At 62.4% G+C, this 128,214-nt stretch overlaps 6 protein-coding genes and 2 long non-coding RNA genes across 16 annotated transcripts; 3 read left to right on the forward strand and 5 right to left on the reverse strand.

Moving 5' to 3' along the window:
* Positions 1 to 27,477: 27,477 nt before the first annotated feature.
* LOC140696201 (uncharacterized) lies at positions 27,478 to 60,527 on the reverse strand. The gene is made up of 4 exons (XR_012072369.1): positions 60,438 to 60,527; positions 32,087 to 33,276; positions 31,349 to 31,483; positions 27,478 to 28,286 (listed from the first exon to the last, which is right to left on the reverse strand). It is a non-coding gene; the product is annotated as an uncharacterized lncRNA (long non-coding RNA).
* An 85-nt stretch (positions 60,528 to 60,612) lies between these two features.
* On the forward strand, positions 60,613 to 68,449 carry PPP1R26 (protein phosphatase 1 regulatory subunit 26). Of its 7 annotated transcripts, none has more exons than XM_072960526.1 (3): positions 60,946 to 61,153; positions 62,778 to 62,946; positions 63,786 to 68,449. In XM_072960526.1, the coding sequence occupies exon 3, from the start codon at positions 64,235 to 64,237 to the stop codon at positions 67,826 to 67,828; it is 3,594 nt and encodes a 1,197-aa protein (XP_072816627.1). In that variant the 5' UTR covers positions 60,946 to 61,153; positions 62,778 to 62,946; positions 63,786 to 64,234; the 3' UTR covers positions 67,829 to 68,449. The 7 variants fall into 7 exon arrangements, with proteins under 7 accessions (XP_072816623.1, XP_072816627.1, XP_072816624.1 ...); XM_072960527.1 differs by lacking the exon at positions 60,946 to 61,153 and adding an exon at positions 61,495 to 62,171; XM_072960522.1 differs by lacking the exons at positions 60,946 to 61,153; positions 62,778 to 62,946 and adding an exon at positions 60,613 to 60,751.
* A 4,690-nt stretch (positions 68,450 to 73,139) lies between these two features.
* Positions 73,140 to 77,500, reverse strand: PIERCE1 (piercer of microtubule wall 1). 3 transcript variants are annotated; one of them, XM_072960532.1, is made up of 3 exons: positions 76,798 to 77,500; positions 75,746 to 75,824; positions 73,140 to 73,533 (listed from the first exon to the last, which is right to left on the reverse strand). In XM_072960532.1, the coding sequence occupies exons 1-3, from the start codon at positions 76,938 to 76,940 to the stop codon at positions 73,477 to 73,479; spliced, it is 279 nt and encodes a 92-aa protein (XP_072816633.1). In that variant the 5' UTR covers positions 76,941 to 77,500; the 3' UTR covers positions 73,140 to 73,476. The 3 variants fall into 3 exon arrangements, with proteins under 3 accessions (XP_072816633.1, XP_072816632.1, XP_006217567.1); XM_072960531.1 differs by having other exon boundaries at positions 73,140 to 73,576; XM_006217505.4 differs by having other exon boundaries at positions 73,140 to 73,579.
* On the forward strand, positions 77,500 to 81,368 carry MRPS2 (mitochondrial ribosomal protein S2). Its single transcript, XM_072960530.1, has 4 exons — positions 77,500 to 77,998; positions 78,113 to 78,238; positions 78,692 to 78,821; positions 80,238 to 81,368. Exons 1-4 carry the CDS (start codon positions 77,959 to 77,961, stop codon positions 80,845 to 80,847), a joined length of 906 nt encoding a protein of 301 aa, XP_072816631.1. The 5' UTR covers positions 77,500 to 77,958; the 3' UTR covers positions 80,848 to 81,368.
* A 2,240-nt stretch (positions 81,369 to 83,608) lies between these two features.
* Positions 83,609 to 85,862, forward strand: LOC107035320 (uncharacterized). The gene is made up of 4 exons (XR_012072370.1): positions 83,609 to 84,049; positions 84,908 to 85,101; positions 85,219 to 85,498; positions 85,747 to 85,862. It is a non-coding gene; the product is annotated as an uncharacterized lncRNA (long non-coding RNA).
* Positions 85,863 to 101,925: 16,063 nt separating this feature from the next.
* On the reverse strand, positions 101,926 to 104,464 carry LOC116279726 (lipocalin-1-like). Its single transcript, XM_072959026.1, has 6 exons — positions 104,375 to 104,464; positions 103,947 to 104,077; positions 103,449 to 103,519; positions 102,924 to 103,034; positions 102,138 to 102,236; positions 101,926 to 101,948 (listed from the first exon to the last, which is right to left on the reverse strand). Exons 1-6 carry the CDS (start codon positions 104,462 to 104,464, stop codon positions 101,926 to 101,928), a joined length of 525 nt encoding a protein of 174 aa, XP_072815127.1.
* A 12,169-nt stretch (positions 104,465 to 116,633) lies between these two features.
* LCN10 (lipocalin 10) lies at positions 116,634 to 119,745 on the reverse strand. The gene is made up of 6 exons (XM_006218259.2): positions 119,644 to 119,745; positions 118,771 to 118,910; positions 118,376 to 118,446; positions 118,044 to 118,151; positions 116,979 to 117,077; positions 116,634 to 116,662 (listed from the first exon to the last, which is right to left on the reverse strand). The coding sequence occupies exons 1-6, from the start codon at positions 119,743 to 119,745 to the stop codon at positions 116,634 to 116,636; spliced, it is 549 nt and encodes a 182-aa protein (XP_006218321.2).
* A 1,189-nt stretch (positions 119,746 to 120,934) lies between these two features.
* On the reverse strand, positions 120,935 to 125,387 carry LCN6 (lipocalin 6). The gene is made up of 7 exons (XM_072959005.1): positions 125,298 to 125,387; positions 124,962 to 125,101; positions 122,395 to 122,465; positions 121,761 to 121,871; positions 121,332 to 121,433; positions 121,051 to 121,076; positions 120,935 to 120,955 (listed from the first exon to the last, which is right to left on the reverse strand). Exons 1-7 carry the CDS (start codon positions 125,385 to 125,387, stop codon positions 120,935 to 120,937), a joined length of 561 nt encoding a protein of 186 aa, XP_072815106.1.
* Positions 125,388 to 128,214: the final 2,827 nt, after the last annotated feature.

Here is a 128,214-nt window from a genome sequence, read left to right on the forward strand (position 1 = left end):
CGGGGAGCGGGCACGGCCCTGGCGTGGGGAGCCCTCCCAGCGCAGCCCAGGCCCACCACCCCTCCGCGGCCGGCCAAGGTGCAGGAGGCTGCAAGGCAGGACCACCCCGGACAGCAGCCCGCGGGGGAGGCCGGATGCTCCATCGGGCGGGCGGCTGGGCTGTCTGGGGGACAGCACAGGCGGGCCCACAGTGGAGTGAGCCCTTGCCAATTGCTCTGGCGGGCTGTTTCCCTAACCCCTCACCCCGGCCGGGCTCCCCCTTGGACACACGGAGCCCAGGACTCAGGAAGGTCGCTGCCGACTAGTGATCGGTGGACCTGGTGCTCAGACTCAGGTCCTCCCGAGTCAGGAACCTGCGCCCCAGGCTCGCTGCAGGGGGTCAGCGCCCAGCGAGCGCCCACGGGCCTGCAGGCGGGGAAGGGGTGGCTCAGCTCCGTCCCGCAGGGAAGACGGGGAGAGGCTCCATCGGAAGACGGACAGAGCAGCCAGGCGGGGCCCAGGTGGTCGTGGCCTGGGGCGGCCTGGGGCTCTCTGGAAGCAGCTGGCCAGGGGCAGGGGCTGGGAGGAGGACACAGAAAGTGCAGCCTGCCCACCGGCAGAGGGCCTGTCCCAGCCCTGGTTCCCCGGAAACAGGCCCCTGGGAGAGCCGGCCCTGGAGGCCCACCTGAAGGGAGCTGAGGACGGCAGGGTGGGCACAGGGCACGGCAGACCTGCAGTGAGGGTGCAGCAGCGGGGGGTCCGCAGCTCACAGGGGTTGGGCCCGGGGTGTGGTGGAGCCAGGCTGGCCCCTCAGAGTTCCCTCAGATGGAGGCAAGGGGGACAGGCCTCTGCACCCCTCACCCCCTCATCATTGGCACAGACCCCCAAGGGGGGCAGCAGCGTGGACCTGGAGGGTCCGGGTGGTGAAGCGGGGAAGGCGGCCGCTGTGAGCAGGTGTTGCCAGCACCTGGGAGCAGAAGAGGGAATCCGGGTGGGGCCCCGTGGCATCCACTGCAGGTCCTGTAACGCTGCAGAGCCCAGTCAGGGAGGGGGCGGCCCCCATCCTGCCCAGAGAGGGCTGGGGTCAAGGTGAGGAACCCCCCACCGGGGCTCTCACCTGCCATGGGGCCAGAGACGGCCCCTCCTGGCTCCCTGAGCCTGGGGCCCCCACGCTGGGCATCCTGCTGGCTTGTGGCTGCCTCGCCCGCGGGCCCTGGTGGGCTGGTCCTTTGCAGAGGGAGCTGATGCAGCAGCAGTGGGAGGGGCCTGGGTGCCCTTCCTGCCATGCCGCCAGTGCCCTTAGACCTCTCCCCGCTCAGAGCCAGCGGGCAGCCTGGCCAAAGGGGGCACAGCCCCTCACGGGGCAAGAACACTGCTTTCAGAGGAGCCATGCGCCTTCTCTCTGCGAAGCATTAGAGCTCATCGAGGGGCGCCCAAAACCACCCAGCTGAGCAGAAGGCAGGCCTCCCAACCCCCACCCAGCACGAGCCTCCTGAGGCTCCGGGCTGCCCCGTCCCAGACCCGCCCGCGGGCTGGCAGGTGCAGAGAGCCGCCCAGGCGCGGTCGGCAGCTGGGCTCCCGCTGCTGGTTTCATTGATGAGACGGTATCCAGGACGTCCGGGCACAGACACGCCTTCATCGCAGGGGTCCAGCCTCAGGGGCCGCCTGCATCCGGGGCCTTGGTGCCAGGCTGCCCTCCTCTCCCCTCGACGGTGCAGGAGGGCCCAGAGAGGTGGGCACCGGGACAGCTGACAGGAGCCCGAGTGAGCGCAGGGCGCACCAGGCTGGGAAGCAGGGTGGGCGCCGTGTCTGTGGGCCGACCGTCCGGCTGCGACCACGCCTGGTAAGTGGGGAAGCTCTCGGGAACGTGGGGCGGCAGGAGGGGAGCTGGAGCCAGGGAACCAGAGGCGGCCCGGCTGCAGGAACTTCTTGCTCAATCAATAGCTATTTCCCTGCTCCAAATTACTTTCTTCTCCCCCTGAAACCATCAGAGGCACCTGCTGCCAATCGGCTATGACACTTTAAAGAAATGCTATTGGAATTTCTGGGCCCGAGAGGGTTCTCCGGGCGTGGTGTTTGCTCAGCCGTCCCTGGCAGTGCAACAGAGAGGGCGAAGGCGGAGAAGAGATCTAATGGACCGTGCTGAGCAGCTCGGCCCAGCCTGGGGGCGGCCCGGGCACACGTGAGCCTCAGGGGCCCCAGAGCAGCCCCCTGGGCCCCCGTGTGATGATGAGATGGAGACCAGATGTTGGCACCGACTTTGTCCCTCCATTCATGGATCCAACTCAACTGCCCGACTGAGTGCCAGGCCAAGCACGGGGTGTGAGACTGCAGAGGTGACAGGCACAAGGGTCCTGCCCTCCGAGGGCTGGAGGGGAGGACGGGAGGCCACGCGGAAGCAACTCTTGGAGGAGCTAAAATAAGCAAGTCATTGCAGTGTGCTCACAGCGAGAGGGGCGCCATCCTCCCAGCGGGGGCTCGAGGGCCCTGGGCCCCGAGCAGGGACGAGAGGGCTGCGGACAGGGCCTTCCTGTGGTGGGAACGTGTCTCTGCTGGGCCCAGCTGTGGTGGGTTGACTGGAGGTCCTCGAAGGATCTGTGTATGTCCTCACCCTTGGAACCTGTGAACGTGACTTTGGGGAGAAGGTCTTTGCGGGTGTGATTAAGTTAAAGATCCTGAGACTGAGATTCACCAGGTGGGTCCTAAATCCAATGGCAAGTGACTTTATAAGAGACACAGAGACACGGGAGATGCCACACGACATGGGAGCAGAGGCTGCAGCGACGCGGCCACCACGAGATGGGAGAGGAAGGCAGGCCCCTCCCCCGAGGCGCCTGGAGAGGGGCGGCCCTGGTGACACTCCTGGCCTCCAGACTGGGAGGGAATAAAGCCCTGTGGTTCACAGAGTCCCTCCCGCCCGACTCGGGGTCCTGCCTCCGCCGCCCCAGGACCCAGACCAAGCGTGGAAGGCAGCAGACCCAGCAGCAAGGGCGCGGGTCCGCGGTGTCCTTGGGCAAGTTACGCAACCTCCTTGAGCCTCGGGCTCTACATCCTGAAATGGGACTAGCACTAGAACCTTCCAGAAGGTTAGGAGTGACAGCACGGGAGGACAGCTGGCACCTTGCGAAGGGGTCGCCCTCCCTGACCCCCCGAGGTTCATCCACGACGACCCCGTCACCTCTGCCCAGCCCCACCACAGCCCCAGGGCCCCCGTGTGGACGAGTTCGGCGTCTCAGGAGCACGCGGGCTTCCTCCTTCCCACGGCAGAGGGCCGCCTGAGCCCCTCCATTCAGGCCAGCCCCACCCTCGCGCTCAGCTCCGGGCATCCCCCACAGCCTCGCAACAGCAAAGGCAGCGATGACGGCAGTCATGTGACGGCAGACCACGCACAGAGGGTCTTCTGAGAGCATCGCGCTCACGGAGGGACCAGCACCTCAGAGCGGGCGTGAGGTCGGCACCGCGGTTATCTCTGTGGTTATTCACAGGCGAGGACACGGAGGCAGGGAGAAGCCTGTGCCTGACGCAGAGTCCCAGGAACCAGGACACCCACCAGGTCGTCTGAGCCTTTACCCTCCTGAGTAATAGTATTTACATGATGGCCCAAGAGACGCCTCTCATCCTCTGGATTCTAAGCAGGGCTCTGTCTGGTTGTGCTGGCCGCCCTGTCTCCTAGCGTATAATCACTGCTTGATTAGTGCTTGAGGAACGAAGAAGTAGATGGATGGATGGATGATGACAGATGATGATGAGTGAATAATGGATGGGTGGATGAGGGTTAGAAGGATGGATGATGGATGGATGGATGATGGATGGATGGATGGATGATGGATGGATGATGGAGGGATGATGGAGGGATGGACGGTAGATGGATGGATGGATGATGATGGATGATTGATGGATGGATGGATGATGATGGATGATTGATGGATGGATGGATGATGGATGGATGGATGAGGGAGGGATGGATGGTAGATGGATGGTTGGATGGATGAATGGATAACAGATGGATGGATGGCGAATAGGTGGATGGATGATGGAGGGCGGGATGAAGGCCTTCCAGTTCAGGTGCTGACTTCTCAGGGCACACTAGCACCAGAAGAGTGGAGAGAGTCAAACTTGGAATTTGAGAGCCCGGAGGCAGTCCAGCATGGCCATCCTGTTGGAGTGAATTGCTGGGACCCTGTGCCATCTCCTGAGGTCCCCCTGGGCTCTGAGATCGAGCCTGTGAGCCAGAGCTGTGAGTCCTGGATCCTTTCCTTATGCACACCAGCGTCTGCAGAGCACAGTTTAGGTGCGCTCTCTCACTAACGCCCCAGGGTCGGAGGCTGGCCGTATCCTGTTGGCAGGCATCAGCCCCGGCTCTCAGGGGAGGGCCCTTCCTGGCCCGAGGTCTCAAAGCCACTAAACGGTGGGCCGGGAATTAAACAGGACTCTTCCTCTGATTGCACGGTGCATCAGAGGAAGGACGCAGGCTTAGGGGCCACACCAGTGTGGACTTGACTCTGGTCCTCGTCAGCTGGGCGGTCTTGGTCGAGCCGCTCTGCGCAGCATCAACAAAAATGCCAGCTTCCCAGGCCACTGAGAAGACAAGTGTCAGCGCCCAGGAAGCGCCCGGCGGCCCTGGGCTCTGAACAGGGATCCTGCCAGCCGGGCGCATGCATCACGGGGTCCACAGAAACCCATGGCCTGTCCCAGAAAGCATCTCCCCGTGGTGGCTTCCTGCAACTCGGGGCTCAGATCCCAGGTTGCAGAACCTGGAAGGACAGGTGAGTGACCAAGAGGTGCTCCGCCAGGGCAGCCGCAGGCGCAGCCACGGGGCTCGTGCCCCGAGCAGCCCGACGTGCCTGCGCGCCCCTCGTGCGCACGGCTCTCCGCGAGGGTCAGCTGTGCCATAAGGCAGCGAAGACGGCTGGGCCTCCCTCTCTCTCTGCCGTGCGGACGCTCTTCTCTGGGAGCTGAGAGTCACTCCCTGGCTCTTCCATGACTGCGGGCATCATCCAAGTATGATTGAGAGAAGGGACACCACGGGGACCTTCTAATCGCCGAGGGGCTCTTGTGGGCAGCACCTGCTCATTCCTAATAAGCAGAGAGAGCAGTGGTCAGACACACGGACTCAGACCGCTTCCCTCCAGCTCCCCGGGCAGCCCCATCCCTTGCCACCTGCCGCCTCCAGCAGGACTTCAAAGGGAATGAGACAGGTTCCCCCAAGTCCTCCCTAAGTGGGCAAAACGGGGTGTTTGGGGGGTTCTGGGGTGAACGGGGTGCCCGGTTGTCCCAGCTCAGACTCAGACAAAGCACCAGGTGTTTTCAGAGGCAGCGCGGCGTGGAAAGAGTCCTGAGCACCGAGCCCTTGGCCCCAGCCTCGACGTTCTCCTCTGTGAGACGGGGCGAGTGTTGCCTGCCCTCGTGGGGATGGCGAGAGTGAGGCTGCGTCACCAAGGGTGCCTGGTGTGACGCCAGAGAAACGCGGTCCCATCCTGCTCCAGCCACTTAGGACAGTGGCGGAGGCGGGCTGGGCAGGGACGTGGGTGCGGCTCCCAGGCCGCCCCTGCCCGTGAATTTCTAGGACAGGTGAGCCCGGCCGAGCGAGGAGCCACACTGGCTGAACCAGTTGACCGTGGCTTATGCTAGACTGTTTTCAACCTTGAAGAACACATGTCAAGTGAAATAAAGAAAATGGGACAAACAAAAAGATGTCCAGTGAAATAAATGCGAAGTCGTAGGAAGTAAGTCTGGAGGCGCCTCCTAGAGCCTTGGCCAGGACGGCCGCCCCCGGGCAGGTGCCTGCAGCTGAGGGCGGGGCCTGGGCGGCCGAGGGAAACGGCCCTGAGGGCGCGCCCTCTTGCTTCCAGCTCCCAGAACCCAAACACCGGGTAGTCTCGGCTCCTGGGTTCCGGGTCCTCGGGCCTGGGCCTCCACCCCGGAGTGAAGCAGGTTTCGGATGCCCTCCGAGCGTGCCCGGCTCTGACGGGCTGGAAGCCCTCAGCGTCCCCCCACGGCCCCCAGCTCCTCGGCTCGGCCCTCCCAGCCTCCTTTCCTCCCACCCTCTGCCTTGTCCTCACCCCCACCAGCCGCCTCCCGATGGCACCCGATTCAGAACAAGCCCGCTTCCTTGAATCTCCCCGAAAACCACCTCTCTCGGGCCGAGTCCTTTCTAACACCTGCGTGGGGACGCCGCGGGCCCCAGGGCTGCAGGTGGGGAGAGTCCCATTCGTTCAAGCAGCAGGGGTCCCTGGCGGCCCTGCTGGAGGCGCCACAGCACCGCGCACATCACAGCAGCCCGCCGGCCGGCCCTGCTTGGGGAATGCCCTGAAGCCGCCCTTTGGCGCGTGATTCATAGGAATCTCCGCTTGGACGGCCCCTCCTCCAGGAAGCCTTCCCACCCTCCCGACTGGCTCTGCCGTCCACGTCTGTGCCCCAGCCCCCGCGAGGTTCTCTCGTGGGCCTGGCAGGCCAGGCCACGGCTCCTCCTTCCTCATCAGACCCTGAAGGTGGGGCTGGGCCCTGACCGCCTCAGTCTCCACAGGACCCAGGGCCCGGCCCCGCCCCCAGGAGATGCACAGGAAGGTTCGGGAGCAGCCTGGGCCCTGACCCACCTCGACCCCTCCAGCCAGCGTTATCAGCATCCGGGTCTGTGCAGGACCCTGGGCCACCTGCCCCGACGGTGACAGGACCAGGGGAGAGTCACCTGAAAGCATGTGCCTCCGGCGTGTCCTCCGCCCAGCGCCTCCATGGGGGTGAGATGCGGGGGGGGGGGGCGCTGGCCGTGGGGGCCGACTTCCCTCACCAGCCCTCTGGGAGGCGGGGCCCCTGGAGGGGCAGAGGCCAGGCCCCCCCACCAGCGGTGCCCAGCGCAGGACGGCCTGGCCTGTTCTGCAGACCCGCTGGCACCAGGCCGGGCCGGGAGCAAACAGCCCCTGTACCGGCGGCACAAGTGAGCACAAACGCCACTCCCACAGGGCCCGCCGGGTTAGAAAGAGGAGACCCGGACATCACACGCCAGAACTGATGTCAACACAGGCCTCACACCTTTCATAAAAGTCAGCTCCAGGTGGATCGCGGACGTGGGCGCGGAACTCCTGGAAGACAACACAGGAGACAGTCCAGAGGGCCCTGCGCACCACGGCAGCCCCTGGACGCACACCAAAGGCGCCGCCTGTGGGCAGCCACCAGGGGCCGCTAGGGGGGCGGGGATGCGAGGCCGGGGCGCTGGGGGTGGCGCTCCGCGGGACAACGGGACGCGTCACTGTACGCCAGCTCCGGTGGAGCTTACCGCGCAGACTAGTTCCTCCTCCATGGGACGCCACTTAATTCTTCTCTAAACCCCAAACTGCTTAACAGAACGTCTACACGCGTAAATTTAAAGAGGAGCCCAAAAGAAAGAAGCCAGAGGGGGACACTTCAGCCAGCAGGAGGGCCCGCCTCGGGGTCCTCACGGCGGGCACGTGTGCCCGGCCCTCTGCTCCAGGCCATGGCCACTCAGCTGGGGCCTGGAATGACCTTGGTCAAGCGGCCTCCAGCCAGGGCTGCAGGAGGGCTGGGGGCCCTAGAGGTGAGAGGGTCCTGAGGGCCACCACGCAGGCCTCTGCGCCCCTCCTCAAGTCACACCCCTGCGTTCACTCCTTCCCTCACCCATTCCTTCAAGATGTGGACAGCTGCCTGCCGAGTGCCCGGCACATCCGGCCTCTGGCTCATCTTTCACAGACCCTGCGTCTAGCCATTCTTGTGTGAAAGGAAAGCGGACACCAGCCCCCGCCCGCCCCAGCAGAACAGCGAGGAGCTCTAACCAGGGCTATCGCGATTAGCGAGCTTTCTCAGATTCTCACCACCGGGGACAGCACGGCCAAAACGCTGTCCAGGGGACAGTGGGCCGGAGCACCTCGCACCGGAAAGGCGCTCCTTTCCGAGACGTGCAGCCAGCGGGTCAGTTAAGCAAGGGGCCTCGGAAGGGGGGCTCCCAGACTCCCCACCACCACCAGCTGTGGGCACTGCCACCAGCAGAGGGGACTCACCACCGAATGGGGTCTGCCAGCCGGAGGCCTCAAGGGGCGCGGCCTGGGCCCGCCCAGCCCGCATCCAGGCCTTCAGTGCAGTTTGCTGGTGGCCACTGCTACGAAGGCCGCATCCACATCACGGAGCTCATCTGTGCGTGTCGATTACCTGATTCCCACTCGTGCAGGTGTTCGTTCAGGCACGCGTGCATTTTCGACGTGTGATGACCATCCAGTGTGTGCCAAGCACCTTCCTCCTGAGCCCACAGTTTACCTGTGAATCAGCACAACACAGACTCGGGCAGGCACGTGTGAGCTCAACCCCGTGGGCTGCGTGGGGTTTGCAGGGACAGACTGCCAGGCGGGTGCAGGGCCAGCGAGGGAGCAGCAGATGCCCCCGAGGACGGGTGCCCGAGCTCCGCGTGGGGCAGGCCTGGAGTCGCTCTGAGCCTCGTGGTTGTCAGCTACTGCGGCAAGTGCAGCCCAGGCACCACGACGGGGGCCCTCCAGAGGTCGGCCGGCTCACAGCGGCCTCTTGGTTTTTGGAGTCTGAGCGGTGCAGGCTGTGGGCCCACGGCCCCACAGGCATCAGGACCAGCCTGGCCTGACTTCACAGTGTCCAGCCAGGGGCACGCCAGGGCCAGCGCAGAAAGAGTTTGACTCACAATGAACCATTCGTCACACTCAGAGCCTGGCCCTGAAATAGGAGGAGGAGAAGGGGAAAATGTCATCAGGCGTTCAACAGCTGTGTTGGCAAAGCTCTGCTTGGAAGTGAATTCCATCTGACAGCCTCCCAGCCACGCGCGTCAGGGCCCGGCCAGCCGTCCTGCGGGGACAGGTGGCAGCTCGTTTGTGTGACATCCAGGAGGCAGCTCGCCAGTGGGAGACGCACCTGGGCCAGGCACAGACCCGGCTTGAGGTTCCAGCCAACGGTCCTCCACTTATGGGGAATCCATGAAATCTTAACAACTTCCTGAGGTTTGCCAAAAAGCATCCTTCCAAGTAGAGCACGACAAATGCCCCAGCGTGGAGCCAGGGCCACAGGGGCTGAGGCGACCTCGATCCTCCCCCGACCAGCTCCCCACCTCCCCGGTCACCGCGCTCCGAGGCGGGCACACCCACCAGGGTCGCCCAGACTCCAGCTTCCCGGCAGCCCCCACTCAGCCTGCCTCCAGGGCAGAGGTGCCCCTTGTCCCGAGGACCGGTGTCCCCTGGAAGGGCCGCCTCGTGCCCACGTGCCCCCTGAGTTGCTTTTCGGAAGTGATTTCCATGTGATGAGAACACAGGGAAACCTCATTATTCAGACGCCGCTAATTAGGGGTTTTTGATCTGCCCGTCTGGGGCCAGCGGAAAGTGACATTTGCTTTCTCCACAGACAGTGCAAATTAGCAACCAGACAAGATCGCAGGGACCTTGAGAAAGGCAGAAGCAGCTCCCGGCCCGCGGCTGTCAGCCACCAGGAGCAGGTCTACGCAGGAGGTGCTCATTATGAGCCTGTCTCTCCCTGTCAGGAAGGAAGGCCCCACAGGGCGGCCAGGACACTGCTGCCCCCACCCCGAGGGCCCGTGGGCCCGTGTGCGGGAGGCCCCGGAGCGGCCCTGGGAGGCGGCACCAGTGTCACCCCCACTTCACAGGGGAGGAGCCTGAGGCTCTCAGAGGGGACGCTCCCCTGGGTCTCACAGGGAGGGCGCCACAGGGGCCACCGGGGCCCCCTGCCTCAGGGCCCAGCTCGCCACCCGCCCCGGGCCATCGGGAGAGAGGGCGGGTGCAGGCTCTCCGCTCCTTTCTCGGACTTCGCCGAGCTCCGCCCCGTCGGAGAGGCTGAGAGGACCAAGGCAAAGGGACCCTTCTCCTCTGTAAATGTTGGGAACCTGGTGGTCAACAGACCGGGACAGCAGGACGGGAAGCATCGTGTGGCCCTGGAAATCCGTGTTGCTGGAAGGAAGCATCCCCGAGGGGCACAGAGTGAGGCCCGGGCAGTGGGAGCCGTGGAAGGTGACAGCAGGAGCTGGGGTGCGCACCCAGGAGCCTGGCCACTCCACGCCTTGACTGCGCAGCCTCCATGCCAGACGGGGTGGGGTGGAGAACCCCTGCCCTGGGAGAGAAGGGAAGGGGGACCGGCAGAGGAAGGAGTGGGAATCGGGGCACATTTCCTGAAAACTCCAGCTCCCCCAGGTCTCCTCCCCTTGCAGTGGAAAACGGGGACCCCCGCCCCGCACTCACCCTACTGGCGTCTCACCAATCCTTCTGCTCCTGGCGGTTGGGAGATGTGGCCCCACTTAATCCCACACCTGCTCCTGGGGCAGGGGCACCCATGGATGTGCGATCCGTCCTGTTCCCCCGGGGTCCACAGCTAAGGGACCATGCTTGGGGCGGGGCGGGGGGACAGGGAACCCGGGGAAAGTCACACCTGCCCCAGAGGGACTGCGTTGAGCCAGCTGCAGTGGTCCTCTTGCTGAGTCCTCCATCCCACCCCACTGCCCCCTGCAGGAGCGGAGGCGGCCCCAGGGAGACCCAGCGGGGTCAGCAAGCCGGCAGCCACGGCAAGGCACAGCATCCACTGCACGGACAATCCCATGCCCCAGAAGCAAGATCTCCCTCCACCGTCTGCCCACACCCGCTCGAATCCCCAGCGGCACGGGGGACTCCATCCTGTGTCCTGGGGGCCCTGAGCCCCCTCCTGCTGAGGGGCCCAAGGAGGCATCTGCCCCCTAGACTGGTCAGTAGCTGGTCATCGGCCTGGCGGGAGGCCCTTGGCCTCCTTGCCCGGAGGCCTTCAGCTCATTCCGGGCTGGGGGGCGGGAGGGGCAGGAGGGCGCGTGGGGCTGCGGGGCGAGCCGGTCCCCACAGGACAGAGGGCTTCCGAGCTCATTGGCTTACTTGTCACCAGATACTCGCTGGACACCTGCTACGGCCCAGGCCCTGTCCAGCCCTGGGGCCACCTGAGTCTCAGGCCGTGAACTGAAGGCAGCCAGCACCGCAGCGAGGTTTTCTGTGGACACGCCCTGCTGGGGGGGAGCGGAGGGACCCGGTGGAGCCGGGGGCTTAGCCAGGGTTGGGAAAGGGCCCTGGCGGGAGGGAGGGGCGGGAGGGACGGGTGGAGGCCACATGGTGAGGGTGGCCTGGACTCCCAGCCAGGACAGAGGGCAGCGGCTGGGCTGGGGAGGTCGGGGGTCTGGGGGTGGGCACTGGGGACATTGAGCAGGAAGCTGGGGTGGGGAAGCGGGTCCGGGAGGGCCCAGGTGCGGGCCCAGAGCAGAGTGAAACCGCAGGAGCCTGTTCCAAAGAGCAGGCGAGGCGGGCCGTTAAAGGCGCTCAGGCCCGGAGCCGCGCCCCTTCTGCCACATGATGGCTTTTTTGCTGCTATTAAGTGTCATTCTAAGTAAAGAAAACTTTTAAATGTAAATTCTTGGCATGAACTTTGCCACTCATCCCTGTTTCTCCTCTGATTACTACGTCACAGCATCTAGCTCGTATGCAGAATCGCTAAAATCACTCAATTCGTATTCCACGCTCGTCCCCAAGGAAAGCCTGGATGTGGCCCAAGAGACCAGCCACGCCAGACGCAGGGAGCTTGGAAGGAGGAGGAGGCCCCCAGGCCAGAGCTGCCCCAAGGAGCGCCCCTCAGACCCTGGGGCTGAGCGCAGACCAGCCACCTTCAGGGGCGTCTGAAGACATCCTGTCTCTCTCTCTCCAGCCCCCGCCCATGTCCTTCTCTAAACCGGGAAATCGAATTTCCATTTGGGGCCCCAGCCCGCTGCAGTTTCCGGGATGGGGGAGCTGGGGGGCCGCCCTTCTGTGAAAGGTGACCGTGATCATTTATTTGACTCTCTGGCAGGAGCGTAATCAAGTTTGGACGGGCACCTCTTCCTGGACTCGTCCTTGTTGCCAGGAAGCCCTCAGCCTGTCGAGCAGCGGGGACAGTGGGCAGACCCTCCTGTGCCTCTCGTGGCTGAGGCCAGGGCTGGGATGGCTGGGACAGCTGGGGACCACGGTGGCCTGTTCACCTGCCGACTCCCTGGGGAAAGGGCCTGGTTGATGGAGATCCCACGGGTGCGAGGGCCCTGCTCGCTCCTGGGCCCTCCCCGAGCCCGGCAGACCCAGGGCCCTGTGCGTCCACCCCTCTGCCCTCTCCCTGAGATTCACCCGGCTTTGTCTACCCCTCCAAACCTTGCGGCGCATCTTCTGTGTCTCTCTGCCTGTAAATGCCGGAGAGCAGGGCAGGGCTTGCTCAGCCTGGTTTCCCCAACACACCGCTGAAACCGGGCGCTTCTGACACCCACATGCTAGTGCGGGGAGGACAGGGAGGGACGGAAGGAGCAGGGGAGAGGGATGCTAGTGGGAGACAGCCAGGCAGTGGCAGCATCAGGACCAGACGGGCCGGCGGCCGACCTCACCAGGTCATTCAGGTGTGGCTGCCGGGCCTGGCGGGGCTGGGCGGAGCCCTGGCCCTCCGGGCCCTCAGCCAAGGACCGAAAAACCCCTTTCCTGGGAAACAATCGGCCCTCTGCCGTTCCCATTTTTCTCATTTCAATAATTCTTGCAGCCCATGTTGTGTAAATAAAATTATTCTTCCCCAAAAAATCATTAGCAGGGCCCGACATTAATTCGCCTGCAATCTGTGTAATTAACTGCATGTAACACAGGGCATTAAAGGATCTGCTTGCTAATCACCCCTCCTCCGCTCCAGGCACCTAATTAGCTCCCTTCCTGTTTATCCTTTTACAGGATCCTGCGCAACCGTGCCGGCCGCCGGGAGGGCAGCTGTAATAAATCATCTCTTTGTGACTTTCAGAGGGTGCTGTTCTGCCGTCTGCGTTTGCATCTCATTCTGAACGCTGAGCCCCCACCCCGGTGATCCCCTCCCTCCCAGACTCATGACTCTCCACCCAGGCCCCTGGGGAGGGGTCACGTGAAGGGGGTGTGCAGCCCCGGGCAGGTGGGTGCCGGAAAGGGCACCCTCGGGGTCCAGGTGAGCGTCTCGCCCACGGCACACCTGCCCTCAGGTCACACTTTCGCCACTGAGGCCCCTTCACAGAGACCTTTGTGACCCCCAACCTGCCTCTGTTAGATGGGGCCCGGGGACCACCTTTCCATCCTCACACCTCCCGCTTGTCCAGTCTCCTTAACAGCGGTGCTGGGACAACAGCGGGGTCTTTGTCCCTTCACTGACGGCCCCAGCCAGCCGGCCGCTCAGAGGGGGAGCCCCAGGAACACAGTGGGGGGTCCGAGAGGGGAGCTTTCCTTCCTGACAGCTCCCAGTCCTTGTGGCCTCAGGGAGGCGCACGACATCCTGAGCTCCCGGGTCCTGGGTTATAAAAGCAGGTGAGTCTGTGCCCAGGACGGCGGTGGGCTGAGGAAGCGGAGGCGGCAGGGCTCCCAGGCCCGCCCCCGGGCGTTGGGCAGGAGCCTTCGCTGCCTGCCAGCACTGCACGGAGCCCCCAGGGATGACCTGCCGCCCAGTCCTGCGGACGGGCACGCTCAGGGTCCAGGAGGTCAGGCTGCTGGCTCGGCGCCCGCCGGCTCCCATGGAGGCTTGCACAAGGCCGGGCCTGAGGGAGACGGGCGGGGCTGGGTGCGGGCGTGGAGTGGCGGCCGGTGGAGACCAGGTGTCTCGGGAGAGACCTGCACAATCTCTGAATCTACCGGAAGCACTGAACTGCACCCTGAAAACAGGCGACCTTCACAGGATGTGGATTACACCACAGTGAACCATCATCAAAACGGCTCAGGCCCGTGACAAAGCCCCACCCACGGTCACTGTCACCCCTGCCCTCATAACCCTGTGGGGGGGTCCAGCCTGAGCCAGGCAGGTGTTCCACGCAGAGCGTCCGAGAGCCACACAGAGTGAGGACCCAGATCACATTCGGAGGAGATGGAGACAGGAGCTGTGCGGGCCCCAGAACGCTCGGGTCCAGCCGGGGCCTGCTGCCCCCACCCCCGGGCAGCGCGGACCCCTTGCTGGCCTGCGGGTCCCCGACACGCCCTCCGGAAAGCTCCAGGGACCTGCACATCCCCAGGCGAGAGCCCTCTGCGCCTCCTCCACACGTGGGCTGCACACCAGCCGTGTCCACGTGGAGAATGGCAGGTCCCACCGTCGACAGACCACCTGACCGCTAGTGACTAACAGCCCCAAGGACACCAGGTCCTAACCCCGGGGGCCCTGAACGTGACCTTATGTAAACAAAAAAATACCTGAAACTTTGCGGGTGCAGTTGAGTTGAGGATTACCCAGGTGGCCCTACCCGCCACCCCAAGTGCCCTAGTTAAGAGGGAGGTAGAGGGAGACCCGACCCCAAAGAGGAGAAGCCACGTGAGGGCAGAGGCAGAGGCTGGCGATGCGGCCACAAGCCAAGGGGCCTCTGGGGACGCCAGCTGCCGGCAGGGCCCCCCCGAACCTCCAGGAGGAGCACGCCTGCCGCACCTGGGTTTTGGACGCCGCCTTCAGAACTGTGGTCTGCAGCCCCTGGGCTCGTGGGGACTCACTACAGCAGCCGCAGGGAACTCACACAGACGCCGAGTCACAGTCTGAACTTTACACGATCCCTGGGCAGCTCAGCCCACGTCACGGTTTTCAGAAGTTGTGTCCGGGAGGCCTGGAGCCCGAGCCATCTCCGGGCCAAGCCAGACTTCCGTCTCATCTCAGCGCGAACAGTACCGCCGCTAGGAGCAGGAAGCCCAGGCAGGCAGGACGCGGAGAAGCCGCGCCCAGAGCCCAGGATGCGGGCCAAGCCCTCCCCTCCTGCAGGTGCCTGTGCACACAGCTGTCCCCCGCTCCCTGCAGCCGCCCCGAGGCACTGCCTGGATGCTGGCCCCTTTCTCCGTTCTCTTCAGAGGTACTTAGGTTTATTTCTTTATTCATTTATCTATTTTAGTGGAGGCACCAGGGATTGAACCCAGGATCTTATGCGTGCTAGGCGTGCGCTCTACCACTGAGCTGTACCCTCCCTGCTAAGAAGCCAAGACTCCCCACGCCCCACATCAGCCACCCTGGGGTGCTAGTCACCCTCAGAAGAAGGCTCGGGGTGGAAGTTGTAGCTCAGCGGTTGGCGCACATGCTTGGCGTGCACGAAGTCCTGAGCTCAGTGCCCAGTGCCTCCCTTAAGGGAAAGAAAAAAAGAAAGAAAGAAAAACGGGTTTTCATAGATTAATAAATGGAAAAGGCTTCGCAAGCAAGAAAATAAATATTTTTAAAAAGAAGAAGGCGTGGACCGGGGCCAGGCAAGGGCGAGTCTGCAGAGGGCTCTCTGAGACCCGTGCCTGACCCCCAGCACCGGCAGCAGCAGGGGGCGCGTGGTCCAGCCCCGGACAGAGGACCTGGGCGGCTCCCCCCACGCACAGCCCGGGTAGGGGTGCACCATCGTCCACACCACCCACCCCTGCCTCCCGCCTGCGGCTGAGACCCCTCCCCCCGGCCTGCCCAGCTCCGCCCCCCGCAGCTGCCTGCTACCCACCAGCCCGGAGGCCCCCTTTCCTGGCGGGGTCCAGGGCAGAGCTCGGTGTCAGAGCCGTTACCTGCCTCGGGTGGGGGCCGGGGGCATTAATCACCCTCCGCACGCTTATTTAAACCGGGCGGCCCGCCAAGTCTGTCTCCAGCAATTTCCTCCTGTTAATGATGCTTCCATCAGCCCCATGCAGCAAATCTGTCACAGCCAGCCCCCTTCAGGCCCATATTTCTAACTTTTAATTATGATCAGATGTGGAATATTGAGTAGTTTGATGCATTTTAGACGTCTGCGGAGATTTCTTTTTAACAATGCGATTGTAAGGCCCTAATGGCTCGTAACTCGGGTCATTCCTAGGATATGTGTTCAGTGGTGTCTCCAAAGTTGGACCTTAAGAGGGGAGACTGGGGGCAGAGGGGGCGGATCAGAGGGTTGAAGATGACCCTGGGAGTGATCACAGGGCAGAGACCCTCTCGGGTCCCCGCAGTGAGCCTCCGCTCCCGGCCGCGCCTCAGGTGAGCCAACCCCGCGTCCCAGAAGCGCCCTCGCCGGGACGGATAGGAGGCCACCCCTCCCCGAAGGGTGAGGGCACTCTGGGTCAGGCGGGCCAAGCGGGAACCCCAGCTCCTCCCAAAAACGTGGCAGCAGGCGGGTCAGCGAGGGGGTGACGCTGGGCCTGGCTGATGGCGGGTCACCCCACCAGGTGCAGGTGGCCGCGCTGTTGTTCCTGGGCGGGAGGGGCTGGTCCACAAACAGGAGCCGGTCCTTCCAGCTCCGGAGGGAGCGATTACCTGAGGCACAGAAGGCAGAAGCCCCCAGGGGCTTGGAGGGCAGCGGGGGAGGGGAAGGCCGGGCTCAGGGCCAAGGACACCTGCGTGGCGCCCTCCACGCTCCCTCCTCTGGGCCTCAGCCCCTACACGGTGGGCGCTGGGAGTCAGCAGCCCTGAAGCGGGGACCCCCAGAGCGGGGCGGCGGCTGCCCGCCAGGACAGGAGGTGTCATTTATTCCAGCGATGACGGGGAGCTCACCACCTCCCCACCCCCATCCGTCCACTGCACAGGCCCCCCCACGTGCAGCTGGCTCAGCATCCCCGGGGCTCTCGGTCCTTCCAAGGGTCCCCATGCCCACCCTGCCCAGGTTCATCCACTTAACAGACATTCGTCCAGTATCTGCTCGGTGCCAGGTGCTGGCCGGCCAGGGGGGACGTGGGGTGGGGGAAGGGCAGGCAGCGAGCCAGTGAACCCCCAGAACACCTGTGATCGTGCAGCCTCGCCCTGCATGGGGTACGCATGAACCCCCACGTGTAGCACCCATCACCCTCCGTCAGCGCCCCCCCACCCAAGGCAGCTCCACCCAATGCCGTAACTGGTCCCTCATCCTCAACCCTGAAAACCCCTGACCAAAATCCAGCTGAACTGTTCCCACTGTGGCATCCCAGGAGGGTCCCCGGACAGGACAAGGGCCTTGGCTGAACGCCCCCTCCCCCAGCTCAGGCTGGGAGGGGCCTGGGGCCTGGGGCCTGGGCCCCGCTGGTCAGCTCTGTCCATCAGACTAGCCGTCCAGGGCTGGGCAGGGGCCCGGGGGGGGTAGCTGGCCTCCTGTTTCCTGGTGGCAGAGCAGTGAGCGCTCTGCTCAGGAGCGTGGCTCTGGGGGAAGACGGACCCGGAGGGGGCCTCGCACCCACCCCCACCCCCAGGCCCCTCTCTCGGTGGCCCTAAACCACCCCCAAGCCCACAATTTAAAATGTTTTTAACAAGCCCCATTACACACGTATTTTCCTTTTTCTTTCTTTATTGTTGAAGTTTAGTCCATTTACAGTGTTGTGTCAGTCTCTGGTGTGCGGCGCGCTGCCTCAGTCACATGCACACATACGTGTATTTGTTTCCAGATTCTTTTTCATTACAGGTTACTGTAAGATATTGAATATAGTTCCCTATGCTTTACAGTAATAATTTGTTGTTTATCTATCTTATAGACGGTAATTAGTATCCGCAAATTCCGAACTCCCAATTAATCCCTTCCCGCCCCCTTTCCCCCGGTAACCATAAGTTTGTTTTCTATGCCTGTGAGTCTGTTTCTGTTTTGTTAATAAGTTCATTTGTGTCATTTTTTTAGGTTCCACATATGAATGATGTCATGTGGTATTTTTCTTTCTCTTTCTGGCTGGCTTAGCATGATCATCTCTGGGTCCACCCGTGTTGCAGCAAATGGCACTATTCCATTCTTTTTCATGGCTGAGTGGTATTCCGCTGTATCAACATACCACAACGTCTTTATCCAGTCATCTGACGTGGACATTTAGGCGGTTTCCGTGTCTTGGCTGTTGTAAATAGTGCTGCTGGATCTCAGAACACTGGGGTGCAGGTGTCTTTTCGAATCAGAGTCCCCTCTGGATATGTGCCCAGGAGTGGGATTGCTGGATCCTATGGTGAGTCTGTTTTAGTTTTTTTAAGGAACTTCATCCTGTCCTCCACAGTGGCTACCACATGTGTTTACTTTTATCAAAACTGGAAGCGCAGACACCCAGTGAGAGCACGCCCATCTCTGGCCAAGGCGCTGACCGCCGCTCCAGCTCCAAATCAACCGACTGTTCCTAAGTTTTCTGCATAAACATACATTATTTTTGTCGGAAACCAACAAAGTCATGGGGGCCCATTCGCTCAGCGGAACAGACGGTGGGACTCACAGATGGAAGTTGGGAGCTGACCTCACCTAGGCGCACAGGTCGGGGACGAGTCTGCCCCAAGTGACCCAGAGTGTGACCCAACCCTTGGACAAGGAGAAAAGGTCACCTCTGGTGTCCGGGAGCATGCCGACAGGCAAAGAGCAGGGTCTGCAGTCTTCCCCCAGCCCACCACTCGCCCCATTCCCCACCCTGAGCCAAAGCCAGAATGTGCTGGGGCAGAGCCCCCGCTCAGTGGAGCCCACCGGAGGGGACGACACCAGCGAATCACCGCTGGCTGTGGAGTAGGTGGGTTCTCAGGCCATCAAGGAACCATGAGCGGTTGCCACGGCAACAGCCCCGCCGTATTTCATCTCCCGGAGATTCAGGGAAACTCCAGCAATGCTGCGAAGAGCCAGGCTGAAAGGGAAGGGGCTTTAGCCTCCCGCCTTTGCGTTGGCCGGACCCCGGGGCTCTGAGCACAGGGTGCAGGCTGCCTGGACGAGACGGGGTTTGGAGGGAACAGAAGGGGTGGGTTTGAGGTGAGAAGCGAGGTGAGGGGCACAGCCCTCGGAGTGAAAGGGACCCAGATTCAACTCCGGGCCGACTCTTGCTCTTTGAGGTGTCGTCCAGGTCACGCGACCTCGCCAAGCCTCAGTTTCCTCACCTGTAAAATGGAGATAGGGATGGCACAGCGTGAAACCGGAATGCGAGACAGCACGTGCAGGGCTGGGTGCGCGTCAGCGTTCGGTACACGTCGCCGAGCATCGTGACTGCGTCCTCACCCGCGTAGCTGGGCTGTCTCCCGCGCGCTGTGAGTCCGCAGCTCTGCCTGGCGCCACTCTTCCCCTTCCTGAAAGGCAGCCCTCGACAGGCCTCGGCGTGCGGGTTGTCGGCGATTGAGTCTTTCAACTCAGCATTTCTGAAGTCTTTGTTGCACCTTCATTTTTGAAAATCTGTTTTCCTGGGTGTGGAATTCCAGACTGACGATCCCTCTTTTCCAGTGCTTTCAGGGCCCGTCCCCTGCCCTGTTCCCTCGTCACTGCTCCTCTGCCTTCGGCTGCTTCGTCCCGGGCGTGGAGCCACCTGATCACAGCGCGTCTCGCCATCATTCTCTTCATGCAGTTTGTGCTCGGGGCTAGCTGAGCAGCCCAAATCAGTGGCTTTGTGGGGTTTTTTCAATCAAATCTGGACATTCAGGAGCCCTCCTGCCTCCAGGGCCGGTCTGCTCCCCTCCGCCCCTCCTCCCCGCGGGGCTCCTCCCCTGCTTCATCTCGGACCTCCTCCGACGCCCTGTCGCCCGGTTCACAGCCCCGCTTCCTGCCGTGTGTGATCCCGTCCCGTGTGTCCTTCATCTCAGGCTCTGCCGTTTGTCGTTCCCACCTCGGAAGCTTGGTTTGGGCCTCCTCTCCGCCGCCGGGCCTCTGCCTCACACGCCAACTTTCCCCCGGCTCCGGAACCGCGCGGAAGGCCGCCCAGCGGCTGCCGCCTTCCCATCCGCCGGCTCCGCCAGCTGCGGGAGCCCTGGGCCCGTCTCCTCCCGGGGGTCCTGCCCGCCTGCGTTTTGTGGGCCGGGTAACTTTTTCGCTGAACGCCCAACGTTGTGAAACTCAGTTAGACGCTGAATGTGTTTCACTCACAGAAGTGGTCTTGATATCTGTTTGGGGAAACAGTGAACCTTCCAGGCCCTGCTTTTGAGCCTTGTCACGCAGGACGAGACGGTGGTCAGTCTGGGTTTAGTTATCCCTCAGGACCCGCCGAGGCAAGACCCTGCTGAGTGCCCCCCGGCCCCCCACCAGGACGTGAGTCGCGGGGTTTCCCATCTGGTTGGTGGGCAGGAAACCCACACCCAGCTCTGTCAGCCCCAGGGCTGTTCCCTCGGACTCCGTCGGGTGGTTGGTCCTCCGCTTGGCCTCAGGGGGTGAGGGGTGCCACCCTCACGCACGTGCGGCTGCCGGCACTCACGTGGGCACGGGGTGAGGGAGGCCCCGGATCCCCGTCTGCAGCTCTCTGCCCCAGGCTCCGCCCTGAAACGCCTGATGCCCTGGCCTCCCCAGGCCCGTGGGCCCCTCTCCCCAACTCAGGGCTCCTGCCAGGCCCCTCCCGGGGGTCCCCGCCCTGGAAAGCCCTGCTGGCCGGGAGCTGGGGCCACTCTCCACAATCACTGCCCTTCGATGCCCGGGGTCCAGGGTCCTGGACTCTGAGGTTCCACAGATCACGCCTGGATTTGGGGCACGGCAGGGGGAAGCACGGAGGCTTTGGGCAGACTCCTGCTGGGACCCCACACTGGCCCCGCATCCAGAGCAGGGGCATCGAGCCAGGCAGAGCCCCCAAGACCCACATCTCGGCTGCAACACCAGCAGCATCGCTGTCCTTGCCATTTATATTTTAAGGGGAGACAAGGAAAGGGGAGGGTCTCACGCCACCCTGGTGAGCCTGGTGTCTCGGCCTCAGTCTCTGCTGGTCGGGAGGAAAGGGCTGTCTTTACCACTCGGTGCAAAAGCTGAGGCCTCCTCTGAGAGCGCCGAGGAGAAAACCCAGCAGGCGCAGGGCACGGGGTGCACGGGCCCACCAGGGGACAGGGCCCCACGGGGGAGCGGGGCACCCAGCGCGGGGCCAGGCCGCAGGCCGGGAGGAGGGTCTAGAAGCCCGGCGAGAAGCGGGCTCCGCCAGGCTCTCACGAGTGTCGCTTTCACCATCCGCGTCATCCTCGCCCGCGTTCCCAGCTGCTGTCGCTGAAGTCCCCAGCCTGTCCTCCGCTGCAGCTCCTCGACGGCCTCCACCTCTGCCAGGCCCGCTCCGTCGGGGGCCCACGGCGGCTCTGTCTGGACACGTCCTCCTGGCTCTCCTTGGCTTCCCTGAGCCCCAGGAAAGACAGACCCGGCCAAGCCACCACCTCCAGCCAACGGGCCTCGCTCATAAACATTTACCACCAGACCATGAGATGCTTAAACACCGTATTTCACTCCTAAAAACCCAGCACCTCTGAGCCAGGATTTTCCTGGGCACAGGCATTTTATAGATCAAAGTGGTAGAATCAAATAAACACGACCAGCAGGCTGTGAGGACAAGGCGGTTCTGCCCAGAGCAGAGCCTGGGGGTCAGCCCCTCCCAGTGTGGACCCTCCCAGTGTGGATTTTCCCAGTGTGGACCCTCCCAGTGTGGACTCTCCCAGTGTGGACCCTCCCAGTGTGGATTCTCCCAGTGCGGACCCTCCCACTGTGGATTTTCCCAATGTGGACTCTCCCAGTGTGGACCCTCCCAGTGTGGACTCTCCCAGTGTGGACCCTCCCAGTGTGGACCCTCCCAGTGTGGATTTTCCCAGTGTGGACCCTCCCAGTGTGGACCCTCCCAGTGTGGACTCTCCCAGTGCGGACCCTCCCACTGTGGATTTTCCCAATGTGGACTCTCCCAGTGTGGACCCTCCCAGTGTGGACTCGGGTCCTGGGCAGCCTCTCTGCCAGCGTCTCCTCACCGACAGCCAGTCTTAACGGCGTCCTGGCTGAGAGCAGCTCAGGTAGACAGGACAGCTCACACCCCCACTTTCCAGATGAAGAGCCTGAAGTCCTAGGAGCGCCCACGACTCGCTCAAGGCCCCCCAGCTCTCACTGGTGGAGACGGGCTTGAGCCTGGGTGAGCCCAAACCCTGCTCCCCTCCCTAGCCTGGGCCCCCTGTTTCAACACAGTAGACCCCTGACCTTACGGGTGGGGTCGGCAAACGTCGACCCACCCACCCTTCTACCAGCCGGCGGGTCCAACCAAGCGCTCACTGTAAAGGCCGTTTGTCCAAATTCTTTGCACTTGGGTTTCAAGAAAAGGGGGCCCATGCTGACCACAAGACCAGGGAGGCGCTGCCCTCCTTCTGGAAGGTGCCCTGGAGGAACACCAGAGACAGCTGAGCTCGGAGCCTGGGCCCCGACGGCCCTGGGCCGCCGCACTTGGGTTCCTACACTGTTCTCACACAGAGGCCCCGGCCTTCGTCCTGCACCGGGCCCTGCACGCCGCGCAGTCTGTCCTGGAAGCAGGACTTCTTCCGAAGCCCCCGCCCCGCCCACACCCAGACAAGGAAGGCATTTGCATCCTTTTCTCAAGGGAGGGTGGGAAATGGGGGTCGGGGTAGAGAGACGGCGGCCCCTGGAGGGACCGAGACTGACGGGGGAGAAACGGGGCAGGGCTGGAGGGCTGCCCTCTGCTCCGGGGCGAGGAGAGGGAATCACAAGCTTCTGGGAGGTGGGATTTTTGGAAGCCGGGCCCAGGATCCTGCAGTGGGCTCTCCCCATCCCTGACCTAGGGGACCCCCAAGGTCCTCCCCAGCCCTCAACCTCAGAGTGGGACCAGAGACTGGCCCCCCAGCCCAGACGGCCCAGGCCTGCCCGGAGGCCACCCGCCTGCCCCGGCAAGGTTAACAGCCAGAGGCCCCCAGCCAGGGCGTCAGGGAGCAGGAGGGCGTGAACCGCCAGTGTGCCCGCATCGAGTGTGCACCTGACACGAGCCGGGTGCGGGGATTGCAGGGAGGTGGGGGAGTCGCCAGGCAGGTGGACGCTGCCTTGCCCTGAAGGACAGACGGGTGAGGGCACCGGGGGGACCATGTGATCTGAGGCGGGTGGCGCCGTGTCCACGGTGGACAGTCTCCAACCTGCGCTGGAACAGGTGTGCTCGGGAGGGGTGGGGCCGGGGAGGTGGGGCCGATGACGGGGATCTGCCCCAGCACGTGCGCCGCGGAGCGGTCCTGGGCTCTGGGGCCACCGGCAGAAGCTTTAGCCAGAGAGCTGCCGGTGGGCGGTGGGGAGGAGGGCAGACACGCGGGGCGAGCTGCGGCTGTGTGGGGGCTGCCGGTGGAGGGACAGGACCAAAGCGGGCGGGGCTTAGATGTGCCTTTAGACAGGTGGCCCCTCTGAGCCTGGAGGACTTGGGGGCGGGGTTAGCGCCTCACCCGGGAATTAGGCACACAGAGGCCTCATCCCAGAGCAGGGGGGCGGGACGTGGGTGCCCCCCGCCCCTCACAGGGCCGCACCCCATGGGCCCACACTCTCCTCCTGCTTCAGCCCCAGGCTGCCCGAGCCCCTCCTGCACGGGCTGCACCGGTGCTGTCTCGGCACCGGCCCCCCGACGTCCAGCAGACACCCACTCCCACCCACAGAGCCCTCCCCTCCCCTCCAACGATTCAGATTTCTGCGCCAGCGTCTCCGCGTGCCGAGCAGCTTTTAGAGCCGCTTCCAGAAGCAGGCAGTCCCTCCCTGAGAGGCGCCACTCCCGCCCGAGACAGCCGTGTTTGCCATGCGCTGTGCGACACACCCGGGAGCACGCGAGGGCCCAGAGAGCCGTCCCGGCCACGGTCAAGCTCAAAGGCTCACAGTCCAACAGCAGAAGTCAGTCAGTAAGAGAGGCCTGGCCTTAGTCTCCGCTGCTGAGGGAAGAGCGAGGTGCGCGGCTCAGCGCAGACCCCTCAAGGGCCTCGCTTACTTCGTTTTCTCCCACAACCGCAGACGCGCCGCAGCTCTGCGCTGCTCCTGGGCCCCTGAATGCCCGTCCCCGCGTCCAGAGCCCCCTCACCACCCTCTTCTCCCAGCCCCTTAAACACACTGCCTCGTTGTCCAGTCCCACTGCCCCCGAGATGCTTGAAGACACAGGGTGTCTGGGAGGTGCCCCCCAGCCAGCACCCTGCCCTCCCCCCCCTCACCCCAAACCCCCAGCCCAGCATCCAGGCCACCAAGGCCCAAACGGCCCTCCTGGGAGGGAGCACTGGATGCAGAGCTAGGAGATTCCTGTCCCCATCGCAGCAGAGGACACCGATGTACCATTTGCCCCCAAGTCCCCTGGCCCCACCCTGTCCCCACCAAGTCAGCTCTGAGAGCTGGGACGATTCCAAACAGGAACATCAGGACCACCAGGAACAAGAGGGGCCTGGCCCAGGGGCCGGGGGCTTCCAGGACCTGCAGCCCCACCTCCATCCAGCTCCTCCTCCGACAGTGGGAGCCTCCCCTCCACACTGTCCACCAGGAAGTGGGGCGCCACCCCCGTCTGCCCCTCCGTGCCCCCCAAGAGAGGAGGGAGCCATCAAGGTGCCCGTGAGGCCTCGTTGACTGCTGCCCTCCCACTGGGCAGCGTCCAGCACAAGGGCCAATTCCTCACCCAGGTCTGCCCATCCCGGCCGGGCAGCGAGGCCGGCAACTAATTCCACTCCCCAGGGGAGCCCGCTCCGCTCTGTGCTCACTTAATGAAGCTCTGGGTCTGAGCCACTGACCAGCACCACAGTTACCCGTGGGCGGGCCAGGCTGCCCACCTTCGCTGCCCCGCTGCCCGGGCCTCACCCTGCAAGAGGCAGGGCAGGCTCAGCAGAGAGCAGGCCAAAGAGGGCGCGGCTGAGGGAGGGGAAGGGGCACCGGGGTGACCCTCCTTCCACACGCAGGCTGCCCGCGCCTGAACCCCGCCCCTCCCGCCTTCTCCTGGACTCCCCGCTCAGCGAGCCTCCTCTCCTCCCAGATCCAGGCCTCCCTTGCCGGCCCAGCCCACCCTCAGCCTGACAACCGGCCACACCCCAAGGGGGCCTCCTCTCAGCCCTCCTGCACCCCTCTGAGACCCAACCCAACCACTTTCTCCTCGGTCTCCCCAAAGACGGTGGGGGCTGGGCTGCACCCCCGTACCCCTGTACGCAGACCAGTGATCCGTCCCCCAGGGGACATCTGTCCGTGTCTCGAGACACTACGGTTGTCACAACTGGGGGGTGCTCCTGGCTTCTGGGGGGCAGGGGTGCTGTTCCGCACCCTGCGATGCCCGGGACGCCCCACGACACAAAGGGGTCCAGCTCCAGACGGCAGCAGTGCCCCGGGGAGGGGTCCGAGAGACACTCGCCGCCTGGCACCCGGCGGGCGCCGAGTAGGTGCGCACCCACGGACGACCAGAACACAGATTTGCTGGTAACAAATGAACCAACTGAAAGCGGCTGCTTCGCGAGCTGCAGGGAGCGGCTGGTGTGCACTGTGATGACGTGTTCACGCCGTAAGAAGGCTCTCTGCGAGGGCAGAGTTCACCAGAGGGCAGGGCGCATGGTCCTGCCACGACCACTGCCCCCCACGTGCCCCCCGCGTCCCAGCCCTTCCCCAAGTCCCGCCCACGAGCCAAAGCCACACCCACCACAGCCAGCCCTCCCCTCCTCCCACCCGACCCCCCCAGGGCTGCACAGACCACACCCCAGGGAGGAGAAGGCCCAGCCCTGCCCCTGGAGCTCTGTGCCCGGGGACGGACCACTGACTCCCTTGTCTCCCTCATCCTCAGTGTCCACTCCCATGAGGCGGCAATGACCACTGCCTGCCCCCTCCCAGCACTGTCATGACAAAGGGCCCGAACACCGGGCTCGGAAGCACCTTGTAAACTGTAAGGCGCTGCGCCCCGGGGAGCCGCATCCCTCCCGCCCTGCCGGGCTCTCTGGGCCCAGCCCTTCTCCACCGAGGCCCGACACCCCGGGCGTCTCCTGAGGCTGGAGCCCAGGGCCCACGTGGACAGCTGGCAGCTGTGCCGGAGCCAGGCAGCCCACGGGCTCCAGCACACGCGCTCGGGGAAGGAAGGAAGCAGGCAGATGGCTCGTGGGCCGGCCGGCGGCACCACCCCGCGTGGGCAGTCGACGCAGACTTCTTTGTGCTGCCTCCTCCGCACCATATCAGGAGACGCCATGGGGGGAGCTGGTTTGGCCCTGGAGACAGGCCTGCAGAATCTCAGCTGAGCTGCCTGTCCTCCAGGGAGCCTTCCCTGATCGCCACCCTGGGGCCCGCGGGCCTGCTCGCCTGCCTGCCTCCGGACCCCACTGCCCACACCCTGCCCATCCGGCAACTGCAGATGCAGCTGGCTTGTTCCTCTGTCAGCCCCCAGACTTCGGCTCCGTGAGAGCAGGCGCTGTCCGGTTCTTCCCCTTCGGATCTCTCCCAACCCCTCCCAGCCCTAGGCTGCGTGTGCAACTTGCTCAAGAAAAATATTTATAGCATGAGTGGATGGATGGTGGATGGAGGGATGGGTGAATGCATGGATGAGCTGACAGACAAATGAACAGAAGGATGGACGGATGGGAGAATGGATGGATAAGTGGAGAATGATGGATGACTGGTTAGATGGATGGATGGATGGAACCATGGACGTTTGGTTGGGCGAGTGGACGGATGCGGCACATAAGGGGAAGTGTTACGTGTGGTGCAGAGAAGCAGGAGGTGGACAGAGGCAGGGCCCAGGCGTGGAGCCGAGGCCGGAGGCCCGGGGCAGCGCACCCAGGGCAGCGGGACCCTTGCTGGGCGGAGCCAGGAGGCATCCGCCCATCCCTTGCTCACCCCTGGAGCCCCAGCAGCGCTGTCCTCATCAAGGTGCCAGTTAGGGGAGGCTCATGGAGAGTGGAAGACGAGGTCTGAGCTGCTCCCAGCCTTGGCACCACCCCCTCAGCCAGTGTCTCGCAGTCTCCTGGGCCCTGGGCCGCACCGAGCGAGAGCCTCCAGCGGTGAAGAAATCCCGAGCCCAGAGCCGGAGCAGGTCCCTCCCAGGACGATTCAAATGACCCCCTGAGGTCCCCTCCCTCCACCAAGGCAAAGTCAAAGATCCAAATACCACGGACTTTAAAACTCGCCCGGCTCAGGCTGCCCAGAAGCACCCCGGGGACTCGGCCCGCCACCCACGCCCCCACCCCGCCCCGTCTTCCCCACCCAGCACCTGAACCGGGCGCCCCTCAGGGTCCCACGCATCTGGGCACCCACGAGGCTGCTTGTTCGGTTCCCGCCTCTCAGTTTCCAGGTGGGAAGCTGAGGCTCCCTGAGGGTGGGCGGGCAACGTGCCTTGACCAGGAGTACAGAGGCCAGAGGGCCAAGTGGACCCCCTCCCCGGGCGTGGGGTGGGCCACAGGGCAATGTCCCCTCCTCGCACCGCAAGCCATCGTGGGGGATTGCCCCTCACCTGCTGATGGACCTGGCGTCCAGGGGTGGGAGGGAGGTGCAGGGACCTGCCGGAGCCAAAGCCCCGCCCCGGAAGCCAGCGGGCACCGGGGCCTCACGGCCACCCTAACACTCACACCTGAGGCAGGTGTGGTCACCCTGTGACATTCACAGGGGAGGGAGCTGAGCCCAGAGAGGTCCCAGCGCCTGGCGCAGGGGGAGGCCCTGGCGAGTGGCCGCAGGACCGGGGCGGGGGTGCGGGTCACGGGTCCTTACGCCCACAGCATGAGGAGGCAGGGCTCCAGCACCGGCGCAGCTGGAGTGCGCCGCGTGGCCCCGGGCCAGCCCCTTCCCCTCTGCACTCCCCCTCCCCCTCCCCTGAGGTGCAGGAGTGGAGACCACCCCTCTCTGAGGCTGGAGAGCTCTGCTCCGGGGCCGCCCTGCAGCTCCCCGGGGCCGCCCTGCAGCTCCCCAGGGCCCGTCCGTCTCTGGACCTCTCTGAGCACCAGACCGGATGTCCGGGGGTCAGCCCCATGGGGACCCTCAGGGTGATCAGAAGACAAGGGCCACTGTGTGGGAAAGGACTGTGGCTCTGAGGCAGCTTGGCTGGCGACCCAGTTTCTCGAGGCGCGGGTAGGGGGATATCATGTCAGGTGGGACAAATTAAAACACATCGCCTTCCGCCCGGAAGGCGTCCTGCCGGCGGGGAGCCTGGTGCTGTCTCAGCCGCGCCGCCCGGTGCCGAGTCCGTCACGGGAACAGCACGCTCCTGGCCGGGGGGCCAGGGCGCCGCTGCAGCGGACCCCAGGCCCGTCGCTCAGCCTCAGCACCTCACGGCAGCCCCGTCCGCGTTCCGTCCTTGGCTGTGGTGGCCTGCGCTTTGCGATGACCCTCCCCGCTTCCTGGAGGAGCCGCCTGCTGAGGAGGTGACGGGCTGGTGAGCGCAGGTCCGCTCTCTCGTAACGTGGCCAGTGGTCTGCGACGGGGCTCGTGGTGGGAGTGATGGTGAGGACAGAGCCTCAGGGCTCGTTTCTTCCCCTGGATTGAGCTGTTCCACCCTCAGCGGACAGCGCTCCTGCAGCATCCCTGGAGGGGGCCCCGCAGCTCCGCGGGGCGCACCTCGCCGGGCGCGCGGTTACGTGGCTCTGTGGTTACCTCCCGGCCACTGGGAGGGACGCAGGCGCTGGCAGCAGGTGGGCCGGGAAACTGCCCTCAGGACATGACTTCTGAGACCGGCCCCAAAGGCTGGAGAGGCCGGTGGGGCGGGGCGGGGCAGGGGATGCTGAGACCGCAGCAGGTGGACCTGGGCGGAGGCAGGACTGATGGTCAGGGTGGGTCTCAGAGGTGGAGGCCGAGTGCTCCCAGCTGCTGTGCAGGGAGCCCGTAGCGGGGGCAGCTCGGGGCCCTCAGAGGGACGTCCTGGGCCGGCGGGCGTGGCAGTGTGACCAGAGAGGAGGACAGGTGTGCTGGGGGCACACCCTGGGGGTGGGATGGCTGTGAAGGGTGAGGACCAACCCCTGTGCCCCTCCCCTGGGGAAGATGGCAGCCCCTCCCGAGCCTCTGGGCTTGCCCATGGGCCGAGCAGCCCTCACGCCACGCCACAGGTGGGCACCGTCACTGGCGTCCTCTGCATGAGAGGGCTGACCCCAGGCCGGCCCCCTGGGTGTGCCCTCATCTGTGCCAGCTCCCAGCGTGTCTCCACCCCGCCTGCACCACCTGCTTCCCGGGAGGACCCCACTGCCCGTCTCACCCCAGCCAGCCGCACCCCTCGCCCCTTGCAGCCCAGCCTCTCCAGCCCGGCCCGGCCCCTTCTCTCTCCCCTCCTGCTCCAGGTTTTCTTTGCCTCCTAGGGAGCTTCAGCCTCGGCTTCAGAAAGACGCTCAGGTCACCTCCACACCTCCTCCGCCCGCCCGCCACCACCCACCTCCTCCCAGTCCCTCTCCCTGGGCTGGACCAGCTCCAGGGGTGCTCCCCCGGCTCTCGCCCTCCAGGTACAGAGGCCCCCCCCGCCCACCCTTCCCAGGCCTTCCGAGTGCCGTAGATAAGCCCACATCTGCACACGCCTGCTCGTGCCACGTGTACGGGCACGCTCGCCAGACTGGGGGACAGGGCCCGGCTCCCCGCCCTGCCTCCTAGCAGGCCTGCTCCCCGCCACCTCCCCCTCGCCTCCCAACCACCTTCGGGCTCCCAGCGCCCCCTTGTGGACAGCCGCAGGCTGGCATCACCCCCCTACTCTGGGCGGCGGCAGAACAGGGACCCTCTCCCAACCCCACACAGGGGCTTGGGGCGCGGGAAGCAGGCTCTGACGGCAAGAGGGCAGATGGAGGGGGAAAGGGGATGCCGCGCCCACTCAGAGGTGGCGAGATGTGGGGGGCCCACATTGAGGACATGACCTCAAAGGTCCCCGTCTAAGGGCAGCCATGAATCTGAACCTTAGGGTCGTCGTTCACACGTTATACAGCCTGCATTCTACCAAGTGCCCGCCGCGTGCCAAGACCCCGCCAGGAAGCGGGCTAGCAGCCCGGCCCACAGAGCGCCCGGTCTGGGGAGATAGATGCGTGACTGAGCCGTGCGGTCACCCAGCAGAGGGATGTGCGTGGCGTCTCATGGGGCCCGAAGGAGGGGTGCACCCCACCCAAGCCAGGGTTGTGGGGGGGACGCACCAGGCTAGGTGGGCTGCAGAGGTGGGGGGAGGGACAGCAGAAGTGGCCGAGGGTCACAAGATCCCATGGGGGGGTTCAGCAGGGACCATTCTGGGAGACCTGAGTGCAGGAGCTGCGGGAGTCTGAGCAGAGGACAGACGTGGTGGGTTGGGGAGAGGACTCTGGTGGCCTGGGGACAGTGCTGCCTGGGGAGGGGCCGTCGTGGGGTCCAGAGCAGGAGTAGGGGTGATGGGGTGGGGAAGAAGAGGCAGCCCTGTGGAAGCCAAGCTTCAGGAAGGGGGCAGCCTGCGGAAGGGGGGCGGCCTGGGGAAGGGGGCGGCCTGGGGAAGGGGGCGGCCTAGGGAGGGGGGCGGCCTGCAGAAGGGGGCGGCCTGGGGAAGGGGGCGGCCTGGGGAAGGGGGCGGCCTGCGGAAGGGGGCGGCCTGGGGAAGGGGGGCGGCCTGGGGAAGGGGGCGGCCTGGGGAGGGGGGCGGCCTGCAGAAGGGGGCGGCCTGGGGAAGGGGGGCGGCCTGGGGAAGGGGGCGGCCTGGGGAGGGGGGCGGCCTGCAGAAGGGGGCGGCCTGGGGAAGGGGGCGGCCTGCGGAAGGGGGCGGCCTGGGGAAGGGGGCGGCCTGCGGAAGGGGGCGGCCTGGGGAAGGGGGGGGACCTGCGGAAGGGGGCGGCCTGGGGAAGGGGGCAGCTGGGAATCAAGCCCGCCCTCCCCCACCCGCATGCAGGCCCCATCCTGGCCTCTACCAGACCTGCCCTGGAGTGCCCAGGACCAGGGTTGGGGCATTTCACCCCCAATCTGTGCTAACTCCTTCAGGCCAGGTGCTGGGTGCTTTTGGCCACGCTGCCTTGTTTGATTACTCCAGGGCCCTCGGGTTTTAGGGGGAGCACCCCCGGCATCCCGGTGCGCTCAGCTCCAGGCCTGGAGGGCTCGGGCCCAATGCCAGACAGCCTCACCTTTCAGTCACTCCCCACCAGCCAGCATGGCAGGCACCCTGAGCGCTCCTGATCGGACCCGAGGAACCGAGCCCAGAAGCAAGGCAGCTTCACAGAGAGCAGGGCCGGCCAGACCCAGGCCCCCAGGGACACATCCCTGCACCCAAGTCCTCCCAGGGGTGCCAGCAGGCCCCTGACGCCCGGCCCCACCCTGGGGGAAAGGGCCCTGACTGCGTCTGGGAGGAGTGACCCCAGCGGTACTCCAGCCCCTCGAAAGCCTCTGCCCCAGAGGCTGCAGGGCCAAGTGCCCCCACAAGGGCAGCTGAGCAGGTTCCAGAGGCACGGCCTTTGCCGGGACCACACAGGCGACAAGACTGCCCCGAGCCCAGGACTGGCCAACACCCCAGAGCAGCCTCATCCGCTGTCAGTGCCCACACTGCGCACTGCTGCTCAGGGGGCTCCGGCACCCGACACACCCTCTTGCTGAGTAGTAAGGGGACCGAGAGGGCCGGGTCTGGGCCGGCCAAGAGCCAGCCCACGGCGCTCTGCCGACAGGCAGCCCCACCAGCAGCCCTCAGCCCAGAGGCTCCCAGGCCCACAGCCACGTCCCCCACGCTGGGAAGCAGGCAATGCAAAGAGGGCCCGCCGGCCCCGGCACCCCACCCCACTCCGGGCCCCGGCCTCCAGTCAAGCCGGGCGGTCACCGGGCAGCCCCCGGGGGGAGCAGTGGCGAGAACTTGGAGCTGGACGGCGCCCATCCCCTTCCCAGGGCACTCACCGTGCCGCCTTGGACAGACTGTCTGGGCCTGGCCCCGGCCTGGGCCTGCGTGTCTGCCTTTGAAAATCGGGCGGTGGTGTCACCATCACAGGGGTGGAGACCAGAGCGCTGACTCCTGGTGAAGGAGCTCGAGGCCTGGAAGAAGAAGGGGTGCATGAGGGTGGCGAGCAAGCGGGGGCCCCGCGGGAACACTCGCCGTCACCAAGGGGGCGCCGCCCACCCTGGCCCCTCGCAAGCCAGCAGCTCTGCCCCTGCCCCGCTCTGGGCAGGGCCAGCTGGTCAGCCAGGCGGGGGTGGGGCCCATCATCGCCGTCACACGGGCGCCACGGGCACCACCCTCCAGAGACCAGGGTGGGCAGGGGCCACCGCGGGTGGCGTTTCCAGGCTGGCTTCTTCAGGTGCCTTTCACAGAACATCCCTCGGGTCAAAAAACTTGAGAAATTCCGCACTCTGCCCCACCGTAAGGCGCGAGTGCGGGATGTATGGAAGCAGCGCTCCCCAGGCTTAGCGAGCTCTTTTTCTTCTAGCCAGGCTGTTAACATCCCGAGACAGGTTTTCTGAGAAGCCCACGGGGAGATGCTTCCAACACGTGCCTCCGAGCACTCGAAGGGCGTGCCCTGCCCAGCTCCGGGCCACCTCGTCCCCGCCCCGGCCCGCCCCGCCTCCTCCCACACCCGTCCTCCGGCTCTCTCCCCTGCTCAGGGGCAGAAAGTCATTCAACTAATAAAGAGCTTATACCTGTGTGCATGAGTGGGTCAGAACCGGACGCTCACAAAGCGGGTTTTCCAGAAAAGCAGAAGCTGGCGGCCTTCCATCAGCTGGTACCGGGCGGGAAAAGGTGCGAACAATTTCAATAATGATGGAAGGGGAAACACGGGGAGGCCTGAGAAACCCTTCGACAGCAGTTTGTGCTCTTCACCCAGCGCCTCTGCGCCCAGAAGTCGTCTCCATGTTGTGAACGGGGCTCAGGAGAGGCCTGAGGGACAGGCAGACCTCCGACCGCGGGGCTCGGCCAGGCCTCGCTCTGCGCCAGGTCCCCCGCCGTGGACGCCGAGCTGGCCTCCAGGGAAGCCGGGAGGGCAACACGTGACAAGTGATCGCGCGATGGGGCAGCCGGTGCCTGCTCCCGTATCTTGTCGTCCTGAATTGAACCCTGAGCAGGTGCCAGGCTTGCGGGCTGAGGGTGGCACTCCTGTCCCCTGGCCGCCTGGGCCCGGGACGCCCCACCACTACCCGCCTGTGGCCTCCTTTCCTGCACTTGTGGGTTTGTTCGAGTGTTTACTTGCGTGATTGTTAATCACGACATGAACACCTTTCACCCCAAACCTTGCGGGCCCTCTCGAACCCCCTCCCCGCCTTCCTCCCCACCAGACAGACGCCAGCCTTCGCCATGCGCTCATCTGCTCCCTTCGGTTTCTGTGAAGAGTTTATCAGTCCAAAGGCGTGCTGAGGCCAGCGGCCATGCTGTCTGCCGCCCACGGCAAGCTCTGGCTGCGCTCGTCTCCGGCTGGGTGACGTCGCTGTTGCGGCCCCGGGGCCCTGCGTGCCTCCTGCTTTTTGCACACATCACGTACCCATTCCAGAGCCTCGCAGGCATCAGGGCGTGTGGATGTTCACCTTTACAACGTGAGCCCGACGTGCCCCGTCTGCGGCAGGGAGGGACCAGCCCTGGGGATGCCGTCCACACCTCCCGCAGGCGGAGGGGATCAGGGTGGGGTTGGTACCACCAGACTGGCCGCTGAGAGGCAGGAACGGCCAGAATCCCGCAGGCAGGGCTGGCCCCTGGCACCGGGCCAGCAGCCCAAGGGCTCCGTCAGTCACACCGACCCGGGGCCGCGCAGCGCTGCCCCCGCTGGCCTCCTGTCCCTCCCAGACTGACAAAGGGCCACACTGCAAGGCGCTGTCCCGAGGCCCAGACAGAGCTGCATCTGAAACGGCAGAAAGAGACAGGTGGAGTGACTTCTGGTGGTGTTTTCTTAGCCCGGCACAGCCGAGCTACTGTCAATTCCAACGTGTAAGTGACACAGAAATGACTGGCGAGCTATTTGCACTTTCTTCCCACCCGGTCACCGTCAGCATCAGGGGTGTGCGGGACACCGCAGCGCCTCTCATCCAGACGGCCGCCTGGGCGGGGGCTGCGGCCTCAGGCAGGCAGAGCGCCCGAGGGGGAACATCCGCCCCTCGGCCGCCGGGGGCGATGGCTAAGAACGAGAGAAACGGCAAACGCACTTTTTAAAAACAGAAGCCGATGGGCAGCGCAGGGAGTGACCAGGAAAGGGGGTGTTTTGTGCCCAGCTTTCGTGGCCAGGCCTCCCCAGGGCGGGCAGAGGGGGCAGGACTGATTTTTCAAGCATTTAAGTGACGGAGATGCTTCATGCTGATCAGAGGAAGGGCGTGGCTGCCCCCTGCTGGACACTCCGCTCCCGCGCCCACCTCCTGGGCGGCGGAGTCCTGGCACCCAGCGGGCACGGCGGGCATTTCTGCGGGAGAGGCGCTTCCACGCCCGGGGGGGCTCAGAAGGACGGGAGCCAGCGGTGAAGGGGGCAGCCGTGGGTCCGTCCCAGGGGCGTAACGTCCAGCGCGGAGACCATCCTCAGTAACGCTATGGTGTATGTTCAAAAGTTGCCAAGAGCATAGGTCTTAAAAATTCTCATCACGAGAAAATAAAAATGTTGTAACCACGTACAGAGACAGGCGTTCTCCAGTAGGTACGGATAGTGAGTAACCACACCGCACACCCCAAACTAACATGAAGGTCCGGGCCAGTTACACGCCCATTGTCAACCAGGAGCTCGAGCTGCTTGGACCCAGGTTACCAGCAGCATCAGAAGCGGAGCTGGGTACGGGCTGAGGCCAGCCAGGCCGGGATAACTTAAGGGGACGCAAGACACTCAGGGATCCAGAGGGCTTTTTTAACATTCCACGTAGTTTTAGAAATCAAATGAATGCAGAAATACCCAGGACGAATGAAATAGGAAACAAATGTAGGCTCGGACCCTCGGCTCCCCTGCGCCCAGCCCTGCAGGCGGTGGGGCCCCTCCTGGCTCCGGGGAGACCAGCGTAAGCGGCCAGGGCTCTCCGGCTGCCAGAGGTTCTTCCTGCAAGAAGGCAGCGCACTCACCTGCTCGGGCGGCCAGACCCGAGGCCAGAGGCGGCTGGCTCCGGCCACGGCAGTTTAGTTTCGCGGTTTCTGCCAGCGTGGTTTCGGTGATGTCTCTTCCTGGGATGCAGATGCTCACCCTCCCTGTGCCCTTTCCTCGGTCTGCAGAGAGAGCTCTCTCCAGGGTCTCTCCTTCCTTTTTATTTTTTCAATCATTTTACTTCTGGGGGGTGTGATTAGGTTTAGTCACTTCCTTATTTTAGAGGAGGTGCTGGGCCTCGAACCCAGGGCCTCAGGCACGCTGAGCACGTGCTCTGCCGCTGAGCTGTATGCTTCCCCACCTCCTCCCCAGTCTCACCAGGACCCCAGCCCTGTCGGATCAGGGCCCCCTCGTGACCTCATTTAACCTCAGTTACCTGCTGCCAGGCCCCCATCTCCACCACGGTCACGTAGAGGGTAGGGCTTCAGTGCATTGTTGCGGGACACAGTTCTGTCCACAGCAGTGGGGTACAGACACACAGCAAGCGAAGGCTCCTGCTACCTTCCCGCTCCTCCCGGCTCTCTGGATGCCTGGGGGAGACTTTATAGACCGGCAGCTCGACCCCAGAACCTGCCTGGCACCCTCCAACGTTTGGCAAGGACGTGGATAAGCGTGGGTCCGGTAGCACGCCAGCTCCACCTGTCTGCAGCATCCTCAGCATCCCCACAGCTCAGACCAGGGTCCCCGGGCCCTCCTCAGCAGCCAGGCCAGGGGGCCACCGGCTCTGCCACCTCCCAGCCCACAGGGTCTCCTGGCTTCAGAGTTGACAGTGGTGGGGGGCAAGAGGCCCCTCCCCCAAAGGCTCTTTCTGCTCCCACGAGGGTCCCAATGGCTGGCGCAACTAATCTCCGTGACTCCCCGTAGAGGGGCCCATGGTCACCCAGTAGGAAACCCTGGACAGCCCGGGCCACGCAGACCGGCAGCCGCCGTCCGTGGCCATCCAGGCCCTGCCCAGCAGGCCAGCCCGCCACGGGGACGGAACAGGGACCTTGGTTTCTCTGGGCACCTCCAGCTCCAGCCAAACAGAAGTGATTTCTTGGGAGAGTTTGCAAGAGGGTCTAGGCTCCTTTTCCCACACAAGTGGCCTGGGGGCGCCGGGGGAGGACGGCCGGTTTGCCCTTTCTCTCCGAGGGGCACGGTCAGCACTGGCTCGGGGGGGCTGCCCCAAAACAGCGCCCCTCACTCCATTCCCCACGCTGACCGTCGGCTTCTCTCCCTCTCTTTTGAGCGCTTTCCCCAAAGAACTGAAAAGGCCTTCAAACCAAAACGTCTGCGCAAGTGCTCACAGCAGCCGAAGTGCGGGACAGCCCCCGCGCCCCCGCTGACGAGCGGTGAGCCAGACGCGGGCCGTCCACACTGGGGGCTCTCGCTCGGCCCTGGAAGGGACGCCCTTCCCCAGGTCCCAAGGATGCGCCTCAAAAACACGGTGACACTAGAGGCCCCACAGCGTCCGGCTCCGGTTACGTCAAGTCCTCAGCAGGAGTAAATCCAGAGACGGAGGGAGCGGCGGTCTGGGGCCAGGGCGGGCGTGACCGTTTCACGGGCGCAGGACGTCCTCTTGCGGTGACGAAGTGGTTCGGAACGAGCGACACGGCGAGTGCGCTAACTGCCGCCGGGTTACGTGCTTGCAAGGCGGATTCTGTGTTGTGACTTCCACTCACTTTTCCCTAAGTGCGCGCTGGCCCGGCTGCGGCCCTGGGGAGCTGCGGGCTTTCCCGGGGGCTCGGGTCTCGCCATGCACCCCTCGTGCCCCAGAAACAAGGGACACAAGCTTGTTCCTTCCTCAGACGTGTGGGCGCGAGGCTGCGCCCCGGCCCTGGGGAGGTCTCAGGGACTCGGGGCAGCGGCTATACCACGCGGCCCAAGCCACCGAGCTCCTCCCCCCGAGGGCGGGGTCTCCGTCACCTCCGTGAAGGTGGGCCGGCTGTGGTGGCTCGTCCAGCGGGAGCCGGGGAGGGGCCGGCGGGGAGACACTTGTCGGAGGCCATCGGCTCGCTGGAGTGGAATGTGGCCGCCGCGCCTGGAGAAGCCCAGCCCCGCGGAGAGACCCGCTCTGGTCGGCAGCGCCCGGAGCCCCGCCCTCAGCCCCCGTGACGGTCCGGCCTCAGGCCGCCTCCCTCACGGGCACGTCCCTGCAGGGCCCAGACTACACGGAGCAGAGGCGAAGCCACCCTGCTGCCCCCAGCCCAAATCCCTGAGCGCCAGGACCTCCGTGAGCATGAGACGACCGCGACGGCTTCCCCCCACTCAGTTAGGGCTGAGGGGCGCGTTCCTGAGAGGCAGACAACCGGACCGCCAGTAAGGCTCTTCACCGAGTGACGGCGTCCGATGTCCTCCAGTCTGAACAACGTCAAGTTGACATCGTTTCTGTGTAAAACCTCATGTCTTGCAAACATCTGCGCTCGCCCGTGCGAAGGCCAGGGTTCTCAGGAAGCACGGAACCGGCTGGGAATCTCTGCTGGACAGAAGTTTCCACTGAGAGGGGCAGAAACAGGACCCAGAGCAGCTTCTCCCAGAGAGGCAGGTGCCAGCAGGGCCGGGGCAGCTTCAGGCTGGGCCCAGAGACCAAGGAGAGGTGGTCGGGGGTCTCCGTCTCTCTGTCTCTCTCTGGCGGCCTCTCCCCTCCTTCTGCAGGCGAACCTTCTCCACGTGGCCAGGGGAAGGAGGCGTTGCGGGCTGACACCGACCTGTGACATCAGCAACCCAGATGGAAACTCCCCCTTCAGTGTGGACTCGCACCCACACGCACACGCACACTCATGCACATGCACACGTAGGCACACACGCACACGACACACGCACACGCCGGGTTTTGCAGCCTCCCACACACGTCTTGGCTGCTGCCCGCGTCCCGCCCTCCGCCGTGGTCCTGGCTCCCGCCGGCTGCAGGGGGGTTTACAAGCCTGGGCGGACGGCAGAATTATCACTTCCTAACAAGCTCCTCTCTGAGGCAGGCAACAGACCTTCTTAAAAGGCATCTAGCGGAGGGAAATATTTGCACTGAAGTATAAAAGTTGCTGCTCCAAGGAGCATCTTTAATTCTCTCTTTGAAGCTGGAAAGTGCCTTGGGAGGGCGCGGGGGCTGCGGGCTTGCTTCTCACGCCCGGCTGCGTCATCCTCCTCCAGGAGGAGCCCGAGGGGGTGGCACCCTGTCCTGGACCCGAAGGCTGACCACCCCCAGGCCTCCTCAAGGCGTTCTGGCCGAGGACCACCCACACCCACCAACCGCGAAGCCGCCCTCCAGCTCTGCGGACGGGGACGTGGCTCCCTGGCCACCCCTTCTGCCTCTCGCCCCAGCCAGCCGCTTTACCCATTCCACAGACGTTTACTGAGCATCTTCTGTGCACCAGACGTGTGCATCCACCAACAGAAACGTGCCTTCAGGTTGGAACATATAAACCAGTTAATTTTCCCGTGGCCTTAAATCAAGCAGCAGGTGCTGCAGGGACGGTAGTCCGGGGAGGGGGCTCTGCCCTTCATAAGAGAGATTTTTACACAAAACTGGGAAACCTCCTGTGCTATCTTCTGCCAAAACCGGATTCCCACTTCCTTTCCCCGAGCGCTTCGTCTAATCGGGGTCCCCTGCCGTCGGCGCTGGAGCACTCCTGTCCACGCACCCGCTGTGGGTGAGGGGCAGCGCCTCCCACCCTGTGACAACCGGTGGTGTCTCCAGGCTCCACCCCGTGTCCCCTGGGAGGCCGTGCCCCGCCCGTCCAGCACCGCTGACCTCGAGCAAACGCCTCTCCCAGACTCGGTGCTTCTGCACCTCCCTCGGCTGCCCCTGCACGTGGGGAAGGCCTCCGTCGATCGTCCGGCTGAGGACCCCGGGCCCAGAGACCCCGAGTCTTCACGGGGACGTCCTCCCACCGTCCTGATGGGACCCTGTCGTGCCTGACACGTTTCCACAGCCTCCTCCCCCAGACTCGGTTTGAATGGATTTCCTGGGAGGGCAGGCCTAGCCCGGAGCCTTTCATCTGGAGTCTAAACCGCCAAGGGGCGTCGCCACCAGAGAGACAGCCGCTGACTCGCCAGGAGCCTGACTGCTTCAAGGGAGGCGGAGGGGCCGGGCGGCGCAGGCTCACTTGTCACGCACCAGGTCCCCGACGAGCTCTCGTCCCCAGGAGATGGCACGCTGGGCCCCAGGCTCCCTTCCCCGTCTCGGGGGGATTCCCTCACATCCAACTACACGAGGTTCTGGAAGCATCCAGAACCTTCCAGAACCCGGCCCAGATTCTTCCAACAGGGAGAGCTGACCTTCGCTCTTCTGTGAAGTGTCAGAGGGGAAAAGTTACCTCCCCTCAAGGGCTTTATAAAAATCAGCAATTATTTAATTCTCAGCAACGGGAAAGGAGAAAGGGAGGCGCCCGGTGACTTTTCTTTTTAAAATGAAGTCAGGTTGGGGAGGGCGCAGCTCAGTGGTGAGCGCGGGCTTAGCGCGCACGAGGTCCTGGGTTCCGTCCCCAGTGCCTCCATGGGAAAAAAAAGTATTCAAGAACTAGGAAGGAATGCTGAGCATTGATAGCTGAGCATCCACTTAAAAACTAGACGAAGAACAGTAAGGAAACCCAAGCAAAGCGGAGGAATAATACAGATAATAGTGGAGACTGGTGAGACTTACAGGCCTTTCTAGAAGCTTCCAACAAAGGCAAAGTCTTTGCAAAACTAACACAATTCACAAATCCGCAGCGAACAGGCTGATACAGAAAAAAACAGAGAGAGAGAGAGAGAGAGGAGCTACAAATAACCGTGCCAAAGCTGAAAGGGGGCCTCGCGGCCGACCCCGGCGTGACGCCTGCGCCGCCCCACGTCCGCGAGGGAAACTGAAGCCAGCGGCGAATTCTAAGAAAACCCGACTTACCAGAACCGACGCAAACACAAGTTCTAAGCGTCCCTAACATTGGCAAGTAACCAGCCGCACGCGGTGGACGAGGCCAACGTCGGGCCTGTGTTCCAGGGGCTCCGGGTTCTCGGCACCGGGAAGGCCATCGTCCTTCACCGCAGCGACAAAATCAACGCGAAACGGCACTGGACCATCTGAATAGCGAAGAAAAAGCATCCAGTACGTTCAAACATCTGTTCACAGTTAAACAGCTTGTAACAAGCGAGGGACCACAGACCAAAGGTCGCCCGGAAGTAGCGCAGCGCACAGCCACCGGCCCCGGTCCCCGGTCCCCGGTCCCCGGAGACCGGCGCGCTCACTCCCTGCCGGCGGGCGCACAAAGCGCTGCGGCTGCTTCGGAAGACAGTCTGGCGCTTCCGTGTGAGCTCACCCCGCAGCCCAGCGATTGTCCCCCGGGGGAAAGAAGGCGCCTGGCCGTGCTGAGGCCTGTGCCTTGCTGTGGCAGCTTTGTTTGTCACGGCCCCAAACGGAGACGCCCGACGTCCACCGGGTGGTGAGCGGACCCTGCCGGTCGGGGGGGCGGGCTGCTCCGCGAGGGGGGCTGCCCGCTCGCCCCAAGTCCGGATGCCCGTCGCTGGGGAACACGCCGTGAAGACCCAAGCTGGGAAACCGAGACAGCGCAGCCTGGCCGCACAGGTGGTGCCCAGACAGGGGTCTCCACACAACCGGATGCCGACTCATGGCCGAGGGGCACACAGGGCACTGAGGAGATATTTCTTCAATTGCTGGTTCTGAGTGATCAAATACTCATGTTTTCTAAAAATACAGACACCGTGCTTCCCCTTGCACACAGCAGTCAATCCATGTGGACTGCAGAGTTAAACCTGGAAGGCAAAACAATACATTCTTAAAGATAATATTGAAAAAAACAACTTTCTGGCCTCAAAGTGGGCAGAGGACGACAAAGTTGACCGTAAGGAAAACTACTGAAAAAGCTGCACTGAGCAAAGCTCTCCGCATCTGTTCATCAGAAGGCGCCCGGTGAGGACGGAGAGGCGAGCTGGAGAGCAGGCGGAGAGAGCTGCACGTGGCGGCCAGATCACTTAGTGAGCTGCCATGCACCAGGGAGAACACGCTGCTAACGTGACGGGGGACGGACGAGAGACCTGAACACATACTTCCCCAAAGAGTGTCCCCGACGGCCACCAGCCACAGGAAAAGCAGCCCTGCTTCCTGGGCGACCACGGAAGTGACAGGGAACTAGGGTGGAGTGACACCTCACACCCACGAGCACCACTGGGGACAAAGACCAGCAGCGTCGGGTGTCGGCGGGAACGCAGGGCCGCCCGGGCCCCGTGCGCGGCCGGGGACCGGGAGCGGCACAGCCACCTGGGGGCGCGGGCTGCGTCTGCGAACAGGGCAGGAACGCCCACCCTGTGGCCTGGCCACGCCGCTCCTACAGGTACATCCCCCAAACCCGTGGGGACACGTTCACTTGGAGAAGTGCGTCAGAATGTTCACAGCAGCTTTATCCGTCGTGGCCCATCTGGGCAGGAACGGATGAATCATGAGGTTTATCACAAGGGTCTTGATGGAATTCAACAACTAGTCTACCTGAAAAAAAAGTTGGATGCTCCACACTCATCCTCCAGCACCGCACTTTTCCTTTTTATGGGCAGCAGACTCTTACTGAAAGTTTAGGGCAACGGTGGAAGGTGACACTGCAAAACAGAGAGCAACTAGAAGCTGAATGTCAGGCGTCTCTGCCCTGAAGCACCGGAGCTGTCTCCTGGCCCGGCTTTCTCACCGGCCACAACCCTCCGCGGGTCCCCGAAATCTTATTCCCGAGACTCCTCCGCCTCCTCAGTCTCCCCGTCCACACGTCTTTTCTCGCCCGGTCTTGGGTGGCTCAGCCCTTCTCCCCAGAGTCATCAGGCCTCACAGTTGGGGGAAAACACGAGGGGAGTTTCCACGACGCAAAGGACAAAATAAGGGTGCCGGCATCACAGTCTGGTTTTTCCGAAATCGGACCCTGAGACACGAGCTTCGAGTGGGAGATTCACTTGAGGGTCATCTCAGGAAGCACAAGGGAGGGACCAGGGAAGGGACACGTCGGGGAAGTGTGCTTTTCAAAGCAGGGTGGCCTGCAGCCCCGGCTCTCAGAGCGCTGCCCTTGGAGGGGCCTTTGCGCTTGCATGAGAAATGGCCCTTGTTGGCAGCTGGCTGGCCTTCTCGCCCTGGTGCCCACTAGTCGGGTCCCCAGAAGCCTGTGTGCATCTCGAGCCGTCTCGGCTCACAATGTGGTGCTTCCGTCAGCGCAACTCTCTTGAAAACTCTGTGAATTGCTTATGAACCTGACTGTAGTTCCACCCATCCAACATTCTTCTCAAGACAGGCCGCCTCCAGTTCGGGCAGGATGTGAAAGTCCCTTCAGATTCTTAGAATCTTTCCAAAGTCTTGATAAACGGCGTAAGTCAGTGTCTGACTTGATCTTTACCCTGTGGCCATTTCTCACTTGTGTCACGTTTTGCCAGGTGGAGAGATGTGAAACGGGAAACTACCTGATTTTCCAGTCCTGCAACCCAGGCTCCTCTCTATTTCCTCAAAATTCTCCCTGCAAACGGCGTGGTTCCATTTCAGGTCACGCCCTTCTTCCCGGTTGTCACAGAGCTGGCAGAAGCTGCCTGACGCTTTCAGCACGTTACCTAGAGAGCTCTCAGCTGAACCCACAGGCCCGTTCTCTGTCTTCTGGGTTCACCAGGCACATTTTCTATCTTCGAAGTGACAGACGTTTTCTCCAGTTGTCAAGCTGCCGTGTTACATACTTTCCCATTGGCTACGCCGTGGCTTTTTTAAATGCGTTTCCAGACGCTGTGAACATTTGGCCATTTTTCTCGCCTTTGCTGATAGATGCTCTGCCACTTTTCCATTTTCTGTCCACTGCCTGGTCCCAAAACTAATGCCACGTGTGTTAGTTTGTGGATAGCAGCCCACCCCCACCATCAACCCCACCTCTGGATTCCAAATTCTGTTTCAGTCAGTTTTTGCTGCGTAAGAAACAACCGCAAATCCACTGGCTGAAAACAACCACCATTTTGTTTGCTCATCATTGTACAGTTCAGCCGTTTGGGCTGGGCTCAGCTGGGCCATCCTTCTACCAGTCTTGCTCAAGCATCTGTGGTCAGCTCGTGACTGGATGACCAAGATGAGGACCTCAGCCCTTCCCTGCCCCAGGGGTCAGACATTCTCCACTCTGCTAAGCCTCGGCTTCTTCGCCTGGTGGTCTCAGGGCCACAGAGGTCAGCAAGCCTCAGTGAACAGGACCATGCCAACCTCTGCCTACAGTGCATGTGCCGATGTCCCAGTGGCCGAGGCAAGTCACACGGCCCAGCCCCAAGTCGAGGGGCAGAAACAGCAAAGTGCTGATGGGAGGAACAGCAAAGTCTGTGCAAAGGAGCAGGATACACCATCGTGTGCAAGCTCCACCCAGGTTCCTGGCTTGAGGCAGTGTGGATGGCACACCTCCTCGTGGGGATGGGGGACGGTGGGGGACAGGGAGCTGGCCAGCGGGGCCACCCTCAGTCCCTGGTACCTGCTAGGCACCCAGTATGTACTTACTGGCACTTCCCAAGTGGTCAGCCTTCATGATCCAGCATGGCCACCACTCCTTCTGGGCGGTCTTTCCACCCCCAGCCCGTCTACCGGCTAAGCCCAGCTGATTGGAGGGGACACCTGACCCCCGGGCGGCCAACCCACAAGGTGCTTGGTGACCTGCGACTGGGAGTCTGGCTCAGAAAAATGACCTGCACCAGCCAGATTCCACCCCTGGCAAGTGAACTGGAGCATCAAAGATGGAGCTGCTAGGTGTGGGGGACCCGGAGCTAAGGCTGGGGTGCAGCAAAGGCTGAGGGCTGCATTGGGCCACGCAGGGCACGGGCCCTGGAGAGAGGCCGGTCACACTGAACGGTGACCTGGACACGGGCCCAGAGAGACAGCGGGATCTGTCTGAGGAGAAAGCCCAAAGCTGCAGCCGACCTCAGCCCTCTGTGCGGGCCATCAGGCGGTGGCCCCCTCCAGGAGACGGCCCAGCCTCTGAGCACAAACGTGCTGTCATCGGGCCATGTGGGCAGCTGTGTTGCTGCTTCTCCTTCAATCCTCCCAGACCAATTGGCCAGCCCGTCCCACAGGTCCACTTCCTCAGCCTCCCTGCTACCTGCCCACGTCTCCATCCCCGACTCAGCGCACCCCTCCCCCTTGCTTCTCCTGATGACCGTGGTGGTGGTCTCTCAACTATCTCCGGCTTCGTCCCATCACCCCAAACATATTGTGTCCCGCAGCCAGCCAGCTGATCTTTCTCGAGCACAGAGAAGAACACGCCATTCTCCTTCCCAAAATACTGCCTCATCCGCAGCACCTCATCAGGCGGCCCATATGGGAGCACTGTGCCAGGCCCACCTCCGGCCCCCCCCACGCCCGGCCCCCTCCACCTCCGGCCCCCCCCACGCCCGCCCCCCCCCCATGCCCAGCCTCCCCTACACCCAGCGTCCCCAGGGCTTGGCTCAGCCAAGGGCCCTGCAGGAGGTCAGAGGGCGGGAGGGAGGAAGCCGTTGTCCATCCGCAGGCCCCACCCTGTGGGCCCTGGCTTGGCCACTCTCTCCCAGCTCTTTAGGCTAGAGGTGCTGGTCCTGGGAGCTCCCCGCCCCCGCGGGCTCCCTTAATCCACCCCACTGCTAGGTAAAGTGTCCCCTCACTAAGCCAGTTCACTGACAGGGAATACAGGCTTGATAGTTTCCATAAAATGTAGCTGTTCTTTTGTATTAAAGTGTAAATCCGTTTGTAGGAGAACATTTGCAATGCTCGCCCCTCCCCTCCCGCCCTCTGCCCCGCCCCGTCGCCCAGCTCACCCCTGCTCCCTTCTCCCCTGATCTGGGCTCTGGGAAGGACCCCCTGACACGCAGGCTGGGAGGAAGCACCGGGGCCTTACCGCGCTGAGGGCAGACGGGGTGCGGGGGGTACTGACAATGAGGACTGGGGGCCCTGAGCCTCCCTCCTGAAGATCCACCTGTTAGAATTCCTGCAGGGGCTCTGGAAGCCGGTAACAGTCCTCGAACGGAAACAGGAGTCCCCCCGGCCAGTGTGGCCGTCTGGCTGGCCGCCCTCCGGAAAGGACTGGGCCCTGGAGCCGCACAGAGCTAGGACGGGCCTGGGTCTTCGGTGAAGGGGGCCCTCTGAAGACACTCTGGGTCGGGGGGCTGGCCTCTGAGGGACCCCGGGGGTGGGGGCTGAGCCTGTAGGCCCCAGAGCAGGGCACAGAGCAGGCTACCTGGGTGGACTTTCTGTCCCCTCCATCCCTTGGGGAAGCTTCACACTAGATGAAGGTGGAGGGGACCTCTGGGCACCCGGGTCCGGGCTGCAGGACCCCCAGCTGCCCGGCTGGGGGCCTGGAGAGAGGCTGCACTGCAACACGATGGAGGGGGAGCGAAGGGGAGACCTGGGAGACCCCGGGTTGGAAACCTGAAGGCACAGGGGGCCGCCCCCTGCCCCAGCGGGAGATGCCCACGGAACCCGGGAACTGCCAGGCCCCTGCCGCCGCGCCCTGAGGACAGTGAGCGCCATTCAGAGTTTAACAGGTGGAGAGGAAATGGTGTCACTGATGGGTCATTTACTCCGAACATATTGTGACATGGTGGGGTTGTCCCCAAAACCCCAGGTCGGGGGGACTGTTGGCTCGTTGTTCCTGCATGGACGTGAGGCACTTCCCCTGGCCCCTCAGCCACTGCGCAGCCGGCCCCGATGCGAACCCAGGACTGACTGGCTGCAGAGTGAGGCGACCCCTGGGGTCCTTGCACTGCGTCCCCACAACCCAGCCCCGTCCCGGTCACTTTTTCCCTGCTTCCGGAGACTGTTTCGCTGCAGAAAACTCCAGGCCTCCAGGGAACACAAACAGATTAGAAGTGGTGGCCAGCAGTGGTGCTTTCAACTTCCTTTTTACAGATTTCCTGTCTCCCAAATTCTCCACCGTAAGCCTACGTTGCTTGTACAAGTTGGGGACGCAGTGCAAATATTTTAAGACCAGAGATCCGATCACTTCCCCCACTAGAAGGATGCTGTCTCCGGGACCTGGGAGGTATGCGGGGGGCACGCAGCCGTGCGGGCCAGCTGGATTTAACTTCCGCAAGTATGAGGAGCAATCCAGGGAGAGGCCAAAAGGATGGGGAGTGGGGGAGCCATCAGGCAGGTTGTGGGTGTCAGGTGGATGAAATTTACCCCAAAGCTGTCACCTGGGAAACTCCCCTGACCCCCAAGGCTGTTCTGTGTTCTGGGAGCACGAGCGAGGGGCTTTCCACACCCTGCAGCCACACAGACGGGGTCTGGTCTGCAGGGAGGAGCAGGCGCACGTAGATTTAGAAAGTCCAGTGCTGACGCCCCGTGTCACAGAGCGGGGGCGCACGGCGGGGCCGGGGAGAGCCAGGCCGCACGCTTCGCCCAGGCTGCTCTGTCCTCTCCCCGCTGTCCAGGGAGCCCACACCGAGATGCCCGCGAAGCACCCCGAGTGGATGAGACTTGATGAGCTCCTGTCCGGGAGGGAGGGAGGCTCTGTCCCTGCCTCTGATCCCCAGGGCCGTTAAAACTGCTGGCAAGACCGCTGGTTCCCCCCAGACGCTTCCTCATCCGAAGGGGAAAGCTAACCACAGCGGAGGAGCCCCGCCAACAGCACCTTCGTCACCCGATCGACACCAGTCCGACTGGGTCGGGACGCACAGACCTGGGCTCCCGAGGCAGCGCACGGACAGGGACACACGCTCACTCCCGTGGGGCTCCCGGGAGAAGGGCACAACCGCATCCAACCACGAGGAGACATCAGAAAGCAAAGGTCAAGGGCAGCTGCGCAGCGGTCACGATTACAAAGACAGACAGGAACAGAACTGGATCAGAGCCGGCACGCGAGGACGGAGTGGAGCAGCCGCCACCTCCGAACCATCCTGGGCCGGAGCGAAGGTGTTCCAGAGTCAGCCGGGGCGCCAGAGCCCGGTTTGCAGGGAGCGTGGAAGCGGGGTGTCAGCGCCAGCTTCCTGGCTTCCACCACCGGGCTGGCTCGGGGAGGAGAGCATCCTGTTGTGGGAGCCACACACCCGCTTATTTACAGGCAAGGGCATCATGCCAGCAACTTACTCTCAACTGTTGCGTAAAAAATACAGGAGAGAGAGAGTGAGAGAACCGCTGTGGCACCGTGTCACCTCGGGGAGGGCTGGGCCAGGGCGCCGGGGGAACTTGTGCTACGCTGGCGACTTTTCTGTATCCTTGAAATTATTTCAAAGTCAAAGATTTACTAAAACAAAACTAAGGGGGTGTAGCTCCCTGGTAGAGCACACGCTTGGCATGCATGAGGTCCTGGGTTCAATCCCCAGTGCCTCTGCTAAGGGGGAAGAAAATTAAAATAAAACCTTCCAACAGCAACCCATGGCTCCTAGGAAAAATGAAGGAAGGCCCCCCACCGGGTCCAGCCATCCCTCCTGCCCCCTGCCCCCACCTCCTCACCTGCTCCCACACTCCAGTCGCCTGGCCTCCCTTCTGCATCCCGAACCCGCCAAGCATTCCTGCCTCAGTGCCTTTGCACGTGCTGCCTCACTTTGGGGACATCCTCCCCCCATGGGTTGGAATGGCTCATTCCCAGACATCATTCTGCTCTGTGTTCTGATGTCACCCTCCCAAAGAGGACTTCCCTGAGCAGGGACACTGTCCATTTTGCTCGGACTCCCTGACCTTGCTCTGTTTATCCTCAGCACTTTCAGCACACAGCACGTGATCCCTCCCTTGGATTGTGGTCATTTATTTCCTGTTATCTCCATCCCCTCCCCCACAGGCCACCACGGTGTGCTCCCTATCCTGGTGTGCTCCCCGCCCCTGGCATTGCCCTCCAGGAACCTCCCCACCCTGCCATTGTCTGATTGGGCGCATCCTTTCCACTAGCCTGTGCCTCCCAGTCCTTCTTCCCTTCTTGTGCAGTGAGCAACTTACACACCTGTACATGGCCACCTTGCCTGATTCAGCAGCCCAGAACGGGAGAGGAACTCTGATCCTGCCCCTCTACTACTCAAAGCCCTTCCTCAGCCCCTCGCTGATTCGGATTAAAACCTGGAAGTGCCTTACTCCAAGCTCCCAGCCTCACCTCAGCCTGTAGTGGCCGACCCTCACCACACAGAGCCCCGCTGTTCACTGTGGCCCCTTGCAGGGCAGGGCTGGACTCGTGCCTTCTCTGCATCACCACCGCCTGGTGCACGGAAGGCACTGGGCAAATGTGTCACGAGCTCGCCCTCACTTTCTCCAAGCGTTTACTGGGTCCCAGAGCCAGCTCGGAGGATGATCCTTGAAATCGGGGGATGGGGCGGTGGGGAAGGACTGCGGAGACAGGGAGGAAGGCTTCTCCCAGGAGGCAACACTGAAACCACATCCTCGCAGCTCCCCCATCTCCGCTCCACTGCCCCACGCGCCACTCCTCTCCCCGGACCAGCTCCTCCTCAGCAGAGACCTCACAGTGTTACAAAGGCCAGGACAGGCCTGGGGAGACCTCCGAGGCCCAGGGCGCAGAAGGTCAAGTGTGAGCGGGGCCAACAGCAGCACCCTTCCCCCGCCAACCAGGGTGCCCGACTCTTTCATTGCTTTGGGGCTTTCTTGGGGGTTGTGATGTAATTCCGCCCCCGTGCGAGTCTCCCGCTGAAAGCGCACAGTGCAGACCTCCTGCACTGTGGACGCCCTGTTCACCGGCCAGCTCTGGCCAGCGCCTCTCCAGCCAGGGGCAAGCCACGTGCCCAATGAACAGCGTCCCTCGGAGGGACCACGTGAGGAAGTCGCAATTTATTTGAACAACACTGCTTTGGACAACGTATTTTGAACTCCTCTTGCAGAAATAACTGCAGAGACCGTTTACAAGTCACACTTACCGGTGACCCGACGAGGGAGTGACCAGCTCAGTCCCTCGATGTTCTTCACCAGACTTGGCTCTAAAACAGCACGAGTTGTTTCCAAGAGTTGAATCCCACGACCTCAAAAATGTGAGGCTCTGCAACTACTGAACGTGTCAAAAATGTATCCAAGGCACACGGGCCGATTCCAAGGGCCCCCGCCCCACTGGCGGCTTAAGTAAAGGATGCCTCCCGGGGTGGGACGAAAGAACGTGTGCCGTCCAGGGACTCTTAGTAGAGTCACCACACGTGCAGCCGTCACCACAGTCGATTCCAGAATATTTCCGTCACCGCAAGGAGAAACCCCCCCCGCCGGCCGCCCAGCTCCCCCGGCCCCCGCCCCGCAGCCACTGGCCTCCTGGTCGCTGTAGATTCCCCTAGAGATGGCCCGCTACTGGGCTGTTTTTATTTGCTTTCTGAACAAGTGCTCCCCCGGGTCTCCCGGGTGCAGGTGGAGGACATGCCCTCTGAACCAGGCGCCCCCTTCCCCGTGGCCCTGCACACGCCAGTGGGTTTTCCTTCCAGATTCTCGCTGACGGCAAAGGGGGAGCCGAGTCCTGCTGGACGCGTCCTCCAAAGACCCCCTGCTGTTGACCATCACCCCACGCTGGGCAGTCACCCTGGGGAGAGCGCCAGGAAAGCAAGGGGCGGCTTATGCGACTCCGGCTTGGCCCCAGAGGACAGACTGAGCACGACTTAGGGACTTTGCAGCAAGACTGCAGACGTCTACAACTGGGGCTCAGACGGGACAGGCTCTGCCCGAGGAGTCACGGGCTCAGATGAAGGTCGGCGCTGGCCAAGTGGCAGCTGCCGCTCGGGGGGCCGGGATGCCTGGGGCTGAGGCTGGGGTGGGATGGCAGAGAGCTGCCTGCTGGGAACCCAAGTCCTCCGCATCAGGGCGGTCACGCCCGGCACAGAAGAACGTTCCCAGGAAGCGACTGGCGCCCCTTAGGTGTCACACCTCCCTGACTTTCTCTTCTTTCCTTTGACAGCTTTTAAGGGAAACCCAATTATTTCCCAGCTTAGTAAACTTGCACGTGTGAAACGTAAGGCACAACTTTGTGGATGGCGACCGCAATGCTGATTGTCAAGGGCACTGTGGGTAAGTGCGTGCACTTGAGTTAGGACCTCCTTGGTGGCTAAGACCCTCCCCTGGGAAAGGAGGCGGTGCCCCAGGGGGTCTGCGAAGCCCTTCCCAGCACTTATGACGCCCCTTAAATGCATCAGCAAGTCCTGAACTCAGCAGGTGTGAAAACGCTCCTGGCTGCCTCCCTTTCCAGACGTCTCCCCCAGCACCCAGGTCCGCGCTGGTGGGGGCCGGGTAGCACACCCTGGGCTCAGAGCCCCATTGGTTCTCCAAAAGCCAGGAGGAGCAAGCGAGCCAAGGCCCGGGGAGCGGACACCATGAGCAGAGGGAGAGCGGGAGGGGGGCCTCACCGGGGCAAGACCCAGCCCAGAAGGTGCGTGGTGCGCTACAGACGGGACTCGTTTGGGTTCAGCTCCCACGTGTAGAGGGCTGCAAGGTTGTCAGCCCCGTCTTCGGAACCAGGAAAAGCCTCACAAACAAAGCCAGTGCCTCTTCCTGGGCCCAGTGGAGCCCTGAGGTTCTGCCACCCTGAAACCTGCCGAGACAGGAATTCAGGATATCACGGCTCAGACCTGCTCACCTGGAACAGGAGCGGCTCAGCCAGCACTTGGGAGGGGAGCGGAGACGGGAACACTGGGTGGCCTCGGTGGAACTGTGAATGGAGCATTCCCAGGCGCCACAGGCCAGGGAGCCCTCCCTCTCCAGGGCTCTCCCTCCAGGACCCCCCTAGGCGCCCCTGGCAGGGGGTGGGGGAGATCCTGGGGAAACAGGCCAGGGCTGCTCCATCCCTGCTGTGTCCACGTAGTTGGTCTGGGAGGACGGGGCCCATCGCCCTGCCAGGCTCCCCACACCCTGGGTGCCGCTGGCCACCTCCTCACCACACTCGGCCAACCCGCCCCGTCCAGCGGGCTTCCCGCAAGGCGGCAGCTGGGGCCGGGGGCTCCATCACTCAGGCCTGGTCCCCTCGGCCAACCCTTGGGGCTGCCGTGTTCCTCTTCGGGGGCACAGACGGTCTGATTACCCCTTTTTAGGTCTTCAGCTGCCACTCCCCACACTTACTACTTCCTCAGGAATTGCAAAATGGCGACATCCTGACTCTACAAGTCCTCTTTCACTCACGAGCTGGAACGCCTTCCCTAAAAACAAGGCTCCCTGGCAGGGAGGGCGCAGCTCAAGCGGTAGGGCGCGTGCTTAGCACACGTGAAGTCCGGGCTCAGTACCCAGCCCCTCCTCTGAGGATAAATAACCCTAATTACCCCCCCCCGAAAAAGCACCGGAAACAAGACGCCCCCGTGCGCTGCGGGCCGCTCAGGGCGCAGCTCCCTGGGGAAGGGGGGACACGCGGCCCCCGCACAAGGGGCTGGTTCCTGTTGTCCTCCAAAGGTGGCGATCTGGGGGTCTTTTAATGTCATGGTGAACTCATGGGCATAAACTGATTTTTAAGTTTTACTCAAATTTTGTGTTGAGTGACCAGTGAAGGAGGGCGGCTCCACCGCCCTCAGGACGGAGGACCGAGGAGGCGGGTCCTGGCCGGCCAGGGAGCCGCGGGTGGCCCCGAGCCCTGGCTCCCGCGAGGGGAAAGCCTGTTCCAGAATCGGTGTCTGCCCAGGTCGAGGTCTCAGGTGCAAAGGTCGCCGCGACCCTGCCCACCCGAGGTCTCCGGCTCCGTGTCCTCACCAGGGTGAGGGATTCAGAAGGCACCGGCAGGCTGAGCTGCGGCGTATCCACGAAATGTTTACCACTGTTACCGAGGCAAACGAGAGTCCTGGGTTGGGGGCAGGATGTTTTGAATGGAGCTCTCTCTGTCGCTGGCCTGTCCACAGTCTCTGGACCCCTAGGCTGGGCAGAAGTCCTGTCTTCTTTGTCTTTTTCCTTTTTTAGTTATTTTAGTTTGGCGGGGACGGGGTGGGTAATTAGGTTTCTTTCTTTCTAGAGGCGGCACGGGGGGTTGAACCTGGGATCTCGAGCATGCCGAGCGCGTGCCCTGAGCTACGCCCTCCCCCACTACCGGCAGCCCCCACTCACAGGCCGCAGGGCAAGGCAGAGCTCTGCTCTGCTCCCAGAGCTCAGCCAGAGACATCAGGGACGCCTCAGAGCAGAAACCAGCTGTCAAGCGCGCTCTGTCTCAGGCGTCCCCTTTACGTGCCCAGGTTTCTTCTTTGCGATTTTAGGCGGAGTCACGTCTCCAGTGGCCAGGGGTCCGGGGCGGCCTCAGGGCAGGGGCCACACACGAGGAGCGTCTCGACCAACCCGCCGGCGACCGCAGCGGCCCTCCAGCCCGAGACCTCGGGTCGCCCCGCATGTCCTGCTCCAGGCTCCCAGAGCTGGGGTGGCTTTTTAGCCAGAGGGTTGCCCAGCACCCCTTTCCCTCCCTGGCGACAAAGGCTGCAGATGACAGCGGCTGGGGACGCGTCGGAGCCTGACCTGTTGCTGCCTCCTGGTCCACCATGTAGACGATCCGCTTCTGAGCCAGCCTCCAGCGGTAAAAGGCAGCTCCCTAGAGGGAGGGTGTAGCTCAGCGGTGAAGTCCCGGGCTCAACCCCCAGTGCCTCCACCAAGATAAATAAACCTAATCACCTCCTCCCCAACCAAAAAGCTTTTATTTTTCATTTCAATTCTCTGAATATCTGTATCAGATGCTGAGCTAAACTGAACACATACAAGTCTCTACTGTTTACGCACATTGAAGATGGAAGCCAGCTCACAGCATCCTAGGCTGTACGCGGGGGGACTCCACGGGGGGACATGAGAGGCCACCTCTGCCCACGTCGATAGCGTAGCCAGCTGGTCAGGCACCCAGCGAGCCAGCCGTGTAACCCTCGGGGGCTGTGCGGCCTGGGTTCAAGTGTCTCCCTCCCTGGCTCCCACTCCGGGACTTACAGCCAGGTCTTACGTCTGTCTTACTGGTCACCCTGCTGTCGCCTTCCAGGATGAAGAGTGAGCAACCCGGAGATCAGGGTTTCGGAACAGAGGGTAAAGCTCAGCAGGTGATTTTCGCTTGTTGCATTTTTTTATTGAGTTATACTCATTTTACAATGTTGTGCCCACTTCCAGTGCAGAGCACAACTTTTCACTTACACAGGAACATGCATACGTTCACTGTCACATTTCTTCTTCGCCGTGAGCTACCACCCTGCACACATGTCCCTGTGCTGTGCCCTATAACCTTGTTTAAGCAGTGGCTTTTTACAACAGGGCTCACCCCGCTGTGTAGCCGGGCAGCAGGTCCACCTCTGAGCGACCGCCCTGGCTCCCTGCCGGCTCCCCCGCGCATACTCCACCTCCGCCGGGGCCTCACCCGTCTTTCCCTGCAGCCTGGGTGCCAGGCTGGCTCGGGCACGTGCGTGACCACACTGTACCAGCCAGGTCTGAAGAACGCCACGCTCGCTGGTCACACTCGGGACAGTGAAGGAGGAAAACCCGGGCTCCCCGGATCCTCAGGGAAAAGCTGTGTCTGAGGCTCTGACCTCAGGGAGGGGAAACCTGCACTGCCCCTGGCTCCCTGCCCACCCAGATCACTCCTCACCCCCAGCCTCCGACCGACCGTCTCTGTGCTTGGCCAGAGACTCGGCCTGCTGGACCCACCCTCAGATGGCACCCTCCAAAGGCAGTCAGCTGATGTGCCCCCCCCCCACCATCAGTGGGTCTCCACTGACCAGGGTAGAGCTCACGGCTCTTCCCAGGTCTGCAAGTTCCCGACGTGGCTGGAGGGAATGCAGCAGTTATGTCTTCCTGCTCACGAGACAGAGGGCGCTGCTCCCAGGATGGGGCACAGAGGGTGTCGTGGTGGGGCAACGGCAGTGGCCCTGGAAAATCAGATGGTGCCTTCCAGAACCGAGGGGCGAAGGGGGCACAGCCCCCCACGCAGCCCTGCTTTCCTCTGACGGCCCCAAACTAACCACCACACAGGGAAGCCGGAACCTGGGCGAGCCCTCCCCGTCCCGAGCCTCCGCGAGGGAAGGCAGGGCTCGGGAGCGAGGCCGCCCTCCACACGAAGAAGGTGGAACTTTCCAGATGGCCGTCCCCAACTCAGAGAACGTGCAGTAGACCGCTCTCCTTTCTGCTGAAGGAGAACCGAAGCAGAACCATTTCCGTGGCTTGGGGCAGTTTTGAGACTGAAGTGGGAACCTTCTCAGAGCCAGCTCATCTCCCGGGAGCGTGGGAGCCTCTTCGAGACGCGTTCTGTCCGACTTTGCTTCCGTGGCCGCACGTGCCGGCCTTTCAGCCCTGACCCGTAACATCCCGACCAGGTTTTCATCTCTAAGCCTGGCGATCTTTTAGTTTCTTGACCTGTTTTCACCAGCCTCCCCACCGAATGTAGTTGGCACAACGTTCCTAAGGTTTAACAAGTTAACTGCCTGAAATTTGGACCGAAAGAGCTGCTGGTGGCGTTTCCAAAGCTCGGGGCACGAGCAGGTGTTCCCAGAGGAATAAAGTCCTGGATGGTCTGCGGTGCCCGCAGGGCAGCTGCCCGGGGCGGTGGTGCGGGAGGGCGGCCGGCACTGGCCCCAAAGAGACTCCTGCGGGCCCCAGGCCGGAGGCCACTCTGTCCTGGGGTCCCCTCCTTCCCGGGCCGGCCCACATCCAGTGGCCTCTGTGCAGGGGGCGAAGGACCCGGCCACTTCCCTCGATGGGACGATCTGAGGGGTCTTCTCAGCCAAGGCCCCCACAGCGCCCACATCACAGCCACCTCCGCTCACCCAGTCCTCCGTCCCAGGGCGCTCCAGCCTGCCCCCGACCGCCCCTCACGTCTGTGCGGACTGACCTGAGACGGCCTCCTGCCCCAGAGCCTCTGGCCCGAGACGTCCGATTTCTGCTGGCCGTTGTCACTTTGCCTTTGTCAGTACGTCTTCCTGCCTTTGAAGGGGCCCCCCGATCCCGGCCTGAGCGCCCCCGTCCAGCCACCTCCAGTGCCACCCCAGGACCCCCTCTGAGGAGAGGACAGGGACAAATCTCCCCAGATTGCCTCATGAGAATAATTTCCTTTCTGAAAGAATCTGAGAGAGAAAATACAGAAACGCCCCGCTCTTGTGTGATAAATGGGAGGTGACGCGCCTTCACTTCCGTCTAAGACCACCGGGTCCCCCCGAACACGTTCGTCTCAAGGTGCCTGTTTTCTGCCTCCGTCTCGCTGCCTCATAAACAGACGCTCCTGCAGTCACGTTGTCCCCTGCAATGGTAACTGATAGACGGGGTGAAATCCCCTGGCAGCCGTCAGCTTGTTCCCTGTGTCTGTGAGCCTGGTTTTGTTTCGTAAGTAAGTTCATCTGTGTCCTTTTCTAAGATTCTACGTGTAAGTGAAATTCACGCCAGGAAAATTCTGAGAACCTGACACTCAGGAAATAAGCTGAGTAAAAGTCGTTTCTGAGGCAAAAGAGTTAAAAGATGGTTTCACACAATAAACGCTGGAGAGGGTGTGGAGAAAGGGGAGCCCTCGTACACCACCGGGGGGAACGCAGGTTGTGCAGCCACTATGGGAAACAGTATGGGGGCTCCTTGCAAAACTCAAATACCACGTGATCCAGCAATCCCACTCCCCACTCCTGGGCACATGTCTGGAGGAAACTAATTTGAAAAGCCACCTGCACCCCAGTGTTCACAGCAGCACCATTTATGATAACCAAGACACGGAGACAGCTGTGTCCATCGACAGACGACTGGGTAAAGCAGCTGTGGTATACCTATACAACGGAATACTACTCAGCCATAAAAAAGAATAAGATAGGGACATTTGCAGCACCATGGATGGACCTGGAGATCGTCATACTAAGAGAAGTAAGTCAGACAGAGAAAGAAGAATGCCATATGGTGTCACTTACACGTAGAATCTAAAACAAGGACACAGATGAACTTACTTACAAAACAGAAACAGACTCACAGACATAGAAAACAAACTTACGGTTACCAGAGGAGAAAAGAGGGGGTGGAGATAAACTGGAAATTCGGGATTTACAGATACAATGTAAAGCAGACGAACAACAAGGTCCTGCTGTAGAGCACAGGGAACTACAGTCAACACCTTGTAATATCCATTAAAGAAAGAAAAAATGACTTGTAATAGCCTACAATGGAAAAGAACACAGAAAGGAATATATATGTGTGCACAGCTGAAACACAATGCTGTGCACCAGAAATTAACACAACACTGTAAGCCAACTATAATTCAACTTTTTAATGGTTTTGCAGAAATAGGATTTCCAAAGGCCGACTCGAGCGGGCAGAGGTCCTTGGACCGGGTCTGGGTGGAGAGTGTGTGCGGCCACACTCACACACGTGAATGTCCATACATTCCATTCAGTACTTCGTACAGGTTAGTTTTTGTGTCTATGAAAGCGATGCTCATGATGTCAAAAGCTGAAACAGCGTAAAGAAGTCAGCAGGAACAACACAGGTGTCCTGGCCGGCCCCCCACCCCGGGCCACTCCGCCGAGGAAGGCGCACTGCTGATGGTTGCTGGCAAGTTCGGGGGGAAACGACACGCTCTGCATCCGCTCTGCTGGGCAGCAGGGCACCGGCCAGCCCCACGGCCGTCCCTGAGAGCAGCCCGGCCTGGGCTTTACGCGGCCCTGGGCTCCCCCGGCATGTGGACCCGCCTCCTTCTCTCCAGCCGGGGCTCAGGGTGCAGGACGGCATCCTTGGCTCCACCGCCCCTACTAAGAGCTCTGTAGGGTTTCTGCTTTGTTAAATGAAGAAGCGTCTTTGTAGAGACCGGTGTGCAGGAACTGCGGGAGCAGAAGCTCAGGACAGGGCCTCCGAGCGGGCCGGCGGGCTGCGCGGCCTCCAGGCACCACGGTGCCTGCCCGCGTTGTGGCAGCACCGTGACTCGCTGAGGGACGACGGGCACGAGCGAAGGGGCCTCTGGCTCCTCTCGCTCGCACTGGCTCCGGCTGTCGCCTGGAGGTCCCCCGCTCCCTGCGGAGACGAGCAGGGAGCAGGCCCCTCTGAGGGTCCTCTGCCCCTCGACAGGAGCAGTGATCACCCGGGGCCCCAGAGCCGCCTGGACGCCCAGCCACCGCTCCTGTCCCTGCTCCCGCCGCTCACCACCCGGGGGACAGCAGAGCCACTGACTGTCCTAGAAGCGCCTGGCCTGGACCAAGCAGAGAAGCCAGGGGTCCCCCAGCCTTGGAGAAGGGGGCCCCCTACACGGGGGCCGATGGGCCCGCCGCAGGAACAGTGGGAAGGCAGCCTGTGGGCGGATCTTGGGGGACCCCGAACCTGCACAGTTAGGGGCCTGATTACAGGGAAAACTGGAGTCCCTGACGCCACCGCTCACAACAGGGACGTTTTGATTAAAAACAGATGCCGCCTCTTGTTCCTCCAATGAAGACCTCACAACATGCAGGAGATAAAGCTTCCTAAGAGGCAGAACATACCTACGTGTGTCTGTGTGCGCGCGCTCACACTCGCGAGCCTGCGTGCGCATGCGTGTGTGTGCACGTGTGTATCTGAAGGCCAGCGGCTTCAAAAAGGAGGGCAGAAAGCCTCTCCCTTCCAGAACCTGTCTGTTACCCATCACTCCCCTGGGCACCCGATTCCCACAGGGATCTGTAATTCCTGCCCCTCCGTGTCTTCAAGTGCTCTCTCATTTTGAAACTCAGCCATGAAATGGGGGCAGGCTCTCGGTGTGGTAGAAGCTGCCCCAGGCTTTGCCCAGAGCCGGAAGCCATAAAGGAAACTTGACAGATTTCGGCTACATACAAATGTAAAACTTGTGCACTGCACACAAAATCTACAAAACACTAAATCCAAAGGTACAAGAAAAGTGGCACGCTGAAAAATAAACGCAGTGCACAGGAGTGTACGGGGGGACGCGCCAGACTCTCAACGAGAGACGTCCTGGAGTGGAGGAAGGCCCGCCACCCAGCAGAAACACTAAAGACGCACGGAGAGCGCGCACAGGCAATTCCCAAGCGGCTGACAGCACAGTGAGACGCTGTCCTGCGTCGCCGGCAGTCCCAGGAGTTAAAGTCAGAGCGGAAAAGGCACGTTCTACCTGTGAGATCTCCGGAGACAGAACGGAACAAAGAATAAAATCACGCCATTTGCAGTAACGTGGATGGACCTGGAGGTCGTCATTCTAAGTGAAGCAAGCCAGAGGAAGACAGACAAATACCACACGATATCGCTCATATGTGGAATCCAAAAAGAAGCACAGAAAAAAGAGGACACTAATGAACTAACCTACAAAACAGACACAGACTCGCAGGCGTGGGAAACAACCTTAAGGTTACAGGGGAAAGGGGGTGGGAAGGGACGCACTTGGGAGTTTGAGATTTGCAAATGTTAGTCACTCTATATAAAAACAGACTGAAGAAACCCCAGGTTTCTTCTGTATAACACAGGGAACTATGTTCAATATCTTGTAATAACCTTTAATGAAAAGGAATATGAAGACGTGTACGCAGATGCATGACTGGGACGTGCTGCTGGACACTGGAAACTCACACACTGTAACTGACTGTACTTCAATCAAAAAAAAAAAAAACGGAACGACAGGACCCAGGCCCCTTACCCACCCGGTGGGCGGACCGTCAGTCAGCCGCTCGTTTCTGGAGGGCATTTTGGCCACAATGCACCACGGTTCTTGGCTAGCGGTGCCTCTTCCAGTAATCACCCCTAAGGAAAGGCTCAGCCCACTTCCAGCGACACATCACGGCCCTGGCGTGAGGAGGACACAGCACAGTGGTCCCGGGTGCAGGCCCAGGGCACCTCCTCTAAAAATAAATAAATAAACCCAGTGCTCCCTCAAAATAAATACATTTTTAAAATAAAAGCAAAATAAATAAAAAACAAAAACTGTGGAGAAACATGCCAAAATATTTGTCGTCTGTGTTTCTGGGTCATTAGGTTATTAATTAGGTACATTTTCCCAAACTTCCGGTAATGAGAAAATCTTACTTATTAAAACCGTTTGGTGAAGCATTAATACAATGTTTTCATGGGTTTCTCGACATTTGGCCCCCAAATCCCCCAAGCTGATTAGACTAGAAATAGCCCTCTTCTCGTTCCCACAGGAGAAAGTCTCTGATTTTTCATCCTGTCCAGCCCCCGGCACTTGTTTTTAAAGCACCTTTATTGCGGTATAATTATTGTACAGAACACTACATATAGTCCAATGTACGGTTTGATGAATTCTGACAGATGTGCACACCCACGACACCACCGTCACAATCAAGACAGCTAGCACTTCCATCTCTCCCCAGGAGGTGCCAATTTCTACTTCCCAACTAATCCCTCCCCACCCCCTTTCCCCCCGGTAACCGTAAGTTTGTTCTCTATGTCTGTGAGTCTGTTTCTGTTCTGTAGATAAGTTCATTTGTGTCCTTTTTTTTAGATTCCACATATGAGTGATATCATATGGCATTTTTCTTTCTCTGTCTGGCTTACTTCACTTAGAATGACCATCTCCAGGTCCATCCATGTTGCAGCAAATGGCATTATTTTATTCTTTTTAACGGCTGAGTAGTGTTCCATTGTATAAATATACCACAGCTTCTTTGTCCAGCCATCTGTCGATGGACACTTAGGTTGCTTCCACGTCTTGGCTGCTGTAAATAGTGCTGCTGTGAACACTGGGGTGCGTGCGTCTTTTCAAATTATATTTTCCTCCAGATACATGCCCAGAAGTGGGATTCCTGGATCATAGTTCAACTCTATTTTTAATTTTTTAAAGGAATCTCCATACTGTTTTCCACAGTGGCCGCACCAAACAACATTCCAACCAGCAGTGCAGGAGGGCCCCCTTTTCTCCACAGCCTCTCCAGCATTTATTGTTTGTGGACTTTGTAATGATGGCCGTTCTGGCTGGCGTGAGGCGGTACTTCAGTGTGGTTTTGATTTGCATTTCTCTGACTAGTGATGTTGAGCATTTTTTCACGTGCCTGTTCGCCATCTGAACCCTGGCACCTTCTAGACAGGAAACGAAACCCCAGTTCACCCTCCTATATGTCTGGGTCAAGGAGGCCAGTAGGGATGGACAGACAGACTGTATTTGTATCTTGCTTTCAGTCTGCCCACACACACACTGGTCTGGCTCAGTCCCCACCGGCCCTGGGGCCCTGAGCAGCACCGGGATACTCCGAGCCCTGAGCGAAGATCTCTGCACTGTTTGAAAAACAAAAAGAACTGGAAGGACCTTCAAGGCCACACAATCAGTGAAGAGACCAGAAATAGAATGCGGCCAACAGTCCCTGGTGGGTTCCTGGAAGACAGCGCTCTCTCCCCCTTCCCAAACTGGCCTGATGTCCAGGAGAGATGTGTCTTTAACATCTACTTCCTCCTGCGGGCACCAGGCTGCAGGTGCACATGGGGAGCTGGCCCCAGGTTGCCCCGGCCTCAGAGAGCCTGGAGGCCAGGCCTGGGGCCTGCACACACTCAGGGCCCCTGCTGCTCTGAAGTCCCCCCGGGCTTATATTTCACCCTACTTCCCACTTCCCTGCCGCGGGCTCCTGCCCCCGGCTGTTCATCCCGTCTCAGCCTCGGGGTCCTTATCCCTAAATCTAGGCTGAAGCAGGGGGCACAGACACATTGAAGCATCCACCAAAGGCAAAGGCAGCTGCAGGCCTGGGCAGCTTTCTTGGAGAGAAGGCTGGCCCTGCAGCCCGGAGCTCGGAGTACTTGAGGGCGGGGGGGGGGGGGGGGTGTCAGCAGGAAGAACTCCTGCTTCCAGGGAGCCTGGCTTAGCCTTGAGCTCCGCGCAGCCTTAAGGCAAGGAACCACCTCCGCCAGCCGGGAGGGGGAGGAAGGGGGTACGGTGCCGGGCACACAGCGGACACTGGACAGGTGGGAGCTTCCAATGACGGCGCAGCTGAACATCAGAGTAGCAGGGTCAACGCTCCAGTAGCCCACCAGCGGCTCCCCGGCCGCCCACACCTCCCAGCCTAACCTTCCCACCGAGGGACCGCGGAGGCAGGGCGGTGTCTGCCGACGCGGCCACTCAGCGCGCGCCCCTGGCGCCGGGCAGTTGGGGCCCCCCGGGGACAGGGTGCTCGACGGCACCGGAGGGCCCCCGCCTCCGGCCGGGCGCGGGGTGGAGGTCAGACATCAGCCGACTACTCACTCCAACCGCAGCAGGCGCGTTCCGGGGGCCTGTCTGAGTCCGGGGACGGGCGGGGCGTCTCCGAAGGCTCGGGCCGCCTCCGGGCTGGGCGGGCGCGGGGCGCGGGGCGCCGGCGCGGGCGCGGGGCGGGCGCGGGGGCGGCGCGCGGCGCCCGCGGCTCCTCCGCAGCGCGGCCGGCAGGTGGGCGCGCGCTCGCCGGGCGGGGGTCCGGCCGGGCCGCGCGCCTCCCCCGGAACTCGGCCGTGCCATTCCCATGATGCCCAGCCACCGGGCACGGCTTCCGGAGCGCGGCCGCCGCCGCCCCGCCGCCGCCGGTAGGTCCGGGGTGGGGGCTCCGGGGCCGCCCCGCCCCGCCCCGCGCGCCCCGCCCCCCCGCGCACCACCCCCACCCGGCGCCGGCGGCCCGGCCCCCTCCGCGCGGGGACCCGCCGCCTCTCCGGGACGCGGCGCGCCGGGCGGGGGCCGGAGGGCCGGCGCCCGGCCGGGCGGGGCGGCGGGGGCCGGGCCGGAGGGCGGGCGTGCAGGCCGCAGCGCGGCGCCGGCCGCCGGGGAAGGGGTCGCGGCGGGCGGGGCGGGCTCGGCTGGGCGCCGGCGTCGTTACCTGGCCGGGCGGGGATCGCGGCCCCGGAGACGGCTCTCGGCCCGCCCCCCGCCCCGCGCTCTGCGCGCCCGCGTTCCTCGAAGCCGGCCGGGCGCGGGGCCCAGGTGAGGCGCAGGTGAGGGCCCGCGGCGGGACGGCTTCCGGCCTGGCCCCGGCGCTCGCGGCTCACCGCCCCGGGCGCGGCGGAGGGCCGAGGGCCCGGCGCGCCCGAGAGGGGCGGTTCGCGCCCTGCGCCCCGCGCAGCTTCCGGGAGGGTCACCGGGCTCCCCGGCCGGCCCCTCGCCCCCAAGCCCACGAAGCCCAACGTACGCCCCGGGGGCGCAGCCCTGCGTGGAGGCCTGACCCCTTCCCTGCCGGAGGGCCCGGTCGCTGCTCCAGGCGCCAGGATCCCTCCCCGCTGGGGCCGCGCTGGGGGTTAGCACCCCCAGGCCGGGGGCAGGGGAGCAGCCCGTGCTCCGGGTGAAAGATCAGGGCGGGGGCAGCCGGGAGGGTCTCGCCTTGCCTCGGGGCCCCCAGGCACAGGCAGCGAACCTGCAGCTTTGCTAGGGAGACGTCCTTGCCCTGTTGTAAAGTCTCACCTTCCCGCAGGCCAGGGTCGAATTCTAGCCGACGCCCACTCCGGGCTGGCCCTGCTGAGAGGGCCCTCTTTCTGGGCCTGGAGCCCTGACCCTCCCCTCCCCTCCCTAACCCTGGGGGAAAGCTGGGACTGGGAGGTAAGAAACAGGAGCTGTGAAGCTTTGGGGTGCACCCAGGAGATGTATGGGGGGCATCTCGTGCAGGGAGCCAGTCTATCAGGTTGATAAGCAGTAGCAGGGATCTGCCCTCCTGGAGGTTAGTGTCTAGGCTGAGAAGAGGTCCAGGCACCTTCCTCCACTTTTCAAATTCTGGCACCACGGGGCTTTGGGGTGCAGACCTGGATGTCCCCACAGCCTCCTTCCAGACCCAGCTCTGGGGCCCTGGGGTGCAGGGTGGCAATTTGGCAAAGTGGAAGCCCCTGCCTTCAGCTCACAGCCTCTCCAAGCACAGTTTAGGGGAGTTTTCCAGAATGATTCATCTCACAAAACCGATTGTTTCAAAGCCACAAGCTGTCGCCGGAGACGCCCTCTGAATTTTTAACCTCATTCTGGCACTAGGTAGTTTGACACCTCAGAAAACCATTCACTGAGAGTCCGAGCTCTCTACGCACGTTTAAGAGCGGTGACCATGGTCAGCTTGGTTAGAGGGGATGAGCGGTTCCCCTTTGGCCCACGCTGCTTCCTGAGTAGTAATCCTGCAGCCCCGTGCATTTGAGTTCACCCCTGGGCCCGTCTTTTAAGATAGCATTGCTGTTTAAGGAGTTCATATTTTTGATTCAGACTCTTCACAGCCCAAGGGCTACGCGAATGTCTCGTGGTCTCTCACTTTGCTGAGGCAGGCTTGAATTATTACCGCAGTGTGCAGGGTGGGCACAGGCCAGTGACAGAGCCCTCCCCCCTGCACTGCTGGTCCCCAGGGGTCTTCGGTCATGGCGGGGGGTTCTTCCGGGAGGGGGCTGTCGTGGGGTGCTAGAACCCGAGGACTGGTAGACGGCTGCACGCACTCCCCCAGCCGCGTCACCACCTGACAGTGGCAGACCTATGGCCCAGAAGAGCTGCACTTCAGTTGTGATTAACTGTATTAGCCTCAATGTAGGTTCTTCCAGAATTTAACTCTGAGCCCTTGAATTACTGCTGTTTCTTTCCACCCGAAATATCTCCCAGCCGTGGCTTCAGCCCCTGAGTTAGGACTCTGAGCCTTCAGTGCTGCCGGCAAACGTCCACTTAGTAAGCGGGCGTGGGACGCCACAGCATGTCCGTGGAGGGACAGAGAGCCGGCCCCCGCGCTGTTCTGCAGACGTCCCATGGAGCCTTGTCTTGAAGAGCGGTCCAGGTGGCTGCTGCCCATTCTTTTACGTGGCAGTTTAGCGAAACTAAACTTTTTTTTGAGTGCAAATCAGCAATAGCAAAGGGACTTCCTTCTGAATCGGTCGCGCCCTCTGGTTAATTGCTGGTCGCAACTGTTTGGGCACATCTGTGCCTAGGTGGCCGGGCCAGGCTTTCTTGGAAAGGACTGGGGTGTGTAAACACAGGATTCTGTGTCTGTCGGAAGGAAGCTTCTGGTGGAGAAAGATCTGCATCGGAAGCGAAGCAAACACACAGACCACTTCCAGCCACGCACCGAGGTCCGGGGTGGTGACGGCCTTGCCCGGCTCTGTTTGGGGTGGGAACTCACCTTCCTGTTTCCATAGGTGCTCCCCAGCGCCCCTCTTGCATCTCAGCTGCTCTGCATTCCAGTTTGGGACCCAGAGAAGTCAGAGAAACGTTCAGAATTAACCGTTACATGACATATCTCGCGGCGTTCTAACCTGCTGCGCAGGGCCTGCGCCCCGCTCCTCTCCGTGGCAGTGGTCCCAGACCTTTAGCGTAAAGGCTGCTGGGAGCAGATCTTCAGAGTGTTCCTGAGACCGGCCCAGCAGCTCTGCTGACCCGGCCACATTTGGTCTGAGACGTGGAAACTGGGAAAGCCACACTGGATGAGAAGGGGCCCGTGACTGCGTTCAGAGGAACTTTTGTGCTAATTAGTGAAAAATAACGATGTGGTCCCGTGAGACCACCTGGGAAATACACAGTTGACGTTTTCAAACAAAAGGGCTTTGGTGTAGATGGTTCTGTAGAGGTGTTTGGAGGAAGCACATCAACTCGCTCACATCACGTAACTTCTCATTTCAGGAGCTGCAGTTCCCGACAAGGCGGGCCGACCCAGGACGTCTTGCTGAGCCTGGATTCACACCGGGCATTCTCTTCCGCCTGCAGAGAAGCATGTAAGACTTTATCTCATCAGCACCTCCCGACCGCTTCTGGAGGGGAACAAGCCCTCTGTTCCTTTACGGAGAAGATGGACAGACGGACGGAGAAACAAGGTTCACGTGGGCATCCGCCGGCTCCACGCAGGCAGCTCAGACGCGTCTTCTCATGAACCTTCTCGGCCATTCTCCCTTTACAGCTGAGGACGCCGAGGCCCGGGAGGCGTGAGTGGCTTGCCCGGGGGACCCTCGCCAAGCCTGCCCGTGCGCCGTGACCGGACCTCGGGCCCCATCCCTTTGTGCCATCTCCTCCAGGATGTGACGCCGGCAGAGAAGCCAAGCACCGCCTCTCTGCCTGCCCTCTCGTCTGCTAGGATGTTTCTCATGAACGCCCCTCCTGTGCTCGCTCTCCAGTCCAAATGGGAGGCCTTTGGGCCACCTGGGAGCTGTAGGTTTCCCGGATGCTTCTCAGAGCCCAAAGAGGGCGTCTCGAGAGCAGCAGTGAGCGCCAAGGTGCAGATGGTCATCAGCACACTTCAGGGCGACGGGGCCGCTCTGGGCATGAGCGGCGAGCATGCCCGGCCGAGAAGCCAGAGGGCGGAGAGAGGCTGCGGCGCCCGGCTGGCCGCCAGCCCTGCCTTTGCTGCCTGTGGTCTTGCTGCTGGTTTTGACCCCAAGGGGGAGGAGGAGGCCGCAGACCTCGGCTCCTTGGTGCTGGATTCGGACAGTGATGACTCCGTGGACCGGGACATCGAGGAAGCCATCCAGGAATACCTGAAGGCCAAAAGTGGTGCCGCCCCGCCGCCCAGGGCTGCAGACTCGGCCAGTCGATGCAAACCAGAGCCACCTCCGAGCAGCGCCCCAACCGCCCTGGGTCCCCCAAACCTGGCAGCTGGCTCCAGCCAGGGAGAGGGCAAGGACCAGGGCTCTGCCTCCCCAGCCAGCGTGAGCAGCGACGACTCCTTCGAACAGAGCATCCAGGCAGAGATCGAACGGTTCCTGAGCCAGAAGAGGCAGCACGACACCCCGAAAGGTGGCACCCCTGCCGACAGAACAGCAGAGCCCAGCGATGGCCCGGCCATGTCAGCGCGCAGACCCAGCAGCACCCCTGCCGACAGAACAGCAGACCCCAGCGACGGCCCGGCCACGTCGGCACGCAGACCCAGCAGAGAGTCGGTGGTCAAGGCGCAGCAGCAGGACCTGGCCGGCACCTGTAAGGAGTTTATCTTCCGGAAACCTCCCCGGGCCGCAAAGTCCGGTGCGCTGCCCAGAGGCCCCAGGTCCAAGGTCACCACCGAGCCTGCATCCACCGCGGGCCGCCCTGCAGAGGCAGCGCCGAGCAAAGGTGGGGTCCGGAGGGGTGCTGGCTCAGGGAGGAGGGGGAGGAGAGCCAGGGGCACGGCCCCAGTGTGCGAGACGGCTGACTCCAGCAGCGATGATGGCATCGAGGAGGCCATCCGGCTGTACCAGCGGGAGAAGAGGAAGGAGGCCAGCGCCGACCTGCCACAGAGGGCACCACCCGCGGAGGAGAAGGGGCCCGGGCCCCCCGCACACGGCGCCTGGCCGGAAGCCCTCAGGAAAGCCCTGGGCAAGAAGAAGCCAGTGGCCGCCAAGCCCTCGGACCTCACCCCTGGTGGTCTGGACCCCGACCATCCCTCCAAGCCCCCCAGGGAAGTCACAGCTCCTGCACCTCCAGTACCCACAGCCGCCAAAGGCGACCTTGTGGACCGGGCCCCGTGCCGGGCAGACACATCCACTGAGCTGATGTGCGCTGAAGCCATCCTGGACATTTCCAAAACGATCCTGCCGGCCCCCCCAGAGGGCAGTGACAGACCCCTGCCCACCAGCCCGCTCCCTTATCCCCCAAACGTGCCTTCCCGCTCTGACGGCGACAGCAGCTCCGTGGACAGTGACGACAGCATCGAGCAGGAAATCCGGACGTTCCTGGCCCTGAAGGCACAGTCAGGAAGTTTGCTGGCCGGAACGGAGACCTGCCCGCCGCCACCAGCACAGAGCCCATTGCCATCGCCCGGCTTCAGGGCCCTGGCCTCTAAAACTCCGGACCTGTTGCTGAGCTGCAAGAGGAAGCGTGGAGGTGGAGGCGTCGGCAGCGCTGCACGGCCGTGCCCGCCCAAGAGGACCCGAGAGACGGCCATGGCGCAGGAGGGGGCCCAGGACACGGACCGCGGCCAGGGGAGAGCGCAGTCCAGCCAGGGCAAAGCCAGCGAGGCTCTCGGAAGGGAAGGCGAGACCAAGGGCCAGCCTCTCCCCTGCAGGACGGTTGGGCTGGGTGACGAGCACGCAGCCCAGGACATAAGGGGGACCTTGTCACCCGGCCCCAGGAAGGCAGCCGAGGTGAGGCAGGTGGACGGGAAGGGGAGCTCCGAGGACAAGAGCAGCTCGCTGGACAGTGATGAGGACCTGGACACAGCCATCAAGGACCTGCTGAGGTCCAAGCGGAGGCTCAGGAAGAGGTTTAAGGACCCCCGAGCTGGGTGCAAGAAAAAGGTCAGATTCAGCACCACAGAGACGCAGTTCTTGGATAAACTAGGCGGCTTCCAGAGAGACTGGAAAGACAGAAGCCCACACTTGTTGAAAAGTTGCCTCTCCAAGTCCAAAAAAGACAACAGGGGTTCCCCAGGGAGACCTCCACGTGTCCTCTGCAGGGAAACGGAGAGAGCAAAGTCAGACAGCACTGCCACCGAGGACGCGCCCCTGGCTCTCCGGTCCAGGGGCAGAGCTACAGGAGGGAGCCTGTTCTCCAGTGAAACGGAGGCCCGTGAACTTCCAGGTCCAGCCCCAAGCCCCAGTTCCCTCTCTGATGACAGCAGTTCTGTGGACAGTGATGACAGCATCGAACTGGAGATTAGGAAGTTTTTGGCAGAAAAGGCCAAGGAGTCCGTGAGTGGATCAGAAATTCAAGGAGGGGGCCCCACAGCTCTTGGGACAGGCAGCATGGCCAGGCCAGAACCGCCATGCCGGAAGGTGCCACCTTCCGGCCCAGCCCTTCATCCCGGCGTGTGCACGCGGAGCCAGAGAGCCAGGGCGGCCTCGCAGCAGGCCGAGGGCCCAAGGGGCCTGGGGAGAGCCTTCACTCCGGGCGGCAGGAGCAGCCCCCGCGCTGAGCAGGCCTGCCTCCCTGCAGCCCTGGCCAGATGTGGGACTGTGTCTGCCAAAGGCTCACCAGCCGGTAGGAGAAATGTTTACGCTCACAAAGACCAGAGCACGAGAGGGGCCGAGTCTGCCGTGGGGGAGAGCGCTTTCGGTCAGCTGCCGGGCTGTGTGGACACCGGTGCCCGGGCGGAGAGCCGGGGCTCACTGGCGCTGACCCCAGGCGCCCAGCAGGACGGGGGGCCCCAGGCCGGCCTCGCCCCACCCTGGAGTGACTTTGCGCCCCGGAGCCGGCTGCAGAGCGCATGGGCGCTGAGCTCGGGGGGCAGGGATGCAGCATGCAGAGGGGGCCTTGGGGGCCAGAGAGAGAAGGGGTTGGAGGGCCAGGCCCGGGGCTCACCCAGCCTCGGGATGGACCCCAGGCGAGGCCTGCCCTTTGCCAGCTTCTCCCCGCTGCTCTCCAGGCAGCTGTTCCACTTTGGGAAGGGCATCTCCTGGGGGGGCAAGCAAGCCAGCCTCTTCAGTACCCCCCTGAGTCTGCCTCTGCAGGGCCCGTCCTTCTCAGCCTTCCGAGGGACGCAGGCCGGCCACAGCCCTGTGTTTGGCGGCTCGCACTTGCTCATGAAGAAGGAAGGGGGCCACTGGCCGCACAGGAAGTCCCAGGTGGGGCTCAGCCTGCAGGGCAGGAGGAACTCAGGGCCAGAGGAGAGCCTCTTAGACCTGGGGTGCAGGCAGAGGGTGAGGGACCGAGACGATGAAGACCAGGAGGCGCTGGGCAGTGACGCCAGCGAGCTGAGCGACACCTCGGTAGAGGAGGGCGGCGGCCCCGGGGCCAAGGGCACCGTCCTCAAGCTGTGAGCGCACCCCCGGCCGAGGTGCACGGGGAGCAAGTGTGCGCATCCCCGCGCGCGTCTGACACTGAGGTCACGGTCGGGGTGGGGGGTGCCCGGAGGACCCCGTCAGCCTGTATATCTGTACACTAACACGAAACGATGTTTTTATTTAACAGATGTGTCCTGGTAAATATGATTTTTGTAGCTTTTTTGTAAATTATTTAAAGTGCTGTAAAAAATATTTTTAGCAAACGCTGTCGTCCAATTTTGTAGGGCGTTCCTCGCCCCAGTTCTCTGTCGTCTCCGCACAAGTCTTAGATCCGCAAACGCCTGGGGTTCCACCCGGCCCAGCCCCGGCCCTTTGGGGCGACTGCTGGTGGAAATACATCTCACGTAAAAGAGCCCCCGGTCCCGGGAGCCCCGAGCGCGACTTCTGAACACTGCCGTCACCACCTCCGAGCGGAGAAGCGTCTCAAAGCACAAAGGCCGGCAAGCAAACTGGCCGTCCCGGCTGCGTGTGGAAGTCCCGCCGGAGCTCCCCAGGCAGGTCCCCAGCTCACACCTGCAGCCCATGTGGTTTAACGTCCAGTCCCGTCCGATGATGACATGATTCTAACAGCTCAATAAACCTCTTTTTATATAAGAACTGCGGTTCTTCGTTTTTAATCACAAGGTGACAGCTGGCCTGCATTAAGTGTCCTTGTCTTGATCGGTGCAAGCAAAGTGGTCCAGACTCCTGAGAACCCAGGGCAGAGCCCAGCACCCTCCAGGGCCGGGACTAGTCAGGGCTGCGCTCCGACAGCCTTCCCTGGCCTGCCCGCGTCGCGGCTGCGGGCCGGGCCCGTGTTCTCGCCGCACAGCACGGGGCAGAGCGAGGCGTCCCGTGCCTTCTGCTCGGAGGCCGCTGCAGGGCCCGAGGCCACTGCGGAGGCGGGAGGGACAGCTGCGTGCACAGGGCTGGGTGCCCAGTCACGACACCTGCATGGCGACTGTCGGCAGACTTTCCGCAGCTGCCCCGGGTGTCGCACCTCACCTCTGCAGTTCAGCTGCGATGGGCCTGGAGCAGGGCTTACTTTGCAGCTGACCTTCGTTGTTCTTAGAATGAGCAAGTGAATTTTCCACACATTGTCCACCCCGGGGTTTTAGCAGGAATTCACTTCTGTGCCCAAATGGGGACGTGCACCAGCACCCACGGTCAGCGTCAGCTGAGTCAGACGCCGTGACGAGCAGGCCCTGTGGCCTCCGGACTGTCCTGTGTCTGCACGACATGCATTTAATATCTCCTTGGTCGAAAATGCATTCACTTAAATGCTTCCGAGAGCAATTTATTAATCCATGCTTTAAATTTGATTCAGTTTTTAGGGACTGCTTTTAACACTCAGAAACAAAAATCAGCTTGCTTTGCACGTAAGAACTGGTTTGGGGGTCTGCTTTTGTTCTTGATGCCAATCAACCAGGCACTGCTCACGGGTCAGTTTAGGTAGTCTGTCCTCTGCAGACGTTGATGTGAGACCCCAGCGTCTGGGCCCTGTCAGTGTCCGCCCTGTGCCCTCAGGGCCTTTAGCCTGAGCACCTCTGCCGCCGCCCATCCCAGGCTCCCCGAGCCTTCCTCTCCTCCCGCCTCCCCAGCCCCGTTCTGTGTGCTTACCGGGCACTACCGGCCGTCCCTGGGCTGCCGACAAGCCACACCGCGTGAAAGCTTTGGTTCCACACCCTGCATCCTGGGTCAACCCTGGCACACACTGAGGCCAAGGCCAGAGGCCCCCGCGCACCGTCTGGAGAGGGACCTGCAGCGGGGCAGACGGGAGCACTGTCAGGGAGCGATGCCCGGCTCCTCCGGGGACCCGGGCCTGACCACGCGTCCCAGGAGCTGCTGCACGAGGCTCGTAGGACGAGGCTCGGGGAGGATGTGCCACCAGATGGAGCCGTCATGACTAAGACCTGTGGCGGGGAGGGTGGAGCTCAGCGGCAGAGCGCCCACTTAGCAGCACGAGGGCCTTGGTTCAGTCCCCGGGACCTCCACGAACAGCAGCAGCAGGAAGACCCACGGACGAGCCTGAGCCAGAGAAGCCCGCTTGCGTCCCGAGAAGGGGCCTGCAGGGAGGAGGGAGCGGCCCCATCTGGGCTGTCTAGTCCTCCGGGGAGGGAGGGAGGACCGGGGCTTCGAAAGGGAAGAGTCACTCCTGACTGCTGCTCCGGACCTGTCTTCCGCAGGGTTTCCCCAGCCGAGACACACTCAGGCCGGGGAACCAGGCACTCAGTCCAAACACTAGCGCTTTATCTGCCCTGTACACAGCATTGCCCCCTCGATGTCGCGTCTCTCTCCTTGAAGTTAATTACGGGCCCGTTTAGAGGGGGAGCAAGCTCCTCTACCAACCACCCCAGTAACCGCAGTCGGGTGTGAACCAGGCAAGGCTGCTGCGGACGGGGAGACACACATTGTCTGCAGAAACTCTTGAGGTTTCTGGCGCTCTGTGTGTTGGACGTAGGGGACTCCCCCTGCCAATGGCAGCACATTTCGCTCTGTACTTGGAACCGTTTATTCTAATTGGAAGCAAAAGCTGAAATGTCACTGAGGAAAAACACACAAGTGAAACTGCACCTTTAGAGTAAGTAGTTACTGGGTTTCGTTCGACTCAGCAGCTAAATGACGTGACTGGTGAAGTGTTAGGAACGTCTCTTGGTCGACGTTTCGCTTCAGAGCGGAACAAAAAGGCGGATGACGCCTAGGCCGGCGGCGGCGGGCGGAGAAACCGGCTTTCGGGAACTGCCGTGCGGTTTGTCGTACCACCCGCGGAAACTGGTTTCTGTCTCCCTCTGTGTTCCGATCACCTCTTCCGTAGTTATTCTGACTGGATTTGAGCTTTGGGAAGACTCAGTACAGAGGTCAGAAAAACGCTGGCTGCCGCGTCCCTCCCACTGTTCACCCATCGCTCCATGTGCTCTAACCCCGAGCAGAAGGCACGTTCCTGGACCGTTCCATCAGACCTGTGCATCTAAACTTCACCTTCCCTCGACACAAAGGTGCCAGTTTGACAGTATGTTTAAAAAGACCAGTTTCACCAAGTGCATCACCACCGGAGTTCCTGTGTGACTCGTGCAGAGAGTGAGGGTGGGTCTGGGGGTCACCCAGCCCCTCCCAGCACCTCAGGGCGCCTCCTCTGGGCCCTAATTTTCCATCTGAAAACGGAGGCACAGGAGTCAGGCTTGCCCCCAGGCATGAGCATCAGACGAGGCGACACCGGCAAAGCCCTCGGGACCCCGCGAGACATCAGACAGGCCGGCGGGGGCACAGCCGGCCAGCAGCTCGCGGGGCCCAGGTGCCGGAAACGGGAATTAGGAGCCTGGGCTGGAGACGGTGAGTTTTCAGGAGGACGGGCATGCACGTTACACCAAAGCAATTTCTGTATTCTGCCTTTCTGTTTATTCCGTGTACAGAGTTTAACTTCACACGGACTCATTAACACCTGTTACAGAAATACTAGTTATTGGCCATGACAGTTAACTAACGCACGTCCTGATTGTGCTGCCAGATTAACTGGCGTCTGTTCTGTCCACGGATGTGTCGACTGGTCCTCCGAGCCTGCGCCCCGACACGGCCACCCGCTGAGAGCCAGCCCCGCGGTCCCTCGCACACGCGTGTGGCTGGGCGACGCCGCCTTGTTACAGGGGTGCGGACGCACCGGGGCCGAGGTTGGAGGGGAAAGCCACTTCGCATGCTGGCTTTAGCCTCACCGGGAAAACCGGCACCTTGCCACCGGCCGCAGGGGAAGGAATTCCTTCCTTTTCCTTGAGTTTAGAAACTGGGTCGATCGGGTGTTCTCTTTCTTGTTTTATTTGAGTCTAAATACAGAAGCATTCTTAGTATTTTGCTATTTCTAATGAAAGCTTGTAAACACTAATTTGCAGCTCGACCCCCAGTGTCTCCGCTGACTTTCCAGCTGAGAAGCTGGATGTTACACAATCCTGGCTTCAGGCTCAGCTTTGTGTTTTCTGCTCAATATATTGATTTTTCCTGGAAACCATTTCCACTCCAAACTGAACGTTAAGAATGTTGCCTGCATGCATGAGGTCCTGCGTTCAATCCCCAGAACCTCCATTTAAAAAAAAATAGAAGTTAATTTAAAAATAAATAAAAATGTACCAAAAAGAGATTAACAATAATTTTTTTTAAACCTAAAAAGAGTGTTGCCAAAATGTTGACTTTTGTGAAACAATAATCAAAAGTTTTTAATGAAGAAACAATCAGTCATGGCATTGAATTTCTTCCCAAATCCTTATGTGAGTAAAATCTCTTCGGGTCAAAGTCTTTGTGGACAAGGTGGCGTCGATGGTCTGTGGCAGCGACTTCTGTCTGGCTCCAGCTCTTTCCAGGTCTCCTGCGACGAGCAGGCCCTGCTCCCACACAGCAAGGGGGGGCAGTGTCTGCATCTGGAAGATGCTGGAGGACGCATTCTGTCGTGGAGAACGTCCCCGTGCAGAGGGGTCTCTCCATCACAGCAAACACTGGCTGAGAACTGACTACACAGAGAGGAATGTCCCCTTAACACAGTTATTACCCCTACTTGAGAAAGATGTATTCTTCCCTGCCTGCTGTTAACTCTTTATTGAAAATGTAAGCTGAACACCAAGTGGAGAACCACCATCACCGTCACCCCACCCCCGCCAGGCACACATCACCCCTCGCCAACCTCGTCTGTCTGTCCCGCCTCCGCCCCGGCCCTCATCTGTGGCCAGAGGACGGTCAGTCCGACTCCAAGCGTGGCCTCTGGGTCAGGGCCAGCAAGGGCCCCCCGCCTGCTCCCACCTGGAACTGCCCTCTCGGGGTCTGCTCTGCTTCCCTGCCCAGCTCTCGTCCACACCCCGGGCTGGGCATCCTCCCCTCCCTCCATGGCCTGGCAGGATGCCTGAGAACAGAAAATCTGTTCTGTAACTTGTCACGAGTATGTAAATGGATCCCGGGAGGACGGGTGGAGAGTAGAACGCATGCTTAGCATACACGAGGTCCTGAGTTCAATCCCCAGGAACGCCATAAAAAAGATTTTGTATTTAAATTTTTTTTATTTTTTTGGAGGGGATAATTAGGTTTTGGGGGGTTTTTTAATGGAGGTACTGGGGATTGGACCCAGGACTTACTGCATGCGAAGCATACACTTTACCACTGAGCTACACTCTCCCTCAATTTCTTTTAATTAAAAACAAAAAGCAAAAAAATGGCTCTCAAATAAAGACACAGGGAGGGCTATCTGGACATTCCCAGCATTCAGGCCGAGACTGGGGTCCCAGGACACCCACCTCCCTGTTCCTTGATTACAGATGACTCGGGAATCCAGAGCAAATGTGGCAAGGCCTTTAATGGGAAGGCAAGATCTGATCCATGTTAGATGTAAAACGGGGTGGGGGGCACCACAGCCCTGGTGGCATGGTTTTCTAACCTAGAGAGGAAAAATACTGTATTTGCAGGGGAAGAGTAAAGTGTGTCCCTTTACAACTGGGCAGATTATCAAAGACTAGGGCTGGCGACTGTCCAGACCATCACCACCGGCACCTGGAGGGCCCTGGACGGAGGGCCTCCTGCCGCTGCCCCTCAGTCGCAGGTGGACGGCTTGTTGGCCCGGTAGCTGGGGTGGAAGTTGAACCGGTCGAAGGAGGTGATGTAGTTGTCGGGACCTGTCACGATGCTCTTCTCCATGTACACGTTGAAAGTATTGTTCTGGAACATTCCACCAGCTGCAAGTTGTTTAGAAAATCTATGCGAATTTGGATAAAATACCTTCTGGAAGTGAAAAGGGAACACGGATTAGTGATGCATGGTAGCGCTCTGGAGCAGTCAGTCATGAGGCATTTTTGGAAGAAGAATAAGAATTTGTAAGAAAAAGTCTCTATCCCTAAGGAGCGGAGAAGCCAGGGTGGGCAGGCTGGCCCAGGTTGCCCCTGACCTTCCCAATTCACGCCTCATGCCAGGCAGTAAGTACTACCAGTACCTCCTTCCACTAGGACGTGGACAGGAGGGTCCACTGCGGCCCCCCGGGCGAGGCACTGCCGCGCCTGGGCCTGGCACCCGGGTCAGGCCCGTGCGGCTCCCGGGTCTGCGCTTGCCGGCTGTGCTGCTGGGGCCAGTCACTGGGCCGCTCTGCGCTGGAGCTTCCCTTCTGTGGAAAAGAGCCAACGTCGGTGGGCTTCAGCCTTGCCTGCGTGTTGGAATCCCTTGCGGAACTTTGAAATGACCCTGATGCCCACACCCCACCAGCCAAGGGGGCTGGGCAGGGCTGCCGTAGCGAGGCGAGGCCGCCGGCGTGTGCGGCACCCAAGGGTAGGAATCGTTCCGGCAAGACAGCATCCTCAGGTGACCTTGAGGTTTCTGACGTCAGTGGCCTGGACCACTGCCAGGCAGTACGCCCGGGACAGGTGACCTGTTCTCGGCCATCCTTGTGTCAAGGGGTCACTTGACATTTTATCTCTTTGGCAGGAAGCAAGTGCAAAGAGAAAGGGCTTCAGAGCATCGTTTAATAGGGTTTGTTTTTCAGGGCAGTTCTGGGTCCACAGAGAACCTGAGCAGGGCACACGGACTTCCCACACCACCTCCTCTCCAGGACACACGGGGAAGCCTCGCATCAGCCTGGTGCGCCCACAACAGCTGAGCCAGTCCCGACAGGTCATTGCTCACTGAAGCCCAGAGCCTACGTCTGGGTCCGCCTTCTGTGCTGTGCGTTCTGGGCTTTGACAAGCGGGTGGTGAATGACGTGTGCCCGCCATCACGGCGTCACAAAGAATAGCTTCCTTTGGTGTGTTTTCTAAAATGCAAAGAAAGCATTTTTGTTTTCTATTCCCACATGGGAAGTCCACACTGAGGGCGGCTCAGTGAGTCCAGAGGCCACGTCCAGGTCAGGAAACTGCACACCAAGCTCCAGACAAAGCAGGCTGATAAGGAGCAGGAGCAACTCCTCCCACGCTCGCCTCCTGAGAACCTGGTGCTACGCGTCACAGAGCCTCGCGAGCCAGCCAGTGCCTTTTTTATGAAAAGCAAAACATTCGGGCCTATGTTGGTGAGTCCTCTGTCATTTTCATGGAAACAGCTGATCTCTGGGGAAACTTGGAGCCGCCTGATTCCGGAGAGGGGTCCTGAAGTGCTCTAGAAAGCTCCTAGGTAAGTAACCTTCTCGTCAGAGCCCTACCTCCCATGCACAGCAATTAAATAAGTTAATATCCAGATCTTCTAAATGAGGAGTATTCTAAGAGGAAAAACACGGCCACCCCAAAATGGGTGGCCCTGCTGTCTTGAGTACCCAGGGGATGCTTATGCTGGTCCCTCTGCCCTTCTCCTGGACCCAGCGGGGGCATCAGGGGGTTCCAGGACGCCCTCTGCAGTGAGAGGTCGATCTCAAAAAGGGGTCGGGTTCCCCAAAGGCACACAGATCCCTGCGTCCTTCTGTAACTGGTGCTTTGGTCAGCCAGTGCTACCTCTTAAGGCGGCAAGCTAATAGCTAATAAAACAAGGTATTATTCCAAAAAGAAAGCAGTTCTTCGTTTACTTGCCTCAAAACTTACTGCTTTAGGTTGCAAGAGTTGGTTGGTTGTATGAGTGAATGGGGCCAGGCCTTTGGGATGTCGTAAGCAAGTCTACATGCAATTTTTTCTTTCTCTCTCTCTCTCTTTTTTTTAATTTAGGTGGCTTATTTTGGAGACAAAGCAGTACACGCCCTTTTTTCACCCTTTCAATGTTTCATTGCTAAATTCATTCACTCATTTATTTCTACCCTCCCCTGTTGCAAAAGGATTTGCGGGATCCTTTTCACTTTGCGATGTCGGAACTCTGAGCCCCTCCGCACCTCCTCCCTCCACGCTGTGCTGCCCTTTTGAGACTTTCGGAGTTTCCGCCTCCTTCTAGAGACGCCCCACCTACACACACGAGCACGCGCACCGTTCTTTGCTTCCTGCTTACCGGCATCTCATGCACCGTGGGGGCTCTGCTCCCGTAAGCTTGGTTACTGGTCCTGTACACGGAGGGGGGCTCCTTGGCCCTGGCAGATGAGAAACATACTTTATTTTCCACTCACTTACTCTAAATTCTGCCCAAGCCACAGCTTTCACATATTGGGTCCATGGAGCCTTGTTGGAAATGCCCCGGGTTAGTGATGCCGCGGTGAACCTGGGCTCCTGCGGAGCGCGAAGCTGGCCTCCCTGGCAGGCTCAGCCTCCCGGGCCCCGCCCCTGCTGAGCTCTGCCAAAGCCCCGCGGACATCCCAGGTGGCAAACGCTGGCCCTCAGCCCTGGCGGGGCCTGGGCCCAGGCCGTCGTTTCCCGGGTGGGTGGGCGGGCTGGGAGCGGAGGGGCCGCCCCCAAGGGGAGGGTCCCTCCTACTTCTGAGCCTCCAGGATGAAGTTTTACAGAGCGGCGGGGGGTTCAGACATCCCAGCTTTGGCCCGTACTAACTGCGTGCTCTCGGGCAAGGCACTATCTTTCTGCACCCCAGCTGTCTCTCCTGGGAAATGGGGATGATAACAGAGCCAAGTGCACAGGCCGGTGGAGGCACTAAGCGAGGGGCAGGGAAGGCGCCGCCGGCGGGGTCTCAGAGGCTGCGGCGCAGGAAAGCTCGCAGGCCTCGCCCCTCAGCAGCCTGGTGATGGACGCGTCGCCGAAGCCCCAGCCCCACCTCCGGCAGACGCGTCCTCTCAGCCTAGAGAGGAGAGGGGACGCCACCCGCCCCGAGGGTGCGGCTGGGCTCAGCCCGGGCCGTGGGATTTCCCCTGGGGCACGCCCTGCCCCGTGTCACCCCACCGAGGGGTGGGAAGCTTCAGGCAGCACTTCTGCGCCCCTTTGATGGTTGACGGGGGACCCCGCTTTGACTTGGGGCCAGGCTGGGGCCCGGGGTCTCTTGCACACCGGGCTATCTAGCAGCGCGCAGGGCCAGCTGGGCATCGGTCAGCTGGACTGGCGGCCTTTCTTTCCTCTTTGCATGCCGGGTGGACCCTGACCGGACTCCCTCGCGCTCACCTGTAGCCCCGAAACCACGCCGGGTGGTTGAACCTGGCCGGCAGGTCCTCGCTCACGCGGTAGTAGTCACTGGTTTTCTCCGGGGGGGCCTCGGCCTTGGCCTCCTCCGGCTCCGCGCACACCTGGGGGTTCTCCTCGGACATCTCGCCTCCGTCCACGCGAGCTTCGGGGACAAGAAAGAGCAGGCACGAAACAGCCTCTCAGCCCGCGGGACCACGAGGGTCCGCGCGGCGTCCTGTTGCCAAGCGACGGGCTGGTCCCCTGCGTGGGTGGGCGGGGCCCTTAAAGGCGCCGCGCCTCGGGGCCCGGGCCCCACGGCTGGCAGGTGGGGCAGAAGTCCGAGGTCTAGAACCTTCTGTGGCGAGCAGCCCAGGCCCTGTGCTGGCCGTGAGGGTGAGGAATTGCTTCCTGGGGTTGCAGTGCCGAATGCCTTATGGTCATCGGCCCAGACACTCGCCAATGTTTTCTCAAACGCAGTGGGAGGCGGATTTCGGGACGGAAGAACCTCGGGCCCTGGGTCAGGTTCCCCAAGGCCGTTCCGCAGGCAGTGAGCTCACGCTCGCCGTGTGGGCTTCTTGACCCCCCAGCCCTCCGACTTAAGGCCCCCCAAAATTAGACTCCAGATTTGCCTAACTTTATGGAATTCTTCTAAGACAAATATTGTTCAAAAATTAAAACGCTTTTGGACAAGCGAGAGGTGGTGCTGTACTGGCCGGAGGTGAGGGCGGTCCCCATCGCTCGGCGGGTTCCCACGGGGACGGCTGGGGGCCTCCTCCGCCTCCGGGCACCGTGCAGGGAGCGGGCGAGGACGCCGGGAAGGGGGACGGGGCGGGGGGATCCGCCCCCAGGCCCCGCGCTTGCCCGGACCCCGATCCCGACCCCGCCTCATGCGCGTCCGCGGTGCCGGGCAGATGTGGGGCTCAGGGCCTCGTGCGCCCGGAGGACGGCGCGCTGCGACCCGAGGCGGGGGCCAAGGGGCAGGGACGCGTCGCGAGCGGGGCTCCCGGAGCGAAGCCGCGGGCGCGCAGGGGCACCTCCGGGCCTGCAGGCGGCGCTGCGACAGGGGCGCGGCCCGCGGCGGAAGGAGGAGCCGCTCGTGGAGCCGCCGCGTCCGTCCGCCCGCCCGCCTCCCGCGTCCGCCCGCCTCCCCGTGTCCGCGCCATGGCGCCCGGCCCGGCGCTGCCCCGGCTGCTCGGCGCGGGTGAGCGCGCCGGGGCCCTGGGGCCGGGGGCGCGGGGCGGGGGCCCCCTTCCCGGGCCGGGGGCGGGCGGAGGGAGGCGGGGAGGCGCGCCCCACGAGCCCGCTGTCCCCGCAGGTGTCCGGCGCAGGCCGCTGCGGCTGCACCTCGTCCCGACGGCGACCCCGGGCCCGGCCGGGCCGAGCAGCAGGACGCTGGGGAGCGCCGCGGCCCCCGCCGCCCGCGAGCCCGGGAGCAGCAGCGGTAACGCCGGCTCCTCGGCGCCGGGGGGCGGGGGGTGAAACCGTCCCGCTGGGGGGCCCAGGCGCCCTGGGTTTAGACGCGGGCCCCCGGAGCCCCCGGCCCCCAGCAGCCCCACCTGCTGGGCCGCACGCGCTTCCAGGGGCCTCAGCGCGGGGGGCGGGGGGCGGGGTGCCGCCGACCCTTCCCGGAATCCTGGCCGTGTTTCCGCGGGCGGCTGGGCGGCACCGCCGGGACTTCAGGCATCAGCCAGGCCCCTACTTTCCCAGTGAGGGTTTGATCAGGTTTACCCGGGGCGACGCCACCGCCAGACTTGGCCTCTGCCTCGAGTCTCCAAAGAGGCCCCTGTGGCCCTGGGCCCCCTCAGCGCCTGGGCTTCCCGCCCTCCCCGCCCGCGGCCCCCTGGACTGGGAGCAGGGGCCCAGACCCTGCATCCTCCCTGCCTCCCCGCCCTAGATCTCAGCGAGACGATCCTCAGCGAGCCCCTCAAGCACTCTGACTTCTTCAACGTCAAGGAGTTGTTCTCAGTGAGAAGTCTCTTCGATGCGCGAGTGCACCTGGGACACAAAGCGGGCTGTCGGCACAGGTGGGTGACGTCCCTGGTGGGTGTGGTGATTCCTCCAGGGGTTTGGGACCCTGCCTTGGGGTCCAGGGCCACTCCTTCAGTTTTTGCCAGAGAACAGCCCCCTCTCCCTCCAGATGGGATCTCTGACCCCAAAGACGGGCAGGTGTTTATGATCAGATTCGGTTTGTCCCCCGCTCCATGCGTCTAACTGGGTACCTTGGAGTGGGGCCCATGGTCCTGGGTGGGGACAGGCCAGCAGCCGTTCTTGTGAACCGGTGATGGATGAGGGGGCTGCCAGGCCGCCCACATCTGGAGGGGAAGTCTGGAAGATTATGCAGACGAGTAGAAACTGGCTCAGTTTCTTCACAAAGTTGTAAGATGGCTGAGTTGAGAATGGACTGAAGGGACAGGTGGGAGGCCACGGGAGGAGGTGGTTGTGGAAGTTCAGGGGGAGGTGACGGGCCCAGTTCCTGAGGGCAGAGTCCGGGTTTGGGTTGGTCTCGGGGGACAGAGCAGGTGTTGGTGTCCTTCCCTGAGATGGTCAAAGCCACATCAAGGCCTGGGGGGACATCAGAAACTTGATCCTGTGCCAGGCGACCTTTCGGCCACCCCAGTATTGATGTCACACAGGCCCTAGGAGGGAGTAGCCTGGGCCTGGGGGGCACCATGTCAGGACCTCTTGAGAACATCTGGAGAGGAGAGGAGGTCCCAGGCAGGACCTCTGGGCTGCCAGCATCTTAGGTTCCAGGAAGAAGGGGCCAAGAAGAGGGAGGGCAGCTACCCAGAAGTCACCTGAGGTGAGGGCAGGTGGAGGTCGTGGGGCCTCGGGCAGTCTGTTGAGAAGAAGGGACTGAATCCAGATGCGAGTGAGCAGGGGATGAGGACCAAGGGACGGTCTCCTGCCCCCATCTCTCTGTCCTAGTCAGCCAGTCTGTGCCCTTGGGGTTCTCCTCCCGGGCCTGGCTGGCTTCTGTTCTGGCCCCTCACACTCGCAGCCCAGGGCACCCCCTGCTCTGCTGGTCCCCCGGGCAGGGTTGGGGGAGGGGAGGCAGCCTTGGTTGTGAAGCCTCAGAGATGGAACTGCAGCCAGCCCAGCAGTACCGGGCAGAACGGTCTGTGCATCGCGTTCGCGTGTCCAGACAGCCGTGTGGGATGAGCTGTTAGAATCCCCACGCAGCACGGTGGAGGTTCCGAGGCCCAAGCCACTTGTCTGAGCCGTGGGAGTGGCCTGTGGCCTAGCCTGCCCTGCCCCCGCCCCCACCCCTGGCTGCCTCTGGCCGTCACTCCTGGGACAAGGCGCTTGCTGCTCTTGTTGCACTGAGGGGCTGCGGGCTGCACCAGCCCAGTATGGTGTGTCCCCCATGGAGGGGCCGAGGGGGTATGCATGGAGGTGGCCACGTGGGCCCGTTCACACTGGCCTTGGTGCGTGTCTGGCAGGTTCATGGAGCCGTACATCTTCGGGAGCCGCTTGGACCAGGACATCATCGACCTGGACCAGACGGCCGCACACCTGCAGCTGGCCTTGAATTTCACGGCCCACGTGGCCTATCGCAAGGGCATCATCCTGTTTGTGAGCCGCAGCCGGCAGTTCTCACACCTGATCGAGAGCACGGCCCGGGACTGCGGCGAGTACGCGCACACCCGCTACTTCAAGGGCGGCCTGCTGACCAACGCGCCCATCCTCCTGGGCCCCATGGTGCGCCTGCCCGACCTCATCATCTTCTTGCACACGCTCAACAACGTCTTCGAGCCCCACGTGGCCGTGAGGGACGCGGCCAAGATGAACATCCCCACCGTGGGCATCGTGGACACCAACTGCAACCCGACCCTCATCACCTACCCCGTCCCTGGCAATGACGACTCGGCCCCTGCCGTCCACCTCTTCTGCAGGCTCTTCCAGACCACCATCAACCGGGCCAAGGAGAAGCGGAGGCAGGTCGAGGCCCTGTACCGACTGCAGGGCCCGGAGGGGGCCGCAAGCCTGGCTCCAGCCGACCCTGCTCCCCCAGGAGCGCAGGCCGGGCTGGACTTGGGTCATTCCCCTTGACGGGCCGCCCTCCTCCCGGGTGAAGCAGCAGCCAAGCCCGTTCCTAAGCTGGGAACAGCCCCCCATGCCACCCCCTCCCCCTCCTCCCTCCCCCCTCCTCCCTCCCTTCCCCCGTCATCCCAGGCACTGGGTCCCGGCTGCTAGTGACTTCTCAGCAGCTGCCCACCCAGGGCTCCACGTCAGACCCACGACCCCGGCAGGCTCCCAGGGCAAGCAGCCTGTCCACAAAGGACCCATTGGGAGCCACTTTGCCCCTAGGTCCTGCAGTCCTTGCTTTTCCCTCGAGATGAGCCCCCCGTGTGTTGGCAGGGTTCTCACACCAGGTCTGACTTTTACTCTCAGAACACCCCGAGGTCGGGCTGCTTCCTGCCGCCTGGTTTCAGGAGCTGTTTTGTAACATGAGGCTGCAGGGCGAGCCACTCCAAGATCCCGTCTGGGTTGGAACTGGCCGGGTAGAGCAGGCAGCACGATTCCAACAAATAAAACTGGGCTTCCGGCAGGACGGTGCCCGGACCATCAGGTCTGCAGTGTGGTCTGTGCTCTTGTCTCTGCTCGCCCCCAGGAGCACACAAGACTCAGCTGTGCCCTCTGGTGCTCGGGCTTCGGGGAGGCAGACGTGCAGACGTGTTGGGTGGGAGGGCAGAGGCCCTGGCTGTACCTCGGCACCGTCCTCCGTGCTGGGGCTCGGAGGCCTTGGGACCTGCCCGCGTCCTGAATGGTCAGGAGGGACGTACGGACACTCATTCCCGGGTTTCCTGGGTGCTCCCTCGTCGGTGAGGCCTTCTGGGGTGAGGTGCGGACCGCTCTTTCCGGGAGCCTGCCCTGTGGCACTCAGCATGTTCGCTCCCGGGGTGCCTGACCGCCCCCGGGAACCTGTCTGCTGGCGAGGGTCTGTGAGGGCGGGGCAGACTGGCGCACGAGGGCAGGAAGCTGAGTCCTGGGGTCCAGTCAGCATCTCTTTTCAGGGAGAGGGTGCGTGGTGGAGGTTCCTGGTGTTCTCTGGAGACACTCTGGGTTCCTGGTTCAGAAGGTGCAGGAAACTGAGCGTCTCTTTGAAAGCACCGACTGACCAGTCTTGCTTTGATTTGCAAACGTGAAGTATGAAGATGCAGATCTGTAGGCGGGTAAACCGAGGGCCCCCCGCCCAGGGCTTCCCCCCACTGGAGACCGCGTGTGTGGGTGTGGGTGAGCTTCCCCGAGCAGGTGGCCTGTGGGGAGAGCCAGCAGGGCTGCCCCTTGGCGTTCTAGGGAGACCCCCGTGGGAGCCGAGGCCCTGGAGATGAGCACAGTGTGGAAATGCTTCCTGGCCATCCATGCACGGGAGTTCCCGGAGCACAAACTGGGCCTCCCCAAGGCTGCAGGGGGTCCACACCACCCCTCAGAAGCGGGCATTTAGGGCACCACAGGCAGCCTGGGGGCGGTGAGTGACACGCAGGGAGACACGAGTACACAGGAGCCGTGGGACTGGCTGGAGGGGAGCAGCCTGGGGGGACAGACTCCCTGGAGCACCCCTGCCTCACCCCATTCCCTAGGGGACCCTAGGATACTTGGAACCCACTCTGGATCCAGGCGGTGAAGACCAGCCGGGGCGACAGCAGTGTCTGAGTCACTGGCTGTGCTTCCAGCCCGGGTGCTGGGGGCAGGGTGGGCAGGAGCGGCGCACCCTGTGGGTGTCCCAGTGGACAAGCAGAAGCAGATGAGCCCGATGGGTCCAGCTGCACGAGGACCAGAGCCAAGATCGGGGCCTCTCTGGGAAGAGCAGCAAGGGGACCAGAGGGGCTCAGGTTGACAGAGCGAGCGTGGCCTCACCCCTGCGGGAGGGCACCTCCAAGTTTGCCTCCCTGGCAGTGAACCCCAAGAGATGCCAGAAGCTCTGAAGGGGGTGAATGCGCCTAGCCTTGGGGTCACGAGAGGAAGGGCCGCCCCCAAGCCCTCGACTTGCCCTTTACACCTGAGCTCAGGGCCCTGGTAGGGCTGTTCCCTGACCACTGGTGCCTCAGGCGCCTGGAAGAGCCGGGCTCCTGAGGGATCAGGGGCCGGACTGGGCAGGTGCACCACGCCCCCAGCCTGGGCCAGGACAAGCCAGGGCGACTGGGTACGGAGGGCCTCCAGAACCAGGCCTCGGGATGGCTGTGACCAGACGCCACCCAGACACCTCCCCAGGGCCCCGCCCAGGGCTTCGCCTCTTGAGTGACCAGTCCCCAGCCAAGAAGCTGGGCCCCTCCCTTCACCCACCAGTGCCGTCCACCCAGGGCCTAGGCTGGGTGCGAAGGCAGTTTGCACATATTTGTAAGGCTGTCCGAGACAAGTTTTTATGTGCTGTTGCGTTTCAGGATGTGAACGTGGATATTTGGGGATTGTTTTTGAACTGCCTCTCCTTTGAAAATTGGCCCCCATGTGAGAATGAGTCAGCCCTGAACCCGTGAGAGACCCGGAGGCGGGGGTGGGGGGGTCACAGCAGACCCCGGGGGGAGCTGGCGGCACGCCTGGTGCCTGCCACCTGCCTTCCAGGGCAGCGCCTCTCCTGTGTCACCATCTTCCTGTGCACCTGTCGAGCCTTCGCCGCCGCCCAGCAGGTCCTGCACCTCCTCTTCAAAAGGTGAGCCCCCGCCCGCCTCCTGGCCGTGGGACTTGGGAGCGCCACTTCAGCTCGCCGAGGCTCTGTTTGCGCCTGTGAAGGCCGGGCTGCCCAGAGGCCCGGCCGCACAGGGCTGGCAGGACATCGGGTGAGCGTGCACAGCGCGACCCTGTGCCCAGCCCTGCAGGAAGGGCTGCCGGGGCACGTGCGGTTCTTCCTGAGGGTTTCCTCTCCCCCGCGAAGAAGCCCCCGCCCTCGGGCAGAGCTGTCTTCCCGTTTGTGAAGGAGGTTCAGGGTTCCGTCGCGGGGCGGGGGGCCCTCCCGGAGCAGGGGTCGCTGGGCGCTGGCTGAGCCCACTCAGATAGCTGTAAGGGGCCGACTAGGGGCTACACATGGAGCCCCCACTGTGCGCAGGCACTGTTTCAGGCCTTTGGCATAAGTCAGTGACTGGGGCAGATGGAAACCCCTGCCCTCCCGGGCTTCCACCCTGGTCGGGGGGTCAGCCAGTAACACCAGGCGTCACAGCAGGTATGGTAGATGTGACGCCCTCACGGCCTCCTCTAGATACGGATGCATCCTCCCGTACTCCAACCAGGACGGCGGGCCCCAGGACCAGCTGAGAAAGTGAGTGGGCTTTGGGTCTGATGGGGGGGCCTCCTGTCTCCAAGATGGGGACATTGTGGGGCTGAGGCTGGGGAGGGGCTGGGCAGGGCTGAGATCTGGGGGCCTCTCCTGCAGGAGGAAAGGAGTCAGGGAGCTGTGGCTGGGGTCCTGAGTCCCCAGGGAGCAGAGGGGAGGCTGGGGGCTCAGAGCCGCCCCTGAGAACATCCATCCCCTCCCAGATCTGGGGCCCAGGACAGGAGATGTGAGGGGCGAGCTGCTCACACGTCGGCCTCGTGCCCCAGTGTGAGTGCTCGGCTGGGGCTCACGAGAGCTCAGTCGGGGCTCGGGGGCTGGTCGTGTTCGCAATCCCGAGAAAGTGTCACCGGGGGAATGAGGCTGACACGCGGTGCGGAACAAAGGCAGCCCTTCGGGGCTGAGCTGCAGGCTCAGGTGCGCGAGGCCCAGGAAAGCCAGGCAAGGGCCATGCTCTGCTCGTCCCCTCCTCCCTCACATACTCATGCAGCACCTGCCGTGTGCTGGCCAGGCCAGTGTGATGGAGTAGATGCGACCCTCCCTGCCCTCCTGCAGTTTCCACTCCAGTGAGGAGGGCCTGGGGTCGGACAGGAATGAGTCAGGTTCCCTGAGAAAGGGAGAGGTGGTCACCACGGATGGAAGGCTCCCTCCCACGGAGGCTGCCCGCTGCACCTGCTGGCCAGGCTGCCCCTGTCTGGGTGGGCTGGGGCGGGGCTGGCCTCTGGATGGGCAGGAATGGGCCCCAACACCCAGCCGCCTTGGAGGTGCCATGGGAGGGCAGTGCAGAAGGAACGCCCAGGCCTCTGACTCTGTCACGCCCCATCCCCCACCACTGCCTGCCCCCAGTGCCATCTCCTCCATCCTGGGTACCTGGCTGGACCAGTACTCAGAGGACTTCTGTCAGCCACCGGACTTCCCCTGCCTCAAGCAGCTGGTGGCCTACGTGCAGCTCAACATGCCTGGCTCTGACCTGGAGCGCCGCTCCCAGCTTCTCCTGGCCCAGCTGGAGCATGCTGAACTCACCGAGACAGAGCCGCAGGGTGAGGAGATCCCCCGGGGGTGGGGGGGCGGTGTGAGCACATGGGGAGGGGCCCCAGAGGCCGCTACTGGGCCAGGAGCAGAGGCGGGCCTCAGACCACCGGCGTGCTGGACCACAGGCGGGGAAGTCGCCCTGTGCCGGATTCTCGTGCCAGAGCTCCTGTAATAGGCGGCAGGACGTTTTCTGTGTTTGGAAAAGCACCATTTGGAAGGCAGGCATGTTCATCTCCTCTGTGGCTTCACCGCTGTCTCAGCATCTCATGATGGCTCCAGCACCTGTCTCAGCATCTCATGATGGCTCCAGCACCAACTCCAGGACCATCTGAAGATCTGGACCGGCCGCAGAAGCACCAGCAGAACTGAAGCCAGAACCAGAGCCAGAGGCATCTCCATCAACAGGTGCGCCAGGGTGGGAGCCGACAGCGCCGGCAGTCCCGTCAGCACCTCTGTGGCTGGAGCCCGGCGCGGCGGGGACCAGCCCCGCGGGAGGCCACCCTCAACTCGCTGCCCCAGGATGTCCCTTCCCTCTCTTGTTTCTGTTTTTGTTTTTAATTTTACTTTTCCCTTTCATGTTATTTATGATGCTTTTTATCTTATGCCTTAATATAATCAAGCTTAACTTTTTAACTTTATATTGAGCACTTCAGGAGTGCGTAGTCCACTCACGTGACCTTCAGGCCTGCCTCGGAGCCGACCGCCTCACTCCTCAGAAGGAAGCCGGGGACGGAAAGCCATCGCCCCCCGGCCCTCCCTCCCCCGCCCCCCGCACCCTCTAACCTGCTCTCTGTCTCTGTGTCTTTACCTGTTCTGGATGTTTCCATAAATGGAATCGTGCAACACACGGCTTTTTGTGTGTCAATTTTGAAAGAATAGTTCATTTTTGTTTTCTTTTTCTACCTGAAATAGCACTTCTGTTATATGAAGGGGAGATCCCGATGGAGTAAAGGTGGGATGCACAGAATGAAGCCCTTTCGGCAAACACGTGCACAGTCTCAGGGCAGAGACCCCGTTCTAAGTGTGACAGCAGCTCCCGAGGACAGAAGGGACACGCCCAGCTCCTCCCGGGGCCGATCAAAACTGCGAGAAACGCGGAGAGAGCGGGTGAGGCCGCACCCAGACCTGAGCGGCGCTCCTCATGCCCAGGGGCAGAGAGAGGGCGGACCCCCCTGCGGGCCCCGAACTCTCCAAAGTCAGTGCTTTTAAAAGGGCCCAAGAACAAACATGCAATTCCGACGAGAGGCCGCACACATGGTCAGTACGTGTCAGAGACGCTTGCCCTCCCTGATGGGGACACACAGACGTAACCACTGTGGAGACAGCACCGGCCACCGTCACACTGGCAGGTTCCTCGTCTGGGGGTGACCAGCCCTGGGGACGCCGTGAGGGGCAGAGGCCCCCCGGGCCCCCCGGAGGGAGGTGTGGAGGACACGCCTCTCTGGGAGAACCGTGTGCGTGCTGCACCCGCGGCGCTAAGCCTCGGCTCACCCACAGGAGTTCTTGCACAGGGTTTTGAGATGTATTTTCAAGTGACCCATCACAGCGCTGGCCGAAATGGCAGGGACCTGGAAACAACTCTAGTGTCCATGGAGGGGGATGGGACCCATCAATCCTGGTCCACGCAGACGGGTGGCGCTATGCAGCTGTCCCAGCGGGTGTGCGGGTCTCTGTGCTGACAGGGGAGATCCAAGGGGTCCTTTTACATGAGATACACGTGGACAACCATCTGCATCCAGGAGCTCGTCTGTAAGACTACATGTATGTCATGTCAACATGCAGACACGTGTATATGTAAACGAATCTGCATCTCAGACAGACAGACAGAGACACAATGAAACCAGCAGAGCCCGAGGGAGACACACTGAGCCGCTCACGATGGTCGGCCTGGGGTGGGACTCTGAGATCTCTTCTCCTTTAGGTGATGTGAGATTTTTTGTACGTGTGTCTGTGTGCACGTGTGTGTGCATGTGTTTCTGTGTGACACGTGTGTGCACGTGTGCCTTCCCGTGTGCACGCAGGAGCTTACACGTGTCTTGTGCAGATGTGTGCGCCATGCATGTCTGTGTGACGTGCCTGAATGTGCATGTGCACCTGTGTGTGTGTGTGTGTGTCTGTGCATGGTCGGGGGAGGTTCCAGAACATTCCCCCAGCTACACAGTTCTTACTCCAGTGGTGGGTGGTCCCATCCCCACCAGACCCAGAACCTTCTCTGAGCCCTCCAGCCTGACCTTGCCGCCCCTCTGCTGGGGGTGTGTCACCGTGTGGTCACGACAAAGCTCAGGCCCCTTCTCGGGGGTCTTCCCGCTGCTCCTGAGGGGTCAGCCACGCTGTTTGTCCCCTTTAATGGCTCCTCACACACCAGTGACACTCGTGTGGCAGGAGGGAACATCTGCTCCATGGAATTTGCCTGGCACGTGCCCCACCCACCGAGAGGCCCTCGGAGTCACCGTCTCGCTGGTCCCTGGCAGCGCTGCGCGCGGTGCCCTTCGCGGCCGGTCCAGGCCAGACCCGTCGGTGTGTTAGACTCACGGCAGGGAGCCCTGCAGGTGCAGATGGGCTGAGGGGCGGGTCAGCTCCCCTTGAGGTGGGAGACCATCCCGGATCAGCCATGTGGCCCAGAGCAGTCTCACCTGTTGGGAGGGGCAGGGGGAGGGTCAGAGAGGGAGGACGGGAGGATGGGACAGGGTCAGAGTGACGCCTGTGGGGTGACTGCGCTGGACGCTGCTGGCCCTGACGGTGGACGAAGGGGCCGCCAGCCCCGGGAAGGCGGTGGTCTCTAGAGGCTGAAAAAGGTGAGAAAACGGATCCTTCCCAGGGGCTCAACCAGCACGAACTAGAAAAACAACCCTGGTCTGTGAAATGGACGGTTTGCTGGGGAGGCCGCCCTGCCATCCGGCAGACGAGAAGGCGGGGCTGGTCCGCTCAGGAGAGGCAGGAGGTGGCTCTGCGCGGAGGGCCTGGTCCAGGCCCGTGGGAGTGTGTGTCTGTGTCTATATGTGTGTCTCCGTGTGTGTGTGTGTGTGTGTGTGTGTGTGTCTGTGTGTGTGTCTGCGTGTCTCCGTGTGTGTGTGTGTGTGTGTGTGTCTGTGTGTGTGTCTGCGTGTCTCCGTGTGTGTCTGCGTGTCTCCGTGTGTGTCTGCGTGTCTCTGTGTCTCCGTGTGTGTCTGTGTGTGTGTGTGTCTCTGTGTGTGTCTGTGTGTCTCCATGTGCGTCTGTGTGTGTCTGTGTGCACCCGCATGATGTTGGTGGTTCACAGTAACAGGAAGTTCTCTCACAGTTTGGAGGACAGGTGTCTACATTCAGGTGCTGTCGGGAAGTCACCCAGGGCGTGTCCTGAACCAGTGGCGTCTGTGGCCCTGGACACACGGCTGCCCGGGCTCTTCCTAGGGTGGGGCTGGGTGTCCCTGTGACCTCTGCCCCCTGGGTCCTGTCGTCCAGTCTGACTGTCCTGGTTCCTACGAGCTGTGAGAGCCACAGGACCATGGCCCTGAACTGTATTTCCACATAAACCCACTGGAGAGCCTTCTGGCACCTGCAGTCAGAGCCCCGGTTGGCCAGATGCTTATAAAGAACAGTCAGCCCGGCGGCGCCAGCACCGGGGTCTGTGCAGAGCCGGCGCCGGCGTCCTAGGCTCTGTCCTCAGACAGAAGGATTAAGAGAAGTGACTGCCGATCGTGGAGAAAGTTTACTGGGTGATGAAGATAGTCTGGAATCAGATGGTGGGGGGGCCAGGACGGGGGCTGTGCCTCTCAGAGGATGGGGAGGGTTTGTGTGGGGTTTCTGAGTTTGACGTGGAACGAAGGTGCAGTGACCGGCATCCTTCACTGGCCACCTGGCCTGGGCAACCTCCCAGCTGTGGCCTGGGACCCCTTGAGGCTGAACCCTGAAATGGTGGGTGGTGCTGCTAACTCTGCAGGGCCAGCCCCGCGGCTGGGGGTCACCTCCATCTGCCAGGTGGACAGCAGGGCCTTGTAAGCTCTGTGGACACCAAACCAGAGACTCAGGTTCCAGATGATTCTTTCTGACAAATTCTAACCAGACCTGGGGGTCAGGTAGCTCCTCTGCCCAGACAAGGTGCTCCGTCCCAGGCTGGGGGCAGAGAAGGGACACCCCGGCCACCTGACCCAGCATGTGTGCAGGAAGGAAGGGCTGGGTCTCCCACCCAGGGAACTGCCGGGACCAGGATGTGGACCGACAGGGGAGAGGCGCAGCGAGAAGGGACAGTGGCCGGGAGGCTGTGAGGCTACACCAGATCAGGGGCAGTGGTTTGACCAGCGACCTCCCTCTTCTGAGTGTCCTCTCGGGAGGAGTGGTCCCAGGGCCTGCATTACAGCCCCCAAGGTGAGCAGAGGACACGACAGGCGGGCTGTGGCATCCATGGGGGCATCCATCCATCCTCAGAGCCCCCTCAGGAGAGACCCCACCGCTGAGCAGTGGGGAGGTCAGCGGGCCGACACCCCAGGGGCAGCGCCCCATGGGGGTGGGGGGGCCAGGCCCACCTCTGCCCCTGCAGGCCCACCGCGGACACCCTGGCTCCCACCTCCCCACTGGACCAGAGGCTCTTCTGAGGGTCTCCGCGCTGTTCAGCCTCCTCCCCCCACCTCATCCTTCTCAGGCTTCACCCCCGCGCCCCCTCCCTCTCCCACCCATCTCAGCAGCCGCTTCCCGGGGACCCAACTGAGCAAGAGTTGGAGGAAATGCACCAGGAGCAGAAAGGGAGAAGCAAAAGTGCCACGTCTGCAGGGAAGCTGAGCTCTATGTGGTCAGACCCACGGGCTCCACTTCCCACCCCTCCACCCCCCCACCCCGTGCCCACGGCCGCCGCCACCACGGGGACCTCTGACCTGGGCCTGCGGGGCTGCTCTTGCTTCGGGGCCACTCCTCCACCTCCGCCCCAGAACCAGGCCCGGGTGGGGACAAAGCACAGTGGCCCGATGGCAGGACGTGGGCCCCACGACGCCAGCTGCCTCTGAGAGGCTGAGGTCCTCCGGGGCCTCCGGGGCCCGTCCCCTGGGAAGTGCGGGCTGTAGGATTCTGTTCAGATCGCGCTGCTTCCCCGCTCATCTCAGCCCTGACCGTCCTCCCCGGACACGAGGGCCCTGCGGGGTCCAGGCCTCCCTGCAGCCCACGGCCCCGCCCGGAGCCCGCACCTGGACGCCCTGCAGGCCGGGCTGGGGTGGGGAGGTGCGGACGGCGCTGGGGAGCGGGCTGCCGGGCTCGGGCTCCCAGACAGAAGAGAGCGTCTCCACGGGGGAACCTGCTGCCCTTGGCCAGGAAGATGGACCCCAAAGTAGGCTCCTTGGAAGCCCAGGCCCTGGGCGCAGAGACCCCCAGCTCCGCCCAGGCTTCTCCAGGTGGAGGGAGGCCTCCCGGGCAGATCTGAGGAGTAGTGTCTCCTGTCGGGTCCAGCACCCCCAGCCCGAGACTTAGCCCTTGATCGTTAAGCCCTGGCCCTGGCCAGGCGCCAGCCCCTCCTCTGCATAGCCCCTTGGGGGCAGCCAGGTCAGAGGGGACCCACTGCTTAGGGGCAGGGCAGCACCAGGCAGACAAATGGTCCAGGGCCCAGATCCCAGGACAGGGGCCAGTGGACCAGGCACTGTTCACCGGGTCCCCCCACCAGGCACCCAGTTTGATGGCCTCACGCCATTGCAGGGACAGTGGGGCCAGAAGAGTTGTCATTGCAGAAAGTGGGACACTCACCACCAAAGCCTGAGGTGGCCGGACCCCCAGACACCCCCAGACTGGTGAGGGGCTTGCACTGCCAGGGAGCCCCATCTGGCGTCTCTTTGTCAGGGAGGGAAGTGCCTGAGCCCCAGCATCTGCGTGCAGGGCCTGCTGTGCCCAGGAGGGGCCCGGGAAGGCTGGCCTCCCCAACGGGGGGCTGTGGGCCTGGGACTTGGGAAGGTGCACCTGAGTGGAGGGAGCCCCCTTGTCCCCAGTCTCCAGGGAGGTTGGTCTGGGGTCACCCTCCCACCACGAGAGAGGAGACCCTGGACGCTGTTGCCTGGCTGTCAGGCAACGCATCACCAAGCCCCAGGGTGATTTTGGGAAACTGCGGTGTTGGCGTCAGAATATGCGGGCAAGGTCACTGCTGAAGTGATTCCCTCCCCGGGGGCAGCGCCTGTGTCCAGCCAGGAGTGGGGGAAGGGGCAGGAGCGGAATCCCACCCCAGCTGGGGTCCCCATGTCCTGCTGTCCCCAACCTGGTGGGCCTGGGCTAGCCTGGCGCCTTCCTGCATCCTCCACTGGGGGCTCCCCTCACTCCTACCTCGGCCTCCAGCCAGTGGGGAGCTAGGGGCCAGGCCATTCCCACCTGCACAGGTGACCCCACCTGGGGACTGGAGCTGACCCTGTCATCCTCACAGCCCTCCCCCCACCCCCAGGACCAGGGAGACCCTGAGCTTCACGGGCGTCAGACCTGCAGGAGCCCCCATGGGACCTCGGGCAGGGCTGCTGGCACCCACCTCTCCCCTGACCCTCATGCCTCCTGGACTGAGACAGGACCAGGGAGACCCAGGACAGCAGGGGTCCTCCCACCGTCCCACCCCGCGTCCACACCCCCTCCCGGTCCCAGCCCACCTGAGGGACCCCACAGACAGGCAGAGCCACGGAGGATGCGGAAGCTCTTTATGTGAAGCCAGGAGAGGGGTGGGGGGCTGGGGGAGGAAGTGGGGGGGCCAGAGGGGGCGGAGCAGCCCAGGCCCCCGGGACAGGGCCCCTTCCATGTCCTCCACGACAGAGGGTCCCGGTGGGGCGGCCCCGGGGCTGCTGTGGAGACTCGGTGCCCCTGCCGTGGAAAGGGGGGGCAGTCAGTGAGGCCAGGAGGGGAAGGGGGAGGGCAGATTCAGGCCACTAGGGGGCAGAATCCAGCTCCCCAGGTGCACCGGTGGGTGGGGACAGACCCCGTGTTCCCGAGTGCACAGCAGTGAACCCAGCAGACACTGGGGGAGCAGAGAGGGGGCCTAAATGTCTGGCAATGAAGCTCAGGAACAGACATCGAAGGGAGGGTCCCGTTCCAGAGGGGTCTCGGAGCAGAGAAGTCCCTCCTGGCTCAGGCCGGGCCCCTCCTGCCTGCAGCTTGGGGAGCCCCGGTGGCCCCTGACGTCCCACTGGACCCAGGACTCTGGTTGGCTTCAAGGTCACTCACCCTAATCACTTTCAGGATCGCAGCTTTCTGTAGAGACCAAGACAGAGCCAGGGGTGAGGAGACGCCGGGACAAGGGCCAAGGCCCCTCCCCACCCCACGCAGGCGCCAGGGAAGGGGCAGGAGGGTCATGGGCTGCGTGGAGAAAGAGGAGAGGACACAGGGAGGGGCACGGGGACACAGCAGGGCCGTCCCCTTACCCATCAGTGCAGGAGTGAAGATGTCCTCCTGGGCTAATCCCTTGCGCTGCGTGAACTTCTTAAAAGCATCCAGGGCTTCCTGGTTCACGTCGGGATTCCTGCCTGCAGGCCGGGCACCAGGTGAGCCCCAGACTTGGGGAGCAGATCCAGGGAGCAGGGCCCCCCCCGCACCAGGGTTCACCGTGGAGTGGCCGAGGGCAGGAGGGGCGCTCAGCCGGGGAGTGGACACAGAGCAGGCCCAGAGGAGGCAGGCCCCCACCCAGCTGACACGTCCCCGGGAAGAGGGGTAGCAGTGGGGACGCCCTGCGTCCGTGAAGGCTCCGGGGGTCCCCGGGCTGGCTTCCGAGGCTGACCTGTAGGGTCACATCCCTGACCCAGAGGAACGTGCTGCCCTCTGACCAGAGAATTCTTGGACTTGACTCCCAGCCCGGAGGCCTCCAGGAGCAACACCACCCTCCCCAACGCTGACCAGCCCCGCGTCCGAGACCCCGGGAAGCGGCTCTTTGCAGCAGCAGTGGCTGGAATCCACTCCGTGAGTGGTCTGTTGGGCCCAAGAGGGTGAGGTCTGTCCCTAGCCTGTGTGGGGCCCCTGAACCCACCCTTCCCAGGGCAGCACCCAGCCCAGCACCGTGGGTGGGTCCTGTGCAGAGATGGGGGCGTGTGGGGGCGGAGACTCACCCACGAGCTCGGCTCCTCTGAACCTCTCCCCCGTGTACTCTCCTTCACTATAGAACACGAGATGCCCCTTCACGGGCGGCCCCTCCACCTGCAGGTGGCTCTTGCCCCAGCTGCGGGAGGTCGGGGACAGGGCGCGTTAGCATCTAACCCCAGGCCCCCCGACCACCATGCCCCCGGGTCTGGTCACCTGTCCCCCGGTGTCCCCGCCTGGCCTCAGCCCCAGGAGTGGGGTCCCTAAAACCAGGGCCCCCCTCCCTGTGACTGCCCCCTCCTGGCCACAGGACACAGCAGTGGGGGCAGGAGGCTGCCTGGGGGATCGCTCCCCCTCTGGGTGCCCCCAGCCGTCCAGGACTCACAGGCACTATATTCACTGGGCACACTGGTCTTTTCCAGGACAAGCTCCTCTTCAGAGCACTGGCCATCAATCCTGGAGGACAGAGCCCAGGGGGCAGGGCCTCAATGTCCCCTTCTGCTTGGAGGGAGGCACCGGGCCCCCCACCCCAATCTTGGAGCAGCACGGGGGACCCCAAATCCCAGCGGGTTCCTCCCACCTCCACTGCCTCATCCCAGCTGAGCCACCCCTGGGCCCCTTCCCCCGCCGAGTTCAGGGTTATTCAGCATCTCCCCGCGCCTGCAAGGTGGCGGGAGAACCCTGAGCGGGGCTGGCTCTGTGGCCACGGTCTCGACGGGCCTGGCCAGGGGCCTGGGGCCATGGGAAAGGGGCCAGCGTGAGGGGACAGGGCCCCAGACACTCACATGTGCCTCAGGGCGACCTGCACGTGGCCAGTGCCCAGCTTGGAGAACGTGATGGGGGGCACTGTCCTCGGGGAGATGACCTTGTCCCCGGCACAGCCTTCATGAGCCACGCCCCTGCCATCTGAAAGACGGGGCTGCTGGCTGTCTGCTGGTCTTCCTTGTCACCAGCCACCGGTGCCTGCGGCCAGCTCGCCTGCCCCCAAGCCCGCAGGTCCACACGCAGCCCCCTGCCGGCTGCCCCCTGAGCACACCCGAGGTCCTCCCCCCAGCACGCTCCTGGGGCACTGGCTGGGGCCGAGGACACAGGTCGGAGGCCCCTGCGGCTCCCAGTCCTCCTGCTCTCTCTGCCACAGCCTGTGCAGAGGGCCAAGCCCCCTGACCCCAGGGTCCTGGTCTCCGTGAGCAGGGAGGGTTCGACCTCTGGCCCGTCGCCTCCACTCCACCCCATGGGAGCCTCACATCCGGCTCCTGGAGGGACTGGCCTGCAGGGCCACGGTCAGGCTGAGGCTGACGGTCAGGAGCAGGGTCCTCATCTCTGGGGCTCTGCGCCCACAGCCGGCAGACTGGCTCGCTGGGGCTGGGAGAGGCTGTGCCAGCCCCTTGAACGGCCGGCCTTTATCCTCCCAGCTCAGGGTCCCCCGCGGAACTTGGCCCAGCCCAGCCACGGCCCCGGCCAGCTGGCGAGGCAATGTCTTCATTTCCAACAATGGCCCATTCAGCCCTCGGGCTGCCTCGCGCCCTCCCTACGTGGTCGGTGGGGGGGGGGGGGGGAGCGGGAGCCCCCCTGCCCTTGGAGCCCCAGGTGAGGGTGCAGCCTCGCTCCTCACCCGCCCTCCTCCCCTCGCCCACCTTTGCCCGCTTTCCCGCCGGTCTGCCCCACGGGCTGATGGAGGACAGCCCCCGGAGCAGAGAGAGGCAGCTGTTCAAGCAGCTCAGGCCCCGTCTGTGGCCCTGCTGCTCCCGGCCTGCAACCTTCCTCTCTGCGTCGTCCCGTAAGGGGCCCTGTTGGGGATTCAGAGCTTAGTTCAGTCCTGCCTCCTCCAGGGAGTCCTCCCAGATAGATACCCCTGTAGCATGTTCTCTGTTCAATTTTCTGTAGAGAACCTTTCTCATTCCCTAGGGCGACCAAAACAAAGGACCCCAAACTAGGGGGCTGAAAACAACAGAAACTTACTGTCTCCCAGTTCTGAGACCAAAAGTCAGAAATTAAGGTGTCACAGGGCCCGGCTCCCTCTGGAAGCCCCAGGGAAGGGTCCTTCCTGCCTCCTCCAGCTCCTGGTGGCCCCAGGCATTCCTGGCTTTGACCACATCGCCCCAGTCTCTGGTCTGTCCCCACGTGGCTCTCCCCTGTGCCTCTCTGGACACCAGCCCTTGGAGGCAGGGCCCACACCAATGCAGGGTGGCCTCACCTCGCCCTCTGTAACTTAATTAATCACATGTGCACAGAGCCGCTTCCAATCAGCTTAGACTCCCGGTGGGGTATTTTTGGGGGCCACCCAGCCCACCGCCATGGTCACCCTGCCTTGATTGGCCTTGCCGGTGTCTTCGTCTTCCTGTTTGCTGTCCCAGGAAGGGAGTCTGACCACTTGTTCACAACTGCTTGTCCAGTGCCCAGAGGAGCGTCCCCCACGAGAGGGGCCCGTCATGCCCCTGGTGACTCGGGCCTCCTCTCTCGTGGAGTCCAACCGCGGCCCCTCGAGAGTATCCCACTGTCTCCACCCCACCCAGCCAGGCGAGGGGCACAGCTACCAGTGGCCTGACCCTCCGTGGAGCCCCTGCTGCCTCTGAGCAGGGAGCCCTGTTTCCTTCCCAGAGACAGAGCAGGTTCTGAGCTTGGAGCACCTTCCTGGGACCGAGGGCTGACCCCAGCAGGAGGCCAGGGCCGCAGGTGGACGCCAGGGCCTCACAAAGTCATCTTTGTGCCCGCCTGGGCCAAGAATACCAGCCCCGGCGACAGAACTGAAGGTGTCAGCTTGACCCTGTAATTACGCCCGAAGGTGCTGCTGACAGAGCCCAGCCGTCCCCGGGGGTGCGGTCACGAGGGGCAGGCCCAGAGCCCTCTCAGGAGACAAGGAGGCTGGTCCAGGCTGCAGGGAGAGGGCCCCCCGTTCCCCGCCTGCGCAGCCTTCTCCCAGGGACTGGCAGGAGTCCCGCACCCACCGTGTCGTGGGCAGGCGGGGTGTCCCCTGCACCCCTTAACGTCCTGGTTCCTGCAGAGACCCCGGGCCCAGCCCCACTCCCAGGGAGCCTGGACATCAGGGCACCCAGGGGCCCGAGGGGAAGGTTTGTCCACAGCCCAGCAAGGTCTGTCGGGGAGAGAACAGATGGGGCAGCCAGCCCGGGTGTGGGCAGCAGGCCCAAGGCGGATAAGGAGGCACTGCTCCCGCGTTTACAGACGCAGGGGAGCGTGAGTGTGGGAAGGAGCCACACACCAGGAGACCAGGACGGAGGGTCGCACAGCGCGGCCGCACAGCCGGGCCAGCCGACTCACTGCAGACCCGTTCCATGGAGAAAGGGTCATCCTCTCACCATGCAAAGCGCCGGAGCCCCTGGACCCCCACGTGCAAGCAGAGGGGAGTCACACCCACAGAACCCGTGCCTTTCTTTCCAAATTCTCTCTGCATCGATCACAGGTCTCAGTGCGATGCAAATCAATACAACATTTAGAAGAAAACAAATTTTCATGACCTGGCGTTAGGCAAAGGATTCTTAAGTACAGCACCAGAAGTATGATGATTAAAGAAAAATTAGTGAATTTAACTTCATCAGAATTAAAACTTTTTTGCTCTGCAAAAATGAAATTAAGAGAATCAAAAAAACAAAAAACCAAGACCCACAAGCTACACGCTGGAAAAACAATTTGCAAATTGCACAACCCTAACAAAGAATATATAAAAAAATCTCAGACCTCAACATTAAAAAAGCCAGCAATCCAAAGAAACGAGCAAAATACTTGAACAGACATGTCCCCAAGGAAGGCGCCTGGGGGCAAGTGGGCAGGGGCTGAGGGTCACTGTCACCTCCGTCAGGGGCGTGCCTGACGGACAGGAGGGTCTTTAACGAGCCCAGACGAGGGAGGGGAGCTCGCTGGGGACGTGAAGTGGAGCGGTGGTTCTGGAAAACCGCTTGGTGGTTCTTACACATCTGAACGTACACAGCCACTGACCCGGCAGTTTCCCTCCCGGGTTTTGATACAAGAGAGATGAGAACAGGATGGCGCTACCTTGTGTACACAGGTGCTCACAGCTGCTGCACACACGAGCCGGGTGCCCGCACCTCCGACAGTACCGCGGGTGTCGGCGGCAGAGCCGGCGTCGCCAGGGGACACAGCCAGGCTCAAAAAGCGACAAGCCAGGGACCACTCGACTCTCTGGATGGAGGGGGGACCAGGGGTCCCGGGGATGGGGGAGATTTGACAGCAAAGGGGAGCGGGGGGAGGCTCGGGGGACGGTACTGCTCGGTGTCCTGACGCGGTGGGGGTGCATGATCTAAGCCTGAGCTGAACGCCCCAGAAATGTGCGTAAGACGTTTCCTCTGTGTTACTTTTAAAATAAAATAATAAAAAGCAGATGTGTTGAAAACAAAAGAATGGAAAAGGGCTGTCTTAGTCGGTCTATGACCAAGTTCCCCTGCCTGGGGGCTCCTAAACCAGAGGGGTGTAGTCCTCATTTCTGGGGGCCTGGGGGTCAGGGAGTCAGCCACTGGGGTCAGTGGGCGCCCGCCTCGGGGCTGTGGGCACCCGCCTTGGGGCTGTGGGCTGGCCTGGCAGACCGATGGAGGGAGCAAGTCCCCATCGGGACCCCTGTGCGGGGACCCCCCAAGCGCCGGCCTGGCTCCTGGCCTCCCCTGTCCCGTCACCTCCCCAGCCCCTCCCCCCCACACCGACGTGGGGTGAGCCCCACTTCGTAACAAGGGCCCAGCGGGAAGCGGCAGGAGGAAGCGTGGGTGCCTCGACACAGGGAAGCTGGCTGCTGATGGGAGGGGTGCCAGCAGAAAGGCAGCCGATCCAGAGAACCGGCTGTGTCAGGAGAAGTAATACAATCCTGCGAACAGGGAGAAAAGGTACCGAAGATAAAAAGCAGCTCCGGGAGCCGTGGGGCGAGATCAGACAGCCCACCTCGCGTGTGACTGAGTCCCAGGAGGAGGCAAGAGACTCGAGGGCGGGGAACCCTCTGAGGAGGGACGGACGGAAGTTGTCCAAAGTTTACGAAAACCTTGAATTACAGGTCCGAAAGCTCAGAAAACCCCAAGTAATATGAAGCAAGAGAAATCAATGCCTCAACATCAAAGTCCCAAAACCAAACCTAAAGAGAAAACTTGAAAACAACCAAAGGGAAAAACTGTGTCGCACACAGGAGAGCGTTAAGCTGAGCAAGGGCCTTCGTTTCATCAGGAGCCAGAGGCCAGGACACCGTGGGACAACACCTCTCAAGGGCTGAAGGAAATAACTGCCAACCCAGAATGCCACCTCTGCTGAAAATATCCTTCCAGGACAAAAGCAAAATGTTAATTATCAGAGAAACGCAAGTCAGAGCCACAGTGAGGTTTCACTTCACACCAGTCAGAATGGCCACCCTTAAAAAGGGCACAGACGATAAATGCTGGAGAGGCTGTGGAGGAAAGGGAGCCCTCCTACACTGCTGGGGGGAATGCAGTTTGGTGCAGCCACTGTGGGAAACAGTACGGAGATTCCTCAAAAAACTAAAAATAAATTTACAGTATGATCCAGCAATCCCACTTCTGGGCACATATCCAGAGGGAACCTTAACTCAAAAAACACATGCGCCCCAGTGTTCACAGCAGCACTGTTTACAATAGCCAAGACACGGAAACAACCTAAATGTCCATCAACAGATGGTTGGATAAAGGTATGATATATTCATACAGTGGAATACTACTTAGCCATAAAAAAGAATGGAATCATGCCATTTGCAGCAACATGGATGGACCTGGGGATCGTCATTCTAAGTGAAGTCAGTCATAAAGAGAAAGAAAAGTGCCATGTGACGTCACTCATATGTGGAATCAAAAAAGAAAAAGAAAAGAAAAGAAGACACTAACGAACTCATCTACAAGACAGAAACAGTCACAGACAGAGAACAAACTTACAGGTACCGGGTAGGGGGAAGGAGAATGGGGAGGGATAAACTGGGAGTTTGGGTTTGCTGATATAACACTGTATATGAAACAGACAAGCAGTATGTGTGTATGTACGTGCATGTGTAACTGAATTGCTCTGCTGTACGCCTGAGACTAACATTGTGAACTGACTACACGTCCATTAAAAAAAAGCAAAGGAGAACAGCAGGTGAACAACAAGGTCCTGCCGCACAGCAGGGGGAGCCGAGCTGGACGGCTTGTTGCTGCCTGTAGCCACGTGTGTGTGAGGACATGTGTGTAACTGAGTCGCTACGCTGCACGCTGGGGATTAACACTACACGTCAATGTTTTTACTTTCATGTCGTATTTTTTTTTATACTTCAATTTTTAAAAAAAGAATAAAAGCAAAATGAAACCTCTGGATGAAAGAAACCGGAGGGGAAACGCCAGAAGACGTCCTTGCGGCTGCCGGGAGATGATGCAGGGCAGAGCCCAGGGAGAGCCAGCGTCGGACGCGCAAGGAGGTGAGGACCCGAAACCTCCTCCGTTCCTCCCCAGCAGACGCGACCGCTCCAGCCACCAGGTGGCCGTCGCCGAGGGGCCACCGTCCCGCGAAGGGCTCGGGGAGAGCGGGTCAGCTCGCCTGCCGCGTTTCTGCGTTTGCGGCAAGGCGGCCCGTCGCCGGCCCTCAGCAGGCGGTGAGCGCGAGAGCTGTTGCTGACACCCCGGGGTTCGCGCGGACACTGGCACTGGGCTCCCGCGGGCACGCAGGTCTTTGTCCTGGCCGCGTGTCTTCTTCTTCCTCACCTCTGCTCCTCCGAGGGACACGCCCTCTTCCAAAAAGCCACCACCCGACGGAAGCAGTGCCCAGCATCTCCGGCCCGGGAGAAAGCGCGGGGCAGCTGGGGAGGCGCCCCGTGCTCCACGCCTGTTGCGCTCCCCGCGCGCCTGCCGGGGGCGGGCATGTGGTCAGCCCAGCCCGTGGGGCGGCAGCTCTGGGTCTGGGGCGCAGGCTTGGGGCGGAGCTGCTGGGACCCCGTGTTCCTGTTTTCTCTGTGGACTCACATCACCCCAAAGCAGAGCCTTGACCACAGGCTGTGTTCAGCAGAGCAGCCCCTGTCCCCACAGGGCCCTGCGGACAGTCATCCCTACAAGCAGGCATCCTCCCGGGGGTGCCCAGCGAGCAGGAGGGAGGAGAGCCCACCAGGGCTTCCCAGCAGCTGCTGAGCACCTGGGCTCCATCCCGACTCCGCGTGCCGGCCGGCGGGCCTCCACGGGGCGGGGGCTGCAGCGTGTGTCCACTGAGCGCCCTCGTGGGTGGGTGGTAGGGACACCGCCACCCACAGGCTGCCCTTTGGGGGCTGGGCTGACTCCTGTGGGGCCACAGGCTTAGCCAAGCCAAGGAATCGCACCTGAGGTACCTGTGCACCTACCCCAGGTGACCTCAGAGCAGGCACTGTGTCCCGAGCCGGGCGTCCCAAGCACCTGCTATGGGAGGCCCCCAGGCGCCGTATAAGAACCAGGACCCCTCCTGGGACACAGGTGTGTCGGCCCTGTTCAACACGCTCTTCCCCCAGTCTGAGGCCCTGGTTGGGGTGCCGGAGTCCCCTTCCGGAGCAGTGGGTCATGTCCACACCCCACCCTTCCCTTGTCCAGCCATCCTGCTCCCGGCCACGCAGCACCAAGTAGCTGGGGCAGCTCCGCCGCCCTGGACCCCTGGAATCATTGCAATAGTCGGTTCACAGGGTGCCCAGGAAAGCCAGCTCGCCCCACCCCGTGGGCCTCACCGAGCTCCCCCATAGCTCACCTCCTGGTCACACTGTCCCCAGCGCAGACCCTGCCTGGCAGGCTCTGTGTCCACAGCCGCGAGGAGCCCAGAGCCCTGCGTCTCGTCTCCAAGAGTCACCAGATCATGTCGCGCCATCAGTAAAACTTTAAATTTCATGAGTCACCAGGAACCCCCGAGATGTGTCAAAACAAGTTGACCTGAGGTGACTCAGCCCCAGGGCTGTAACTCACCTTCCCAGACCCGCCCAGGTGTGGACCTGAGAGACCAGGGCCCGGAGGCAGGGTAGGACGTAGCAGCCTAGAACCGGGGCAGCCTCCTCAGCCCAGGGCACCAGTTCAGCCCAGCCACACCCCTGTCTGAGCGCTGTCCCCATCTCTGCCCCATGTCCGGGCTGTGCAGACATGGACCAGGGCCGAGGGTCTACCCAGTTCCAAGAACAGAGGCCCCTTTGTCCCAGCATGGCAGGCCCTGCTGATGCAGCTCTGTGGACCAGGACATCAGACCTGCAGGCACCCCCACCGGACACCAGGCAGAGCCACCAGCACCCCGACTCACGCCCATTGGACTGAGAAAGGACCAGGGAGTCTCAGGACATCAGGGGTCCTCCCACCCTTCCACCCCACGTCCACACCCCCTCCCTGTCCCAGCCCACCCAAGGGACCCCCACAGACAAACAGAGTCACCGAGGATGCGGAAGCTCTTTATGTGAAGCCAGGAGAAGGCGTGGGGGGCTGGGGGAGAGGGGAGATGGGGAGGCCGGGGGGGTCGGAGCTGCCCAGGCCCCCGGGACAGGGCTCCTTCCAGGTCCTGTGGCACAGAGGTCCTGGTGGTGCAGCCACCGGGTGCTCCCTGCCCTGGAAAGGGGCGGGGGTCATGAGCCAGGATGGCAGAGGAGGAGGGGGCTGCGGTGGAGAACCAGGTGCGGGGCTCTCGAGGGCTCAGCAGGAGGGATTTCCCACCTGCTGGGGGAGCAGGTGTGGGGATACGGCAGGGCCGACAGCCTCCCTCCTGCACCCAGTGCATGGAGTGCTCACCCAAAGCAGATCTCCCAGGCGCCCAGGCTCCCCGAGACAGCCGGGAGGCGTGGCCCACGTGCAGGCTGAGCCCAGAAGCAGGGGCGACCCTGTGGCCTCCCAAGCGTCCTCTCCCGCTGCTCACTTACCCTAGGCTTCCGGAGAGCAGGTTTCTGCAGAAACAGGAAACACAGTTCAGAAGAGCCAGGGAATCCGCTGGCCCAGGGCCCCTTCACCAGCTGACACTTCCCTTGACCCAGAAGGACAAGCCCGGACCAGAGGTGGGCTGTCCAGTCAGGTGTGCTCTGCTGACAGGGCCACCGGGGCAGCCGGGCAGGAGCGGGCACGGGCGTTCCTCCTACCGCTTTGCCGGGGGATGAAGACCTCCAGGTGTAGCCCCTTGGCTCCTGCGACCTTCTTGAAGTCCTCCAAGGCCCCTGCGTTGTTCTCAGGGTCCCTTCCTGTGGGTGAGACCAGGAGCCAGACAGGAGGGTGAGGGTAGAAGTGGGGGGCACCGGCATCTCCATCCCAGTCTGGAGGAGTGATGGGCCGAAGGCTGGCTTGGAGGACCCCGCACCCGTGTGGGGCTGAACCCCAGGGTCCTCGGTGGCCGGGAGAAGAGCTCAGCTGGAAAGGTCGATCCAGGAGCCTCCAGAGGGCTGGGGCGCCCTCGCAGCAGAGCTGGGAGGGGCGGGAAGTGCTCTTGGAGGACATGCCTGAGACTCTCCCTGGGAGTGAGGACCTGCCTGGCCTCAGAGGTGGCGCAACCGTCTCCGGCCCCCAGGTCCCTGCCGTCCCCCCGGATTGGCATTCACACAGCTCCTGGCCATGGGGACACTCAGGTGACCCTCTCGGGGGCCTCCCGTCTGCAGGCAGGGACGGAACTGACGCTCCAGTGCCTCCTTGAGCCTCCTCCCTGGAATTAAGCCCCAGGGGCTGGAATTCCCTTCCCACGTGTGGCCCGCCCGTGACACGGTGACATTCGGATGCCTGCCCACTCGGCCTCTGCTCCTCCCGTGCGCCCCTGCCGAGATGGGACTGGGCGCCTGCATCCTGAACTGGGCGCGGGAACCAGTGCTTCCTCCCGGGGCGTCTCCTGAGGGCAGGCGGGGGGAGGGGGTGCAGGGGATGGGACGCGGGACCCTCACCCATGAGCTTCGCCATGCGGATCTGCTTCCCGCCGAGCTCGCCTTCGCAGTAAAGGATGTAGTGGTCCTTCACCGCTGACGGTGTGATGTACACCACGCGCTTGCCCCCGTCTGGAGGGGGAGGGCCCAGCCTTGAACAAGCCCAGGGCCCGCCGGGAGCAGGTTCTCCACCCAGGCCGTGGGGCCCCACCTCCCAGGAGAGCGCACGCCAGAGAGGTAGTCACACCCCGCCCAGCGGGTCACAGGGGGCCTTGGGGGTGGCAGCTCCAAGAGGCTGGAGCCTGGGGAGCTCAGCTCTGCTTCTGGGCCTGACATGTGGCCGCCCTGACCTCGGGCCGGCCAGTCCCTCCTGGGACAAACCCATCAGCCTGGTACGTAGTGTCAGGTGTCCGTATCTTTAAGGCAAATTGACCAGTGGGAGGGGAGGGAGGTCATTCAATGGGGTCAGAAAGGAGGGGGGCTTCTCAGGAAAGGCTGTCCTAGACTCACCCCCACCCCCACCCCGGCTGGGGCTCTGGGACTCACAGGCCGTGTATTTGCCAGGCTCGCTGGTTTTCTCCAGGACCAGTGTCTTGTCCCGGCACTGACCGTCAATCCTGGGACAGAAGCCACGCAGCGACACTGCCTGGGGTGCGCAGCCCCCTTGGAACCCAGCCCAGCCCCAGCAGCGCTCCCCAACCCTCACAGGCGGCCCTGGGCCCCAGGCGGCCACGGGGAGGACAGTGCATCAGCCACCCCCAGTCCAGACACCAGCTGGGCCTTCAGTGTCTCACGTGGCAGCTCCGTGGGTCTCCCTTGGTGGTGGGGAGGGGCAGCCAGCAGGGCTCTTAACACCCACAAGGTCTCACCCGGGCTCATCGCCTGCACGGCACTCCGGGTGAGACAGGGCGCCCTCAAAGCTGTCCAGTGCCGAGCGTGGTGGGAGGGGCTGGGAAGGACACCTGCGTGGTCCGCCCACCCCACCCAGACGCTGGCTGTCCTGGTGTGGGGCGGGGAAGTGGAGAGGCGGGCGGCGACACTCACAGAATGGTGGCCTGGACTTCCAGGTTGCCTCCCTCCAGGACCGTAAGGTTCATGGAAGTCACCGACTCTGGTTTCTTCATGGGAATCTCCTGATCTGCGGTCACGGCCTTCAGATACCATTTCCCTGACACCTGGAGAAAGCTCCCTCCAGTCAGGGCTCAGGAGCCACCCCCCACTCTGCAGCCCCAGACTCTGCCCTATCCTGGGGCTGGAGCTCAGTGTGCTTTCCCAGCATCCTCGCCAGACACCCCCAAGTGTGGGCTCCAGCCCTGCAGCTCAGCCCGGACCATGGGCCCCCTGTCTGGCTCAGGGCCCTCTGCTTCGTCTGACCGTTGCCTCAGGGGCAGGGATTAACACCCGACCCTAAGATGCACACCTCCACCTCTCCCTGCACACCCCCAGCCCAGCCTGTCCCATCAGAGCCTCACGTCCTGGGCCAGCCCGCCCGAGGCCGGGGGGTCCTGGGCCTGCAGGGCAGCAACAAGGCCGAGGCTGACGGTCAGGAGCAGAGTCCTCATCTCCGGGGCTCTGTGCTCACGGCCACCCGACAGGTCACCTGCTGGGGCTGGGAGAGGCTGTGCCGGCCCCTCGCACAGCCGGCCTTTATCCTCCTGCGCCCAGGGACCCTGCGGGACTTGGCACAAGCTACCGACCCGGCCCTTCCTGGCCGCGAACCGTGGTTAATTCTGCAGCGGAGCAAGTCGATGTCCGCATTGCTGACGCTTGTTCACCACCCGGGGTTGTCTCGGCACCGCCCCCCGAAGGAACCAGTCCACAGGTGTCGTCTGCGGGGAAATGGTGCCAGGGAGGATGTGGCTGGGTCTGAGAGCATCCCTGGGTGGCTCCTTAGCCTCCGATTCAGCACCAAAAAAGAGACACCTGCTGTGTGAACATGGCGGTGTATTTAAAAGTCTACACCCCGACAAGACCCACAGTAAGGAGGCACTTGGACCCCCGCTGCCCCATACACAGAGCATGCAGATCAGACACAGGAAGGGAGAAGCAAGATGGCAGAGCCGTGAAGAGGTGTGCATGAACACACATGCACGCACACGCACGTGCACACACCCTTACATACACACGTGCTCACGTGTACGCGTGCACACACACACATGTGCACACCCACGTGTGCACGTGCACATGTATGTACTGCACACACACGCACGCGCGCACACACACAAAGTCAGGACCAAGGAGAAGCACAAACTGGTGCATGGAGCTGAAGCCCTGGCCCAGGAAGGTGAGAGGACAGCTGGGCCACCTCCAGGGTCACCTCCGATATGTTATCTGTGCCTGTGACCCCCTCTGCCTCACAGTGAGGCGAGAAGCCCCATAAAAAGACCAGCAGGACCCGCAGGCAGGGCCAGTACTCTCCTGCCAGCACCATCCGTTTCCCTGGCCCAGAGGCTCTATCTCACTTTTTGCCTCTGAAACTGCTTACTTACCCCTGAAATTCTATTGGTTCCCTGAGCTCACTTCTGTTTGGTCCATTTCTACAAAGCTTGTTCCTAATTAGTCAACTTTCGTTACACCTCATTTGCATACGATGTTGCAAAGTGTAAAACTGGCAGCCTATAAAGTCCTGTGCAAACCTACAGACAGGGTCCAGAGCTTGGAGTGTTAACTCCTCTGGGCCGGCTGGTGTAATAAACCTGAGTTCTCCAGCTCTCCGAGTGCTGCTTGGTCTCCCGCCTGGATCCAGGATGCTGCCACAACTGAACTGTAACACTTTGAGCTGTAACACTTTTTTCCACAACAACAGCCGAACAGAGCAGGGACCACGGCCGGGGGCAGAGGCTATGACCAAACAGCTGAACAGAGAATGATGACAACATGGCCGCGGAGAGAGCGCACCAATTCCACATCTTCATGAAAATGAGCCAAATTATCTGCAAAAGCAGCGTGTGAAGAAAAGCAGGTTTAAGACAAGCACTCAGTTCAGGAATGTATTCCAAGAAACAAAAAGTGTGACGTGCATTTTGCAAGCGCAGCAGTGTGATGAAGATGCCTCAAGATGAAAAGGAACAAGAAATTGTGCAATTAGAACTGGGCAGAATATGGACAACACGGAGCTGGGAGTGCAAACCATAAATACTGAAGGTGAGTGAGCACTGCGGTGAGTAAAACTCCAATGGGGAAATGCAGGGCCTGACACGGTGAAGAGGATCATGACCGGAAGACGGTTCTGATGAAGTCAATGGACAGAAAAGGCAAAAGAGAAGGTGAGATATTGGAGCAGACTGAGCAACCGCAGCCTCCAGTGGGCAGTAAATGGCGCTGAGGACAGCACCCAGAGGGCAGCAGCTCTGGAAAACAAGAAGAAACCCATCCACTCGTGCCCACGCAGGCACGTGCACACGTGTGCACCTCCACACACGCACGATGCCAGCAGCTCTGATCCTCTACTGACTTGAAAACACTGACAGCTTGTTTAAAGTGAGGAGGGGAGCAAAGTCATGTTTTAGTGGATATTTAAACACACACAAAACAAAATGATACATGTTTGTATGAGTTCATAGAAACAAAAGAAATGCACCTTAAGCGAGTAAGAATTGTGCTTTCCGTGAAAATGGAGATGGGTGGGTGAATAGCTAACGCATTGTAAAGACAAAGATGCCAACCGGATAAAAGGTAACTTAAGACGAAACGCCTCAGTAAGGATGAAAAGGGAACCAACAGCACAGTGCCGTGAAGTCGAGGGCGCACGGCATCCAAGTACAAGCCAGCCCAGGCAGACGGGAGACGGGGGCTGCTGACGAAGCGCAGTCAGGGGTCAGGACGGGAGACGTCAGGCCTTCTGCCTGAGAAGCAGGGCTCTGCAGGTCCGACGTTCACGCCAGCGCGGAACCTTCTGCGCCAAACGACAGAGCGTGTCTACAAAGCCCCTGTGCCCGCCACAGCTAAGGAACGACATTCCTCTAGATACACACGCGGTCGTCATAAAAGCTGCCCACATCCCGGTAGCACGGGGAACTCCAGAGCCGAGACGACGGGGCCTGCCCTGTCTGACCTCAAAGCAGTGAACTGAGAATCCTCAACGCACAGAGCGGCCTGTAAAGGCAAATCCAAACTTTAAAGATGCCCCTGAACAATTTGTGGGTTAAAGAGGAAATCACAGGTTTTTAAAAATGCAGAATATTTAGAACCAAAAAACTATGAACATGGCAGATATCAAAAGCAAAGACACACACTGTGGTTGGAACGTCTGTGTGCTCCCCAAACCCTAGCCCCCAGCGTGATGGTGTTAGGGGGTGGGGCCTTCAGAAGGCGATTAGGTCGTGAGGGTGGAGCCCCCACGAGTGGGATTAGGGCTCTTATAAGAGGGCCCCAAAGAGCCCCCTCACCCCTTCCCAGAAGACGACCATCAGTGAGCGAGCAGGTCCTCACCCAACAGCGGGCCTGCCGGCACCAGGATGGCGGCGCCATCCCCCAGAACTGTGAGCAACGAGAGTCTGCTGTCTAACCCGCCCGCCCTGTGCCCTCCTGTCCTGGCAGCCCCCGTGGACGGGGACGGCACCATCACAGAAACACACAGAGGAAAACAGCTATGGCCTCAGATGCTTTTATCAAACAACAAGAAAAATGAAAGTAAGTGGGTTATGCATTCAAATCTAGAAACAATAAAAATAACCCAAAGACATTAGAAGATAAAAAAATAGTAAAGACCAGAACCAGTGAGCTAGACTATAAAGAAAAATAGAGAGAACCCACAAAAGTGAAACCTGCTTTGGGGGAAAAAGGCATTAAAATAGGTAAACTCCTACCAAGACTGCAAAAACGTTTAGAAAAGCAACAATCAAACAGCATGAGGGGTGATGAGGTGATGTAAACGACAGCTAGAGAGTGAAGAAAACCTCAGGCCACAGTGAAGGGGGCCGCGGAGGGCGCGCCTGGCGGGTCCCAGCACTCTGCGAGGAGCAGCACGGCCGAGAGGAGGCGAGCTGCGGGCTGCTGGGCGTCCAGCTGAGAAAAGAAAAACTCATTCAGAGAGCGACGCGCCCAGTGCTCGCGGCAGCACTAGCTACAACTGCCAGGATGGGGAAGCCGCCCGAGTCGTCCACAGATAAAGGTGTGTGTATGTGCCGTGGGGTACTACTCAGCCATGGAAAATGAAGTATTGCCGTTCACAGCAACAGCATGGATGGACTTACAGGGAACTATGCTCAGCGAAGTAAGTCACAGAAAGACAAATGCGGTAGGTTTCTCTTCAATGTGGAATCTAAAACTACAGCACACTAGTGAGTATAACAAACCAACACAGACTCACAGATACAGAGAACAAAGCCTGGTCAGTGGCGGGGGGGAGGGGAGAGTGGGGAAGGGAGTTAAGAGACACAAACTACAATATGTAAAGTAAATAAGCTATAGGACCAAAAAGAAGAAAAAGAAGCAGTGTTGTCACAGGACCGAGCAATAGATCCACAGATCAGCAGCAGGCCCGGGCGCACTGGGCAAACCCAGCTGTAGCACAGGGGACGACAGTGTGTGTGGGGACAACATTAGACAAACAGAACTTGTTATCCACATGGAAAAGACACACAAACGCAGTTCCCTACCTCACACCACACACAGGTAACTCCTGGCAGATTTAAAGGCTTAGCTGGGAAGCACAAACCTGTAAAACATCTGCCAAAGAAAGTGAGGGCAGGGGCAGGGTGTGGCTCAGCGGCAGGGCGCGTGCTTAGCACGCACGAGGTCCTGGGTTCTGCCCCCAGCACCTCCACTAAACAAAATAAACTATTTTTTAAAAGAAGAAAGTGAGGGCAATGCCTGTGTGACGTAGAAGGAAGTCCTCCGGGTACAAAGAGTCCAGACAGAGGAGGGTCAGTGACCAAAGGCAACGCTGGCCGCTTGGTTCCCGCAAAGTGTCTGTACGCAGGTCCGCCAAGGACTCCCACAAACCAACGAGAGAAGGACAACCGACTGGACAGAAACGTGGCCAAGGGTGTAAGAGGGGAGGGCGGTCAGGGGGTGAAGAGACTGAAACGGAAGGGGCCGGATCTCAGCCTGAGCCTGACGGCGTTTGCCATGGACAACAGGGATTCCAGGCGTGGTGCCCGGAGCCCTGCTCCAGCGGCCGCGTGACCAGGCACCACGTGGCAGTGCCCCGGCGCGCCCTGGGCCCGTAGCTCTGTGCTCGGAGGGCCCCCGGGAGGCTCCTGCAAGTCCGGGGTCAGAGGTGCACGCCCCGAGGTAGACCGCCCTCATCCCAGTCCAGCCCAGACCCAGCCCCCTCTGTCTGGGATTGCTGGATAGTGTGACGTGTGTCAGCACACCGTGTGGTTTTAAGCTGTTTTGATGGTGCTCACACCAAGTGGAACTGATCAGAATTCCCATTTACAGCCCAAACCTGCAACAGAGCCACACTCGGCACACCTGTGTCGCCACGTGTCTCACGTGTTCCGACCGATCAGAGAGATGTTCACACACTGGGGTCTGGGGACGCCGCTCCGGCTTACACGTGGGATAACGTGAGCGTGATGCTGACCACAGCAGCCTGCGTGCGGCCCATCCAGCAAGCACTGTGCATCTGCTTTCGTTATTAAAGGAAAGGGTCAGGGGTGAAGGGCGCCCAGGCTCAAACTAAAGACCAAGTGCCCCTCCTCCTGGGACGCCAGTGCCGGCCCTCCTTCGATGCTGACTCCCGCCCGGGGGCCAGGGCCACACCGACTCGCTGGACGTGGACGTGCCGATCTGTGCGGGGTTCTTTTGAAACCCTGCAGAAGCGTGTCCCTATCCGGTCAGCACTCCTTGTTCTTGACAGGACATAAAACTGGGCTGGAACCTGCGTCTCCGGGACCGTTTCCCAGAGCCGCCTGGGACGCGGGCTTCCGCGCTGGGCCTGCGCTTGCCTCGGGTGAAACTCTTTCCCTCTCTTATGATTGGTTGTTTCTTGATTCTGTTCGTCGCCACGACCATCGGCAGTAAGAGCGAATGTCCGTCCCCCAGGCTCTGAGCCGCCTCCCCGTGCTCTTTGCGGGGCCTGGTGGAGAGGCGTTTCGCAGGGAGCGGCGTCGGGACGGCGGGGACGCCGGGAACCGGAGCCCAGGGGGGCCCGGCAGGGCCGGGCCACGTGTGGCGGGTGCTCCCGGACCGGGCTGTGCACGGCCCGTGCCAGCTGTGGGGTGTGCAGGCCTGCTGGGCTTTCCCACCCCCCGGATCGCGCGTCTTCAGATCTAACCTGCGTTCAGAAGCTTTACTGCTTTTGCTCCCTGTCCAGGCCGTGCGTCCGTTTGCCCCGTGGAGCCTCCCAGGGCTCCAGGGTTGGCCCCCGCCCCACCCCCCACAGCAGGCAGGGGGCGCTCTGCGCAGCTGGTGCGTGTCCTGGTGGCTCGGGTCTCCCCCCTCCCCCGACCTGGGCTCACGAGGCCCCGGGGCGTCGGCCAGCTGAGCCGAGTCCAGACATGGACCCGAGCCGGGAGCCCGCGCGGAGGGGAGCCCAGGGCCCCGCGGGCAAGGCGCGGCTTCCAGGAAAGGTCAAGCTGTGTTTGCGTTCCGGCTCGTTCTCCACCTTGAGCCCCCGCGAGGCTCCCCGGCTTACCTGGACACTGGATGGCTTTGTGCGCCGGCGTGCTCTGTGTCATGGAGAATGTCACACAAACAAGGCCGTGCCCGGAGGCCACCTAGACCCATGCCCGCCCGTCTCTGCTGCCAGGTGGATGCCAGCGGACGTGGCCTCCCAGGGCAGCTCTGCCAGCCTTGCCCCGCTGCTCCCTCGGCGTGGGGAGTCCCCCTTCCCAGAGCAGATCCCAGGGAACGGGGTTCTGTAGACAGGCTCTCCCAGGGGCTGGCGCCTGGGACCTCAGCGGGCCCCCTGATGTGGTCAGTGCAGGGGCCCCGGCTGGACGGCCTTGGCTGGCCAGGGTGGAGGGGCCTTCCTGGGAGCACCCTAAGCTCCTGGCCAGACGTCTTCCTGTCTACTGGACATCTCGCTCTGCAGCTGGGAAAGGCCCGGGCAGGGAACTAGTGGACCAGCCCCATCACTGCCCCCGAACTGTCTCTGCACTTTGCCTGAGGACCCCAGGAGGCACTCAGAGAAGTAGGAGGGAGGGAAGGAGGAGCCACAGGTGGGAGCTCCCCAGAAAGGGGCAGCATGAAACCACTAGGTGCACCTCCCGGGAACTCTGGCCTGGCCTGGCGGACCCAGGCAGGGCCGGGCAGGTCCAGGCAGGGCCGGGCGGACCCGGGCAGGGCCAGGCAGTGCCAGGTGGACCCAGGCAGGGCCGGGCGGAACCAGGCAGGGCTGGGCAGGTCCAGGCAGGGCCGGGCGGACCCGGGCAGGGCCAGGCAGTGCCAGGTGGACCCAGGCAGGGCCAGGAGGACCCAGGAAGATCCAGGCAGATCCAGGCAGATCCAGGCAGACCCAGGGTAGCCAGGCCTCCGGCCTCCGAACAGCGGTTTCTCCCACACCCCCGAGCAGCCCCCCCCAGACCCCGCACGCAGCCGCCCAGTGGGCGCTGGCATCCAGGTGGGGCCCTGAGAACAGGGGCTGTGCGAGGGATGCCCCATCCTCTGTCCTCCTTTCTGAGCATCTGCCTCCCCCAGGTGAGCTCCAGGAAGATCCTGTCTGGGCTCCAGGTGGACGTGGACGTTTTGTGATGCAGAAAGTTCTTTTTGGTGAAAGGCTCAGAAATGCAGATCAAGACATATAAGTAAGACACTTATCCCTGCCTGGCACAGAATCGTGAAAGTGTGAAGCTGACCTAATGCCTGAGGTGAGGAGTGGACAAACGGGCAACGAGAGAGCTAAAGCGTCGAGGTCTTGCAGCCTTCTTGGGAGATCTTCTGCCACAATTTATCAGCTTTGGGGAAAAAACAAGTGTTCTCAATACTGAAGACACGTGTAAGGAGAGACGTCACCGTTTACCTGTCCAGAGCTCTGCCCTCCGTGGCCAGCAGACGCACACGCAGAGGCACACGGGGGAGGGAGCCAAGTCCCCGTCCGCACCGCCCGCCACCCGGGGCGCACCCGCCTCTGACCACTGCTGGCGCCTTCCGGAGCGCCCCAGCCCTCCTGTTCCACCGCTGACACGACAGTGACGGCCTCCGCACGAAAACACACCGCCTCTCACTTACGAGCAGGGAACGTCGTCCACGTTTTGGGCACAAGCAGGAGGAATTTCATAAGTTTCCAAAACTGGAGTTTCTAGACCAAACGGCGGGCGCGTTAGTGTTAGAGGTGCTCCAGGGAAGCCCTGCCCGCCCCTCCGGCTGCTACCAGTCAGGGGCCAGCATCCACCAGGGCCGATGGTGCCCTTGGCCTTGGCCCTGAAAGGGGCTGTCCCCAAGTCCCCCTCACAGTGAGGGAGGTGGCGTTGGGAGGTGGGCAAGGGGCCGGCTCACCCCCAGCAGCCTCGAGAAGCCACCCTTTCCGGGCCCTGGACCCCCCCTCCCTGACTGCCCACAGTGTGGCCACAGGGACACTTTGAGAACGTGAGCACGCAGGGCGGGCGGGAGGGCACCTCTGTCCCAGTCACCCTGGGACTGGCCCAGAGATGCTCTCCCACTTCTTTCCTTTTTCAGTTTCATGAGCCCACGCACCAAGTACCGTCAGGAAGGCTGCCCCCTGGTGGGGGGGGGCTGACAAAAGAGGATTTTAACAGACGAGGATTTTTAACTCCTACTTTTGAGTTTCCAGCATTTTCTGATTTTCATATAATCAGAATCCAAAAAAAATTTACATTAAATAGAAGGCAATTTGTTTTCATCATAATTTTCTATTTCTAAGGAAAAACAGCCATCGCCTGAACCCTGGCCACCCCCAGACGCCCCGGGAGTCCGAAGGGCTGCAGTCAGGCACACGGTCAGCCTGCGGGCGACTGAGCCGCTGGGGCGGCTCTTTGTCTCCCTGTAGGCGTTGAATGCCTTTTTCCCGGGTTCTCCTCGGCAGCTTGGCAACGAGTGAGGAGGGCTGGCTGTGTGCTCGGGCTGCTGTGCATGGCGGGACAGTGTCATGATGCTGGTGGTGAACTCGGTACCCCTTCCCCCTCTGTGCACCCCTCTCCCCAACACAGACCAGCATCCTGCAGGGTGCTGACCACCCTCCCGGCTCCAGGATGGGTCCGATCAATCTAATGGTGACCCATCCTTCTGATCGGTGACTGTTCGGACCCTCAGGTAGAGCTGGGGCAAGCTCCCCAGGCCATCAAAGACAGCACCACTGCTGACTTCCAGCCATGAGGAAGAGGCACCCAGACAAAGCAACAGGATGTGCCTCCAAAACCGCAGCCACTGACCTTTCAGACTCCAGCGGTGAGCCGTGCCCATCTACAAGCGCTGACGTCCTCGCCAACAATGGTGCAGTTCACGGCCCCCACGGGACACAGCACCCGCATCCGTGTGCGCGCGGCTTCTGCTGGCTCGGCCAGTAGCTGACTTGAAGCCCCAGCGTGGACCGCCCGACGGTGGGCCAGGCAGTCCGCTATGTTCCAGTGGTCAGTTCGACAACCACCACCTTTCATAAGCTAGAGAAATCACGAGCTCTGTCTTGCTCACAGTTTGCAGGGCCCCATCTGCCTTCTTTGTTTCGGGGAAGGGGAGCTGTTGCAGGTCACGGAGGAAACGCTCCCAGAGCCAGAGGGGCGAGGCCAGGACTCCCTCCTCGCCGCGGGCTCTGCCCCAGCCCCAGCGGCGGGAACTCCTTGCAGCCCTGTGGGCGCCGTTGTGGGAACACTTCCAGGCCCCCCTTTGCCTGGGCTGAGGGGCAGAGCTGCCTCCAGGTCAGCCTGACGCCTCCCTTTTCACAGCTTCACAGGCATGCGCGTCTCACCCTGTGATGTTCGTCCACCCCAGTGTGCAACTCAGCGATGCTTAGGGTGTTGGTAGCTCTGTGCAGGCTTCAGGAAAACCGAGTTTTTGAACATTCCCATCATCCCCAGAAAGGCAACATCCTAGTTGCCAACAAGGAGGGTCTTGTCCCTGGTCCCCAATGAGTGGTCCAGGGCTCTGTCATGTTCTGCACCCCCAGGTCCCCAGTCCCCCAAGTCCCCAGGCTGCCCCTGCTCAGAGGACCTCAGAGGGTAGAAAGCATTTTCCAAGGACCTGGAGGACACTGGGTCACGGATGGAGAACCAAGTCCAACAGACTCTTCTGCAAGCTTGTGGGACCTTAGGGGTCCCCCGTCTCGGCACCCCGCTTTACAGAGAGGGAGCTGAGGCCTCATCTCCCGTAGCCCCTCCACAATGGGGGGTCTCATCCCTGTTCCAGGACCCCCAGACCCTGTCTTCTCCAGGGAGCTCTAGGGGTGACCCCAGCCCAGGCAGTGCCCAGGGGACCCCCGCATCAGCCTGCAATCTCTCCCTTCCCCGTGCTGTGGGCCTGGGCATGCTGCTACGCTGCTGGATACCCCTGCCCCTGGCAGAGCTGCCCCCAACCTCCTTCTCACCCCTTTCACCTCCCCCCTCAGGGCAGTCAGTCATTGTGTGTGCGCGTGTGTGTGCGTGCGGCCCCACATGGGAGGGGTGAGCAGGGGTCCCCCCAGGATCTGAGGGGCTCTCATTCCCAGTGTAAACCCCAGGGGAGGGTTGAGTCTGGCCTGATGCCAAATCTAGGACGTGGGCATTAAAACACAGACGGGGAATAAAACCCAGCCCTAGTGCCACAGTGAGACACGGCCACAGGGCGCAGACCCAGCCAAAATCATGGTGCGATATCTCTGTCAAACCCGCAGAAGAATTCAGGTGCCAGGGAGGTTCTCAAGGGGCACACAAGGGCCTCCAGGATGCTCTAGGCTGAGAGCCCAAATCCCAACCATCACACCTGGAGAAAGAGGCATGTTTCCTAAGGACCCTGGGCTGGCTCGTGGCACCTGGAGGACATTGGCGTCAAACACAAAACCCTCCATGTGTCAGAAGAGCCCGGAGCTGAGACGTGGGCACGTGATGCCTCAGGGCATCTTCTCCAGGCGGGAAACGGACCAAGGGCGTCGCACACCGAAGTGTGTCCTGATGCCTCCTTCAGACGTGGCCGAAGAGAGTGAACCCGTGAGAGAGAAGTGTCTCAGAGGACAGAGCCCTGAGGACAACGCATCAGAGCCACCAAGCCAGGGCTTCAGGGACACCCACCCCCAGAGACCCAGCCTGCCAGCAGACAAAGAGCCCGCCACCCTTCCCCTACAGGAGCGCCCCAGCCCTTCACCTGCTCTTGGTCCCCGGTGCTGAGCCCTGGGCCAGGGTCACTCCTACTCTGGCTGGAAGGTGTGTTGCGTAGGGGACCCCTGCAGGACGCAGACCACGAGACCCTGGATTCAAGCGTCGCGTCCTGGCTGGATGAGACACGGGGAACGTGAGACAGAAGGTGGGGGAAGACCCTCGAGGCACAGAAGGGAGGTGAGCTGGTGTGGCCGAGAGCAAGGACTGAGCAGCAACTCGGAGGACATGGCAGAGTGACTCTGTGCCTATGTCGAGCTTTTGAAGGATTCCGGCTCCTTCCTGACCTGTGTGCCTTTGCCACGGCCGTGAGACCAGCACACCACGGTCAGCCCACCACTTAAAGCACAAGGGACGTGCGGAGCTGAGCCAGCTCAGACCAGCCCACCTCCTGCCAACACAAACCTGTGAAAAGAGATCCAGCTGAGAGCCATGGAGCACACGTGAGCCCGGCTGGCGCCAGCCGGTCCAAGCTGACACCCCGGCAGGAAAGCTAAACTGGTTTACGGCACCAAGACCTTGTGCTTGTTTGTTACACGGCAGTAGCTGACTGATCCTATTGTTTTCTCTTCAGGTGATCTCATCCATGCCTGGCACCTTCGTCACCAAATACACATGGGTGACGCCAAAGTATCTGCCTCTCACCCAGGCCTGGACTCCACCTCCCCCCAGAACACCTGCATTTGGGTGTCCTGGGGCTGCTCAAGCTCCAGCCCACCCCGGTCTTCTCCAGACCACCACGTTGCCTTTCCAAGTGGCCCCGAATCCGTGTCCCCATCTACATCTCCACCGCTCTGGGGTTTTTCAAAGACCATTTATCTTCCAGGGAGGCCCTGCTCCCCGAGCCCCGCCATCACTTTCTTAACTCCCACTGCCCTTCATTTCTCAGCTCAAATGTCTCTTCCTCCAAGAAGCTCTCTCTGACTCCTCGTCCCTGTCCCGGAACAGGTAGGGCCTGCCATTGTTTTGCATTTGGCACCTGTCAGCGTGTTTCCCTGGGTCTGTAACTGTGTGCTCGGGTGACTGCGCTGGTGTCTGCATCCCCCAGTGACAGAGCTGCGTGTGCCTGTTTCGCTCACTGCCCCCGACGGCCAGCACCACACCCACCACGTGAATGTGAGGTGCTAGGCAAATGGCTTCCTGAGCAAGGGTAGGATGTCAAGGAAGACACGGAAGGTGGCAGAGACTCTGCAGAGAAGGCACAAGGCAGGCCGCACTGGACCGGCCGTGATCTATTTCGCACCAGGTAAGGGATGGCAGCATGTTTCTGCCAGGGGATCCAGAGGACACAGGCAGAAGGGAGGCTCCTGGCTTGGCATCCCCTGCCCAGTCAGCATGTGCCCTCCCACCCCTATTCCTTCGTGATGATAAAGGGCCCTGCTGGGCTCAAGTCATGGCACCATCAACGGCTTGGGGTCACCAAACTCCTCTCAGCAAGAAGTTGGATATGAAGACCTGCAATTTGGAACAATGCTCCCAGGGTCCAGGGGGACCACAAGTCGAGCTTTAAAAAGGAGAGCTGGTGGACAGCGGCTTGCTCTCACGGCAGGACAGTGTGCGCACAGGAGGCTGTGGGAGAGGAATGAGAGGGTCGGGCCGGCTCCGTGCACGTGCTGCCGGCTCTCCCCAGTGTCGTGGGCACCACAGACGGCAAAACCACGCAGCCCTGGCCCCCAGCCCCACACAAAGACCAGACCAATGCAGCATTTGTGCTCTGGGTGCCACCGGAGGCAGAAGGGGCACACACACTCAGCCGTGCCTTCACTGTGGCTTCAGATCTCTAAAAAAACCACTGTCACCCCTTTGTCCCTCCATCCGCAACAGGGTGGGCGTGGGGCCAGGAGTGGCCCTGTCCAAGCCCAGGCGCCTTGTGGCACCACCTTACCGTCTTTCGGGAGGACAGCCACGCGGTTGGTGAGCTTCAGAGTCTCACAAATGTCCATGAACTTTTTCATACTCAGGAAGCTGGACGTGCTCTGTCTGCCTGCGGTGCGGAGCAGGCACAACGTCAGAGTCTCCAGTTCCGCCACGTGAGGCTGCACCCCAACCCCCACCACCCCCCCAGCCCCAAAACGCCCCTGAGGTTTCAGGACAGAGACAAGGGGGCGCTCAGTGGAAGATGGAGACTGGTGGGCAGCAGGAGGCGCCTCTGTTCCGAGCCAGCAGGAGGCAGGTCCCCAGAGAGGCTCAGGAGGTGGGGTCCCCACGCAGGGTCCCCACGCAGGGCCCCCTCTGCTCTCCCAGGCCCCTCTGCCACCCCTTCCCAGCCGCATCCATCTGACTGAGGATCCCCGGGACCTCCTCCCACCCTCTCCAATAGGGCTGCTCGGTGCCCCAGGCCCCAGCCCCCATGCCTGGAAGTGGGTTCCTGCCCCTCCATCCCACCTGTTCATCCGGGGCAGAACCTCCTCCTGGTTCATCACTGCCAGCCCCTCATCCTGCCATCAGCCTGGGGACCTCTGCATCCATGTGGACAGCCCGCCCCACTCCAGCCTCTGGCTTTCCGACCTCCCCGCTGCAGGGGCCTCCCCCACTCAGCCCTGGGGGCCACCACCCAGAGCTGCCAGCGCGCAGGGTCTCCTGGACCAGAGCCCCGGGCTCTGCCGCCCACCCCAGCCTCTGCTCACACCCCGGCCAGCCCCACCCTCCGTCCTGCCAGGCCACACCCACCCCAGGCCGTGACCGACTACTGTGGACTGTGTGTTTGTGTCCCCCAAATTCACATGCTGAAGCCCCAGTGGTGGAGTGAGAGGAGGCCTTAGGAGGTGAGGGGGGTCAGCTGAGGTCACGAGCACAGGGTCCTCATGGTGGGAGTGGTGCCCTTAGGAGACGAGGCCAGAGCTCCCCCTGCCCGCGTGTGAGGACACGGCAGAGGCCTCCCTCCCGCCAGGGCCCTCACCCCCCCGTCTGCCCAGGGCCCCGGCCCCCGGGGCCCTGGCGCTGGACTCACTGAAGAGCAGCAACATCTTGGCGGTCTGTCCCGCGCGGCCCAGGCGCATGTCGACCACGCCCTCGTGGTAGTCGGTGGACAGCACGCGGAAGCCCCTCACCCCCTTCACTGGGCGGGGGAGAAGCACAGAGCTGCCGGCTTGAGCCCGGACAGCAGGGCGTCTGGAAGGACGCAAGGATGCCCCCTCCAGGCCCAGGCCCCAGGCCCTCGGGCGTCAGTCCCCACTGGCCCGCATTCCCTGGGGAGGACAGCCGGGGCCAGCGCTGCCGTGGGCCACCCAGGGTCTCAGTGGCCGGGAAGCCCGTGGACAGCCGCCCCCCAGCGGTACGCACAGGTGTTCCTGAACACGGCCTTCTTCCTGTCCTTCCGCAGCATCAGCGAGTGTGCCTGGCACCCCCGCGCCCTGAGGGGAGGGGGGCTGTGAGCTCGCGGCCAGGGAGCCCTTTCCGGGCCCCGTTGTTCTGGGACTTTTCACCCTGGGCCAGCGCCGGTCCCGCAGCTCAGGGGACACGCTCCAAACACCCACTGCCCGCGGAGGCCCCGGGACGGCGGCCGCCCCTCCCAAAATCGGCCCTTGGAGACTTAGGGTGGGAAGTCGTGGGCGCGGGGGTTTCTGAGACAGTTCTTGTGGGAGCTCCAGGCTGGCTCTCCCGACTCAGCCCCCTTTCCTCTACTCCCTGGGCTCAGGGTGCAAAGGACATGCTGGCCCCCACCCTCGCCCACTCACCCGTTAAAGGCGAGGACCACCTTCAGCTGGCCTGTTGTGTGAACCTTCACCACAGATGCCCCCAGCTTCCTCTTGTCTCTGCCCGGCAAGAGACCTCGGGCGTCGGAAGCAATGGCAAGGATGTACCAGAACCCCGAAAACTGCAGAGAGGGTGCTGGGGGGCAGGCTGCCGCACTGGTTCTGCCCCCACCCTAGGTCCCCGAGAACCCACAGGACCAGTGTCCCTCGCTGAGGCCCAGCCCACATCCAGCACTCACGGGCTGGCTCGGCCCGGCCTCGGGGCCCCCAGGGTCACCCCAGGCAAAGGGGGCAGATGTGCAGCTGGTCTGGGATCTGGGGCGTCCCTGGGCTGGGCCGTGGGCACCGTGTGCGGAGCTTCCTGCCTGCATGGGCCTGGTGGGGTCCCGTCCCTCCCAGCTGGCCCCGCACCATCCTCCCGGCTCCTCTGGCAGCAAACCCGGGCTCCCTGCCCACCACGTCTACTCTGCCTGTGCCCATGGCCGCCCCCTCCGGAACCTTCACCCGGCCGGCGACCTCATTGTTCCAGAACATGCCCTGCTGCCTGTCTCCCCTCTGCCCACCAGGCACCTCGGGAGACCTCAGGCCCCTGTCTGGCCCCTCCTCAGAGCTCCTGGCCCTAATGGTCCATGGCTGGCAGTTGAGTTTGAAGCCCCAGCCTGTCCCCAGAGGAGGCCGCCGGAGGTCAGGGAGAGGCCAGGTGGGCAGCCCCGCCAGGCCAGCCGAAGCCAGTACCCGAGCCTCCTGCCAGCCTGCCCAGCCCGGGGCCCTGCCCACAGACTCCAGCGGCTCTTTCCGGATGATGCCCGCCCTGCCCCAGCGAGGGGACGCGGGGCGGGGGGGCACGAGGCTCACCTTGCTCCAGTTGAGACTGTGGGACTCCCTGGGGAGCAGCTCCTGCTCCTGGGACCCCACAGCCAGCACCAGCGCCAGGACCGGCACAGGCAGCAGCCGCATCGTCGCCCCCTCCCTCAGCCACCCGCCTGGATGTCCAGGGGCAGCCAGGCAACCTGCGACCTCACACCAGCCTAGTGGGCCAAGCCGGGGCGGGGACGGGGGAGGGCCCTCGGAGCCGCACAGCCGTCATTGGGCGCTGCCGGCCTGGGACGGCCGAAGGGGGAGGCTATGATGTTCCCGGGTCACCCCCCTGGGCCTCGGGTCACCGCGTGTCCCCTGAGCTAATGCACCAGGCTGGGAGGCTCCTGGGCACCTCCACCCCGGGGGCTCCCTTCACGGGAAGATGCGCTCACAGAAAGCACGGCCTCTGAGAAGTCGGGGCTCAGCCGCTGCTGGAGCTGACACCAGGGCTGCCTTCCCGATGCCCTTGGCAGGTACTGACGCGCCTGTGTGCACGTGTGCGTGCGTGTGAGGCACCCCGTGTGCACCCCGCCTCACCACAAGCGACGGCAGCCCCCCAGCTCCCAGCCTGCCTCCCCCGAAGGCCCATGCTCCTGCCAGGACTTGAGGCACAGCCCCTCCAGAACACAGGAGGACAGACGGGCTCAGGCCTTCTGGGGTCTGTTGCCCCCTGCCCCTGCCCCAGAGCCCCAGGCCAGGAAAAGCCAAGCCTCCACGCCCCAGGCACCCCAGCAAGCACCCCCTGGGCACCGATGCAAGTTTCCTCAGCCCAGCGCCCTGCCCACACCTCAGCAGGACCATGGGCAGACCAGCCCCCCGTCTGCCCGGGGCCCACAGTCACCCCTGCAGAAGGAGCAGCCACCTCCAGCCCAGCCCCCACCTCCAGACCAGGGCCTGGGTCCAGGCCCTCCCAGCCCCGAGGGACTCGGCGAGGACGGCTGCAGGCCAGCGCTCTAGTCCCAGAGCCGCTCTGTGCCCTGCAGTTTGGCCCTGGAGAGCCCACCCCACCCTCCTCTCCCTGCGGCAACCAGGGCCCCGAGAAGGCCACTCCACGACAGCTCTTCTGATGGCTGGGACACAGACCAGAGGCACCAGCGTGGATTGTGGAACCACTTTATTTGAATCGGCAGAGAGTGCCCCTAGGAGCAGCCAGCCCGACACCCTGCACCCGGGCAGCTGAGCGTGGAGAACAGGGTCTGGCCACCTCCACCGGACGTGGTGGGCACCGTCCCCAGGGACCACGGCATTCACTGAAAACCAAGAAGAGCACAGGGGACCCTGAAAGCCATCAGCTGCCCCAGCCCCCAGCCTGCATGGCAGCAGGGCCGCTGGAAAGAAGGGGCCCCCAGAGACCCAGGCCCCTCCCCGACCCAGGAGCCGGGGGTGCTCGGGAGGGCAGCTCACCTGGAAGGCCTTGAGTGCACAGGTGACTGCAGGGGAAGCGAGATGGCTGTGAGTACTGGGCATCTCCCTGCCCAGCCGGGCGCCCAGGACAGCGAGCAGCCACTGACCACCCGGAGCCCCACCTGAGACGGGGACCGGCCCCGCGAGCCCGACTTTGGGCAGGGAGGAGGTGACTCCTTGAAGACCCCCGCCTGGCTCCCTGAGGCCCGGAGGGTCCCCAGGTCCAGCAGAACCTGGCGAGTGGCCCCACGCTCCATCCCCCAGCATGAGGCGACACTCACGGTCCCTCTGTAGCGTGGCCTGCTGCTGAGACAAGAAGCCCAAGCCTTTGCTCCACTTGGTGAAGAGGCTCATGGCCTCCTGGCTGGCCAGCTCTCTCCGGCCTGCGGGCAAGACGCCCTCCTGAGACCTGGGCCTGGGGCTGGGGAGGACGGGTCTGCAGCAGGACTCGGACGGACAGGGACCCTGCACTCCTCTGACCCCAAGGCCTCTGACCGCGTGCAGCCCTCCCCCAGCCCTGGACTACATCTCTCCCTCCACGCGGGGTCCTGCTCAGGGATGAGGCCAGTGGGAGTGAGGAGCAAAGCGTGGCTACCATCTCATGTCGCCCAGGGCGGGCAGGGGACCGGTGCAGCCAGCGGACCTTCAGGAGCCCCCAGCGAGGCTGCGGCTGGCGGGCAGACTGCCCGGGGCGTCCCAGCCCCACTCACTGTACAGCTCCACGGTGCCAAAGGCCTCGTCCGCCAGCTCCAGCTGTGTGAACACCACGGCATAGTCTCTGAAGTTGGTGCCCAGAACCCGGTACTCCAGCACGCCCAGGGCTAGGAAGGAGGTGCCCCGAGGGAAGGGCCTCAGACCCAGCGGGAGGCCCCTCCCAGCAGGCAAGGGCCCCAAGCCCTGGCCCCCTGGTCCCTGGACCCCCCCAGGTGCCAGCACACAGAGCCTCACAGTGGTTGATGGATGGCGTTGATGGATGGCAGGTGAGTCCCAGCTCGTGTCAGCTCACACTCCCTCACCCTGTCCCCCTGGGGCCAGAGCACTACAGAGGGAAGCCTGGGGTCCCGGCTGAATATGCCAGGTGCGGCTGTCCTCTGACCTCAGGGTTGACACCAAGCCTCTGACAAAACTAGGTCCTTCCGCTTCCCGGGGGAGAGCTGCACTGAAGCCCGGGGACGGAGTCGCCCCGCCCCTTCCCGAGCCGCTGGCCCTGCCCGTAGAGGGCGGGGGTGCTGCCCGGACAGAGGGCCCGGGGGGCTGGCGGCAGAACCCCGGTCCCGAGGACAGCCGGGGAACTGCAGCCGTCCCTGCGCTGCCCAGAGGGGCCTCGGCGGCCGTCGGTCTTACAGGGGTTCCCGAACACCCATCTGGAATCTTGCTTCAGCAGTTCCACAGTGTGCAGGTGGCACCTCTCCAGCCTGGAACAGAAGGGGATCCTCCGTCCCCCAGCGTCCGGGCGCAGGACGAGAGGAGGCAGGTTCTGCCGCCCTGAACTGGCCGGCGGCCACCGTGTTCACAGAGGGGATTCGGCCTCTGTCTTGGTGGCCCCAGTTCCCGGAAGCCCTGCTCTCCACCAAAGCGACCCGTCAGGGAAGCGGGCCGGCCCGGGGCCGGCAAAGTGCAAAGTTGCTCCCTCGCCTCCGAGAGCCCGGGTCCTCCAGCCCCGCGTGAAGACGACTCAGAAGCCCCCGGGCGCCAGACAAACAAGGGCGTCTGCAGTTTTGGATAGAGGGACGCAGCAGCCAGTAGGGGCCCATGGCCCTGAGCCGTCAGCCCTGAGAATGAGCAGACCTGCTTTTGCCGGAGCAGCAGGACCCGGTCACCGCAGCGCTCCGGGGAAGACACGGGAATAACCAGGAAAGGCGTGAACGCAAGGGCCGCCAGCAAGCGGGAGCTGTAACCCAGCAGCACCCGGAGCTGTGAGACCCGGGACCGGCGAACAGAGACAGACGGAAGGGACGGGACGGACGGCCCAGAGACGCAGCCAAGCACAGAGGAGGCTGGTGCGTGAGGACGAGAGCGTCTCAGGTGAGTGGAGCAGACGCGGGCTGCGGGCTGCGGGCTGCGGGCTGCGGGGTGCCGGGCGGCTGGGCCGTCCTCTCGGGAACAGCAGTCACGCCCCACGTCTCCCCACGGCACAGCCGGTGCACCAGGGAGGTGCGTGGCCTCTTGGCACAAGAGGCGGAAAGGCTGCCTGACTCACCACGCACAAAACCCAGAAGCCCTAAAAAAGCAAGCCTGGTTTACCTCAAAGATAAAAAAAGTTCTCACCCAAAACTCCTTGACGGTCTGAGAAAAGCGACAAACAGGGAAATCTATCTGCAACTACCTTTTACCGCAGGCAGTGGCCAAAATCCCTAACACTTAAGGGTTCTTACAAGTCAGTAAAAACCCACCCGAGGGAAAACATGCCAAGGGTATGAACAGACAGTGGGTTAAAGGAAACACAAAGGCTGAAAAGCGGGTTCCCCCAACCCCAAGTCCTCACGGTTAGAGAGGTGGTAAAAACGAACACAGCCAGGAACACAGGGACCAGACGCCCCGGGCTGGCACCAGCTCAGGGGACCGGCCTCGCACGACACGGAGCAAAGCTTCCAGGAGGACGGGCGCACTTTGACTCCCGGGGCTTCACCCTCTGAGGCCAGCTCACAGGACCCCCTCCCCAAAGTGCGTTTCCAGCTGCAGAAGCCTGGAGACCCCTGGCAGCCGCCCGCAGAGCACGGGACCGAGAATTACACGGCCGTAAAAAGGAACGGAGTTCCTCCCAAAATGTCATAGTCACCACATGGCCCAGCAATCTGCTCCTGGGTGTGTCCCCCAGAAACTGACAGCAGCGTCCCGAAGAGATGTGTGTTCACTGCAGCCCGAGCCGGAAGCAGCCCAAGTGCCCATCGACGGATGGCGGCATAAACAAGTGCGGTCCATCCGCACGCTGGAACATTACTCATTCTTAAAAAGGGAGGAAATCCCACCACAGGCGGCAGCGTGGTTGAAGGACACGAGGACATTATGTGAGTGAAACAGGACAGTCACAAAAGGACAACTATCGTGTGATTCCACTCACACGAGGTGCAGGGGAGTCAAACTGCAGAGAAAGAAAGTAGGTGGTGGGGCCGGGGGCCGGGGGCAGGGAGGGGGCGGGGGGGAGTGTCTGATGGGGACAGAGGTTCTGTTTGGGAAGATGAGAAAGTTCTGGAGATGGATGGTGGGGGTGGTTGCTCAACAGCACGAATGAGCTGAGTGCCACTGAGCCGTGCACTTAAAAGTGGTTAAGATGGTAGATCCTAACGTTTATTCTACTACAATTTGTAAAACATCAGCAAAGACAAAAGAGAATACAATGCTAAAAGTTCCAGAAGAGGGCAGGGACCCGGGGGCTGACAGGGAAGTGCTGGCCACAGCGTCAGACCACGCGTGTGCTCACGTGAGGCCGCCCCACCCCCACAGCACAGCGCCCTCGCCGCCGCCGCCGCCTGCCTGCTCCCGCCCGCCCCGCTCCCTCCAGCCGGGCGCGTGATCCGCTCCATGGGTCAGAGTCAACCGAGGCTCAGCCTGATGCCACGAGCCCAACCAGACAAGCGGCCTCAGTGACCGCACCCCCAGGGGATCCCATTTCCCAGAGAACCAGTGGCTCTTGGGCACAGATGCACGGCCCACTTTACCTGGGGTTCAGCAGGGCCTTGCACAAAGAAGAGACCCCTCCAACCAGCCGATCGGGGGCCCGGAGCAGCAGGCAGGGCGGTCAGAGGCTGCGCCTGGCCCCAGGCGAGAAGGCCTGAGTCCCACCCGGGCGCCCAGGCCAGGAGTCCGGGGATGCAGGCCCGAGAGGCCAGGCAGAGGGTGGGGCTCAGAGCAGAGCTCAGCGAGGAGGGAGGGAAGGGCGGGGACGGGGGATCGGGAGGGTGTCTCCCCACCTGTGCCGGGAGGCCAGCATCTTCAGGTTGTTTTCAGGAGTGAGGGTCACCACGACCCCCTCAATGTTCTTCGTGGCCTTCTCCACCGCAAAGTCCCTTTCCCCCGAGGCCACGGCGACCACGTACCAGGACCCCAGAAGCTGATGGAGGAGGAGGGGGTAAGGCAGGCTGGTCCCTCCCACCCCTGGGCCATCCTCTGGGTCCGGGAGCCCAGGGCCCGGCAGCCCGTGTGGTCTGAGCTGGCACCATGGGGGCCCAGGAGCCATGTGCCCCAAGGAGTCCGGGCCACTAAGACCAACATGGCCCCAGACGTGTGTGGCATGAGAGGGCTGTTACCTGCTGAGGGTCCAGCCTCCCCAGCCACAATGCCTGGGCCCTGGGCACAGAGACCAGAGCCAGAAGGGCAGTCAGCAGCACACCCGCCATCCTCCCAGGGGTCCACGCAGCAGCGCACACACCTGGGGCCCGGCCGGCTAAGAGGTCACTCCAGCCCCTGGAAGCCTGTTTATATGGCTCTGACGCCCTGCTGTGGGCGGCCACCAACCACCGGGACGCCATCGTGGCCTCACTTCTCATAAGGTGGCGACATTACCTGAGGCGGGGCGGAGTTCACCCTCAGGTGCTGGAGAGTGGGGGGGCGGGCCCTGGGGAGGGGGTGCCGAGCCCCTTCTACATCCCTACTCCATGCCTTCCCTTGCTGGAGCAAGGGTATGCTTGCTCCACCCTTCCCTCCACCTGGAGCAAGCATACTGCTCGGAGCCGCACCATCTCCTCTGCCCCCCCCAGCGGAGACCCTGCTCCCCATGGGCGGCAGCCGGCCAAGGTCAAGTCTGAGGAGAGGCAGAGAACAAGCAGTTCTTCCAGAAGCCACAGTTTTGCACATCTTTTGTTTTAATCATTCGAGTACCAAAAGTGACCCCGCAAATTGTCTGAGCGCTCCCACCCCCTCCCACCCACTCTTCTGCTCGGCTGGCCGTGGCCTCCGGCCCCCACCGCAGCCGGCACCGGCCCGGAATGCCCTGTTCTTTCCGCCCGCTGCCCCACCCCCGGACCCACTCACTCTCCGGGCAGCCTCACCCTGCTGCCCCCACCTCGGCTGGCGGGGCCCTGGCCACATCCTCAGGGCCGCCTGGAGCGGAGGACAGAGGGCGGGGCAGGATCTGCGCAAGGCCCAGAAACCCCAAGGGAAGCCGCCGGCAGGCTCCTCCTGGGGGTGGGCGACTCCGCAAACCACACCTCCCAGCCCCCTCTGCTGGTCGGCCCCCCGGAGCTCTGGCAGGGCTTGGAGGCGAGGAAGGGGGCAGACGCTGGTCCTGCCAGGCCTGGCTCCCCAGGAGGGACCTCCGACAAGCAGCACCCCGCGCTGCTGAGGAGGTGAGCCGCGCGGGAAAGGTGACAAAAGCGGGCTCGCAAGCCACAGACTTGCTGCGAAGCCTTCCGCTGCCTCGCGCCCGAGAGCCGCAGCCTGAGCTCAGGCTAGGACGGTCCCTGGTGGGAAGGGACAGTGAAAGGAAAGCATGGCCCAGTAGTCACGTGAGCCTTTCCCACTGTTTTTGTGAGTTCAGTTTCCCGAGGAAGAACACTTGGGAGACAAAGACAAGGCGAGCGAGAAGCAGCAGAAAGGACGGATGCTGGAAGCGGACCCGCCGAGGCTTCCCGCGCTACAGCCAGGCAGGCTGCCGGCCCGCGGGAATCGCGCAACAAAAACCCACAGACTGTGGCGTATACACAACGGACATTTACTTCTCATAGTCCTGGACGCTGGACGCGCAAGAGCAGGGAGCCAGCCTGGCCACGTGAGGGTCTTCTGGGTCGAGACTCCTTGCTGTGTCCTCGCGTGGGGGAGGGGGGGAGCTCCAGGGTTGCTTTTATAAGGGGCCTCAGGACTGCATCTCCTCCCCGAGGCCCCACCTCCCAACCCATCGCATCAGGGGTTGGGATGTCAGCTCATGACGTTGGCGGGGGCGTGGTGGGGGGACACAGACATTGAGACCACAGGATAGACGGTGAGCACAGCTAGGATCACTCTGCTTAACCAGGTGAGACCCACGTCTGAAATTGTACTGTAGTTTCATAACACACTCTAAAGTATAAAAACTATAAAAAGCAGTGTAGGGGAGGGTCTAGCTCAGTGGTGGAGTGCGTGCCTCGCATGCACAAGGTCCTGGGTTCCACCCCAGTACCTCTGTTTAAAAAAATAGACGAATAAATGAAGCTGAAATTACCCCCCTTCATTAACAAACAAGGAAAAAATAAAGTTAAAAAGGAAACAAACAAAAAGGTGGTGTAGATAAAGGACATCTGCGTGACCTAAGGTAGTGACCATTATTAAAGCAAAATCTCTGCACAATCTTCCAAAAAGGGAAAAAGCGACCACACAAACCATGAAGAATAGAAACCTCACATTTTCTGCAAAAACACCAAAGGCCACCAGAGGTCGCTCTCAAGCCTCCGTCTCGAGACTCCACGGACAATTGCGAAGGGAGACGGAACCCGCAGGGGCGAGGGGAGGCGGGCGAGCCCCAAAGGCTGAGCTGAAACAGACCCCGGAGGAAAGTTGCTCTGACCGCAGAACTGCCACAAGGACAGGGATGGACGGGGCGCGGGCGGCAGGACGGGGCGCGGGCCGCAGGGGCGCGGGCGGCAGGACGGGGTGCGGCCGGCAGGACGGGGCGCGGGCGGCAGGAGGGGGCGCGAGCGGCAGGACGGGGCGTGGGCCGCAGGGGGCGCAACCGGCAAGACGGGGCGCGGGCCGCAGGGGCGCAGCCGGCAGGACGGGGCGCGGTTGGCAGGACGGGGCGCGGGCCGCAGGGGGCGCAACCGGCAAGACGGGGCGCGGGCGGCAGGAGGGGGCGCGAGCGGCAGGACGGGGCGCGGGCCGCAGGGGCGCAGCCGGCAGGACGGGGAGCGGGCGGCAGGAGGGGGCGCGGGCCGCAGGGGGCGCAACCGGCAAGACGGGGCGCGGGCCGCAGGGGCGCAGCCGGCAGGACGGGGCGCGGGCGGCAGGACGGGGCGCGGGTGGCAGGACGGGGCGCGGGCGGCAGGAGGGGGCGCGGGCGGCAGGACGGGGCGCGGGCCGCAGGGGGCGCAACCGGCAAGACGGGGCGCGGGCCGCAGGGGCGCAGCCGGCAGGACGGGGCGCGGGCGGCAGGACGGGGTGCGGCCGGCAGCCTGGGGGAGGCAGCACTTCCGGGAGAGGGGAGCCTTGGCAAGCGCCCGGGGGCCTTTCCAGCCTGCGGAGAGGGAGTTTAAA

The sequence above is a fragment of the Vicugna pacos genome, chromosome 4 (assembly GCF_048564905.1).
Source record: "Vicugna pacos chromosome 4, VicPac4, whole genome shotgun sequence".
Taxonomy (NCBI): domain Eukaryota; kingdom Metazoa; phylum Chordata; class Mammalia; order Artiodactyla; family Camelidae; genus Vicugna; species Vicugna pacos.

Coding starts and splice junctions, on each gene's coding strand:
- PPP1R26 (XM_072960522.1), top strand. CDS start 64,235: ATGTTTCTCATGAACGCCCCTCCTGTGCTCGCTCTCCAGTCCAAATGG.
- LCN10 (XM_006218259.2), bottom strand. CDS start 119,745: ATGCGGCTGCTGCCTGTGCCGGTCCTGGCGCTGGTGCTGGCTGTGGGG. Junction 118,152..118,375: donor GGCCGTGTTCAGGAACACCT/GTGCGTACCGCT, acceptor TCCCCCGCCCAG/TGAAGGGGGTGAGGGGCTTC. Junction 116,663..116,978: donor GGCTGTCCTCCCGAAAGACG/GTAAGGTGGTGC, acceptor CCTCTCCCACAG/CCTCCTGTGCGCACACTGTC.
- LOC116279726 (XM_072959026.1), bottom strand. CDS start 104,464: ATGAGGACTCTGCTCCTGACCGTCAGCCTCGGCCTTGTTGCTGCCCTG. Junction 102,237..102,923: donor CCGCATGGCGAAGCTCATGG/GTGAGGGTCCCG, acceptor TCTCACCCACAG/GAAGGGACCCTGAGAACAAC. Junction 101,949..102,137: donor CTTCATCCCCCGGCAAAGCG/GTAGGAGGAACG, acceptor CTGTTTCTGCAG/AAACCTGCTCTCCGGAAGCC.
- MRPS2 (XM_072960530.1), top strand. CDS start 77,959: ATGGCGCCCGGCCCGGCGCTGCCCCGGCTGCTCGGCGCGG. Junction 77,999..78,112: donor GCCCCGGCTGCTCGGCGCGG/GTGAGCGCGCCG, acceptor CTGTCCCCGCAG/GTGTCCGGCGCAGGCCGCTG. Junction 78,239..78,691: donor CGAGCCCGGGAGCAGCAGCG/GTAACGCCGGCT, acceptor TCCCCGCCCTAG/ATCTCAGCGAGACGATCCTC.
- PIERCE1 (XM_006217505.4), bottom strand. CDS start 76,940: ATGTCCGAGGAGAACCCCCAGGTGTGCGCGGAGCCGGAGGAGGCCAAG. Junction 75,825..76,797: donor GCGTGGTTTCGGGGCTACAG/GTGAGCGCGAGG, acceptor CTCATCTGCCAG/GGCCAAGGAGCCCCCCTCCG. Junction 73,580..75,745: donor CCACGGTGCATGAGATGCCG/GTAAGCAGGAAG, acceptor TTTCACTTCCAG/AAGGTATTTTATCCAAATTC.
- LCN6 (XM_072959005.1), bottom strand. CDS start 125,387: ATGGCGGGTGTGCTGCTGACTGCCCTTCTGGCTCTGGTCTCTGTGCCC. Junction 122,466..124,961: donor ATGCTGGCCTCCCGGCACAG/GTGGGGAGACAC, acceptor CTTCTGTTCCAG/GCTGGAGAGGTGCCACCTGC. Junction 120,956..121,050: donor GTGCACTCAAGGCCTTCCAG/GTGAGCTGCCCT, acceptor GCTGCCATGCAG/GCTGGGGGCTGGGGCAGCTG.